Source organism: Phacochoerus africanus, chromosome 9 (assembly GCF_016906955.1).
Source record: "Phacochoerus africanus isolate WHEZ1 chromosome 9, ROS_Pafr_v1, whole genome shotgun sequence".
NCBI classification, from domain to species: Eukaryota; Metazoa; Chordata; class Mammalia; order Artiodactyla; family Suidae; genus Phacochoerus; species Phacochoerus africanus.
Window position 1 is genome coordinate 56,323,194 of NC_062552.1, and position 121,007 is coordinate 56,444,200.

Below are 121,007 nucleotides of genomic sequence, written 5' to 3' on the forward strand. Positions count from 1 at the left end.
CATTCCGTTGCAGCCTTTCTCTTTCCCACCATTATTGCCCCTCTATCCCAGCACTCCTTCCACCCCACGCCCTCTCATAGCTCAGCAAAGCTCTCCCTTCCCAGACTCCAGGAAGCCTCCACCCCACTTTTTTCATCTGATTTCACGACTCCTTCTAAAGCTGAGAAAGATTCATCCCCCACGCGAATTTTGCGGTTGGGATGAGGACCCTGGCTGCACCCTGGGCACTCACACCAGGAAGAGCCCCAGACTCGGGGTGACCCAGGGGTGGAGAGATGAAGCCGCGGCAGAGCTCATTTAGGCCTTCTAGGCTGTGAGGCAGAAAGCAGGATGGCTTCTGCCCCCTCGGCGGGCTCACCCGGAGCCCGGCCCTGACAAATGTGACCCCACATTTCTGATTTGTAAGCCCTCAGCTTGGAATGGGCATGGCATTCACCGGCCCGTTTGAGGACTACATTGCCACCTGGACTTGGGTTCCTGGATGGACAACTGCCCCTAGGAGAGGTCACTGGAGGTGGGGGCTGCTGTAGACGTCTTAGCCAACCTCTCTGGTTGGGGAGGCAATTCTGTGGGTGCATGGCCAGTGGAAATCTTGCAGAGGCATTCATTCTGCATCCACCTGGGCAGCTGCTGCCCAGGGCTGCCCCCAAACATCTCTTCCAGCAGATGCCCCTCCATCCATCCCATCACTGAAGCCATCTTTGACTCTTCTCTTCCACCATGTCTGATTGCCCCTCCTCAGTAGCTTCTAAATCTGGGCAGATCTGTCTTCCACAATCTTTCTGCCCAAGTCACCACTGTCTTTTGCCTGGGCCACTGCAAATCCTCTTTGCTGGCCTCGCTTCTTATAACATACGTCAATTTTAAAAACTGGTTTTAAAGAGCACAAAAGCTGGAGTTCCCACTGTGGCTCAGTGGTAATGAATCTGCCTAGTGTCCACGAGGATGTGGGTTAAAGCCCTAGCCCCCCTCAGTGGGTTGAGGATCCGGTGTTGCTGTGAGCTGTGGTGTAGGTCACAGATGGGGCTTGGATTCCCACATTTGGTGTGGTTGTGGTGTAGGCCAGCAGCTGTAGCTCTGATTCGACCCCTAGCCTGGGAACTTCCACATGTCTCAGGTGTGGCACTAAAAGCAAAAAAAACAAAAAACAAAAAAACAAAAAAATAAAATAAAATAAAACTCAAAAGTACAGAAGAAGACAGGTAAGCATAGTCATGTCTTGGAGGGTACCCCTCTAACTATTATTTTCTATGTGTCTTTGTCCATTCAGGCTGCTGTAACAAAATACCACAGACTGGGTGGCTCATAAACAGCAAATATTTATTTTCCACTATTCTGAGGGCTGGGAAGTGCACGACCATGGTGCTAGAGGATTCAGGGTCAGGTGAGGGCCCACTTCCTAAATGGCCATCTTTGCAGAGTGTCCCAATGGCAGAAGGGACAAGCTAGCTCTCTGGGTTTTTGTTTTTTTCTTTTCTTTCTTTCTTTTCAGGGCTGCACCCGTGGCATGTGGAGGTTCCCAGGTCAAACCGGAGCTATAGCCCCACACCACAGCCACAGCAACGCCAGATCCAAGCCATGTCTGTGATCTACATCACAGTTCACGGCAACACTGGATCCTTAACCACTGATCGAGGCCAGGGATCAAACCCGAGTCTTCACGGATACTAGTCAGGTTCGTTTCCGCTGCGCCACAACAGGAACTCCTGGGGTTTCTTTTTATGAGGGCACTGATCTCAATCATCAGGGCTCCACCGTCATGACCAAAGGCTCCACCTTCGAATGCCTTCACACTGGGGGTTAGGATTTCAACATACGAATTCGGGGAACACAACATTCAGACTATAGCACTATGATATACAAGCATGTACATACACATATAATATACACAAGAAGAATATACATATTATAACTTGTCCTGCTAAACTGTGAGGTCCTTGAAGGAGGTGTGCCTTATTTATCTCCAAGTCTTTTCCGTGGCCCGAGACCTGGCATAGTCACTCCATAAAGATTTTGGTCAAAGTTACTGAAGAAAGGAAGGAAAAAACTGTCTTTGCATTAACAGAAATATGGACATGGATCAATATGGCTCATATTTTCATTTTGTAGACACAGATGACTGAGTGGTATGCAGAACACCTCTGCAGAATGCAGGCATAGCCTCGCAATGGCATCTCCTTATGCCATGTCTCCAAACTGGACACCAGACAACCCTGTCCTCAGCTCAGAGTCCTTTCTCCATTCACCCCTGTTTTCCACTCTCAGTCCCAAACCACCCCTCCTCGAAAAAGACCAGCAGAAATTTACATCTCCCTACATCCAAAAATGCTTTCTCAGTTTTAAGATTCTTATTTGCTCACATTTTAACATCTCTGAAATTAAGTTGTATCTTGTAGTCATTGCTAAGGGAAACCAGGCACCAGAAGAGGTGACGTAGGAATATCCACATGCTGCCTTAAAGAGATGGTGTTTTTACCTCTGTGACCTCTGATGTATTGGTGATATTGGGAGCATTATGCATGGCTAAATTTTAATGAACATCTAGAAGCATATTGGTTACTTAAAATGCCATTAGAGAAATTGAACTTGGGAGTTCCCATTGTGGCTCAGCGGGTTAAGGACTCAGCATTGTCTCTCTGAGGATACGCGTTCCATCCTTGATCTCACTCACGGGGTTAAGGATCTGGTGTTGGCACAGATCACAGATGCATCTGCCACTCTGATTCGACCCTTGGCCAAGGAACTTCCATATGACACAAGTATGGCCATTAAAAAAAAGAAGAAGAAGGAAGAAAGAAAGGAAGGAAAGAAGGAGGGAGAAAAGAGAAAGAAAGAAAGAAAAAGAAAGAAAGTAGGAAGGAAGGAGGGAGAGAGAAAGGAAGAAAACCAAAGGAAAAAAAAAAGAAGAGAAAAAATGAAATCTGAGACAGTAATGAAACAATTTATTATATGTGCAGAAAATTGCCTGTCACAGACAAGCATTATAATTAAAGGCTGTGGAAATTGCCAAGCCTCTTGGGATAGATCTGTATTAGGAAACCCTCAACCTCAAGAAACAGAAACCACAACTTGAAGTGGCTTGAACAATAGACCATGTGTTATCTCGGTGAACAAAGAGACCAGAGGGAAGAGGGCTCTCAGCCAGGTTGAATCAGTGACAGGAGACCTGGCTTTTCCATTTCTCCCCTTTGCCGTCACCTTCGACCAGAAAACTTCCAGAGGAGAGCACTGTGTCATGCAGCATCCTGTTTGGATCGGGGAAGTTTTCCTAGGCACCTTGCTGTCAGCTTTCCTGCACATCTCCTGTACCACATGGCTGAGGCCTGTCCATCCCCCAGAAGTAACCACTGGCAAGGAGGGAGGATTGCTATGGTTGGCTTGCAATATTCACATGGGATGAATATGCATGGATGTTGGGATGTGTGATGGTTAATTTTATGCATCAACTTGACTGGGCTGTGGGATGCCCAGATATGCAGTCAAACACTATTCTGGGTTTTTCCGTGAGGGTGTTTTTGTTTGTTGGTTGTTTGGGTTTTTTTTTTTTTTCTTCCCTTTTAGGGTCCCACTTGCGACATATGGAATTTCCCAGGCTATGGGTTGAATCGGAGCTATAGCTGCCGGCCTATACCACAACCAGAGCAACTCGGGATCTGAGCCACGTCTGTGATCTACACCACGGCTCACAGCAACTCCGGATTCTTAACCTGCTGATCCAGGCCAGGTATTGAACCTGCATCCTCATGGATACTAGTCAGGTTCTCACAGTGAGGGTGTTTTTGAATGAGATTAACATATAAATTTGAGTAAAGCACACCCTTCCCCCAACATGGGTGGCCCTCATCCCATAAATTGAAGGCCTGAAGACAACAAAAAGGTTGACCCTGCTCCAAATAAGAGTTTTCCTGCCAGTCTTTGAACTGAAACTTTGGCTTTTTTCCTGCTTTCAGACTCAAACAAATATCGGCTCTTGGAGTTCCCGTTGTGGCTTAGTGGCTAACAAACCTGACTAGGAACCATGAGGATGCAGGTTTGATCCTCGACGTCACTCAGTGGGTTAAGGATCCAGTATTGCTGTGAGCTGTGGTGTAGGTCGCAGACTCAGCTCAGATCCCATGTTTCTGTAACTGTGGCAGCTGCACTTCTGATTTGACCCCTGGCCTGGGACTTCCCCATGTCGTGGGTACAAGGGGAAAACAAACAAACTATATATATATATATATATATATATATAGACTCTTCTGGGTCTTGAGTCTGCCAGTCTTCAGTGTGGAACTACACCATCGACCTTCAGCCTTGAACTAGAACTAAACCATTGGCTCTCCTGTGTCTCCAGACTTGCCAACTCAGCCTGTAGTTCTTAGGACTTGCCAGCCTCCACAATCTTGTGAGCTGATTCCTTATAATGAATTTCTTTATATATGTGTGTATGTGTTTATATAGTTACACATACAGTTGACCTTTGAGCAACACAGGTTTGAACTGTGCAGGTCTGCTAATACGTATGTATTTTTCTTTTTTTTTCTTTTTTTTTTGTCTTTTTGCCATTTCTTGGGCTGCTCTCGCGGCATACGGAGGATCCCAGGCTAGGGGTCTGTCTAATTGGAGCTGTAGCCGCAAGCCTATGCCAGAGCCACAGCAATGCGGGATCTGAGCCATGTCTGCGACCTACACCACAGCTCACGGCAACACCGGAGCCTTAACCCACTGAGCAAGGCCAGGGATCGAACCCGCAACCTCATGGTTCCTAGTCGGATTCGTTAACCACTGAGCCACGATGGGAACTCCTATTTTTCAATAAATATATACTACAGTACTACACAACCCCTGGCTGGTTGAATCTGCAGATGTAGAGGGCTGACTGTAAAGTTATACTAGGATTTTTTTGGAGTTCCCATCGTGGCTCAGCGGAAACGAACCTGACTGCCATCCATGAGGATGCAGGTTTGATCCCTGGCCTGGCTCAGTGGGTTAAGGATCTGGCATTGCCGTGAACTGTGGTGTAGGTCACAGATGTGGCTTGGATCTGATGTTGCTGTGGCTGTAGCTCTAATTCCACCCCTAGCCTGGGAAACTCCATATGCTATGGGTGTGGCCCTAAAAAGACAAATAATAATAATAATAAAGTTATACTAGGATTTTCAACAATGTAGAGGGTTGGCACCCCAACCTGTGTGTTGTCTGAGGGTTAGCTCTGTATATTTCCTACAGGAATAAATTTATACTTCCTATTGGTTCTGTTTCTCTGGAGAGCCCTAATGTAGGAAGTCCTACATAATATCTACCAACAACCTCCTAGAATTTTCTTTCTTTTTTTCTTTTTCTTTTTTCCTTTGTATAGCCGCTCCTGTGGCATATGGAAGTTCCTGGGTCAGGGGTTAAACTGGAGCTGCAGCTGTAGACTATGCTACAGCCATGGCAACACCAGATCCGAGCTGCATCTGTGACCTATACCACAGCTTGCAGCAATGCCAGATCCTTAACCCACTGAGCGAGGCCAGGGATCAAACCTGCATTCTCACAGAGACAATGTCATGTTCTTAACCTGATGAGCCACAACAGGAACTCCTCTTAGAATTTTTAAAGCTAAGAGAAGCTGGTCAACTGATTCATGTATAATGAAGGGCCATCATTCAGGGACTATACATCTATCTGTCAGAAGCTGCCAAAAGGTATGACTCTTCCTACAATACAGAATTCAATTAAGGAGAAACTAAAAATTCAAACATTTGGGAAAAGTAGATGAAACCTCAGTGTTTTCTGACATGCTATAGATTATACTGTTTGTTCTAAAATACTCTTTTTTTTTTTTTGTCTTTTTGGCCGCTCCCATGGCGTATGGAGGTTCCCAGGCTAGGGGTGTAATTGGAGATGTAGCCACCGGCCTATGCCAGAGCCACAGCAACATGGGATCCTAACCGCCTCTGTGACCTACACCACAGCTCATGGCAACACCGGATCCTTAACCCACTGAGCAAGGCCAGGGATCGAACACACAACCTCATGGTTCCTAGTCGGATTTGTTAACCACTGACCCACGACGGGAACTCCCCTGTTCTAAAATATTCTAAAGCAGTTGGGGTCCTCAGCTGGAATAATTCATCCTGTTACCATAATGATTTAAAAAAAAAAGATTAATTTATTAACACAACGTTGTAAATCAATTATATACTTCAATAAAAATTTTTTTTCTTTTTAGGGCCACACCCGAGACATATGGAGATTCCCAGACTAGGGGTCCAATCAGAGCTACACCTGCCAGCCTACACCACAGACACAGCAATGCCAGATCCAAGCACATCTGTGACCTACACCACAGCTCACGGCAACGCCAGATCCTTAACCCACTGAGCGAGGCCAAGGATCGAAACTGCGTCCTCATGAACACTAGTCAGATTAATTTCCACTGCACCATGACGGGAATTCCTCAATAAACTAAAATTTTTTAAAAAGATTCACTTAGACGCTGAATGCAAGAAGTCTAAAATTAAAGACTTAGGTCTCTATGTGTGTAAAATAACAAAAAGTGATACTAATTGATGAAAGTTCATATTTAAGAGAAGGAGGGACAATTATAGTTACACTTATAGTACTTATGTTTAGAGAGAAGAAAATTGAAACTTTTGCTACAATAATTCTTTAAAAAATTTGTGATGTTAGAGGTTACCGAAACTATCAGTGTGAATTAAATACCTTTTTTCTAGCTTTCACTAGTGGATGTGCACTGCTTTTCTATCACCAATATTCACATGGGACAATCAGATAGGCATACCCAGGGTCCAAGCTATTGCCCTTTGAATGTAACTGATTCTGGAGTTCCCACTGTGGTGCAATGGGATTGGCAGCATCTTGGGAGCCCTGGGACGCAGGTTCGATCCCCAGCATTGCCACGGCTGCAGCTTAGATCATGACTGGGACTCCTATTTGATCCCTGGCCTGGGAACTCCATATGTCATAGGGCAGCCAAAATTTTTAAAGAAAATTTTAAAAATAAAAATAAAAGTAGCTTATTCCATGGATTAGGTCAAGAACTGGAATAATTTTTTTATGGTCAGAAAACTCAGATACTTTAAAAATGTCTGTCGTAGGCCTAAAGGACAAAGGTCCCAACTTAAAGGGGCTAAACTGTAACTATTTGAGCATCAAAAGTACAAAGAATAATTACAGTTAATTGAAACAAGCTGAGTCTGTAAATTTTCCTTTCATGAAATTTGACAAGTTGACTTTATTGTTTGTATGGAAAAGCAAAGAGCCAGAAGTTGCAAAGACCCTCTTCCAGAAGATCAATGGCAGGGGAGGGGGCTTGCTCAACCAGATATGAGAACATTATTTTTATTTATTTATTTTATTATCTTTTTTTTTTGTCTTTTCTAGGACCGCACCCACGCCATATGGAGGTTCCCAGGCTAGGGGTCTAATCAGAGCTATAGCCACTAGTCTACACCACAGCCACAGCAACTCAGGATCCGAGCTGCATCTGTGACCTACACCACAGCTCACGGAAAAGCTGGATCCTTAACCCACTGAGTGAGGCCAGGGATCGAACCTGCAACCTTATCATTCCCAGTCAGATTCGTTAACCATTGAGCCATGACGGGAACTCCTGAAAACATATTTTTAAAAAAGTTTATGGCTGCACCTATGGCATGTAGAAGTTTCCTGGCCAGGGAGTGAATACAAGCCACAGCTGCAGCAATACTGGATCCTTTAAACCATTGCGCCATGGCAGGAACTCCTGAAAACATTTTTTTTTGTCTTTTGTCTTTTTGTTGTTGTTGTTGCTATTTCTTGGGCCGCTCCCGCGGCATATGGAGGTTCCCAGGCTAGGGGTTGAATCGGAGCTGTAGCCACTGGCCTACGCCATAGCCACAGCAACGCAGGATCCGAGCCACGTCTGCAACCTACACCACAGCTCACGGCAACGCTGGATTGCCAACCCACTGAGCAAGGGCGGGGACCGAACCCGCAACCTCATGGCTCCCAGTCGGATTCGTCAACCACTGCGCCACGACGGGAACTCCTGAAAACATATTTTAGGTCAGACAATGTCTTAATGCCACAGGAACAGAACACACTGGAAACTTGATCTTATTAGAGAAATGCAAATCAAAAACACTGAGATATCACCTCACACCAGTCAGAATGGCCATCATTAAAAAGTCAACAAATAACAAACACTGAAGAGGGTGTGGAATGTAAATTGGTACAACCACTGTGGATAACAGTAAGGAGGTACCTCAGAAAACTAAATATAGAACTATCATATGACCCAGCAATCCCACTCCTGGGCAGATATCCAGACAAAACTTTCATTGAAAAGGATACATGCACCCCTATGTTCACTGCAGCACTATTCACAATAGCCAAGACGTAGAAATAACCTAAATGTCCACTGACAGAGGAATAGATTAAGAATATGTGATAATATATGCAATGGAATACTACTCAGCCATAAAAAGAACAAAATAATGCCATTTGCAGCAACATAGATGAAACTAGAGACTCTCACACTAAGTCAGAAAGACAAATACCGTATGATAGCTAATATCTATTAGCTAGAATCTAATATACGGCACAAATGAACCTTTCCACAGAAAAGAAACTCATGGACTTGGAGAACAAACTTGTGGTTGCAGAGGGGGAGGGAAAGGGAGTGGGATGGCCTGGGAGTTTGGGGTTAATAGATGCAAACTATTGCCCTTGGAATGGATAAGCAATGAGGGAACTATATCTAGTCACTTGTGATGGAACATGATGGAGGATAATGTGGGGAAAAAAATATGTATGTATGCATGACTGGTCACTTTGCTGTACAGTCGAAATTGACAGAACACTGTAAATCAATTATAATAGAAAACATAAAAATCATAAAAAAAAGAAACTTGATCTATGACAGAGCTGAGAGTGAGGGGAAGTCAGACTACTCCATACATGAGGCAGAACCTGGTCCCTCTGCCCCACCTAGATGTAAGAAAGCATCGTTCAGGTATCAGACATCAACAGGCCAGAAGCTTCCAGATGACTTTCATGAGAAAATCTTAACCTTCCCACAGTATAAAATTCAACTAAGGAGAAACTAAAAATTCAAGGAATTAGAAAATATGTAGGATATGGAGTTCCTGTCGTGGCTCAGTGGTTAACGAATCCGACTAGGAACCATGAGGTTGTGGGTTCGATCCCTGGCCTTGCTCAGTGGGTTAAGGATCTGGCATTGCCGTGAGCTGTGGTGTAGGTTGCAGACACTGCTCGGATCCCACGTTTGCTGTGGGCTGGTGGCTACAGCTCCGATTCGACCCCTAGCCTGGGATCCTCCATATGCCGCAGGTGCAGCCCTAGAAAAGACAAAAAGAAAAAAGGAAAAAAGAAAATATGTAACATAACCAACTATCCATGTGGAAGAAAAAGTCAGATTCCTATTAAAAATCATACATAAAAATTAATTAGATGTATAAAGTAAACCTATGAAAATATTTGAAGGAAATATAGGGGAATATCTTTATGACTTCATGGCAGGAAGAGCTTTTAAAAAAATAACTCAGGAGTTCCCTCATGGCTCAGCAGAAACAAATCTGACTAGCATCCATGAGGACGCAGGTTCGATCCCCAGCCTCGCTCAATGGGTTAGGTTAAGGATCCCACGTTTCTGTGGCTGTGGTATAAGCCAGCAGCTGCAGCTCCGATTCGACTCCTAGCCTGGGAACCTCCTAAAAAGACCAAAAAAAAAAAAACAAACCCAAATTGCAAAACATAAAGGAAAACAATTATAATTATATTATAGATGCAAGAAAGCATCGTTTTAATAATAATTTTATATTATAAAAAATTATAATTTTGACTAAATTTGATTATAATTTTGACTAAATTAAAATTCAGAACTTTTGTTCATTGAGAGAAACCATAAAGAGAATGAAAGACAAGCCACACACTGGAAGAAGTGTGATGTGCAGAGCTGATAAAGGATTAGTAACCAGAAAATACAAAAATCTAATAAAAATCAGCTAGAAAAAGAAAAACTACCAGTAGAAAATTGCTCAAAAGTTTTGACAGACACTTCACAGAGGAGAAATACAACTATTTAATAAACACAATAAGCCATGTTCAATATCATTGCTAATTAGGGAATTAACTCTATAAAGAGGTACCATTATATACACTTCAGATTTGCAAACATTAAAAACAGACAATGTCAAGTGTGATAAGAATATTGGCAAAAAAAAAAAAAAAAAGACAAGGGAGTTCCCATAGTGGCTCAGTGGTTAACGAATCTGACTAGGAACCATGAGGTTGCAGGTTTGATCCCTGGCCTCGCTCAGTGGGTTAAGGATCTGACATTGCTATGAGTTATGGTTTATGTCGCAGACGTGGGTCGGGCTCGGATCCCGTGTTGCTGTGGCTCTGGTGTAGGCCATTGGCTACAGCTCTGATTCGACCCCTAGCCTGGGAACCTCCATATGCCAAGGGAATGGCCCTAGAAAAGGCAAAAAGACCAAAAAAAAAAAAAGAATGTTGACCAAGAGCACTAATACTTCTGGTGAAAATGTGAATCAGCACAACCAAGTTGGAGGACAAGTTGGCAATATTTGGTTAACGATACACATAATACTTTTTTTTTTTTTGTCTTTTTCAGGCTGCAACCACAGCACATAGAAGTTCTCAGGCTAGAGGCTGAATCAGAGCTGTAGCTGCCAGCCTACACCCCAGCCACAGCAACGCCAGATCCAGGTCACGCCTGCGACCTACACTACAGCTCATGGCAGCACCAGATCCTTAACTCACTGAGCGAGGCCAGGGATCAAACCTGCGTCCTCATGGATACTAGTTTTTTTGTATGCTTTTATTGGCCATACCCACAACAGGGGGAAGTTCCAGGGCCAGGGATCCAACCTACGTCACAGCAATGGCCTGAGCCACAGCAGTGACAATGCCAGATCTTTAACCTCCTGAGCCACCAGGGAACTCCAGCAATCTCACTTTGAATCATATTCCCTAAGAAACTCATAATAATATTTGCTGCCCAAAGTATGTACTAGTTAAACTATAGAAACAACCCAAATGTCTGTGGACAAGACAGTGGGGTAGCAGAGACTTCAACCTGCCCCTCACTCCCAGGATCCACTCCCCTTCCTAGGAAGACCTCAGGTTTTTAGCTGGATGCCTAGCCACTCCAAATGAAGATCATATTTCCCAACCTTGCTTTCAGCTAGATGTGGGTACAAGACTAAGTTTTTTCCAGCAAGTTATAAGCAGAAGGGGCATGTTGCATTTGTCTTACCCCCTTGCTCTTTTCTGTGGCTGGGATATGGAGTTGATGGCTGGGGCTAGAGCACCTCTCTTGCTCTATGAGAAGACTTTAGAAAAGAAACTCAGAATGTACATATGGATGTGTGCCTGGGTCACCTTGCTGTACAGTAGAAAACCAACGGAGCCCTGTCAATGGAAAACCATAAAAATCATAAAAAAAGAAAAAAGAAAAGGACCTCACTCACAGAAGAACAATAAAATCGAAAAAGCCTGAATCCTTGCCATCCCAGCTCTGGACCATTCATCTCTGCGCTTTTACATGACAGAGAAGTAAACTTCTATCATAGGCTGAACCAGTATGTGCTAGTTTGCATTACTGTTCAGCAAGTATTTTCTTCTCTACCTCGTCCCCTTCCCCACTGATGTGGATGTGGCTGTATGACATGGTTTGGCCAGAGGAAGTTTGAGTAGATATGCAAGCAGAAGCCTGTTGATCTTGGTTCTCGCTCACCAGTGATTTGTTATGGGGAGAGCAGACCTCACAGAGCATAGCTACTGATGCTGCAGCCCTGAACCACCACACCTAGAGCAGATCTGAACCCATGCATAGCCAGGAGCCAAGTTCAGCTGATCCACTGGCTGAAGCAGAGCCACTGTGGGTGCACAGTGGTGAGCTGAACAACAGTAGACCTGCTGACCTCAAAACATAAGAGTAAATGCATGGTTTTGTAAGTCACTGAGTTTTAGGATCATTTCTTGTGCAGCAATATTATAGCCAAGGCTGACTGATACACACTGTTATTTAGGGCTTTCAGTCCCTCAAAACTGAATTGAATCCAATACAAAAAACTAAATAAGTTGTCACATGTTTATATATACTTATTAAATTAAAAATACATTTGGCTTGGAGTTCCCTGGTGGCTCAGCAGGTTAAGGATCTGGCGTTGTCGCTGCTGTGGCTCTGATTACTGCTGTGGCTTGGGTTCAATCCCTAGCCTAGGAACTTCTGCGTGCCACAGGGGTTGGCCAAAAAATAATAAAATACATTTTTCTTAGTCTATTTGGGCTGCTCTAACAAAACACTGCAGAGTGGGGTGGCTTGTTAACAACAGAAAGTTATTTTGTACAGTTCTGGAGGCTGGGAAGTTCAAGATCAAGGTGCCAACATTGCCACATTCTGGGGAAGGCCCTCTTCTGGGTTCATAGCCAGTGTTTCCTTGCTGTGTCCTCACACCTGGTGGGAGAGGCAAGGGATCTTGCTGGAGCCTCTTTTATATGGGCACTAAACCCATCTGTGGGGGCTCTGCCCTCCCATAGGCCCCACCTCCTAATACTGTTATTTTTTTGGGGGGGGTTAGGTTTTCAACATATGAATTTGGGAGGGGATACATATAATCAGGCCATATAAATAGCTGCATATTAAAATCTCTAGTGAAAATGAGTGATTCTTAAGAACTTGATTTTTGAGTGGGAAAAAAGCAAGTCTCGGAAGAACACATGTAATCTTAAAGTTCACAGCATGCAAAAGTAAATAATACTGGGATGTGGTATATACATAGGAAATAAATCTATAAAGAAAAGCAAGGGGGGAGTTCCCACCGTGGCTCAGCGGTAATGAACCCAACTAGTATCCATGAGGATGCAGGTTCAATCCCTGTGCTCACTCAGTGGGTTAAGGATCCGGTATTGTCGCAAGCTGTGGCTTAGGTGGCAGATGCAGCTCAGATCCAGTGTGGCCGTGGCGTAGGCCAACAGCTGCAGCTCCAATTTGACCCTTAGCCTGGGAATTTCGATATTCCAGAGATGCAGTGAAAAGAAAAAAAATTGTTAGGATTGTGGTGGAGGGCGCCAGGGTGTAGGTTTTTCCAGTTCTGCTCATGGTCTAGCTCTTCCATGTGCTGGGAAGGGTAGGAGAAGGGTGCTGTAGGAGGAGACCTCATTGAGCCTGTGCAAGCTTAGGCCCCTCTCTGCAAACAGAAGAAACTCTGGATGCGGACAAACTCCAGCGAGATGTTGATAAGACATGCAGAGGTTTCCATTCACTCGAGTTGATAGAAATGTTTGGCAGAATTTGACTTTTTAGTTTGCAATCAACATTTAAAGATTTTAAATAATTTGATTCATGCATTGTATAAGCTTATATATGAAGCTGATTAAACGTTTAGGAAAACTATGCTTAATACAATGCGCATTAAAATCCAAGTCATGGGCTGTTCTCGTGTGAATCAGCAGGTTGAAGATCCGACATTGCCACCGCACTGAGGGGTCAATCCCTGGCCGGGGAACTTCCACGTGCTGTGGGTGAGGCCAGCAAAAAAAAAAAAAAAAAATCCAAGTTTTAGAGGTGGCTCTCTCCAGGCACAGAAGTCCTTTGGATATTAAAATCCTAGATAAGTATGGGGGGGAAACGGTAAGTAATTGCATATGGATGTTGGGCTACACCCCACTGGCCTATGAGGCCCCGTGCTCGCCCAGCTTCAAGACCGAAGAAAGAGCCGAGAATCAGCAACAGAGCTATCAATTGTTTAACGGATGGAGCTGACACAGCTAAAGTAAGGAGCTGGCAGTTCCTGTCATGGCTCATCGGAGATGAATCTCATTAGTATCCATGAGGACACAGGTTTGATCCCTGGCCCTGCTCAGTGGCTTAAGGGTCAGGTGTTGCCCTGAGCTGCAGTGTAGGTCACAGACGTGGCTCAGATCTGGCGTTGCTGTGGCTGTGTTGTGGGCTAGCAGCTATAGCTTCAATTCTACCCCTAGCCTGGAAACCTCCAAATGCTGTGGGTGCAGCCCTAAAAAAAGGACAAGAAATAAAGGTCCTGAAGCAACTTTCTCCTACCCCTTCACCCCCTCCCCACCCCTACCTCCCACCTTCCCACCCCATAGTGTTCGGTGGACAGCAGGCAGGACAAGGTGGGTCTCTTGCTTCCTGAGGGAAGGGAAGATTGCCAGTTATAGGGGGAATTGATGCCAGGTTTGTTCATTAGTTTCCAGGGAAACCAGCAGAGGGGCACGGCTCTCAGCACCCCTTTGATAAGCATCACCTGCTGGGGCCTGGGGCAAAGAGCAGGAAGGTAAGTCATGGGCACGAAGGGTGCAGATGAAGCAGGCACTGGTTGAGCAGGGGCCGTAAAGAGAGCAAGAGAACAGCCATCTTGAGTGCCCTGATCACAGAAAAGATAAATGATGCTATGATCTGTACTGCTTGTGTTTCCAACTCCGAAAGCTGTGATTGAGTTGGAGGTGCATTTTGTGAGCTGGAGTAGAAGAGAGGGGACAGTGTAGAAGAGGGGGAACTGGGCATCCCAGTGTGAAGGGGAGGTCTTCCTGAACTTTGGTCCAGAGCTACCAAAGGCAAGTGTGGACGAGCCCTCACATCCACCTGAGCAAGAAGGCTGGCCAGAGTGATGCCTCGCAGAACAAAGTCCCACATCCAGCCTGGGGCCAACAAAGCAAATTTCTGCTCTTCAGAGGAGATGCTTTGCTCTCATTTCTCACTAAAAAGTATTCAGGAAAACTGAGGGCCAGGCTCAAAGCACTTGGCTCTCAACCTAATGTTAAAAAGAGACTTTTATGACAAACTATTTGCTTCCTGGCTTGTGCTGTGCCGTACACTGGTTCCTAGCACCCTGGTTGAGGTCCAGGGCATGGGGAGGGGTCTGGGTCTGACCAGCGGGTGTGTTGACTTCTACAGCCCTCCTGGGTTGCTCCGCCGGGGCAGGAAGGGCCCCTGGACTACGGAGGGGTGGACAGTCAGGAGTGAGGTTTCCGGAGCCCCAGGAAGAAGGCAGCAAGGACAGGCCAGCTGCATGTTTCTCTCTACACACCCAGGCCTGAGGCCAGTTCTCCAGCAGCAGCTAGGCTGGGCTCTGTCTTCTTAGCCATGTCATATCAACTTCCAAGGGCCCCTCTTGCCAGATCCACACCCCCTCCCCAGGGAACTGCTGAGTGTGGTGGGGATTGTGAGGGGAGAGTGGGGAGGGGTTCCCAAAGCTAGTTCAAGGTCCCAACCATGCCCACATGTATAAGTCCATCAGCAGGCCCCTTTTCCCATTCTGGGCATCCTCAGAGTCCAAAATCATGGAGCAAGGCCAAGAACTCATTACATCAAAGATCTGCCTGGGCCCAGCGTCAGTGAGAGGGGGCTGGACTCACAGAGTGGGGGCCAAGAGGGTGCTCATGGATCTGAGGGGGCCCTATAGGAGAGAGTGTGTATATACACATGTCTAAAAGGACTGACAGAAGTGTCAGAATTATCTGTGCAGCTGCAAATGCCAATAACAAGAAAAATGGAGTTTGTTTTGGAGGGCCACTTGGCATTATTTGCCAATATTTGAAATGAACATACTCTTTCACTTGGCATGTCATGGTTCCAAGTTACAAATGTTTCCTATAGACATATGCACATATCTACATGAAACATTTTGTATAGAGACATTTATTGCAGCACTGTTTGCAGGAGCAAAAAATTGGGAAACAACCTAAGAGTTCATGACTAAGGAACTAGTGTAATCAAATACAGCACATTTATATTATGAAGCACCTACTACGTGACCATTAGAAAGAGCAAGGAGGATTTATGATACTGATACAAAAAGATTTCTAAGATGTATTGTTGAGTGAAAAAAAAAAAAAGCAGTGAGTATAACATCCCACACATGTGTAAACAGAGTAGAGGGTGTATATAGGTAAGCTTGCCTATGCACAGCCAGTAACCAGAAGGATACTCGAGAGACTGGACCCCCACGGGCTTTGGCAAAGTGGAACCAGAGAACTCAAGGAGGAAGGCACACACCCTTTTGCAATGTCTGAATTTTTACATAATATGAAGGCACTTACCAAATATTAACATTTTCAAAAATAGGGCTGGGAATGAACTGTGGCCATAGAGCCCATATCTAATGTCTATATGGTCTATATAATGAACGGTTTCTACTGTCCCTCAGCATGCAGGCGGGGGGGGGGGTGGGGTGGGGGGTGGGGGGTGGGGAGGAAGGCAGCATTCAAAAGACGGCTGGAAGGGTGGAAGTGCAGGTGGAAGGAAATAACGCTGCAAATGGAAATGTGGCTGTTGAGCAGGAAGGTGTCGCTATAGAGCACAGGCCACGACTCAGCCCGGGAAGACAGCCGGTTACTCAGAAAGTGACGCTAATATGTACATAAACGCTCCTTAGCTTTTGCACCTGACCGCTGTTCCCTTCAAAGTGGTCTGCTGCGAGCCTGGATACTCAGAGGAACCTCTGCATTCGGGGCTTAAAAATGTGTCAGGATCTCCCGCTTGAACCCTCGGGGTGGTGACACGTCCCTCGCTGGTGGCAAATATTTGTCTACAGAAGATGGATGTAAATACTGGAAACAGTTAAATGTCATTTGGCCACAAGTTTGGTCAAATAAGTGAGAGATCAAGCTAGGCAATTAATTTTTTGGTAAAAACAAAACAAAACAAAAACCAAGGCATAGAATCAAAGCGGGCTGCTACTCTGATGCTTCTCAAAAATGGGCTCTGACAACTAAGCCCCAAAAGCATGCTCAAAAGATGATGTGTGCCTTGGCAGCGTCCTTGGAACGAAGCTCGGGACGCTTGCTTGGCCGCGCAGGTTCTTCTGGTTTGCTGGAGACAGCGCCCTGGCCCTCGGGGGAGCGGGGGGCGCGCGGGCCGGGCCAGGCCGGGCGCGGGAGGCGAGCTCAGCTCTTCTTGCGCAGCTGGTTGTACTGCGCGCGGCCCAGGATGGGCTCCATGACGCTGGGCCGGAAGAAGCTGTCGCTGACCCTGCGCGCCGGCTTCTCGCGGGGCACTGCCGGGAAGGCGGGGCGCAGCGCGGCAGCGGTGTCCCCCCGGTCCTCGGCGCCAGGGCCCCGAGCGCTGCGCAGGCTGCCGCGGGTCGGCGCGGGGCGCGGCGCGGCTTCCGGGGCGGCGGGCAGCGCCCCGGACCCCCTGCGCTCCGCCTCCCGGCGCTCGGCCTCTGGCGGCGGGTTGTCGATGTCCCGGAACTCGCTCTCGGGCTCCATCAGCGACAGCCTGGGGAGCTGAGGGCCCGGCAGCCCCGTTAGGGCCCCGGCTTGGCCCTCGTCCTTGCTCCCTCAACCTCCGCCCCTCAACCCGCGCCGGGGCCCCGGAAGCGGCCGTCAGGAGGGCACAGGCGGCGGTGCAGGAGGAAGGGGGGTGCCGAGGACACCGCTGAGCCCCTGCCCTCTCTGACCTTGTGCACAGCCCAGACCCCCAAGGCAAGGCAGGCAGCCACCCTCTAAAGCTTCTGGACCCCTCTGGTCACCCTTGGACGTCCCTCAGTGGGAGGTCAGCGGCTTTCCTGACCCTTCCTTAGGCTGAGTTGTGGGCTAAGGACGGCCCCCACTTTCCCCCCTCCGGGCACGAACACCTCGCCGTTTCTCTGTTCGAGGCCCGAGGTGGCTGCCAAGACCCCTGTCATGCCTCTTGGTAAGAGTGACTTAGTAATCAATTTCCCCCCCGACCCCGCAGCACCAACCCTCAGCTCGAAGGGGCTTCCTGTCCAGACCAGCCCTCCTAGTGGCTGCACGACCTGTAACTTGCTCTGGGAAGGGACTCAGGGACTCCCAGAGTGATAGTCCTGGCACCCTTGGAGTTTTCCTGTTGCCCTGGAAATCCCCCTCCAACTTCTTCCCAGGGAGCAGTGGGCAAACCTGCCAGGCCCTTCAGTTGGGAGCTGAAGGGTGAAGGCTGGGCCAAGGGTGAAGGCTGGGCCCCTGGGGATCCCAGACTGATGGTGGGCGCCCTGTGAGCAGCAGGTGGGAAGGGCGGATGTGGGGAAAGGTCTCAGGCCAGGGCCATGGGTCTCTATGCTCTCGGGGCTGTGAAGGCCCCCAGTCAAGGCCAGAGTACGTCGCGGTGTTTCTGGGGCACTGAGGATCGGAGAACCCCCAGGAGACTGGGGAAGGAGCGCAGCTGCCGGCGCTTCTGTCAAATCGGCTTTACCCGTCCTTTCCAGGGGAGAGGGGATTAGGGCAAGGAGGGTGGGGACTCACCGGCACGTAGTGCACCACCGTGTCCACCACGTTGTCAGTAACGCCCTTCAGGGCGTCAGACAAGGACATGGCCCTCCCCTTGGTCGAGGAGACAGCGCTGGCCGGCGTGAAGTGCAGCATCCTCCCAGCGGTGCCCAGCGCAGTCGCAGGTGCCCAAGTCACGAGGGAGATCGTGCTCTGGAGCGCCCTCTGCAGGGTGTGCACCGCTTTGCCCAGGAAGCCTTGCGGGCCAGGCAGGGCTGCTCCCTGGAGGCCAGAGCAAAGTCAGTGCCTCCAAAGGAACCCCCCCCCACACACACACACCAGAGCCTTCCCCTCCTCACTATCCCCAGGGCCAGAGGGGAAAGGACGTGGTCACCAAGTTGAAAAAAACTATCGGCCTGGCTCTTGGGCAGGTCGCTTCTGCTTTCTGCACCTCTGTCTCTTCATCTGCAAAATGGGGATGACAAGCTCTGTCCTGCCTATTTTATGGGGTTGTTGTGAAGCTCTGCTGAGGGGACTTTCTTATCTGGGTGTTCCAGGGTGAGGTGAAGGGCCACTGAACCCATGTCCCTGGGCCTGCAGGCAGAGACCTTGTCTCGGCTGCTCAGTGGGCTGTGGGATCCCCAGTTTCCGTCATCCCCACTCAGCTTCCGCTTTCTCCCTTACCTCACTGAGCTTATTCTCCTCTGTCTCTGGTTCCTCCTCCTCCTCCATCTCCTCCCCCTCTGTGTCCGTCTGGTCATCGTGATCCTCCTCCTGGGTGGCCGCGAGGTTGTGCAGCCAGGGCACCCGCACCACGCTCTGCCGCCGGGACACCACCTGCATGGCCGCTGAAGCACCCCACTGGGCCAGGCTGCTCTGGGGGTGGGAAGACAGCAGGCCACTGACTTCAGAGCACCTGCCAGAGGCTGGGCAGCCCCAGCAGGCAAAGCTCCTCTCCCCCAGGGCCTGGCCCCAGCAGACTGTCCTTCACACCTTTTATGGTGTGGTAACTTACACCCACCGAAGCGCACTCAGCCTTGGAGTACAGCTCCAGGAATATTAAGAAGCACACACCTCTGGGACTACCACAGATCGAGATACAGGCCATTTTCAACACCCCAATAGACTCCCTGGACCCTTTATCCAGTCAGTAACCCCCAAGGGTGGCTGCTTTCTAGCCTCTGTCACTCTCTATCACCATGCACTGATTTTGCCCATTTTTGAACTTCATGTAAATGAACTCAATGTGTTATGAACTCAGACAATGTGTTTTCTTTCTTTTTTTCTCTTTTTTTTTTTGCTTTCTAGGGCTGCACCCGGGGCATATGGAAGTCCCTAGGCTAAGGGTGGAATCAGAGCTACAGCTGCAGGCTGACACCACAGCCGCGGCAACGGCAGATCCTTAACCCACTGATCAAGGCCAGGGATGGAACCCACATCTTCATAGATCCTAGTCAGGTTCGTTAACTGCTGAGCCACGAAGGAACTCCCACACAATGTGTTTTCTTTCATGAATAGCTTGTGTTCAGTGTCATGAGATTCATCCATGTTTATTTGTTTGTTTAATTTTATGGCCACACCTGCAGCACATGGAAGTTCCCAGGCCAGGGATTGAATATGAGCCACAACTGTGACCTACACTACAGCTGCAACAACGCCAGAACCTTTAACCCACTGCCCTGGGTTAGGCTGGGGATCAAACTCTCACCTCCACCACGACCACAAGACCTGCTGCAGGCAAATTCTTAACCCACTGTGCCACAGTGGGAACTCCCATCCATGTTATTACTAAGTGTCAGAGTAGTTCCTTCTTTTTCATTTCTGTGTCTATTCCACTGCATAAAATACACTACAATTTACCCATTTTACCACTGAGGAACATTTTTGTTGTTTTCAGTTCTTGGCTAAAGGTAAAGCTGACAGGAACATTTCCAACATGTTTTGGGGGGAGATAAACTCTCCTTTCTGTTGAAGGAAATGCTGAGTCATAGGGGATATGCATGTTTAGCTTTAGTAGATGCACCTGGCAGATATTTAGAGAGTGAAAAACCAAGTGGGCCAGAGTTTCCTATGGGAGGAAGCTGACCTGGGCAGGTGGGCTGGTGTCCACTGAGGCATAGCTTGGCTCATTTCAAACCCCTAGAGAGCCCCACAAAGAGGGTCTCCTTGTTATACAACCTCAGGGGACACTCTTCTTTTCTTTTCTTTTTCTTTCTTTCTTTCTTTTTTTTTTTTTTTTTTTTTTTTGCTTTTTAGGGCCTCATCCTTGGTCTATAGAGGTTCCCAGGCTAGGGGTTGAATCAGAGCTGCAGCTGCTGGCCAACGCCACAGCCACAGCAACGCAAGATCTGAGCTGTCTGTGATCTACGCCATAGCTCACGGCAACGGTGGATCCCACTGAGCGAGGCCAGGGATTGAATTTATAACCTCGTGGTTACTAGTTGGATTCGTTTCCGCAGTGCCACAAGGGAACTCCCAGGACACCGTTATTTTCTATGTGAACGGTGATGTCTGAGGTTGTGCCATACAGCATTTCTCCCCCCCCCCCACTAGGGGCTGGGCTGGGGCCCAGGAGTTACTTGAACTCCCAGGGGGAAGTGACTGCCCAGTGCAGGCAACAGAGTAGAGCACTACTCTTGTATTGCTATTGGAGGTACCAAACCTGACACACAGTAGGTTCTCAGCAAAGATTTGTTTGAGTGATGGAGCCAGGCCTGATGATGCTTTTAAAACTACCACTGTTTGGAGTTCCCATCATGGCTCAGGGGTTAACGAACCTGACTAGCATCCATGAGGACGAGGGTTCCATCCCTGGCCTCGCTCAATGGGTTAAGGATCTGGCATTGCCATGAGCTCTGGAGTAGGTTGCAGATGCGGCTCAGATCCCGAGGTGCTATGGCTGTGGTGTAGGCCAGCAGCTACAGCTCTGAACGGACCCCTAGCCTGGGAACCTCCATATGCCGCAAGTGCAGCCCTAAAAACAAAAAACAAAAACAAAAACTACAACCCTTTGGAATTCCCGCTGTGGTACAATGGGATCAGTGGTGTCTCTGCAGCATCAAGATGCAGGTTCGATCCCCAGCCTGGCACAGTGGGTTACAGGATCTAGTGTTGCTACGGCATAGGTAACCTGATCCCTGGACTGGGAGCTCCATGTGCTGTGGGGTGGCCAAAAAAGAAAAAAGAAAAAAACTAACACCCTCATGATGGCCAAAAAGTGGTTATCTTATTTGCTGACCTTTGTTGTTTAATGCTGTTTTACTTTTTTCTTTTCACCTTAGTTTCTCACTAATGTTCCTATGGAAAAAAAAAAAAATTCAGGCAGAGTTCCTGTTGTGGCTCAGTGGGTTAAGAACCTGACATAGTGCTCCTAAGGATGTAGGTTCGATCCCTGGCCTCAGTGGATTAAGGATCCAGCATTGCCGTGAGCTGTGGTGCAGGTTGCAAACGCAGCTTGGATCCTGTGTTGCTGTGGCTGTGGTGTAGGGCGGTGGCTGCAACTTTGATTCGACCCCTAGCCTGGGAACCTCCATATGCTGCGGGTGCGGCCCTAAAAAGAAAAAAAAATTCCAGACTATCTCTGCTAAAATCCAGAGAGAGGTGGGGGTAGGGTGTAGTGGGGAGTAAGCCCTATCTGGGCTTAGAAAAGGAAGCTTTGCGTGGGTGCAGTGGGATGCAAATTAGAAGCCTCTAGAAGGGCCCAGGACCCTGGGGGTAGGCAGGACACAGACAGCTAGGGCTCTCTTCCCAACAGAAGGGGTTTTGTGCCTTGCTTATTTACAGGTGACACTCCCTAGTACCTGCAGGTTTCCTCACGGGGGCGGGGGTGGGAGGGCCACTTGGGAGGATGAAGGCTGGGATGAGGGTAGGACTCAGAGGGAGAATGACAGCGACAGAAGAGAAGGAGAGGCAGGACCCCCTAACAACCAGGCCTGCCCTTGGCTCAAGTCCTGTCCCTTTTCTCCCCTGGCATCCTAGAGGACTAGCCTACCTCCCCTCTACTTTTTTTTTTTTTTTTGGTGGCGGGAGTGCCCACACTCATGGCATTTGGAAGTTCCCAGGCCAGGGATTGAACCTGAGCCACAGCAGTGACAACGTGGGACTCTTTTCTTCTTTCTTTCTTTCTTTGCTTTTTAGGGACACACCTATGGTCTATGGAGGTTCCCAGGCTAGGGGTCGAATCGGAGCTGTAGCCCCTGGCCTATACCACAACCACAGCAACGCTGGATCCTTAGACCAATGAGTGAGGCCAGGGATCGAACCTGCGTCCTCATGGATGCTAGTCAATTTCGTTAACCACTGAGCATGACGGGAACTCCCAACTCGGGATGCTTAACCCCCCGTGCGCCACAAGGGAACTCCCACCTTCTGCCTCTCTTAAGGCCTCTTGTTCTTAAACCTAAAGTCCCAATCCCAGCTGGAAGACAGGCTGTTCCCAGGACAGAAGGCGAAGTGGGGTGGAGGATGGATGGGCCCAGGAGGCCTTAGGATTCCCATGCTGCGCGTCAGTCAGAGCTCAGGGCAGACACTCACCAGGGGTGCCACACCAGGGATCCACATGGCCAGGGCGTGGCCCTGTTTCAGCGCGCGAGACGTGGCCTGGAAGGTGTGTTGAGAGATGGTGCTGGCCAGGGTTCCAACCCTGCTCACGAGGCTCGGCTTGGCCTTGGGAGGCTTCTGGCCATGCTGGTGTCCTGGAGCGGAGGCTAGGTAGGGATTTGGGGGTGGGGGGAGGGAAGGAGAGCATATCAGAGAGGGCTGGGCAAGCTGGGCTGTGTCTCGGGTTGGAAAGTGGTCATCCTGGCTCCCACCATCAGCTCCCGGGTGATGCAGGCAATTCACTATCTCCACTTAGGGATGGAGTTGGGCGGGGGGGCAGTGGGGTCGGTGAGGGTGGATCCATCTGAAAACCTTGCTGGGCTCCAGGCCCCCTCTGTTCCAGCAATGGCTAGAGGAGCCCTGGCGGCCTCTTGGTAATTCCCAGGCAGCATGGGGGGCCCACTCACTCCCCAGGGTGCATCTGCCAGATCCTGATACCTGACTCTTCCTTGGCTGGAGGGAGGAGGAGCTCTACCACCTTCTCAACACCCCCCAAGGCCAAGTCGGCACCCCCAGAGGCCAGTCGGCCGGCTCGGGTGTTGGCGGCATATTCAGCAGTGTCTTTGGCCATCCCCCAAGCGAGCTCGCAGCCAGCTAGAGCAGCACCGAGGACTTTGTCCGCAGTGCTGGTGACGGGCACGCTGATGCTGTTCCTGGCGCTGCGGAGGCGGGTGGAGATGGTGTCCTTCAGCTCAGAGGCGATCTGGGGAGTGGGGAGGGAGTCAGGCGTGCAGATCTGGCAGGCCCCGAGCCCAGCTTCAGGAAAGCCTCATGTCAAGCCCAAGGGGCTGGCACTGATATTCAGGCACCTTAAGCTGAATTTTATTTTATTTTTTTTGCCTTTTTGTAGGGCCGCACCCGCAGCATATGGAGGTTCCCAGGCTAGGGGTTGTATCGGAGGTGTAGCCGCCGGCCTACACCACAGCCACAGCAATGTGGGGATCAGAGCCACGTCTGTGACCTACACCACAGCTCACAGAAATGCTGGATCCTTAACCCACTGAGCAAGGCCAGGGATCGAACCCGCGTCCTCATGGATGCTAGTCAGGTTCATTAACCACTGAGCCATGACGGGAACTCTCTATAAGTTCTGCACTGAAATACCTTTCTCTCCACTTAGCTTGGGGACTCCTTTGAGACAAAGGTCAGTTGCCCTTCATCTGGAAAAATAAATGAAGAGCACAGACCTCACAGCCAAACAGACCTGCTCCCCCATGACCTTCACTTACAGATGTGTGGTCAGGGGGACGTCTAGATTCCTCATCTCTAAGATGGGGTCACCCGCCCCCATCCCAGATAAGAGGAGTAAATGAGGGGTCCTGTGAATTACACATCATGACCCCTGGCAGAGAGTAGGGCTCAGTAAATGTGAGAAGAGTGGAAATTTGTTAGTGAGATGGATGAGCTCTGAGACTAAAGCTTCTGCCCACAAAGTACCTGGCATGGCTCCTACCAAGGCAAATACCCAGCGAATATGGATCCGGATGAAGTGATTTTTCACTTTCATGGTCCATAAAGTCTTGAAGACATGGGACTGTGATCCTGGGATCTGATGAGTGGGACCCGTGACCTTAGGTGATGCAGCCACCAAATGGTCCAGCATAGGTCCAAGGGGCACCCGTAGAAAGGGATCGGGAGCAGTGGGCCCCACTCCATCCAAGCTCCTGTTGGAGTTTGCCTCTGGGCTATGCGTGCTGGTTTCAGAAAGCCTGCCTTCATTTGGCCCCACAGGGAGAGGAAGAAGCCTGCTGTGCGGTCTCAGGAGCAAGCAGCTGCCACCAGCCCTGGAGGCGTTTGCCATGGAAGCGAAAGCCTCTCAGTCGATCATCGATCATCGGCTGGTGCCCTCTCCTCCCCTGAGAGGCAGACATCAAAATATGGAGAGCATTAGAGAAGGCGCTGGGGGCTCACCTTTTCAGGAGGATACTGGAGGGCCGGTATCTTTTCTTCCAGGTGGTCCAGGCCTCGGCAGGCCAGCTCATTGGCAGCTGTGACTGGAAGTGAAAGGCCATGGGGGACTGAGCTCTGCCCGTCCTGCGAGAACCCAGCAGGGCCTCTGTGCCAAGGAAGGCCCCTTGAAGTTCTCCAACCCCCAGCCCTGTTCCCTCCAAGGGTCTGGGAACTGGAGGCCCTCTGCTGCCCTGAACCCCACCCACCGTGACATCCTGGGACCAGAGCAGTGCCTTCCCCCCAGCAGGAACTCTACAGTCATACAGATTGGCATGCAAAGCAGTGTGGCTTCAGGCAAGTCAACACTTGGCTGAGCCTCAGTTTCCTCATTTGTAAAATGAGAAAGTGACAGAAGCTATGTGCATCACCAACAAATACTGGCTCTCTCCTCTCTCCTCCCCTGAGCCCTCTCTGGGTGAGGGCTGGGTGTACCTGAGCGTGGAGACAAGTGTGCGTGGGGAGGGGCAGCCTTGGTGGGAGCAGACCTTGTACTGCTGTCCTAGAGCTCCAGATGGTTCATGGCCCTTCCCCCCGCTTTCTTTTTTTGCTTTTTCAGGGCCGCATCTGCGGCATATGGAGGATACCAGGCTAGGGGTTCAGTTGGAGCTGCAGCTGCCGGCCTACACCACAGCCACAGCCATGCAGGATCCGAGGTGTGTCTGTGACCTACACCACAGCTCACGGCAACGCCGGATCCTCAACCACTGAGCAAGGCCAAGGATGGAACCTGAGTCCTCATGGATACTAGCAGAGTTCGTTACTGCTGAGCCACAAAGGGAACTCCCTCACGGCCCTTCCTTTTGAGCTCTCGACAGTGGCAGAGGTTCATACGGAAAAGAAAGGGGCAAGTGCCAGCAGGTGCAAATGTCCTGGGATACTGCCCAGGGACTGCCAAGGGCAGGACCTCTGTGGTCATGACCCTGGACATCATAGTTTTAAAGGATCCCTATATATTCTCTTTCATGCATTCTTTCTCCAGGTATCTTAGGTTTCTTCACAAAATTCTCAAGCAGCAGAAAGCCCAGTCAATTTGGCCAGCTTCTGACTGAGCAAAATGAGACCCAGAGCAATGATTTCAGGCACTTACAGGCCGGGAGTCTGGCCAGGCTTGGGTCTCCTTTATATCTACCCTCTCCTGTTTGCCGTGCTGAATCTTCAGATATGCATAACTCCTTAAAGAGGATGATGGAAGGTCCTAGACCTCTGGAGTTTCCCTCCGCCCTGTCAAGGGCTGTGCCTTGGAGACTGTATTTTCAAATGAGGCAGAACAATTTCAACAGGGGCAGGTCTGGTGAGGCCTGCAGGGCAACTGTCCTCCACCTCCAGGGCCCTGACTGGTAGCTCTCTGGCTTCTCCTGCTCCGCCCCCACTCCCCCCAGCCCTGCCAGGCCAGCCCAGTGCCTGCTGCCTCTGCCTCTGTACCAGGCTCTGCTAACTCCTGCTACTGCTGCTGGATTTGGAGCTAAGGTGGGTGTTTGGTCTGGCATGGGCCCCACTCCCACCACTGCCCATGTAGCTCTGCCCTTCCCTTCTCCGGTCAGTCCTTTGGCCCATTATTGTCATCCTAGGAAAATACCAGTGGGGATATTGATGAGGCATCTAGAGATGAGAAGAGACCCATGATCTATAGCTACATGTGCATATCATGTATCTATATAGATGAAAAGATTATATAATGGAATACAGGGAGTTAGGCAGGCAGGCAGTCAGACATACTGACAGACATACTGGCAGACAGACATACAAGCTATCAGACAGACTGATGGATGGAGGGAAAAAAGGCTGGCAGGCAGTGAACGAGCAAGCAGCCTCCAGGTGCCTGGAGGACTCACACTGGGTGGACAGCCTGCGGACCACTGGCTCCATGCTCCAGGCGGCCAGGCTGCCAGCGCTTTGGATGCCCTTCTCATAAGCATTGCATACAGACGCCACCAGGGGGTGCGCTTCCTTGGTGCTGGTGTAGGTCTTCTGGAAGCACTCACAGGTGCCGCTCACCACCGGTAGCTGCAGGACCCGCTGCAGCACGTTCTCCTGCTCCTGGCACGGAAGGAATGCAGCACTGAGGGCAGGCGGCCCCAGGGCCACAGAGCCCATCAGGACTGGCCTGGGTCCAAGGAACCCAGACTAGGGAGGTCTCTGGATGCCCCACAGGAAAAACAAGAACCAGGCTGCCATGCTCTCCTGGTCACAACCTTGGCTCTGGAGAGCTACTAAGGCAACCTCTGTCCCACAGGGGTCGAGCCAAATGCCACCCCATCTTGCAGCCACCCCACTTAAGCTTAACAGCAGAGGGCACGTGTGTCATCTGGAGTTTTTCGGTTTGTTTGGCTTTGGGGGGGGCCCCACCCTGGTATATGGAGGTTCCCAGGCTAGGGGTCAAATCGGAGCTGTAGCCCCCAGCCTACACCACAGCCACAGCAACTTGGGATCCAAGCCGTGTCTGCGACCAACACCGCAACTCACAGCAACACCAGATCTTTAACCTATTGAGCGAGGCCAGGGATTGAACCTGCATCCTCAAAGATACTACTTGGATTTGTTTTTGCTGCACCACAACGGGAACTCCCCCCCTCTGGAGTTTTAGTCCACCTTGGATGGGTAGCTTTATCTGAACGTTTTTCTGGTCCCTCTGGGATACCACCTCCCTGCCTGTGTATCCTGGTCCCACCACCTAGGGAGCTCCCCTTCCCTCCTACAGTCCTTTCTGTCTGGCCAAAGTCCACTCCTTCAAAGACAGAATTTTTTTTTTTTTGTCTTTTTGCTATTTCTTTGGGCCGCTCCTGCGGCATATGGAGGTTCCCAGGCTAGGGGTCCAATTGGAGCTGCAGCCACCAGCCTACGCCAGAGCCACAGCAACGTGGGATCCGAGCCGCATCTGCAACCTACACCATAGCTCACGGCAACGCCGGATCGTTAACCCACTGAGCAAGGGCAGGGACCGAACCCGCAACCTCATGGTTCCTAGTCGGGTTTGTTAACCACTGCACCACGATGGAAACTCCCCCAAAGACAGAATTTGAGCATCACTTTTTCTGGGAAGCTTCCTGCCTCTCCTATCACATCAGAGGCCACCTCTTCCTCCCCCCCGGGTTGTCTCCAGGCTCATGCCAGGGTGCTATACTCGTCTTGGTCATGTGTGTACTTCTCTCTCTCCCAGGAGACTGCTGTCACTGTACCTCCAGGGCCTGACCTCAAGCCTGCACATGTGAGTTGAATAAGTGAGTCACCGTCGGGGCTATACCTAAGGAGTAAGTTCAAATCTGCCCAAGTGCACAGAATCAGGGACTCTCAGGCCTTCCAGGGGCCTCTGTGGCAAGGGTGCCTCCCACAGTCCCTCTGGGAGGCTTGTACTTGGTCATCTACTTGGATGGAGCTCACTCTTCACAGAGCGGCCTATGCCCCTTGTTGGATGGTGTTGCTGAGCTGAAATCCACCTCCGCCCACTGTTCCACCTTTTACCCTGTGAAACAACACGAAGCTATTTCATCACCCATGGGCTGGCCTTTCACACACTTAAGACAAGTATTTCTCCCTTGAGCGGTCCTACCTCCAGCCTAAACCGCTCTAGTTCCTAGCTCAGCTTACAAACGGCTCAGCACCCGGATCTGCTGATTCCGCCTCTATACCCACTGCAGTGTGGCATTGCCTTTCTTAAAAATATAAACTCAAGGGAGTTCCCATCGTGGCGCAGTGGTTAACGAATCCGACTAGGAACCATGAGGTTGCGGGTTCGGTCCCTGCCCTTGCTCAGTGGGTCGAGGATCCGGCGTTGCTGTGAGCTGTGGTGTAGGCTGCAGACGCGGCTCGGATCCCGCGTTGCTGTGGCTCTGGCGTAGGCCGGGGGGTACAGCTCTGATTCGACCCCTAGCCTGGGAACCTCCATATGCCTCAGGAGCGGCCCAAGAAATGGCAAAAAGACATTAAAAAAAATACATATATATATATAAACTCAGACCTGAAGAGAGAGTCCAGGTGTGGTCTGAGTGTGGGGTACACTGAAACCATCATTTGCCTTATTGGGGTGCTGTGCTCTTATCAATGTGTTCTAACTTTGGCAGCAGCCACATACTTAAACTTCAGATCACCTGGGAAGCTTAGTGAAAAAACATTGGTCTTTGGGTTAGGAAAAAAATGTGAATTCTAGTCTCTTGGAGAGGGAGACAATATTTACTCAGGGTCATTGTGCTCCAGGCACTTATCGGGGTGTTTTGGTGACATGACTTTATTTAATTTTAACTGCAACTCCCTGAGGTCAGCATTCTCGCCACCACTTTGCCAGCGGGGAGGCAAAGGCTTGGAGATGTGAAATGACTTATCCAAGATCACACAGCTAGTTAAGTGGAAGAGCCAGGATTCTAACTCAGGCCTGAGATGGCATATGTGGAATTTGTTTCACAATAACACGAGCTTGGAGAATAGAGTGAGGATGGGACAGAACTGTCCATGGATTACATTGCCAGGGCTAGTGAAGGGCATTCTATTTTTCCGCCTATTTCTAGAAATGTTAAGAATCTCCACATGAACATCTCAGGTCAGATCAGAAGTGCGAGCTCTCTGCAGCTTTGAACACATACTCTTGCGTGGTTCAGCTCTGGAGGGGAGGACCTAGCTTCTTCTGTTTGTAAGAGGCTGTGTCAGAAGACACATCAGGGAGGCTGGCATGTACAGTAGAGAGCAGGCTATTCTATTTTAGCTTCTGGTCTCACATGTGAGTTTGAAATTGGAACTAGAAAATGATTAGGACTGGAAGTAAGAAAACATTTTCTTTTACATTTTGGGCAGAGCCTTCCGGGGTTGTTTTCGGCAAAGCGGAGGAGCGAGGGAGACCCTGGGAAGGGAACCAACTACCACCTGTTAGGATGGCTTAACCATGCCCTTGACCATTTTACGCCTATGTTCTACGAATGAATACGAAACATAATGTGGCGATTCCTCATGCAAAGGTGAGTTAAAGCCTAACTTGGGACAAAATGCCTATTATCTGGGTTCAAGACTTTTTCAAAGTTTCACTGTTTGAACTGGACCAAATCAGAGGGGCCTTGCCAGGAGGCACTGGGTCCACCTAAACGTGTTAAACCACTTTGAGTCACAGTGAAAATGAGGCTAAAGGCACAAGGCCAGACACACTGCCCCTCCGACCTCCTCCCACCTTCACAGTGTGCACTGTGTAACCCTGAGAGGTGCCACGGACATAGCCTGCACCGTGCACGCCACCTCTGGAGTCACAGAGCACAGTGGCTTGGTCCTGAACGTACATTTCACCCAGGTGGACAAAACATGGGCTTCTGCGTCCGGGGTCAGAACCTAGAGCTTCCCCTCCTCTCCTTTCCCTCCCAGCCGTTTTCCATTCTTTTTGGCCAAGGTGGTTCATTTTCAATAGGCATTTCACTCCTGCAGATCCTCTAATAGCCTTCCGCAAGAAGGAGTGAGGGCAAGAATAACTCAGACATAATGGTCAATGAATTAAGAATATAATCTACACCCATCTTGCGCTGAGGCCCCGGAACCTCTCCTCCCAGCACTTCCTTCCCCCATCAGTTGTGCATGGCCTCAGAGAAGCCTGTTACTTACAGGGAGGTCTCCATCCAGCAAAGTCAGGCCCTTGTTGACTGCCATCGTAGTTCTTCAAGCTGCAAAGCACAGGGGTCCAGGTCCATGAGCAAGTCCCCTGCCTGAGATCCACAGGCTCGGCCCCCTACCTCTCACCACCAGTTCCCTGAACAGACAAGTGGCCGTTGCCTGGAGTCTGATGAGCTACTCCGCAGCCTTCTTGTCAAGACTGATGTTTCTTATAAAGATTCAGGGTAAGAAATAAAAAATGAAAGTAGCGTTAAGAGAGAAGAGGCCTTAAGATGAAATTTAGGGGCTCTCAGATGACTGCCCAAAAGAGACTCAAGAATGAGTTTCAGGTTTAGTCTTTTTTTTTTATTTTAATAAAAAAGTTCTTCATTAATTCCTTCTTTTTAAGCAAGACTATCTACCAGTCGTTCCCTCTATGCTCGACCAGATGAGAAAGCAGTTGTTCTTAAAACCAGCCATTTCAGCTGTGTTCTGGAAAAGCTGGTGGCCCCGGAATTCCACACCCTTGGTCATTCACCCTGAATAATCTCTCTGCCATTGGTTTCCCTGCAGGCCTCTTCATGCTCAGTAAAATTCCCAGAAGACCCTAACCCTCAACTTCTTTGGTGCTCGAAAACAAACCCAGTAAGGTTGTCCCAGGACCCCCACGCTCGCTCCAGCTAATGCCACCTCAGTCCCACAGAGCCCAGGCTGCAGAGCGTCTCGTCCGGCAGAAGCAACCCCGTTGCTCTGGGGAGCCTTGAGCAAAGCTCCTAACACCTCCCAGCTAGAGGAGGGCAGAGAGGAAGAGAAAGCTGGATCAGCTGGTTGCTATGGTTATTTGACCCAGTGTCCCCTGGGCACATCCTAACTTCTTTAAGGAGGTTTAGCCAACTAGGGGGTAGATCGCAGAGCTGAAAGAACCAGACTCAGAGGAGTTAGTATTCCAGAGCTGTGAAATATCTGTTCTGTAACTTATTTCTGGCCCTTAGTTCTCAAAAAGCTGTTTCCAGAAAGATGTTGAGATATGTGTCATTAAACTCATAAGCTCTAAAGTTTTATCATCTTTGGCTCCTTTTCCGCAGAGGGGTCCTGTGGAATTGTTTTCAACCCATTTCCATCATGTTTATTTTTCACTTTCGGGAATGAAGTTTGAATAGTAAGATTTAAACCCACACAGGAACAGAGTTCTCTTGAATGTACAAGTCTTTTTTTTTTTTTTTGTCTTTTTAGGGCCACACCCGCAGCATATGGAAGTTCCCAGGCTAGGGGTCCAATTGGAGCCACAGCTGCCAGCCTACATACACCATAGCCACAGCAACATGGGATTCTTAACCCACTGAGCAAGGCCAGGGATTGAACCTGTGTCCTCATGTTGCTAGTCGGGTTCATTACCACTGAGCCATGACAGGAACTCCTACTAGTCTTTTGATTATGAAGATAAATTTCTCTCAGTGAAGAAGAGAAACAGAGCTGAGGTGGACTCCTTGATAGTCTAGCTTTTGAGGAAGCAACTTCATCTCCGTAAATCCTAGATTTCTTTTTTCTTTTCTTTTTCATCTTTTGATTTTCAGGGCCACACCTGTGGCATATGGAGGTTCCCAGGCTAGGGGTCTAATCGGAGCTATAGCTGCCAGCCTATGCCACAGCCACAGCAATGCCAGATCCCAGCCGCGTCTGTGACCTACACCATAGCTCATGGCAACACCAGATCCTTAACCCACTGATTGAGGCCAGAGATTGAACCTGCAACCCGCAACCTAAACGGATTCGTTTTCGCTGCGCCACAGCAGGAACTCCAAATCCTAGATTTCAAGATTGTTTATTGAACTCTACCTGGTCTAAGATGTCCCAGACTATGCAGTGGGAGAGCCAACTGGTTTTTATCAGGTTTTGGAAAAGGGACAATGTTGACCAAGATTCTGTTACTGATCATCAGCATCCAGACAACCAGCTGCCACCACTCATCCTTAGCAATTAATCAGGCAGGTGTCCTGAGTTCTAATGCCTGGCTTCAAAGATAATGGAAGGCTGTGGTGTAAACCATGGCCTCCAGCTGGTCTAAGAAGGCCTTTAGAAGTTCCCATCGTGGCGCAGTGGTTAACGAATCGGACTAGGAACCATGAGGTTTCGGGTTAGATCCCTGGCTTTGCTCAGTGGGTCGAGGATCCGGTGTTGCTGTGAGCTGTGGTGTAGGTTGCAGACGTGGCTCGGATCCTGCGTTGCTGTGGCTCTGGCATAGGCTGGTGGCTATGGCTCTGATTAGACTCCTAGCCTTGGAATCTCCATATGCCTTGGGAGCAGCCCTAGAAAATTCGGCAAAAAGACAAAAAAAAAAAAAAAAAAGCCTTTAATTACAGTGGATAATAGCAGCACCTGAACCGTCTTTTATGTTCCCTTACAATTGTGACAACCGCCCACCCTGCCAGGGTAATCCTCTTACTATCTTGACTTCTAATATGTAGGTAAGTTTTTCCTTGTTTTGGATTTTTAGTAAATGGAATCATGTAGTGAAAAAAAAAAAGAAAGAAAGAAATGAAATAGGATCGATACCAGGACACAACTTATTTCCCTTATTTTTTGTAGAAACATATCTATTGTTGCCTCTCTGCTAAGGCGTATACTGTGGGCAACAGGAGAAAGAGGCACAGGGTGGGGAGACACAGAGATTCATGATAGATCCTTTATAATCAATTCTGTATCTAGGATATGATAAAGCGGGAGATGAGAAGTCAGGAAAGGGAGGAGAAAGTCAAGTAGATAGTCTCCAAAAGGAGTAATAAATACATGATGCATTTAATACTTACTGATTCAACCGGGCCTTTCAAAAACACAGGATGATAACGGGGAGAAAGGGTGGTGGCTAAAGAAGCAACCTCTGCCCTGACCACACTTCAAGGCTCAGGGCACGTTGTCTACGAGGCTGTGCCAACAGAGTCACCTGGGCCAAAGGGCAGTGTTAAGCCTCTGGAGCAGTGGCTTTGGGCTGCAGGGAGCACAGGGCTCCATGCCCGACACTCTGCTGACAAAGCTCATTCTTTGGCTGCTTCATCTGGGCATCCAGAATGTGGGCAAGAGGTGGGAAGTGGTGAAAGGGCCCAGGAGGGTCCCTAGGCAAAAGTTCACTTTCCAGAAGCTGCTGAAAGGACACAGCTATCTTCTTTCCTTCCCCACTCCTAACGCCCACCTCTCCAACCTCGTCCAACCACTGCCCAAGCACAGGGACCTTGGCCATCTTGGGAACAAATGGTTCCAAATCAGGACAGCATTCAAACATGCATTATTGACCAAACACATTCTCAAGCAAAAACATTTAGTTGTAAATGTGCTGACCTGTACACCTATTAGAAATGTCTTTGGACAAATATTATGGTATCACTTATACATGGAATCTAAAAAATAATACAAATGAATCTATACAGACTCACAGACATAGAAAAGGAGCTTATGGTTACCAAAGGGGAGGTGGGAGACGGACAAATCAGGATGATGGGATTAAACACACACACACACACACACACACTGCTATATACAAAAGAGATGAACAGGGACCTTACTGGAGTGCCCATCATGGCTCAGCAGAAACAAATCTGACTAGCATCCATGAGGACGCAGGTTCGATCCCTGGCCTCGCTCAGTGGGCCAGGGATCTGGTGTTGCCGTGAGCTGTGGTCTCCGTCACAGACGTGGCTGAGATCCAGCGCTATTGTGGCTGTGGTGCAGGCCGGCAGCTACAGTTCCGATTCAACCCCTAGCCTGGGAACCTCCACATGTTGCAGGTGTGGCCCTAAAAAGACCAAAAACAAAAAAAGACCTACTGCATAGCACAGGGAACTATACTCAATATCTTGTAATAATCTGTAAAGAAAAAAAATCACTGAATAGTTTGCTGTACACCTGAAATTAACACAATATTTTACAGCAACTATATTTCAGTTAAAAAAAAAAAGAAAAGAAACACCTGGGGAATTCCTGTTGTTGTGCAGCGGAAACAAATCCGACTGGGAACCATGAGGTTGTGGGTTCAATCCCTGGCCTTGCTCAATGGGTTAAGGATCCAGTGTTGCCATGAGCTGTGGTGTAGGCTGCAGACGTGGCTCGTATCCTGCACTGCTGTGGCTGTGGTGTAGGCCCACAGCTGTAGCTCCGATTCAACCCCTAGCCTGGGAACCTCCATACGCTGCAGGTGTGGCCCTGAAAAGCAAAAAAGAACCATCATTGTAAATCAACTCTAATAGAAAAGTAGAAATCTTATAAAAACCAAAAATAAAAATAAAGATAAAAATACAGTTAGTAAGAATACCTTCCATTTGGGATGGGGGAATGGGGGGAGAAGAGAAATAGGTGAGGGAGAGTAAGAGGTACAAACTTCTTAGTTACAGAATCAGTGTGTCATGGGCCTGAAATGTACAGTGTGGGGAATACAGTCCATGATTGTGTAATATCTTTGGTGACAGGGGGTAACTAGACTTACCATGGTGATCATTTTGAAATGCATATAATTATTGAATTACTAGGTTGTGCACCAGGAACTAACATAGTGCTGTTAGTTCAGGATTACTACCACCACTACTGCTTCAGAAACAAACTCATAGGAAAAGAGGTCAGCTCTGCAGTTACTAGGGGCAGGGGATGGGGGAGGGGAAACTGGATGAAGGCAGTCAAAAGGTACATACTTCCAGTTACGCGACAAGTAAGTACGAAGGATGAAATGTACAACAAAATACACAGAAGTAACACTGCTGTTCACTATTTATGAAAGAGAATAAGTCCTAAGAGTGATCATCACAAGGAGGAAAAAAAAATTCCCTATCTTTTGTTTTATATCTGTATGAGATGACGGATGTTCACTAAACTCTGTCATCATCATTTCATGATGCATGTAAGTCAAATCACTATGCTGCACACCTTAAACTGACACAGTATTGTGTCAGTATCTCCACAGAACCGGAGGAACAAAAAAGCACACGTCTTTGGTTTTTAGAAGGCCTTATGAATAAACGCAGAGGCTTGGAGGTGGGGGGTTAGTTATAAAGGAGAAAGACGCACAAGGAAGGAGGTAGCAGGGCACCTCGAAGGTTTTCACAGATTCTAGCAGGGGTGGCACTTCCCAGACTCTCCACCACCCATCCCACCTGGTAGAGGACAGACCTACCAACACGGACACTACTGTAACATGCCATGGCAGATTCAAGGCAGAGTTCTCCAGGCAGACGGGAACACACCACTGACAGGGCATCAGGGGACCCTCTCCAGGGTAGCAGTCTGGATGAGATGGTCTTAGAGGTCTTGGTCTACCTGGATATCCCACATCTAAATCCTTCTTCATCCTCCTCATCAGCTTGCACCTTCCAACCGGGGGCTCATTTTACCAGAGCTCACTCTACCAACTGTGTAGATGCTGATTAAGTTTGGATCCTCCTGTTTTTAACTCTTCTCCATTGTAGAACACATGCACAGATACGTGAGGACATTCTGTCTACAAGTTTATTAGACATCGTTAATTTATTACAATAGAAGATCTGGACAAAGTAAAAACAGTTAAATTTTTCATTTGCCAGGGCTTTGCTAGCAGCTTTCATTTGTCTTAAAATTCCCCAAATGTTCTTTCTCAAATCCCATTACTTTGAGTGGTCACTTGAAAAATAGAGATCCAAGGACCTGAGTCTACTTTTTAAGAATCTCAATTACAATTTTTTTTTTTTAAGAATCTCTATCACATTCATGGGAAATTTATCCAGTGCACATTTCTTTTCTCATTTCCATTCAGATAAATGTGACGGCTTTACTGGTAGGACTGACACTGATCCCTTACCTGATGGTACCCTATTTCTCTCACTTGCCTCAAATTAAGAGGATCTGCAATCAGAAATAAGACCCCAAAACCCAAGACAGAAAGGAGGAACATAAGTGGCATTGACTCAGTATTCTACTGTCCCCTTCATGAGCCCCTCCCTGCTCCTTCCTGCCTCCCCAACCACCCTACAGACATGAAATCTGATTTGTCATAGAACATTACCACCCTCCTACTTTTGTAGTCTTCTTGAAGTTGTGTTTTTTGTTTTTTGCTTTTTATGGCCGTACCTGTGGCATATGAAGTCCCCAGGCTAGGAGTCGAATCGCAGCTACAGCTGCCGGCCTACACCACAACCACAGCCACAGCCACGCCAGGTCCGAGCTGCGTCTGTGACCTACACCACAGCTCATGGCAATGCTGGATCCTTAACCCACTGAGCAGGTCCAGGGATCAAACCTTCGTCCTCATGGATGCTAGTCTGGTTCTGTACTGCTGAGCCATGATGGGAACTCCCGTGAAGTTTCTTAATTGTACAATTTTGATGAAAATGAATGTAGAAGTGCCCAAACTGTTATAGGGCTTAAACTGAACAATCCAGTTGATGCACCTAGATCTAGTTTTAATTTTTGTAGAATAGAATATAAACCACTCACCACAAAGGGTCTAAAAAAGGCTTTTTGCACAGGATTCTGGAGAGTCTCATACATCCACTCAATCGGGCAGGCAGTATATGGGGGAAAGAGCACTGGATTGGGAGTCAGAAAAGTGAGGTTCTGCCCTCAGTTTTAACCTCCGCCTCCTCATCTGTCACAGGCACCAATTTTTTGTTTTTTCACTGTGTTACCTAAGGACCAATTTATACCATGAAGGTGCCTGATGCATTTCTGATTTGACTTCTGGATACAGGAAGGACAGGAATACAGTGATGTAAAAGCCAACAAGTTAAGAGGCTATAAGCCCAGCTCTCCTCCATCCTGGCACTGGCAGCTATGGAGGAAGGGGGGGTAAACCACCAGAGAATAAGGGGCCGCTACTAGATCTGAGAGAGGGCTGTGCATCACATCTAGTGTAGCTATGCAAAAGTAGGCAGGTACATGGCCCCAAAGTCACTGCATATTAGGGTCCACTTGTTAGGTTGAATCTTTTTCAATTTTTCTCTTTCAATTTTTATTTATTCAGCAACTACTAAGTTCCTACTATGCACATAAGAGATGCTCAATAAACGTTAGATGAAGGAAAAATACTCAGAAGTTCAGAAGTCACGCCAGCACTCTAGAACACATATAAATCATGCTCTCCCCTCCACCATTCTTGGCTTCACCTCTGGTCACATCACAGGTCACAAACTGGTCATGTGAGTAAGTCCTTAAGCACAGTATGACATGACTGTGCCTTAATGCAAATGTCCATTCCACTAACAGGTTGTCTTTAAAAAGCAGATACCAGTCTTCAGCCTGAAACCACCTCAGTGGATCTTCAGCTTCATCTGAGGATACGCCAGGGTGATGATGCCTGCTAGAGAGGACACAAGACCTCCAAGGCCTATGATGCCAGCATTGGACTTATAGATCCCCAACTGGTCCAAAGGGTTCAGGATATCACAGAAGTTCTTCACTGTGTCCAGGAGCAAGGGAGGATGCTTCTTCAGAGACCGGAATAAGAGAAGGAGAAAGGACTGGAGCCATTCGGTTTCCTCATCAGCCACGCTGTACCCAAAAGGATCCTGGGTGGGTGATTTCTCCCTCTTTGCCCTGTCGTGGGCAACCTGCTCCATCTGCAGGGAGATTTCATACAGATCCCTGACCAGGCTCAGCAGAAGGGAGGAGCAGTAATAGCGAGCAGCCCACACTTGCCACGTCTCTTTGTTTATGCCAGAGGTGATCCCTATGCTCTTCACAAAGAGGATGGTGTCACAGATGAAATAACCCACGCGGTTCAGGCTGGCTAGTGTTAGGCAGAAGCGGGGCACCAGGTCAGTGGCATGAATGCTCTCTCGAGTCGCCTGTAGAGCATGTACCACATTGCCTACTCTGAACCCTGCAAGAAGAACCCATGACAGTTAGCAGTTATTTAATGGGTAGGTAATAGGATTTTATAGGCAGAATCTCTGCATCGGGAGAGAGGTCAGTTGTTTTAACAGCTGACTCATCTGAAGCTCAGCCTTTGCTCAAGAAAGGAGAACTTTACAGTCTGTTAAGGATGCCTAAAATGATCCCGGAAGGCAAAAAAGACAGGGACTCGTTAAACACTGCCTCCATTTCACTGACTACATTCACGAGGACTTACAGTACACCTTAGGTCAGGTCAGTCTTCAGTGTGGATTGTTATATTGGAATATTACTTCTTTAGCACGAAGGTACTACAATAACATGAACTCAGATGCAACATTCTACACTTTATTTACTTTCCAGTGAAAAGACTGCTTTAAAAACAAAAACAAACAAACAAAAACCACACCATTATCACCTTGCCCTTTCTTTTCTTTTTTTTTTTTTTGTCTTTTCTAGGGCCGCACCAGCAGCATATGGAGTTCCCAGGCTAGGGGTCCAATCAGAGCTGTAGCCGCCGCCTACGCCAGAGCAATGAGGGATCCAAGCCGCATCTATGACCTACACCACAGCTCACAGTGACGTCGGATCTTTAACCCACTGAGCAAGGCCAGGGTTGAACCCGAAACCTCATGGTTCCTAGTCAGATTTGTTAACCACTGCGCCACAATGGGAACACCTATCTTGCCATGTCTCTGCTCCAAACCCCCTTTGGCTCCCTACTGTCGAAAAGACAAAGTAGAGATGGTAGGATTTAGTGGACAGCACAACTAATAATATTGTCACATGTGACTCCTAGCTGAATTAAACCAACCGTCACAAGGGCGTGTCCTTTATCTGATGTTGTAATTCAATTAATCAGGGACAGCAGCAATCAACCAATATTTACATAGTACTTTCTCAGAAACAGTTATAGTCCTAAACATTATGGATGATACAAATGAAGTATCTTCCTTAAAGGACTCTATCTTAGACTCAGCAAATGCTCAGAAGTAGCTACCCTCAGGAAACTTACAATCTCAGAAAAATCTTTGGTAATTAATTACTTTATTTATTTATTATTTTGCTTTTAAGGGCTGCACTCGGGGCATAAGGAAGTTCCCAGGCTAGGGGTTCAATCGAAGCTGCAGCTGCCAGCCTACACCACAGCCACAGCAATGCCAGATCTGAGCCGAGCCTGTGACCTACATCATAGCTCACGGCCATGCCGGATCCTTAACCCACTGAGCGAGGCCAAGGATTGAATCCGAGTCCTCATGGATCCTAGTCAGGTTTGTTAGAGCTGAGCCATGACAGGAGCTCCTGTTTGGTATTATTTTATCAAAAATAACACAAAATATGTAATGAGTAATCCTGGGTTCTACTTTTGGCTCTTCCACTAACTGGACGAGTAACCTTGGCTACGTCATTTCTGGACTTCAGAGACTAGTGACCTTTAAATTAAGGACCTTTGAGCTCCAACATTCTAAAGAGTGAGAACTTCTAATCTCAGTTTTCTAAGCCATCCAGAAAAGCTCACCCCACCCTCTGCTTGACAATTTAAGTGTTTTCTCCATCAAACCAGTTTCTTCATTGATTCTCCAATACAATGGTTTGCTCATAACAATTCTGAGCCTTCACTAGAGGAAACCACCCTTCAAGAATGTTCTTCTTCCTTCTCCCTTTTGCCACACCTCAATTTCTACTTCCTCAAAACACCTTTCTTTTTCTCTACCCCAACCAACATATTTGGTACTAAATTTTATATGATTATACCATGTCATCTTAGGTCTCTCATAAGGCTTAGTACTATATCTTTATGAAGTAGGTACTCGAAAATAATTGATCAACATCTGATTTCTACATTGCAGGCCTCTGCTTATCTGATTCTCATCAACGAGGAGTTAAGCATGCAATTGCTATCAGAAGTATGAGATTTTTCCAGCATGCATTATCATCATTATTATTTTTTTTTAGGGCCAAACTCGAGGCATATGGAGGTTCCCAGGCTAGGGGTCAAATTGGAGCTGTAGCTGCTGGCCTACACCACAGTCATAGCAATACCAGATCCGAGCTGTGTCTGTGACCCACACCACAGCTCATGGCAACGTGGATCCTTAACCCACGGAGTAAGGCCAGGCATCGAACCTGCATCCTCATGGATGCTAGTCATTTTTGTTTCCACTGAGCCATGACGGAAACTCCCACATTATTATTAAAGTGAATCAAATGAGTACAAAACACTGATCATTTTTTGCCTTGAACATGAAGCAACCCCACAAATGACTTAAGAAAATGTATCCATCCATTTCCTCTAGCAGTCCTTCAAGAGAAGAGGAAAAGGCCAGGGTTCAAGCATACAGCAGTTCTGTTCTTCCAGGGCTCCCAGAGCCAGGAGCTTAGGTTAATGTTAGGGATTACCAGAACATTTTGTGATTCTAAGAACTAAAGGTGAACTCACACACTGTAGGTCCCTCTGGCTATGATTAAGCAGAAAGATGTGGAACACAGGACAGTGTCTGTGAACGGTCAACCTCTTTGGCCTGACATTTTGTGAGGGCAGCCTTGCTAGTGAACTTCATCAATAAACTTGACTGACTACAAATCAATGATCTAGAAAGTATTTTGTGCATTACAGGATCTGAAGGTGCTACACCAGGAGCCACTGTCCCTCCAGGGACAGGGTACTTACATTTACGGCCAGTGCTCACACTGGCCTCCAGTTTCTTGAGCTTCATTACCACCTTCTCTTTGTCAGCTTTAGGCTCTAACAAATATCTAAGCAACATGCATGTGTACTGAGTGGCTCTGAAATGGAAAAAAAAAAAAATGAGGAGAATGATTTACAAACCAAATAAAATTCATGAAGTAAGGGAAGGAGAAATGTGTCTTGCTAAAGGCAAAGTTTCCAGAACAATGTCTCAAGTAGTAGCTCTTACAAGAACAAATTTTTCAACAGTCACCCCACAGGGCCAAAAGGTAGAACATGCGATGGAAACGCCACACAGAGGTAACACAAAGAGAATGAAAAAGAACTCTGCAATAACACACTCAAAAGGCCTTTGGCTGGCACAGAGAATGGAAGATAATCAAAGCAGTAAATTGCACAAAAATCTACCTCATGTTAATTCTGCAAAGATCTTTACTTATTTTCTCCAATGTAAATTTCTAAAAGATTTTCAAATTTCTAAAACAGATTTTTTTTTTTTACCAACTGCTTATATGACAGGTCACACATTCAAACCAGACCCAGTGAAAAGGTCACAGTTTGAGTATTGCTTAACTTTTATAAAAGATCCAAATACACACCTATACACAAATAAGTATAGATTTGTCTTTCGAAACTAATTAGTGACTAATTAGTGGAGTTCCCATCATGGCTCAGTGGGTTAAGGATCTGGCGTTGCTATGAGCTGTGGTGTAGGTCCCAGATGCGGCTTGGATCCCGTGTTGCTGTGGCTGTGATGTAGGCCGGCGGCTACAGCTCCAATTCGACCCCTAGCCTAGGAACCTCCATATGCCACAGGAGCAGCCCTAGAAAAGGCAAAAAGACAAAAAACAAAACAAAACAAAACAAAAAAAAACACTAATTGGTATTTTATATAAAATACAAACTCTTGTTTGATAATACTAAATATCCAATAAAGTGATTATTGTCATGAGTACAAACAGCAATGCCTTACCAAGAAACATAAAAAAATGAAAATTTTTATACCACATAGTCAAACATCTAAATGCATTTGGCGGTATTGTAAACCAAGTAGGCAGGTGCGTGTATTCCATAATCCCGTAACTGCATTTGAAACCCTTTATGCCATAAATACTACTCCCAGTAAAAATGTGGCACATTTTCCAAAGTGGTGAACTGTGACTGAGGGTGAAGTAAAAAGGAACAATCTCTCTCTCTCTTCCTCTTTTGGTATGCTTCTTGGCTAGAGAGCTCAAGCTGCTCAAGTCAATGAATCCCTCTTTCTCAGATGTGGTCTAAAAACAGAAATGTGTCCAAAGACAAAGCACTACTTTATGAATGCAAGTCTGTTCATAGAAGCTGTAGATCACCAAGTAGATTAGGAAATGAATGGCAGAGATCTCAGATCATGCTGAATAAGTACATCCTAAACAATTATTTATTAACCAACTTCACTGATAAACTTTGCAGGTATATTCTGAGTACACTGGAATTGTAGGCTTTGATTTTAATGAAGCTTATAATAGAATGCAACCATTTTGAAAATCTATCAAATTAACCAGAAAGGTAGTATGGCTTGGTAATTAAAGACGTGGGTCCTGGAATCAACTGTGTGCTTTGAAATCTCTCAGGTCAGCCATTTGGTATCTATTAACCTCCTGCTTCAGTTTCCCCTTTCTTGAAATGGGGATGATTTAGAGAATTTAATTTCCTAGGGTGTGTTGAGGGTTTAAGGGGTTAATAGTCGTAACATACTGAGAACAATATCTGGCATAAAGTCGGCTTTCAAAAGTTTCATATTTATTGGGGCTACTATTGGCCTGAGTGTCGTAGCAGTAGTATACCCAGAAGAAGGAAAAGCTGTTAAATCGAACTGCAACTGTAATAATTTTTTTTATTATTGAGCAAAACTCAACTGAATTTCTAAAAGAAACATTATGAATTAGCATTAAAAGTGCAACCTCCATTCAATATTTTCAGTAGCACAGCGTGTGCCTTCGAGGTGCAGTCAGTTCTTTCGGCGGCTCTCCACCCTCTACTTTCCACAAAACCATTTCACACATGGTATCTCAATGACAGGACAAGAATGTAAGATAAATAAATGCATTTTTATTCTCCCCATAAGAAGTTCGTGGGGTCTTCGAAGCTACAACCATGTATGGTAGGCTTCCCTAGACACAGATGTCAACCCCAAGTTTTTCTTCAATAATTCCTCGGAAGAATAATCATTCCCAGTCTTTCTCAGGTTAGGAGAAAAGGGTTGGTTGGCTGGTTTAACACAGCCATCACTCCCGAGAGGGCTGCGGGGTCAGGCACCCGGGCTTTGGGGCGACAGGTTCAGGATGTGAAGCGATGCGTTCGGCTCAGCCCCTTTGAATTTAGGGTGAACAGGGGTTCCAGGACTACATTCCCTGCAGGGGCCGGCAGCGTCCTTGCTGCTTCCGTCCGCTGGGCCACGATCTCCTCCCCGGGTGCCGGAGAACATGAAGCCGAGTCCGGGGTGGAGGGATGGGGACCGGGTGGAGGCCGCAGGCACCTGACTCACCTGAAGAGCCGGTCCCGGCCTTGGGTCTGGTTGGTGAAGCGGATGAAAGCGTCCATGGCGCCCGGCCCAAGACCATACGTCGCACTGGGCTGTGTCGCGCGAATGGTCAGGGGCGGCCGTCGTCGGGTCCCCGCGAGAAGGTCATTCTCCGCCGGCCCCAGGGCCTGTCTCTCCGCCCCCGCAGGGGCGGGCACCTATTCGAAACAGCGACTTCTCGGGCTTCCGGCTGGGCCGGAAGTCGTGGTTACTAGGCAACGTCAAGCTGCCGGCCCAGGTGAGAGAAACGTGGCTTCGGGCTTCCCGGGCTGCGGCTCCCGGTGGACTTCCACTTACCTTTGGGATCTCCTAGCAGGGGGAGCCGGGCTAGAGAGGGCCGGTCTCCAAGCCTCAGAAGGCCCCGGGGCGCCCTGCGCCTCCCGGCAGATCCTGGGTACCCAGGTTCTCCCGCGGAATCCCTAAAGGAGATTCCTCTGAGTTTTCACTTGCGGATTGAAAAGCCTGGTCATTTCCCAGCTCTGTGCCTCCGCGTCCCTTGAGCAACACAGCTCCACATCTGGGATAGGAAATGGTTAGAGCAGAGTTAAGCCAATGCTTGGAATGTATTTTTAGCATGAGAGCTGGGTAAATGAGAGAACTTTCTGTTGGGATTATTTAACACTGCCAGAAGAGTGCTACCTGAGGAAATTCTCAAAGGATTAACATGAACAAAATGGGGACAAAAAGAGATTAAAATGAAACTGCACAGTTGATGGAACTTGGCCTCTGTCCACAGGTAGAAACAGTAATGTGGAGTCAAGAGTTTTGGGTGAAGGAGAAAAAAATTGCTTTTATTGCTAGGAGTCCAATCAGAGCTGCAGGTGCCACAGCCATAGCCAGGAGGGATCTGAGACACATCTGCAACCACACCATAGCTCACAGCAACACTGGGTCCTTAACCCACTGAGCGTGGCCAGGGATCAAACCCAAATCCTCATGGATCCCAGTGAGGTTCCTTACCACTGAGCCACAATGGAACTCCTGTTTTTACCTATTTTTGTGACTCATTTTTTTCCCCTTTTGTTGGCTTATTAGCTATAACTCTTTATTACTTTAGTGGTTGCTTTAGGATTTATAATATGCTTTGGTTGTTGTTGTTGTTGTTGTTGTTTTTTGGCAGAGACAGCATGCAGAAATTCCCAGGCCAGGGATTGAACCCATGTCATAGCAGTGACAACCCTGAGTCCCTGTTGTTCTACATATGTTCTTAACCCCACGTTACATTATTATTTTTGTTTAAACATTTTAAATATCTCTTAAAGAGATTTACATAAGAGAAATTCTTTTATATTTACCTACATATCTATCATCCAGTGCTTTTCATTCTTTTGTTTAGATTCACATTTCTCTCTGATGCCTGAAGGCCTTTCTTTCACATTATTGTTTCTTTTTTTTTCTTTTTACGGCTGCATCTGCAACATATAGAAGTTCCCAGGATAGAGATTGAATCGTAACTGCAGCTGCCAGCCTATACCACAGCCACAGCATTGCCAGATCTGAGCTGCCTCTGCAACCTATGCTGCAGCTTGCAGCCATGGCAGATCCTTAATTCACTAAGTGAGGCCAGGGATTGAACCCTCATCTCATGGATACTGGTTGGATTCTTAACCCTCTGAGCCACAACAGGAACTCCCTTTGCATTATTTCTTATAATGCTGATCTGCTGCTGCTAAATTCTTTCAGTTTTTGAATGTATAATAAGTCTATATTTTACCTTCATTTATTGAGATATGTTTTTTAACCTAGAATTCTTGACTGACAAATTTTTTCTGTCAATACTTCACTGCCTTCTCACTTGCAATGTCTCCTTCAGGAAATCTGTTGTTCTTTGTTCCTCTGTAAATGTCTTTCTATCTCTGGCTGCATTTCAAATTTTGTCTTTATCATTGTTTTTTCTTTTCTTTTTTGTCTTTTGTCTTTTTAGGGCCGCACCTGCGGCATATGGAGATTCCCATGCTAGGGGTATAATTGGAGCTGTAGCCGCCAGCCTACACCACAGCTCATGGCTACACCAGATCCTTAACCCACTGAGCGAGGCCAGGGATCGAACCCACAACCTTATGGTTCTTAGTCGGATTCGTTAACCACTGAGCCACAACAGGAACTCCTCTTTATCACTAGTTTTGATTATGATGTGCCTTGGTATAAATTTCTTCATGCGTAATTTGCTTAGGATTTGTTTTTCTTCTTGAATCTATGGGTTTAGAGTTTTCATCAAAATTTTAAAATTTTTGTCCATTTTTTCTACAACTGTTTAAAAAATCTCTTCCCTCATTTGAGGATTTCAATCACACTTATACTAGGCTACTTCAGATTATACCACATGTCACTCTCTTATTTTTTTTTCTTTTTTTTTCTCTTTGTTTCATTTTATTTCTGTTGCTGTGTTTTCAAGTGCACAAATCTTTTCTTTGGCACATTTAATTTGTCTTGTTTTGAAATCTTGTTATGAATTGAATTCATTGCATTTTTTCATCTGAGACATTGTAGTTTTCATCCCTAAAAGTTCAGTTGTGTGTTTTTAAATATTTCCACATCTCTACTTATCATATACAGCATTTCCTCTTGGTTTTTGGCCTGCTGAGTCTAATATCTGTGTTAATTATGACTCAGCTTCAAGTGACTGAGTTTTCTCTGTATTATGGCTTGTGGTTTCCTGCTTCTCTGCATGCCAGGTAATTTGTTTTTATTGGATCCTAGGCATTGTGAATTTTACTTCATTGGATGCTTGATCTCTTTGTAACTGAGCAAGGGCTGTTGTGCCCAAGGTGCAGAAAGCCAAACTCTGACAGCAGGCGTTTGCAGCATAGTAAGTGTTTATTGCAGAACCGCCAAGCAAGGGAATGGGAGGAAAATCTCAGAACCACTCTGTCTTGTTCTTTGGGTTAGGGGTATTTTAAAGGAGAACAAAGAAACTGGCATTCATCATCATCTTGTGACATTTCTGTGACATGTCTTAATCACAGTTTCGGGAATCAGGATGTCTCTGGTTTACAATCCTCTGGTCAGGTGGTCCATGGCTTGGGGGTCTGCGAGCTCATCCTGCCCTGAAGAAACAACCAGAGTGTGTACTTTAAGGATGATGTCTACATGTCTAAGTTTAGTACTTATGATGTTATCAACTACTGCGGTCTTAGTCATCTGATTCTGGGTGATTAGTGTTTAATCAGCACAGGCTTGAGTTCAGAGGAGACACAAAAGGGAATAAAGTTTCAGACAGAAAAATTAATCACAAACTCAGTAAGGGTACCCTGTGTTAGGGAGCCTAGGTTCCATATTTGTATTCCTATAAGTCTTCTCCAGCTTTGTCTTGGTATATAGTTAAGTTACTAAGTAAGTTTGACCTTCTGACTTCTAAGATTTGATGGGTGATACCAGTACAGTGTTTATTCCAGGGTTAATTTTTCCCACTACTTGGCTAGACTCTTCTGAGTACTCTAGCCAGTGTTTGTGAATTAGGAGCTTTTTCCGTTCTCACTAATGGAAACAGTTGTTATTCCCTGCCTTTGGTGAGTTCAGCTTACTGTTCCCATGATTATTCAAGCGGTTCTTTCCTCTCAGATCCAGACTCACCTTTGCACTGGAAACATCACAGATGTGCTCCAGCGGGTAAGAGAAGATGGTGGGAGCAGAGCCTTTATATGACTTCCATGGATCCAAGACGCTCTGACAGTGCAAGACCCTACTCCACTACCTATTAAGCATCTTAAAATCTACCCCGTGTTCCACATTAAATGCCTTTTTAAAACTGTAACATTTGAAAGCCTTTTTTTTTTTTTTTGCCATGCCTGCAACATGCAGAGGTTCCTGGGCCAGGGGTCAAACCCGTGCCACAGCAGCAACCCAAACCGCTGCAGTGACAACATGAGATCCTTAGCCCACTGTGCCACAAGGGAACTCCTGAAAGTCTTAAACATTATGCACACTCAGAGTGGAGCCGATAAGTTGATTTGGGTTTTTTTTTTTTAGTCAATATTTTTTTCGAGTCTCAAACATTTCTTGAAAAATCTCATAGGCTCTGGGCACTGTGCCTATAGAGCCCCTGGATGGCAGCAGCGGGACTAGAAAGGAAGGAACAAATTCGACAGTGAGAGTTGGAAGTACTTGAGCTACACCTTATTATTTATTTTTTTTTAGGGCCACACCTTTGGCATACAGAACTTCCCAGGCTAGGAGTTGAATCAGAGCCACAACTGTGCCACAGCCACGCAACGAGGGATCCGAGCCTCATCTGCAACCTACATCACAGCTCACGGCAATGCCATATCCTTAACCCACTGAGGCCAGGGATTGAACCCTGGTCCTCGTGGATACTAGTTGGGTTCATTAACCTCTGAGCCAGGATGGGTACTCTGTACTTGAGCTACATCTAATTGGAGGTGAGGGAAAAGTAAGCACAAAAGTCATGGCTCCTAACCCAGCTGGCTTGAGCACAACCGTTTGCAGAGATGCAAGAGCCAGGAGAAAGCATAAGTTGTAGGAGAAAAGGCGTATCCTCTTTGGTCCAGAAAGACAGCCACTCTCTCACCGGGAAGTGAAGAAAGGCAGTAAGGATGCCAAATTTCTTTCCTTCCCTCATAGCACACATCATCCTGGGCTGGCCTTGAAGATGTAAGCAGTCAGTACCTATCTCGGCAGATAGCCTTAGTAACATGAAGAGCATCTCTTGACAATGTGCTAACAATCATGTGATAAATAAGGAAGGTATCAGTCTCTAGAATAAATAGCTCCCACAGACTCTTGTGCCAAGGAGAAAATAGTTGTCCTTTGTAACTTGTCCTTTTTCTCAGAGTACCTTGGCTTGCTTCCTTCATCAGCCTTTCCGAGTTTCACCGATGTTTCCAGCACCACCTTCTGCCATGACAGCTCCCAAAGGAAGTCGAACCCAGAAGATGAAGCTGCCCATTTTTACACGAAAGGGGACCCTGGAGGTACCCTCCCCCACAGAGGAGGACTGGTCTAAGGATGATGAAGAGGATTACATCTTCAAGGGTCCATATCAAGAGCTGGATTCCTTACCTCAGCCTTATCGAATGATCAACAAGCTGGTGAACTATCTGTTTGACTGTTCATGGGAAATTATTGAGGAGAGGGACAAATCGAGGAAAGCTGAGCTCAGCCGGATCCAGCCCACCATCTACCCTCCACTGATGGAGAGCAAGGTATGGAGCAGCTGACCAAGAGCCCTTGTTTCTCAGTTGAGTGTTGATGCATGAAAGCATCTGATCTAGGGAAGGACTCCTACCAGGAACCCTCACTCAGTAAGACAGGTGCATAGTTGAAAGATAATGGGCCTGCTGATGCTGATTAAAATAGACTTAGTAAATGCCTGAGGTGGTTGTTCTGGTTCATTAAAGATTATACAGTTATGGGAGTTCCTGTTGTGATGTGGCGGAAACAAATCTGGTATCCAAGAGGATGCAGGTTTGATCCCTGGCCTCCCTCAGTGGGTCTGGGATCCAGCACTGTTGTGAGCTGTGGTGTAGGTTGCAGACACAGCTCAGATCCCGTGTTGCCATGGCTGTGGCTGTGGCCGGCAGCTGCAGCTCTGATTCGACCCCTAGCCTGGGAACCTCTATATGCCACACATGTAGCCCTGAAAAGAAAAAAAAAATTATACAGTTTTATCTTTTACATCCTATTGTTATTTTTAAATCTTCCTGAGTATAATAATCACTCTCTTGCTGGATTGTTGGGAATCTGCCAGGGCATCAGCCATTGTTCTTTCTGCAGGGTTCTAGATGAATAAAACACAGAGAATGGGGTCACTGGTCCACTCAGCACAGGGCCCACAACCATACTTCATGTTGGGATTGAGCACTTTATTCTCAACCTCTTTGCTTTCTCTGGCCCTATTCCCCTAAAAGTGGAATGCTCTGACGTTCTTGATGCTTGAGCAAGACAATTAGATGGGCACTGTGTTTAGGCATGATACCGTAAGTACAAAGGATTTACATCCCTCTTTGCAAAGTTAGCTCATATTACTTGCAGATGGTGATGACTGAAAGCCATTTCTTTCTTTTTTTTTTCTTTGTTTTTCTTTTCTCAGCTCAGCAAAATGCCACACTGCATGGCTCTTTCCCAAGACTATGTGTTTATTGGAGGAACCAAAGGATTCTCCATCTACAGTCTGTACAATGCTAAACGAGTCTATGCTTGGGAGAAACTTAAGGTTGATGTCACGTCCATCTGGGCCACAGATCTGGGAAGTGAAATACTCATTGCTCCTGTGGATGAAATGGGTATTTGTCCCTCATCTTCCTTTTTAGCCTAGTTTGCAGATATCGATAGACTGGTGTTCAATTTAATCTCCTTTCCAGGCATGGGAGGCGCCAGACATGGAGAGTCCTCCATGGCCACACAGTATTAACTAATATCTGCAGGACAGTCTGGTGTGCCAGGCACTGTTCTAACAATTCACATCCCATTTAACCCTCACGACAGCCTCTGGAGGTAAACAGAGTGTTTTTCAGAAGACTAGACAACCGAGGTATGGAAGTTAAATAACTTACTTGAGCCCACGCAGGAAATAAGGGGCACAGGCAGGATTTGCAGCAGGCAGTATGGCCCTGGAGGCCACACCCTTTCTGGCACTTAGCAATCCTGCTGCTCAGATAAGCCAGAGTTGCTTTATTTTCTCTTGGCCTAAGGATGAGCCGGGCCTGAGGACCACAGTATAGAGAACTATGGACCATTTCTGGATCCTGTTTCTGCAGGAGAGTGGCTCCTCCAGTTGGCATTTTAGGAAGAACACCCTGATAGTGTTTGAAAAAGTAAAAAGGAGAGGTTGAAAGACCAGGAAGAGCTAGTGCATCTGATGAGGGGAGGAATTATCAAAGTCTGAACCAAGGTGGGGGCTGTTAAAATGAAAAGAAGGAGTTCCCGTTGTGGCACAGTGGAAACGAATCCGACTAGGAACCATGAGATTGCGGGTTCAATCCCTGGCCTTGCTCAGTGGGTTAAGGATCCAGTGTTGCCGTGAGCTGTGGTGAGGCAGCTCAGATCTCGCATAGCATGGGCCAGCAGCTATAGCTCTGATTGGACCCCTAGCCTGGAAACCTCTGCATTCCTCTGCTGTGGCCCACCCCCCCAAAAAAGCAAAATAAAGAAATAAAAGATAATAACATTAAAAAAAGAGAGATAGATTTGCACTTATCACCCTGCATTATATCTAGTTGGTTATATATCTGTTTGAGTTTTGTGATGAATTTGAGAGCAGAAATTGTCTTGGTTGTCCCGGCACATTCATGGTCCTGGAGCAGATATACCATGAATGTTTATTGGGTTGAGTTAGACTTGTACCCACAGTGGGCCAAATGCCCCTACAAGGTCTGTATTATGGCTTTAGGGGCAGGTTATGAGTGTCTGGGAGGCACCCCAAGAAAGAGGCAAGAAATCATGGTGGGTGATGATCATATACTGGAGCCCTTAGGTTAGATGGGAATTAGAATCACAGAATTACTTATTGAGGAGTTCTGGTTGTGGCGCAGTGGAAACTAGTATCTATGAGGATGCTGGTTCAATCCCTGGCTCGCTCAGTGGGTTAAAGATCCAGCATTGCTGTGAGCTGTGGTGTAGGTCATAGATGCCACTCAGATCCCAAGTGGCTGTGGCTGTGACGTAGGCCAGCAGCTGTAGCTCCGATTTGACCCCTAGCCCTGGAATTTCCATATGCTGAGGGTGCAGGCCTAAAAAAAAAAAATCAAACAAACATTACTTATTGAATAAAAAAAAAAATAACCGCATGAGGAGCTTTTTGGGGTTTGAGAGATGAGGCACATAGAAGAGTAAGATATGATCCTTTCCCTTGAGAATCTGTACATTTGCAGGAGGAATAAAAGACTCAGGAAGCAGCTGGCAAACAATGGGAAATGCTGCTGGAGGAGATGCTAAAGCAGGTGGATAGAAGTCATGGAGATTGGTGTGGCCAAAGTGCTTACATGAGGATTCTAGAAGAGGTGGGGCCGGGGTGGGCAGAGAGGACTGGGGAGGGAGAATAACTTGAACATTTCAAGTAAGAGATAGAAACAAGGAGAACAAGGTGCTCCTGGGCAGTGGAGGGGCCAGGGAAGAAGCCTAACATTGCACGAACTTAGAATGGTATTTCAGAAAGTCAAATATAAAATTCCAGTTTTTGGAGTTGCCATCGTGGCACAGAGGAAACAAATCTGACTGGGAACCATGAGGTTTCAGGTTCTATCCCTGGCCTCGCTTAGTGGGTTAAGGACCTGGTGTTGCTGTGAACTGTGGTGTAGGTCGCAAACACGGCTTGGCTCCCACATTGCTGTGGCTGTGGTATAGGCTGCAGCTGTAGCTCTGATTGGACCCCTAGCCTGGGGAATCTCCATATGCCGCGGGTGTGGCCCTAAAAAGAAAAAAAAAAAAATTCCAGTTTTTCTTTAGCTCAACTGTCGGTCTTCATTCTTACTTATTTTTCTGTTTCAGGTATCATTAGACTGTTTTATTTTTATAAGGATGGTCTTTATCTCATCAAAGCCATCAATGAAGTGGTAAGCTCCTGTTCTTTTATCTATAGCTGGGCCCAAACTGTAGCAAATCATGTTCATTTCAACATGGAGATCAATGACAACCATTCTAGAGTAAAGAGAAACAGAGACCTCCCTGGCCCGAAATCCTTCTCCAAATAGCCAATTAAAAGATCCCTCAGTATCAGAGGGTACGTGCTGGATGCCTTGGATTTACTTATCTTGTCAACAGAAGAAAATTACCAAGGAGCTCCAGATTGAGTACCAGACCAACATATCTAATAACTACTCACAAGTCCCTGAATTTTTGGCTGCGCCTCACATCCAGTTCCCTTGTCTGCGCTGTTCCGTCTGCATAGAATGCCCTTCCTTGTCTCCCTACCTACTATGTGTGTCCCTTAGATGTCTCTCATTCTTTAAAACTAGCTCAGGGAGTTCCTGTTGTAGCTCAGTGGTAATGAACCCGGATAGTATCCCTGAGGATGCAGGTTCAATCCCTGGCCTCACTCAGTGGGTCGGGGATCCGGCGCTGTGGTGAGCTGTGGTATAGGTCACAGATGTGGCTCAGATCCTGAGTTGCTGTGGCTGCGGTGTAGGCAGGCAGCTGCAGCTCCAATTTGACTCCTAGCCTGGGAACTTCCATGTGCCACACATGTGGCCCTAAAAAGCAAAAAACCAAAACCCAGCTCAGATATCTCCTCTAAGATACTTTCCCTGATTGACCCAAGAGGAGCTAATCTCTTCGTTCTCTGTGCCCCAGCATGTAGGACAGAATTGCTATCACAGTTTTCTCCACTTTCTGTACTTAGCTGTTTGTATGACTGCTTCTTTTCCTGGATGTAAGTTCCTCCAGGGCAGGAGACATGCCTTACTCACCTGTGTTTTTCTGGTTCTTAATACATTGCCTATGTACTATAGGTTCTTAGAAAGTGTTTTTTGAATTAGTGAATCCAAAAAAGGAAGGTATTGCTCAGAGTATATTTTTAATCGGAGTTTGTTTTGTAAAAAAATATTATTGATGAGTATCAAAGAAATTCAGTGGGGAAAGAGTATTTTCAACAAATGATGCTGGAATGCTAGATAAACAAATGGGGGGATGCATCTCAGCCCTATTTCATACTATATATAAAAATTAATTTGAGATGGATTATAGGCCTAAATGTAAAGGCTAAAAATAAAAACATCCTTCTTGAGGAAAATATTTTTCTAAACTTGGGGCAAAGATTTCTTAGGACATAAAAAGCACTAAACATAAAAGAAAAAAAACACTGAAATTGGACTTATCAAAATTAGAAACTTCTCATTCTGCACACCATATACAAAAATCAACCTAAAATGAATCATATATCTCTACGAAAAATCTAAAATTATAAAACTTCTAGGGAGTTCCCGTCGTGGCACAGCAGAAATGGATCTGACTAGGAACTATGAGATTGCGTGTTGGATCCCTGGCCTCGCTCAGTGAGTTAAGGATCCAGTGTTGCCATGAGCTGTGGTGTAGGTTGCAGACACAGCTCAGATCTGGCATTGCTGCGGCTGTGGTGTAGGCCAGCAGCTCCAGCTGCGATTAGACCCCTAGCTGGGAACCTCCATATGCCATGGGTGTGGCTCTAAAAAGACAAAAATAGATAAATAAATAAATAAAATAAAACTTCTAGAAGAAAACATAGGAGAAAGTCTTTGTGACCTTGGGGTAGGCAAAGATTTTTTTAAACTACAACACCCAAAACGCAGTCCGTAACAAGAATAAAACTGATATATTAGACCTCATCAAAATTAAAAACTTCTCTTCTGCAAAAGACGCTGTTAAAAGAATAACAAGGCAAGCCATAGACTGGGAGCAAATACTTGCAAATAACATCTGTGATAAAGGATTTGTATCCAGAAGTTATAAAGAACTCCCCAAACTCAAAACTCAAAACTAAGAAAACAACCCAATATTTAAAACGAGTCAAGATTTTGGAAAAAAAAAAAAAAGGACAATTCACCAAAGAATATATATGGAAGATAAATAAGATGTTCACCACCATTAGTCATTAGGGAAATGCAAATTGAAATCACAAGCTATCATTGCACGTGTATTTGAATACCGAAAACCAAAAAGACTGACCATACCAAGTATTGGCAGAGGTATGGAGCATCTGGAACTCTTGTACACTCCTGCTGGTGAAGCATGGCACTACAACCACTTTGGCAAGTTTTTTTGGTTGTTTTTTGTTTTTTGAGTCAAGGAATTCTCCAGTGGATCAGCAGGTTAAGGATCTGGTGTGGCTCCAGTCACTGCTGTGGGTTCAATCCCTGGCCCTAGAACTTTTGCATGCCGCAGGCATCGCCAAAAAAATAAAAATTAAAAAGTTAAACATCCACTTGCTGTATGATATGGCCATTCCATTCCTAGTAATTTACCCAAGAGAAATGAAAGCATATCTCCATACAAAGACGTGTACCTGAATGTTCCTAGCAGCTCTATTTGTTATAGCCAAAACCCAGAAACCACCTGATATCCATCAACATAAGAATGGATAAGCAAGTCATGGTACATACTGCTCAGCAGTCAAAAAAGATGCACATAACAACATGGATAAGTCTCAGAATAATGCTGAGTGGAATAAGTCATAAAAAAGAATATATAGTGACAGGAAACACCAGATTTTGCCTGGAGTGGGTTGAGAGAGGGGTGGAGGGGAGGCTTACAAAGGGGCAGGTGGAAAGTTTTGGGGGTGATCGATGTGTCCACTATTTTGATGGAAACTACTGCTCGTTTCAAGGGGTATACATATGTCTGAATTAATCAAATGGTACACTTTGGGGGGGGGGGGCACTGGAGGTGTGCCTATGAGACATGCGGAAGTTCCCAACCCTGGGGATCCAACCTGCACTACAGCAGTGATCTGGGCTGCTGCAGTGACAACTCCAGATCCTTAACCAGTTGGGCCGCAAGAGAACTCCCAAACTGTACACTTAAACATGCACAGTTAATTATGTTATCACATCCCTCATAAAGCTGCTAAAAAAACTTCTACTCATCAAAAGATGCTATTAGAATTCGATCGGTATCAGGGCCAGAGAGCGGACCCCAGAGAACTTGAGAAAGCCCACCATGCCCCTGTCTAGTGACCCTCACACCCCAGGAGGAGCTGCAGCTGTCACGGCAGCCCCAGTCACCATGACCACAACCCTGAGCAAGGAGGCAGAGGCCCAGCCACCCACTGCTCTCTGTGCTGCCCACGCCTGCACCACTCGCTCAAGGAGTGTCACCTGCTGGTGGGACAAAGAGGTCACGGCAACAAAGGTTTAGGGAACAGTTAGATGATTCCTTCAAGTAAGAGTTAAGTTTTCACTAACAGTAAGGACATCAAGGAGGATGTATTTGGGCAGCAGACTGCCATAAAGAGTAACCCCAGGACGTGCCTTTGCTGTGTAGGAGATGGAGGGACCATGGCGTGTGACATTGTTGAAGGAGAAAGGATGCAGAGGTCACTGATGTTACAGGTCCTGTATGATTCTAATTACATGACATTTAGGAATGAGGGAAACTAAGCTGTGCTGGTGAGGAAGAGCAGAATGCTGGTGGCCTATAGAGGTATAATTGACTAAGATGGAGCACTAGGGAACTTTCTGGGGTGATGGTAAGGTCCTATACCTTGGCTGTGTATGAGTTACACAAATGTATACATCTGTCCAAACTCACCAAGTTGTACATTTAATATCTGTGCCTATAACTGTTTTGAAATTCATTGCCTTTGGAAGCTGCTAGGGTACAAACTCAATACTCTGAAAACTGATTAGGGAAAGCATCAAGCATTTATCTTGACTTTTCAGTATCAGCTGTATTTTAGGGTAATCAAATAGTTGATGGTGGAAAAAGAGAAGGATTTTCTTTATAGAAGAATTCTAACAAATGCAGAAGGAATGATATAATTGGGATATCTCAATTTGGTAGCCATTTTCTAGAGTAATGGTATAGGTAATGGCCTTCAATGGTTGATGGGGAACTTTATTTATTTATTTTTTATTTTTTTGTCTTTTTAGGGCCACACCCTCGGCACATGGAGATTCCCAGGCTAGGGGTCAAATCAGAACTACAGTTGCTGGCCTATACCACGGCCGTAGCCATGGCAATGCCAAATCAGAACCGTGTCTGCAACCTACACCACAGCTCATGGCAGCGCCAGATCCGTAACCCACTGATTGAGCCCAGGGATCGAACCCGCAATCTCATGGTTCCTAGTCGGATTCGTTTCCACTGTGCCACGATGGGAACTCCTAGTGAGGAACTTTATAACTGACAAGCCAGGATAACAGCTGTTCTCAGTGATCAATAATGTGGCCATTATTAAAAGAAAGAACAACTAGCTATCATTAATGAGCCTTCTGACGTAAGGCCAGAGGGAAGCACTGAACACCTGTGATTATTTTTTTTGGGGGGGGGGGGGCTGTCTTTTTAGGGCCGCACTCGCGGCATATGGAGCTTCTGAGGCTAGGGGTCGAATCGGAGCCGTGGCCACCAGCCTACACCAGAGCCACAGCAATGCCAGATCCGAGCTGCATCTGCGACCTACACCACAGCTCACGGCAACACCGGATCCTTAACCCACTGATCAAGGCCAGGGATGGTTCCTACTCAGATTCGTTTCTGCTGCGCCTCACAGGAACTCCCAGTCTTGCCTTTTGTTTTAATTGGACCTAAGTCAAATTAAACCTCTAGATGTAGTTTCTAGTTTACCGGAAAGAGAAGGGACACAAGGACATGTTTAACAATGCACAGTCTAATGTAGAAAGTGAAAAGTTCTATAGGACAAAGGACCCAAATAATTCAACAACCACAAAAAAGGCAAAAAGAAAAACAAATGGGTTAACAGCTATAAATTAAGAGAGACTTAAGAGATAAATTGACAAGTTAACTAAATACAATATGTGGACTTCATTTGAATCCTAATTTGAACAAATCAATTGTGGAAAGATATTTATAAGACAACTGAAGAAAATTGAAAACAGACTGGAATTAATAAGTTATAGGGGATAAACAACAAAGTCCTACTGTATAGCACAGAGAACTATATTCAATGTCCTATGATAAACCGTAATGGCAAAGAATATAAAAAGTGAATGTATATATGTATAACTGAATCACTTTGCTATACAGCAGAAATTAACGTAAATCAACTATACGTTACTAAAAGAGGAATTATTGTTAATCTTTTAGGTGTAATTAAATAAATATATTTAATGAGGTTGGGAGGTAATAAAACAACATTTGCCATATATATATATTTTGTTTGTTTGTTTGTTTTGTCTTTTTAGGGCTGCACCTGCAGTATCTGGAGGTTTCCAGGTTAGGGGTCTAATCAGAGCTACAGCTGCCGACCTATACCACAGTCACAACAATGCCAGATCCAAGCCACGTCTGTGACCTACACCACAGCTCACGGCAACACTGGATTGTTAACCCACTGAGCAAGGCCAGGGGTTGAACCGGCAACCTCATCATTCCTAGTCAGATTCGTTTCCACTGTGCCACGATGGGAACTCTTTTTTTTTTTTTTTTTTTTAAAGGGCCACATCTGCTGCATATGGAAGTTCCCAGCTAGGGCTCAAATGGGAGCTACAGCTGCCTACCACAGCCACAGCAACCCAGGATCCAAGCTGCATCTGCAACCTACACCATAGCTCACAGCAATGTCAGATACTTAACCCACTGAGTGAGGCCAGGAATTGAACCCACATCCTCATGGTTAATGGTCAGGTTTGTTACCTCTGAGCCACAATGGGAATTCCACATTATACTATTTTCTGCCTTCATGTGTGTTTGAAATTTTTATAACCCACAGGTTGATATTAAAATAAATAAATTAAAAATGTAGAAAAAATGATCACACTACCCAAGGCAATCTACAGATTCAGTGCAATCCCTATCAAAACACTAATGGCATTTTTCATAGAACTAGAACAAATAATTTTAAAATTTGTATAGAAACACAAAAGATGCCAAATAATTAAAGCAATATTAAGAAGAACAGAGCTGGAGGAATCACACTCCCTGACTTCAGACTATACCACAGAGCTACAGTAATCAAAAGAGTATGGTACTGGCACAAGGACAGAAACAGATCAATGGAACAGGATAGAAAGCCTAGAAATAAACCCACGCACCTACAGCCAACTAATCTATGACAAAGGAGGCAAGAATATACAGTGGAGAAAAGACAGCTTGTTCAATAAGTGGTGTTGGGAACACTGGACAGCCACATGGAAAAGAATGAAATTAGAACACTCCCTAAAAGAATGAAATTAGAACACTCCCTAACACCATACACAAAAACAAACTCAAAATGGATTAAAGACCTAGATATAACACCATAAAACTCTTAGAGGAAAACATAGGCCAAACACTCTCTGACATAAGGGACAGCAACATCTCAGATCCACCTCTTAGAGTATTGACAGTAAAAACAAAAATAAACAAATGGGACCTAATCAAACTTCAAAGTTTCTGCACAGCAAAGGAAACCCTAAACAAAATGAAAAGACAACCCACAGAATGGGAGAAAATCTTTGCAAATGAATCAACTGACAAGGGATTAATCTCCAAAATTTATAAACACCTTCCGCAGCTCCATACCAAAAAAACAAATTACCCCATCCAAAAATGGGGAGAAGATCTAAACAGACAATTCTCCAAAGAAGACATACAGATGGCCAAAAAACACATGAAAAGATGTTCAGCATCACTCATTCTTAGAGAAATGCAAATCAAAACCATGATGAGATATCACCTTCTATCAGCCAGAATGGCCATCATCAAAAAGTCTACAAACAATAAGTGCTGGAGAGGGTGTGGAGAAAAAGAACCCTAGTACACTGTTGGTGGGATTGTAAATTGGTGCAACCACTGTGGAAAACAGTATGGAGCTGCCTCAGAAAACTACAAATAGAATTACCATTTGATCCAATAATCCCACTCCTGGGCATCTATTCAGAGAAAACCATGACTCGCAAAGACACATGTACTCCAGTGTTCATTGCAGCACTATGTGCAATAGCCAAGACACGGAAACAACCTAAATGTCCATTGACAGAGGAGTGGATTAAGAAGAGGTGGTACATATACACAGTGGAATATTACTCAGTCATTAAAAGGAACGAAATACCGGCATTTGTAGCAACATGGATGGACCTGGAAATTATCATGCTAAGTGAAGTCAGCCATACAATGAGACACCAACATCAAATGCTTTCACTGACATGTGGTATCTAAAAAAAGGACAGAATGAACTTCTTTGCAGAACGGATACTGACTCACAGACTTTGAAAAACTTATGGTCTCCGGAGGAGACAGTTTGGGGAATGGGGGGATGCTCTGGGGTTGTGGGATAGAAATCCTATAAAATTGTATTGTGATGGTCATTGTACAACTACAAATGTAATAAATTCATTGAGTAATAATAATAAAAAAGAAAGCCTAGAAATAAACCATGTACTTATGGTCAATTAATCTATGACAAAGGAAGCAAGAATATATAATGGAGAATCAATGTTCTCTCTAACAAATGGTTCTGAGAAAACTGGACAGCTACATGTAAAAGAATGAAATTAGAACATTGCCTAATACCATAAACAAAAATAAACTCAAAATGGATTAAAGACCTAAATGTGGGACCAGATACATAAAACTCCTAGAGGAAAACATGGGCAGAACACTCTTTGACATAAATCACAGCAATATTTTTCTTGGATCTGTCAACTAGAGTAATGGAAGTAAAAGCAAAAATAAACAAGTGGGACCTAATTAAACGTAAAAGTTTTTGTACAGCAAAGGAAATCATAAACAAAATGAAAACAACCTACAGAATGGGAGAAAATATTTGCAAATGATGCAACCAACAAGGGATTAATTTCCAAAATTTATAAGCAGCTCATACAACTCTACATCAAAAAACCAAACAACCTAATTAAAAAATGGGCAGAACTGGGAGTTCCCATCATGGCTCAGCAGAAACTAATCTGACTAGGAACCATGAGGTTGTGGATTTGATCCCTGGCCTCACTCAGTGGGTTAAGGATCCGGTTTTGCTGTGAGCTGTGGTGTAGGTTGCAGACGCGGCTAGGATCTGGTGTGGCTGTGGCTGTGGATTAGACCCTTAGCCTGGGAACCTCCATATGCCGAGGGTGCGACCTTGAAAAGACAAAAAAACAAACAAACAACCCACAATATGTATCACCTTACATCTGTTAGAATGGCTGCTATGGAAAAGACAGACATAATAAGTGTTGGAGAAAAGGGAACCCTCGTGTACTGTTGGTGGGAATAAACTGGTGTAGTCACTATGGAAAACAGTATGGAGTTTCCTCAAAAAATTAAAAAAAAAAAAGGGCAGAACCGAATGGACATTTTTCCAAAGAGGAAATGCAGATGGACAACAGGGAAATGAAAAGATGCTCAACATCCCTAAATCATCAGAGAAATGCAAATCAAAACCACAATATCACCTCACCGCTGTCAGAATGACTATTATCAAAAGAACACAAATAACAAATGTTGGCAAGAATGTAGTGGAAAAGGTACACTGTTGGTGGGGATGTAAATTGGTGCAGCCACTGTGGAGGTATGGAAGTCACTGTAAACCAGCGATAATTGAAAAAAATAAAAATCATTTAAAAAAACAGTATGGAGGTTCCTCAAAAAACTAAAATAGAACCATCATATGACCCAGCAATTTCACTCCTAGGTATACGTAAAAAACAAAAAACAAAAACAAACCCAAACCCACAAATTTGGAAAGAACATGCACCCCTGTGTTTACAGTAATGTTACTGATAATTGCCAAGACATGGAAGCAACTTGAGTGTTCATCAACAGATGAGTGGGTCTAGAAGCTACACACACACAATGAAATACTGTTCAGCCATAAAAAAAGGAGATTTTGCCATCTGCAGCGATATGGATGGAGGTGGAGGGTATTATGAGAAATGAAACAAGTCAGGCAGAGGGGGACAAATACTGTATGATATCACTTCTATGTGGTATCTAAAAAATACAAGTTAGTAAATATAACAACAACAAAAAAGAAGCAGACTCACAGATATAAACAAACAAGTGGGAGTTCCCATCATGGCTCAGCGGTTAAGGAACCCAACTAGCATCCATGAGGACTCGGGTTTGATCCCTGGCCTTGCTCAGTGGGTTAAGGATCCCGCATTGCTGTGGCTGTGGTGTGGGCCGGGCAGCTTCATCTCCAATTCGACCCCTAGCCTGGGATCTCCCATATGCTGCAGGTACAGCCCTAAAAAGACAAAAATAAATAAATAAATAAAAGAACAAACAAGCGGTTACCAGTGGGGAGAGGAAAATGGGGAGGAGAAATATAGAGGCAGACGATTCGGAGGTCCCAACAATTATGTATAAAGTAAGCTACAAGGATATATTATACAACATGGGGAATATAGCCAATATTTCATAACTATAAATGGAGTTTAAACTTTAAAAATTGTGAATCACTATGTTTACACCTGTAACTTATATAATATTGTACATTAACTTCAGTTTAAATAGGAAAGTGAAAGAACAAAGGGATTCGGTCCTTCATTCTTTATTTTGACTGTTGCAGTGAAGATGAGTTTTTGGACTTTTAGAAGCCGTTTGACACCACATAAACCACAAGACAAACCAAGGACTGATGCACACTGGGGAAAAGAATGCTTAATCTTTTAAAGATTGAGTGTTGACCACCGGCCGAATGCTCCCACTGGGATTTTTCCTAAACAAGCAACAGTAACGTTTTAGGACAATTCACTGGAAAAACTGATCCCTTGGTGGAGGATCCTGCTGTTGGCCAATCTGAAGAAAGAAATCTGGATTTGACTGCTCTCTTCTCCAGGAATGTTGTTAGGCCAGTTTTTAACCAGCCCCTAAACAACTGTAATCATTCACTGACCCAGCAGTTCTTCAGATCACACATTAAGAGAATTGTATCTACAATTCTTATCCCTATTAAAGACACAATAATCTGCTAATATTTTGACTGCCAATGTAAAATAAATAATAAAAAAGTGAAAGAAAAACAAAAATAAAAAATGTTTAGGAGTTCCTATCATGGTAGAGTGGATACGAATCCATCTAGGAACCATGAGGTTGCAGGTTCGATCCCTGGCCTCACTCAGTGGGTTAAGGATCCGGCATTGCCATGAGCTGTGGTGTAGGACGCAGGTGCGGCTAGGATCCCATGTTGCTGTGGCTGTGGTGTAGGCCAGCAGCTGTAGCTCTGATTGGACCCCTAGCCTGGGAACCTCCATATGACACGGGTGCGGCCCTGAAAACACAGAAAGACCAAAAAAAAAAAAAAAGTTTAAAGTTCATTCTCCTTAAATAATTTAGGGGCCTTAGCAGCCTAATTAGTCTAGCCATCTTAGAGCTAGTCTTAGAGCTCCTTAAAGGTACAGCCCAACCATACACATTGAGTTTTTATCTGGCCCAAAATTTTAGCAGACTTCATACTAGGGTTACATTCAGTCTCTAGTTAATTTGGACTGAATGTTTGTGTCCCCCAAAAATTCATGTTGAAATCTTAACCCCTGATGTGTTAGGAGGTGGGGAGATTAGGTCATGAGGGCAGAGTTCTCATGAATGGGGTTCTTATGAATGTGCCCTTATGAGACCCAGAGAGTTCCCTTAACACTTATACACCATGTGAGGACACAGCTAGAGGTGGCAGGCAGTGCTTTCCAGACACCAAATCTGGCAGAAATTCCTGGAAATCTTGGATTTCCAGCCTCCAGGACTATGAAGAATAAATGTTAATTGTTTATGAGCCACCCAGTCTATGGTGTTTGTTACAGCAACTCAAACAGACCATGACACTAGTGTGGTCTAGATAGATACTTTTTTCAAGCAACTGATCAGAGTTTTCAGGGCCATGTAGAACTTGTTTCAACTCACTTTGAATAACTGAGGTCTGTAGAGGGTTGTGAAACTGACCAGGACCTCTGATAGCCTGAAATCACCACAAATCATTGAGTATTTAAGAAGCCAGTAAATAAGCCCCAAACCTTTAGACAGGGAGTTCCTGTCATGGCTCAGTGGTAACAAACCCGACTAGTATCCATGAGGATGTGGGTTTGATCCCTGGCCTTGATCAGTGGGTTAAGGATCCAGGTTGCCCTGAGCTGTGGTGTAGGTCGCAGACATGGCTCGGATCCGGCATTGCTATACCTATAGTGTTAGGCTGGCAGCTGCAGCTCTGATTTGACCCCTAGCCTGAGCACTTCCATATGCCGCAGGTACGGCCCTAAAAAGCCAAAAAAAAAAAAAAGTATTAAAAAAAACCCCAGGAGTTCCCGTCGTGGCGCAGTGGTTAACGAATCCAACTAGGAACCATGAGGTTGCGGGTTCGATCCCTGACCTTGCTCAGTGGGTTAAAGATTTGGCGTTGCTGTGAGCTGTGGTGTAGGTTGCAGATGCGGCTCGGATCCCGCGTTGCTGTGGCTCTGGCGTAGGCCGGTGGCTGCAGCTCCGATTCAACCCCTAGCCTGGGAACCGCCATATGCTGTGGGAGCAGTCCAAGAAATAGCAAAAAAAAAAAAAAAAAAACCCAAACACCTTTAAACAGAAAATTGAATTCCATGTCTTTAAATACAGTCTTGTCCAACTCCTGTACAAAAATGGAAAGTTTGAAGCTTTTTTTTTTTTTCTTTTTAGGGCTGCATCAGCAGCATATGGAAGTGCTCAGGCTAGGGGTCAAATCAGAGCTGCAGCTGCCAGCCTACACCACAGTCACAGCAATGCCAGATCCGAGCCTTGTCTGTGACCTACACCACAGCTTACAGCAATGCTGGATCCCAGACCCATTAAGCAGGCCAGGGACTGAATCTTCACGGGTGCTAGTCAGATTCATTTCCACTGCATCACAATGGGAACTCCCAAGGCATCTTTTTATGCTTGAGCTTTAAAAGGATTTATGTTCCCTGGTAAGAACCATAAAAAGCCCTGAAATACACTCTTCTTCTGTCATCAGGCTGAGCTTACTCTATCAGCATCTCTGTATTTTTCAGGATGATACCAGCAAGCAGACCACCTGTGTAAAGATGGAGGTTTCCGAAGGAGGGGACTTTGCAGCCTTCCTCCTCCAAGGCAAGACTAACTGGAGGTTCTTAAAATGGTTCACATTTGCCTACTCTTCCAGATAATCACTCCCCCTACCATCCTTTTATTTAGAAATAATTTACAGAAGAGTTGTAACCATAGGACAGAATTCCCCTAACTGCTTTATCCAGTTTCCCTAATATCAACATTTAACATAACCATGATACATATGTCAAAATTAAACAAATAACATTGGTATAACATTATTAACTACAGGTGTTTTTTTTTTTTTAGATTTTACTAGTTTTTCTTCTAATTTTTTCACTCCAAGTTTCAATCCAACGTATCATATTGCATTTATTCATCATCTTTTTAGTCTACAACTATTTGCAACAATGTCTTGGTCTTTGTTTGTTTTTCATGACCTTGACATTGATGAAGAGTACCAATCAGATATTTTTTCTTTTTTTTTTTTTTGCTTTTTGCTTTTTTAGGGCCACATCCATGGTATACAGAGGTTCCCAGGCTAGGGTCTAATTGGAGCTACAACTGCCGGCCTAGCCACAGCCACAGCAATGCCAGATCTGAGCCTTGTCTGTGACCTACACCACAGCTCATGGCAATGCCGGATTCTTAACCCACTGAGCGAGGCCAGAGATCCAACCCCGAAACCTCATGGTTCCTAGTCAGATTCGTTTCCACTGTGCCAGCGGAACTCCACCAATCAGATATTTTGTGCAATGTTCCTGATTTGTTTGTCTGACTCTTTCCTCATGCTTCAACCTGGGTTAAGGGTTTGGGAGAAGGTCCGGAAGAAGTGACATGCTCTTCTTGTCACATTATATCAGGGGGAAGTAGTAGCAGTGTGACCACTCCTGCTGATGTCACCCTTCATCACTTAAGTAAAATGACCTGCCAGTTTCCTCCGCAGTTGAGCTCCTGTTCTTCTGTTTCCATACTCTAAGTCCAGACCATACTCAAGGGGAGAGAATTTAAGCACAATTTCCTGGATATATAAGGATCAAAAATATTTAAGACATGCACTGAAACTGCCACAGTGACTGATAAACTGACGGGAGATACTTTGAGAATATCCTGTTTCTCCGTGAAGTTTTGCCCCCCAATTTTTATTTTTATTTATTTATTTATTTATTTATTTTTGTCTTTTTGCCATTTCTTGGGCCACTCCCGTGGCATATGGAGGTTCCTAGGCTAGGGGTCTAATTGGAGCTGTAGCCACCAGCCTACGCCAGGGCCACAGCAACGTGGGACCCGAGCCGTGTCTGCGACCTACACCACAGCCCACAGCAACGCCAGATCCTTAACCCACTGAGCAAGGGCAGGGACTGAACCCGCAACCTCGTGGTTCCTAGTCGGATTCGTTAACCACTGCGCCACGACGGGAACTCCTGCCCCCCAATTTATAGAAGAAAATAGATAAATGTTTTGGCTACACCTCGGGGCATGTGGAAGTTCCCGGGCCAGGAATCAAACCTGTGCCACAGCAGTGACCCGAACCCCAGCAGTGACATCGCCAGATCCTTAACCACGAGGCTACCAGGGAACTCTGACAGAACATATTTTATTCAAGTGATTGTAAGCATGATTTTTAAATATTTAGACGTATCGTATGTTAGCCTCTATACTCTTGTCCCAGGCTCCTCAAATGTTAGGTGCTTGAGGAAGATATATATTTTATAATGCTTTATGCATCAAAGGAAGCTTTTTTATTCATCTATTTGTTATTCATTTATTATTTTTTAGAACAGCTGTAGTTTCATGGCCAAATTGAGGAAAGGTACAGAGATTCCCTATGTACCCTCTCTGGCCCCACACATGTGTAGCCTCCCCCATTATCAACAACACCGGTACATATGTTACTACTGATGCACCTGCATGGACACATCATAATCACCCAAGGACCAGTCATCCAAAGATTGTTTACATTCAGGTTCTCTGGTGTTATACATTATATGGGTTTGGACAAATGTATAATGACATGGATCCATCATTAAGCTGTCATACCGAGTGTTTTCAGTGCCCCACAAATCTTTGGTGCTCTATCTCTTCATCCCTCCCCTCTCCCCAACTCCTGGCAACCACTGACCCCTTTACTGTCTGCATAGTTTTGCTTTTTCCAGAATGTCATGTAGTTGGAATCATACAGTATGTAGCTTTTCACTTTCACATAGTAATATTCATTTAAACTTAGCTTATTTCTCTTTTTTTATGAAAGTATAGTTGATTTATAATGTTCTGTCAATTTCTGCTGTAAAGTGACCCAGTCATATCTAGCTATCTATACACACACACACACATTCTTTTTCTCAAATTATCTTCCATCATGTTCTATCACAAGTAATTGGATATAGTTCCCTGTGCTATACAGCAGTACCTCATTGCTTATCCATTCTATTTTTTTCAATTTTTTTATTTCTCCAATACAGTTTTTTTCCTACTGTACAGCATGGTGACCCAGTTACACATACAGGTATACATTCTTTTTTCTCACATTATCATGCTCCATCATAAGTGACTAGACATAGTTCCCCGTGCTACACAGCAGGATCTCATTGCTAATCCATTCCAAAGGCAATAGTTTGCCTCTATTAACCCCAAATTCCCAGTCCATCCCACTCTCTCCCCCTCCCGCTTGGCAACCACAAGTCTATTCTCCAAGTCCATGATTTCCTTTTCAGTGGAAAGATTCATTTGTGCCATGTATTAGATTCCAGATATAAGTGATGTCATATGGTATTTGTCTTTCTCTTTCTTACTCCACTTAGTATGAGAGTCTCTAGTTCCATCCATGTTGCTGCAAATGGCATTGTTTTGTTCTTTTTTATGGCTGAGTAGTATTCCATTGTGTATATATACCACATCTTCCGAATCCAATCATCTGTCAATGGACGTTTGGGTTGTTTCCATGTCTTGGCTATTGTGAATAGTGCTGCAATGAACATGCGGGTGCATGTGTCTTTTTCAAGGAAAGTTTTGTCCAGATATATGCCCAGGAGTGGGATTGCTGGGTCATATGTTAGTTCCATGTATAGTTTTCTAAGGTACCTCCATATTGTTCTCCATAGTGGTTGTACCAGTTTACATTCCCACCAACAATGCAGGAGGGTTCTCTTTTCTCCACACCCCCTCCAGCATTTGTTATTTGTGGACTTATTAATTATGGCCCTTCTGACTTATCCATTCTAAATGTAATAGTTGCAACTACTAAACCCAAACTCCCATCCATCCCACTCCCTCCCCTGTCCCCCTTGGCAATCCCAAGTCTGTTCTCCATGTCTGTTACTGTTTTGTAGGTAGGTTCATTTGTGACATATTTTAGATTAAAGGAACCTTTTATACTATCTGAGTCATGACTTGCTGGGACTGTCGTGACAAAGTGCCACAGCTGGGTGGGTTTAAACCACAGATAGTTATTCCCTCACAGCTCTGGAGGCCAGGAGTCTGAAATCCAGGTGTCTATGTGATTACTCTTTCGGGGAAGCATTTAGCCAGAATCCCATGATGGGAAAGTAACCTTTCCCAGGTTGGCACGTATTCAGTATAGAAGTGGAACATGCTTCTCTAGCAAGAGAGAGTTTCACAACCACCCCATGGCATGTCACCTCCTTAAATCTTGGTCAGAAGAATCCACTTGGGGCATCTCCCTGGATTCTAACCCTTTCTCAGCCATACTCTTCTGATTCTATATATGCCATTTTCCTCCCCAGATGGGAAGAGCTGTAAGACAAAATGTCAGTGGAATTTACTGTTTGGAACTTAGAAAACGTGGGGACCAGGCAGAGCAGACAACTGGGTTACAACTGTTACATCAGCACTGAGAGTATGAGAAGCCCCTATTTCCTTTAGACGTGGTGGATGGAGAGGAGGAGCCAGCAGCTCTCCGTGAGTGAAGGCTAGAATAACCACTCCACAACCACGTCTCTTTCAGTTTGTCAGAGTTGCTGTTCCAAGGGTTCCTGCTGGTCTCTGTGCCAGCAGTTCTGAGAAGGCCGTTTCTCAGAGGCAACTTGTTGCCTGCTTGTGGTTGCTCAATGCTTTCCTGGTTTCCCAATGCAGGAGCCGGAGATATTTGGCTGGACGTGTATAAATTGCCTAAGGAGTCTTGGCTCAAGGAAGTGGAGCACCCCCAATTCGCCTTGAATCCAAAGAAAAGAGTCAGACAGCTGCAACTGGTAGGAAACAACTTATGTTTCCCCTACCCTTGACCCCCACATCTAGCCTAAACCCGTGTAATTTCAGGATGAGGGAGGCCTCTGGAGACACTAAAAGAGGACAAGAGGCACACCGGCCCCTGTCTCTCAAACTGATTTGCTTTGGTTAAAATAAGATGTTACAAAGTAGAGGTGTTGGAGTTCCTGCTATGGTGCACCTGGTTAAAGATCCGGCATTGTCTCTGGGGTGGTGTGGTTTTGAACCCTGGCCTGGCACAGGGGGTTAAGGATCTAGCATTTCTGCAGCTGTGGCTCGGATCTGATCCCTGGTCTGAACACTTCCGTATGCTGCACATGGAGATCAAACCAGCCCCTCCACAGAGACAAGCTGGGTCATGGTCACCCACCATGCTGCAGTGGGAACTCCTGCACTTATTATGTTTTAATCAACAACTAAATTAATTGAGTAGACCTTTGAAACGTATTGTATTACATACTAAATAATCTGTAAAATTGTTAATGTAGGAGACCAAGATTGAGACGCATAGTTGATGCTGAGCTCATTGAGTGGCTCTGGGTAAAAGTTTTTTTCTCTCCAGTGAATGTCTTCATGGCAGGGTATGATCTTGTACCTCTGGAAGTTACTGGCCCAGAGAACTTCCTCTTCTAAACTTGTACAGAATTTATTCTCTGTACGTCTCTGTGGTGCTTCTCACACACACTCCTGTTATGCATGGCATTCCTTCCCTCCTAACTAGGTGATCAGTTTCTAGGTGATTAAGGTCATATCTTCTGCTTTTTTAAATCAGCCAACCCTTTGGCATCCTACTTGGTATCCAACAGATAGAATTTTTGGAGGGATTATTCTCCGAGTGGGAAAAGCACCTTTTGGAATGGGGGTGGTTCCTTGCCACAACCTAATCGGTTTCTATAACTGAGAAGCAGTTAACTACTGCCAGTTGACAGTGGTAGTTCTTGTACCATTGTACAAGAATTATATTTTGAGCTACTTAAATATAATGGCCAACATCATGGATATATTTTTTTGCCCGTCAGAAATTTCACTTCAGGGAGTTCCCGTCTCGGCTCAGTTGTTAACGAATCCAACTAGGAACCATGAGGTTGTGGGTTCGATCCCTGGCCTTGCTCAGTGGGTTAAGGATCTGGCGTTGCCGTGAGCTGTGGTGTAGGTTGCAGACGTGGCTCAGATCCCGCATTGCTGTGGCTCTGGTGTAGGCCGGCGGCTACAGCTCCAATTAGACCCCTAGCCTGGGAACCTCCATATGCCATGGGAGCGGCCCAAGAAATGGAAAAAGACAAAAAAAAAAAAAAAAGAAAAAGAAATATTCACTTCAGGAGTTCCCTTGTGGCACAGGTATGGCATAGGTTTGATCCCTGGCCTGAGAAAGAAAGAGACAGAGAGACAGACAGACAGACAGACAGGAAGGAAGGAAGGAAGGAGGAAAGGAAGGGAGGGAGGGAGGAAGGCAGACTCATTTCTCCTTAGATTTTTGTAAGAGTCTCCTCTTACTGTCACTCAGGATTTCTTGTTTCCCCAAATATGTCTGACGATCCTAGAGAACAGGAATTGTGCTAAAATCCTGCAGGCCGGAGAACCACGGAGCTAGTGGTCCTCCATGGCTACAGGCTGAGTTCACTTCTCGCGAGAGTAACTGGCGGGAAGAAGGCGCGTCCGAAAGGTTAAGGGAGAACGGGAAGATGTGCCAAAGCCAACTTTGCATTCATTTCTCATTTTTATCCTCAGAACACTCTTGATCCCATGACTGCAGACAATTTAGAAATGGTAAGAAACTTTAAAGAAAATCTAAGTTGCAGGTTAGACACGTGGCTCGGATTTTTAAAATTCTATTAAATTATCCTCCAAAGATGGCCTATGAGTTTACATTTAGTCATTATTTATCCACAGACCAATGACCTTGATGTTATCAACTAATTGACTTTTTTTGCAAACTGATTAAACAAAATGGCATCTCGTGTTAATTTTCACTAATCTCTTCATATTTTTATTGGCTATGAAGTTTTTTTCTTCTGTGAATTGTCTGTGGATTCTTCGCCCATTGTATATTTTCTTCCAACCTATTATTTCACTTTTTACCTTGTTTATGTGCCTTTTTGTTGTAAAGAAGTTTTAGATTTTGATATAGACAGAATTTTCAGTTTTTTCTTTACAGGCATTATACTTAAGGCTTTCTCTATCTCAACATTATATATAAATTCTCCTGTGTTTTCTTCTAATACTTTCATAATTGGCTTTTTTTTTGATATTTAACTCTTTAATACACATGGGAGTTTCTTTTGTGAATGGAGCAAGGAGGAGATCAACTTTTATCTATTTTTAAATTTTTGATTATTATTTTATTTTTTATTTTTGGCCACACCCACAGCATGCAGAAGAAGTTCAGGACAGAGATCCAACCCAAGCCATAGCAGTGACAACACCAGATCCTTAACTGCTAGGCTACCAGGGAACTCCTGAAATGAGTTTTTTGCTGCTGGAGTTTTGTTTTGTTTTGTTTTGCTTTGCTTTTTAGGGCCACACCCTGCAGCATAAGGAAGTTCCCAGGCTAGAGTTTGAATCGAAGCTACAGGTGCCAGCCTACGCCACAGCCACAGCAATGAAGGATCCGAGTTGAGTCTGCAACCTACACCACAGGTCACGGCAATGCCACAGCTCATGGCAATGCCAGATTGCTGACCCACTGAGCAAGGCCAGTGATTGAACCTGCATCCTCATGGATCCTAGTCAGATTCATTTCCACTGCGCCACAATGGGAACTCCCTGAAGTAAGTATTTTTAATGATCCTGTTTTATCTCCTTTGTTGGCTTATTAGCCGTGCCTTTTCCTTATTGTAGGATATAAACATTTGTTTTAGAGGCGATTTTAAGCTGAGTCTTCCAGTTTACATAATGAAGATCAAACCACCCAAACCAGTTGCAGGTGGGTAGAATTCGATGAATATTCTCTTTCCTTTTACCATTGATTTCTCAGTTTCTTCTTTGCCTTTCTCTACATTTCCCATCTTTTCCATTTATTAGCAGCAATATCTAATTTACAAGTATGGTTCTGAATATAACTTTTTTGTTTTGTTTTGTTTTTGTTTTTTAGTGCCTCACCTGCAGCATATGGAAATTCTCAGGCAAGGGGTTAAATCAGGGGTATAGCTGGCGGCCTATGCCACAGCCACAGCAATGGTGGGATCCAAGCCACATCTGTGACCTACATCACAGCTCATGGCAGCACCACAGCTCATGGCAATACCGGATCCCAGACCCACTGGGCAAGCCCAGGGATCGAACCCGCATCCTCATGGATACTAGTCAGGTTCCTTTCTGCTGCGCCATGAAGGGAACTCCCAGGAAGATAACTTTTTAAGTTATAAGCTCTGGGACCTACAGACTAAGTATACAGTTAACTAACAGAATTGGGACATCAGGAAAGAGACATGTTCCCCGAGTGCTGTAGAGTTCATTCATTTGTTCCTACATTCCTTCACTGATTCATTCATCAGTGCTTGCTGAGTGCCAATAATGCACCAAGCACAAAGATGAATAAGACACATTTCCTGGAGTTCCCGTCGTGGCGCAGTGGTTAACGAATCCGACTAGGAACCATGAGGTTGCGGGTTCGATCCCTGCCCTTGCTCAGTGGGTTGACGACCCAGTGTTGCCGTGAGCTGTGGTGTGGGTCGCAGACGCGGCTCAGATCCTGCGTTGCTGTGGCTCTGGCGTAGGCTGGCAGCTACAGCTCCGATTCGACCCCTAGCCTGGGAACCTCCATATGCCGCAGCAGCGGCCCAAGAAATGGCAAAAAGACAAAAAAAAAAAAAAAAAGACACATTTCCTGTGCTCTCAAAGCTGCTAGTATAGCAAGAGAGAATAGGAGGAAACTACCATAGTAGGATATAATAGATGCAGTAATGGGGAACATCCAGGACTGTGAAAACACAGAGGAAGGAGTAACTAATCCGCCCAGGGAATAGGCAGAGGCTTTATCAGAAGAAGGGACATTTGGGAAGGTTTTGAAGCATAAGTGGGAGTCAGTCTAGAGGAGCAGAGAGGAGGTCCATTGTAGACAGCGGATGTAGAGTCTATCCTCCAATATTTACACATGACCTCAAAGATATGCCTGCAAGAATATTCACTGTGGTGCTTTTTATAGAGGCAATAGATTGGCTGGATGAATCTGGTACCCTCTTACAAAGGAATACTTTGCAACTATTAAAAACAAAGAGAAATGCAAAAGCCCAAGAACAGCCAATTCACTTTTACAAAGAACCTGGTGATATGATTTGCTCCATCAAGATCTATTATAAAGCCTCAGTAATTAAGACAAGGTAGAAAAAGAGATAAGTGAATAATAGATGGAAATATATATAAAATATAGAGAGAGAAGGAGTTCCTGTTGTGGCTCAGTGGTAATGAACCCAACTAGTATCCATGAGGATGTGGGTTCAATCCCTGGTCTCACTTAGTGGGTTAAGGATCTGGCGTTGCTGGGAGCTGTAGTTGTAGGTCACAGATGCAGCTTGGATCCCACATTGCTGTGGCTATGGTGTAGGCCAGCAGCTATAGTTCCAATTCAACTCCTAGCCTGGGAACTACCGTGCTGCGGGTGCAGCCTTAGAAAGACAGATATTGGAGTTCTCTTATGGTGCAGCAGGTTAAGGATTTGGCATATTCATTGTAGTGGCTTGGTTTGATACTGTGGCTTGGGTTTGCTCCCTGGCCCAGGAGCTTCCACATGTCACGGGCATGGCAAGAAAAGAAAAGAAAAGAAAAGAAAAGGAAAGAAAAGAGATTGATCATACCAAGTTAGGATATGGAATTACCAGACCTCCCATACATTGCACTTAGCAATGAAAATCAGTACAACTACCATGGAAAATGTTTTAACATTATCTAGTAATGCTGAAGATAATTTATATCCTATGACCCAGCATTTACACTCCTAGGTAGGGTGACCAAGCATATCAGTTTGCCTGGGATTAAGGGGGTTTCCTGGGATGTGGGACTTGTGGTGCTAAAACCAGGAACTCCTGAGCCAGTCAGGATAAGTTGGTTACCCTACTTCTAGATATATACCTGATAGGCTTGTAAGTAAATGTGTATCAGGACACATGTACAGAAATGATAACAATGACAAGATTTCCAACAGTCCCAAATCATGAAACACCTGAAATACCCATCAATAAAAGAACAGATAAATAAATTGTAGTCACGCAATGGAATACTATACAGCAATGAAAAGGAACAAACGGCAGCTGTACCCAACAAAATGGAAAAATCTCAAAAATAACCTTAACGCAAAAGAGAACACATACAGAGTTAACACTGTGTGATGCATTATGTACAGTTCAAAATCAGGCAACATAAAGCTGTAGTGTTTATTTATTTATCTTTTTTTTAGGGCCACACCTATGACATATGGAAATTCCCAGGCTAGGGGTCAAACTGGACTACCGCTGCCAGCCTACACCACAGCCACAGTGACTCCAGGTCCGAGCCTCATCTGTGACCTATGCTACAGCTCACGGCAACGCTGGATTCTTAACCCACTAAGCAAGGCCAGGGATCGAACCTGCATCCTCATGGATACTAGTCAATTTCGTTGCTACTGAGCCACCATGGGAACTCCAAAGCTGTAGTATTTAGATGCATATTTAGGTAGCAAAAGTAAAGTGCATGTCATGAGGTAATTACATAAAATCCAAGCAAATGGCTGCTGCTTTTCAGGGGGCTATGACTGGAGAGGGTCTTTGGCAAGCTTTTAGGGAGAGGTGACAGTCTGTTTCTTGACCTCAGTAGATACAGATGTCTGCTTTATAATTTATTGAGATCTAATTTTATGTTCTTTTCTGAATGTGTTCTATTTCACAAGAAAAATGTTTAATAAATGAAAATAAGCAACGAACAGTGAAGAAGATCTTATAGCACTGAAATGAAGAGATCTCCAAGATATTTTGTTAGGTCACAATGCAAGGGGTTGAGTGTATGACAGCAATTCTCAAACTTCAGCTGGGTCAGACTTTCTTGGAGAACTTGTTAAAACCCAAATTTTGGGGCCCCACCCACAGTTTCTATTTCAGGAGGTCTGGGGTGGAGCCTGAGGACCTGCAATTCTTTTTTTTTTTTTGTCTTTTTGCTATTTCTTTGGGCCGCTCCCGCGGCATATGGAGGTTCCCAGGCTAGGGGTCGAATTGGAGCCTTAGCCACTGGCCTACACCAGAGCCACAGCAACGCGGGATCCGAGCCACGTCTGCAACCTACACCACAGCTCACGGCAATGCCGGATCGTTAACCCCCTGAGAAAGGCAGGGACCGAACCCGCAACCTCATGGTTCCTAGTCGGATTCGTTAATCACTGCGCCATGACAGGAACTCCAGGACCTGCAATTCTAACCCTGTCGGATCCCTGCTGATCTGGGACCACATTTTGAGAACTGCTAGTTGATATCTGTTATCATTGTTTATAAAATAAGTAAAAATGTATATGTAATACATAAAATGATATAATACATATAAAACTATATATTATACAATATAATAATATTCTACCATCTCTTTATAGAAAGGGGTCTCCTAGAAAGTTATGCAAGAAAACTGATAACAATGGTTGCCTCTGGGGAAGGGGACTAGGGTTCTGTGAGACCTTTTGGGCAACTCGAGGAACTGGGGTATCCTCCAAAGAGAGCATAATTCTGAACTTCCCATTGTGTCGCAGCAGAAACAAATCTGATTAGTGTCCTTGAGGATGCAGGGTTGATCCCTGGCTTCGTTCAGTGGGTTAAGGATCCTGCACTGCTGAGGCTGTGGCATAGGCCGGCAGCTGGAGCTATAGTTCGACCCCTAACCTGGGAACTTCCATATGCTGCAGGTGTGGCCCTAAAAAGGGGGTAAAAAAAGAGAACAAAGTTCTGAAAGTTGGAGTGTGAACCCAGAAAATAAACCACCTAGTTTTACTGTGGATTTAGGAGCAGATGAAAAAGAAGAAAATGAAAGGTTACTGCGAAGGAGAGTCACAAGGAAGGTGACTGGCAGAGAAGGGAGATTTTTTAAAAGGAAGGTAGGTGGATAAATGTAAGCACAGGAGGAGCTGGGACTGTCATGTGGGTCCTCAGCAGCAGCTGAACAATGAGGGTAATTGACAGGTTTGCAGGCTTGCTGCGCTGGGGAGACAGTGATCTAAAGTCTCTAGTGACATAGTTGGAGTTCCCATTGTGGCACAGTGGGAATGAATCAGACTAGGAACCATGAGGTTGTGGGTTCGATCCCTGACCTCACTCAGTAGGTTAAGGATCCAACGTTGCCGTGAGCTGTGGTGTAGGTCGCAGATGTGGCTCAGATCTGGCATTGCTGTGGCTGTGGTGTAGGCCAGCAGCTGTAGCTCCGATTCGCCCCCTAGCCTGGGAACCTCCATATGCTGCAGGTGCAGCTATAAAAAAAAAAGAAAGAAAAAAATTTTTTAAATTAAAAAAAAAAAAGTCTCATCATGAACACTTCCTTGGCTTTGGAGATTCTGTAGTCTAGAAATGGAGTGCTGGCGGTTTGGAGATGGAGAAGAGGGAGGAGCGAGAGCAGTGGCCCTTTGCTTCTGCTCTGTGAGCTGGTGGGGAGGGAGGCTAGGAGAAGACTGAACGCCTGGGCAAAGCGAGAGCAGATCTCTGAGTGTGAGGGATCCTGCAGGAAAGTGTGAAGCGTGGGGATGAGGGGAAACCAGGAAGGAGGCAGTCCGGTGGTTTGAACAATGCTGGAATGTCTTCAACCTAGGTACTGCATTTAAAACTCCCCTGGAGGTCTTTGCCAAGATAGAGGACTGCTGCGGGCTGGGCTCCGGGCAGAATCACTTCATCAAGGAGAGTCAGTGGGATCAGCAGGCAGCGATCTTCAAGGCCACCTACCAGAAGTACCTGGATGGGGAGAGGGAGGAGGAGCCGCTCAGGTGAGCCAGGGGGTGGGGGTGGGGTTGGCACCCAGCCAGAGCACCTCCATCCTCAGAGCTCCTCTTCTCTGGGCCTCTGTGGAAATCAGCCCAAAGACCTGAGCTGATCTAGGTCTCAAAGCACTTGATGGTTTGGGGAACCTTTCTGAGAACTTCAGAAAAATCTTTTGAAAAGTTGTCTGTTAAATAAAGTTAGAACAGAGGCTGATAATATGGATTTCAAAGAAGGACTAGAGCTCTACGGAGATGGGATGTAGAGTTTATTTTACAATTTTATGTATGATAGCATCTCCTTAAAAAATTTTTGTATTCCTGGAGTTCCCATCATAGTCAGTGGTTAATGAACCTGACTAGTATCCATGAGGACACAGTTTCCGATCCTTGGTGTCCGTCAATGGGTTAAGGACCTGGCATTGCCATGAACCATGAGCTGTGGTGTAGGTCGCAGACATGGCTCAGATCTGGTGTTGCTGCGGCTGTGGTGTAGGCTGGTGGCTACAGCTCCAATTCCACTCCTAGCCTGGGAACCCCATATGCTGTGAGTGTGGCCCTAAAAAAAAAAAAAAATTGTTTTCCTAATTATCTAGACAACAGAAGATCCTAAAGATAGGAAAAAATGTCACCACTATTAATATTTTCTCCATTTCCATCAAGTCTTTCTAAATGCAGTACATGAATGTGTAATTATTAAAATACGTTACTTTCTAATCTCGGTCAACAGGTTGGCCTCACTCACCCCGTGTTGTGAGTGTTAAAAACTGAGCCCAAGGCTGTGGGATGGAAATCCGGTGAAATCAGATTGTTATGATCATTATACAACTACAGATGTGATAAATTCATTTGAGTAATTTAAAAAATAATAAATAAATAAATAAATAAATTAAAAAAAAACGAGCCCAAGTCCTTAAAATACCTGGCGGAGCCAGTTGAGGAGCTAACTCTCCTCACAGCTACTGTAGGTCTCAGGAATGTTCTTGCTTCACATGGGAAGTGAAGCCTCTCATCTTGCCATTAAGTTGACCTTGAATTTTCTCACTTCAGGACGCAAAGTCCCAGGGCTAAGCCCTAACAGCAGCTACCAAGGCCGGAACTGGAACCCATTAAGGTTCAGTGCTGTGCTGCCTAAGGAGGTAGTTAGGAATCTTGCAGGCCAGTCGCTAAACCTCTAGTAACTATCCATAGTGTGAGTATTTATACCACAAAAGCTGCAAACACTATAAATCAAATCAGGGTTTTTGTTTCGTTTTACTCTGGTTTTTTCTTTTTAGGGCCACACCCATGGTATATGGAGGTTCCCAGGCTAGGGGTCCAATTGGAGCTGTGGCCACCGGCCTACACCACAGCCACAGCAAGGCAGGATCAGAGCTGCATCTGCGACTTATACCACAGCTCACAGCAATGCATGTCCCCAACCCACTGAGTGAGGCCAGGGATTGAACCTGCATCCTCATGGTTATTAGCTGGATTCGTTTCTGCTGTGCCATAACAGGAACTCCTGGTTGTTTTTGGGGTTTTTTTGTTTTTGTCTTTCTGTCTTTTTAGGGGCACACCTGTGGCACATGGAGGTTCCCAGGCTAGGGGTCTAATGGGAGTGTAGCTGCCAGCCTACGCCAGAGCCACAGCAACATGGGATCTGAGCCACTTCTGTGACCTACATCACAGCTCATGGCAATGCCAGATCCTTGACCAGTGAGGCCAGGGATCAAACCTGCAACCTCATGGTTCCTAGTCGGATTCATTTCTGCTGCGCCACAGTGGAAACTCCTGGTTTTTTTTAAAGAGTGCCAACTTAGCAAACCACTGGGGGTATTGCTCCCAGGAAAGAAGCATTTATGCACCTCATCCAAAGTCTAGTCCTTCAGGAATCTTCCCCAAGGACAGAGATGGCTCTGCCCCTGTTGTGTGCTGTCCCCAGCCTGAAAGGAACTCCTGCCTCTCTTCCTCACCAGCTTCCAAGGTCTGCACCCCCCAGATTCAGCATAGGATGTGCTTTGCCTTATGGCTCTGGATGCCTGGGAAGGTCCATCCTAACGACCCATATCTGGTCTTAGCACCAAGACCCTGCCAGCATCTCCTCTTGCCAAGCAGCCTGCCATGGCTCTGATCAGTGTCTCTTTCTTTCCCAGAATGGCCACATTCCACTTCCTCTTTCCTAGCTGCCTAATTGCAATGCCAGCAGAAGTCAAGAATCCCCCAGGTAAGTGAAGGTGAAGCAGGTGGTTGTCCTGGGCAAGTGGTCACCTTGGGGGAATCCTCAGTAGGCTCCCAGTGAAGCTCCGCCCCACACACACTGACCGTTGGCAAGAAATGAGGTGGACAGTGGGTTCCCAGCTGTAGCTTAACTGTGTCTGCTTGGTGCTCTGGTCCCCGAGCTCTGATTCCCTGATAAGGGAGACTGGTGCTGTCTTCTGGGAGTGACCTGCCTCAGAGGATGGTAAGCTCACAATCCCACTGGCTGCTTCTGGATAGGGATTCCTTTTGTATGAAAATGTTATTTATGGAGTTCCCATTGTGGCTCAGTGGTTAATGAATCCGACTAGGAACCATGAGGTTGTGGGTTCGATCCCTGCCCTTGCTCAGTGGGTTAAGGATCCGGTGTTTGCTGTGAGCTGTGGTGTAGGTTGCAGATGCGGCTCGGATCCCGCGTTGCTGTGGCTCTGGCGTAGGCCAGTGGCTATGGCTCCGATTAGACCCCTAGCCTGGGAACCTCCATATGCCATGGGAGTGGCCCAAGAAATGGCAAAAAGACCAAAAAAAATGTTATTTAAAACCCTGACAGGAGTCCCCACTGTGGTGCAATGGGATCAGTGGTGTCCTGGGAGCACTGGGACCAAGGTTTGATCACAGTGGGTTAAAGATCTGGCATTGCTGCAGCTGTGGCTTAAGTCACAGCTTTGGCTCAGATCTGATCCCTGGCCCGGGAGCTCCATATGCCTCCAGGCAGCCATAAAAGAGAAGAAAATAAAAGAAATAAAACCCTGACAGCCAAGTGGACGTGAATCATCTAGAAGATGTGAAAGCAGGGAGTTGGGGCTAGAAACAGCCCTCCTGGAAGCTCACCCTTTTGATGGGTGCTACCCCCTTAGAAGGAACTATTGCAAGCTGCCTTCCTCTTGAGCAAACCCCTTCACACAAACCAAGGGCCACCCAGTCCGCTAACATGATGCCCCTTTGCTCTCATCTTTCCCAGGGGTGGCCTGTGTCCTTGGTGTGCACTGGACTGGAAGTCACAACTTCTTCCTCTATTCACTTAACCGAACGCTCAAGGATAAATTTGGTACTTTACTGTGGAGACCGGGGTAGCCTAAGCTCAGGACTCTCAGAACATGTCCTTCTTCAGCTTAGCTGAGAGCAGGTGACTGACACAGTGACGTGGCTTTAGGGGACCACAGCTGTAGTGGCTGAAGTGTGACCCCAAGGCTGTCTCTGAACTGTCATGTTTCTTAAAGATGACAGGGGAGTTCCCATTGTAGTTCAGCAGATTAAGGACCCAGCATTGTCTCTGAGAGGAGATGTGTTCAATCCCTGGCCTTGCTCAGTGGGTCAAGGATCCAGCATTGCCTTGAGCTGTGGTGTAGGTCACAGAGGTGGCTCGGATCTGGCGTTGCTGTGGCTGTGCTGTAGGCCAGCAGCTGCAGCTCCAGTTCCACCCCCAGCTCAGGAACTTCCATATCCCGTGGGTGCAACCCTAAAAAAGCAAAAAACAAAAAATAGATGACAGGGTCATAGGGACAAAGAGCCATCAGGCCCTAGGGCCCCTTAGGCAGCAAACGTCAAAAGAACGTGGGGCTGGCACAGGAAGGCCCGGCCCTGCACAGGGGTCAGCAGTGTGATCTCAGGCCAGTCCCTTTAGCTCCCAACCCCTTATCTCATCTGAAACAGAAAGCCACTCAATCACACCATCTTTACCTACTGCACACACATTTGTTGTGAATAACAAAGTCCAAAGAATTTTCGGGCATCAAAGCTCTTTGAAGTTGAAAGGCACTTGGGAAACATGGGTGGTGGTTGTTTGCTTTTTGCAAAGTCATGGAGACAGGTTACATAAGCAAGTTCACTTTGTGAGAATTCCTTGAGCTATACCCTTATGTTGTGCTTCAGAATTAGACTTCAGGAGTTCCCATCGTGGCTCAGTGGTTAACGAACCTGACTAGGAACCATGAGGTTGTGGGTTTGATCCCTGGCCTTGATCAGTGGGTTAAGAATCCAGAGTTGCTGTGAGCTGTGGTATAAGTCTCAGACGTGGCTCAGATCCCAAGTGGCTGTGGCTGTGGTGTAGGCTGGCAGCTGCAGCTCTGATTCAACCCCTAGCCTGGGAACCTCCATGTTCTGTGGGTATGGCCCTAAAAAGCAAAAAAAAAAAAAAGAATTATACTTCAGAAGTAACATTTACAAACTCACGAAGGAAGAATTTCTTTCCTCCCATCCCTGCCTCAGGCAACCTGGATTCCTTTTTTTTTAAATTATAGTTAATTTACAATGTTCTGTCAATTTCTGCTGTACAGCAAAGTGACACATATATATGTATATATCTCGCATTATTCTCCATCATGTCCCATCACAAGTGACTAGATATAGTTCCTGTGCTATACAGCAGGATCTCACTGCTTATCCACTCCACACACACTAGTTTGCATCTATTAACCCCAAACTCCCAGTCCATCCCACTCTCTCCCCCTCCTCCTCCCCCTTGGCAACCACAAGTCCATTGTAGGCAACCTGGATTCTAATCTCAGCTTCTTTACTGGTTGGCTAGGTGACCTTGGGCAAGTCACTAACTTCTCTGCCTCAGTCTCCTCATCTGTAAAATGAGGGTACTAATAGGACCCATCTCATAGGATCCTCTGAGCATTAAATGATGCACAGACAGTGCTTAGCACAGTGTTCAGCACCTAGTAAGTACTCACTCAGTGCTAGCTGTAGTATGATAGTGGTGTGTAACTTGTTATATTATCCTGAGGAAGGAGAAACAGCGTTGTACAGAGAGGCAGGAGATGGTGAGTCCAGACGGGCAGACAGTCTGGGTCTCAGGTGGTCCAGGTGGAGGTGATGGGTGGAGGTGAGGGGTGGGGGGCAGCCTGGTGAGTGGCGTCCTCCCCACTAGACCCCGAGAGTGTGTGGCCCTGTGCTGCACCCATTGTGGTGTCTCAGCTCAGCCACTGCTGCTCCTACCTGGTGCTGGCCTGTGAGGATGGTGTGCTCACGCTGTGGGACCTGGACGAAGGTGAGCCCCGCCCCTGCCTGGCAGCACTTCCCCCTGCCACACCTGGACAGCCCGGGGTCAGCTATAGTGAGTCCCTGCCTGGGTTGGAGCTTCCTTCCTTCTGCTCTGGTGTAGACTCTGTCCCCCCTCCATGGGTCTGGGTCCCCCATACACTTAGGAGGGGTCCCTCTGGAGGGAGATCCCCTCCCCCTTGGCCACTGGGGCTTCCTGTTGTCCCTCAAAGACCCAGCACCCCTGGCCGCGCCCCTCCACCCCCTTCCTGACCTGCCTGTGTGATGACCTTCAGGACTCTCTCTTGGAGTCATCGCTCTTCCTGAAAAATGTATCTGCCAAAGCGTTCACTTCCTGAAATACTTCTTGGTGCACAAGGGACGGAACATGTATCCTGAGGGTCCCGTGAAATCCCAAGTGAAATGTGTGGTTCTGTGCACAGATGCTTCTCTCCATCTGGTGGCAGCCTCGGGGACTCAAGGACCCACCCTCAGCGTGCTGGTGGAGAGGTCGGTGGCTTGAGGGCATGTGGGGGGATGGGAAGGGGAAATGATGCTATCTAAGAGTCAAAAGTGACTGTCTCTCAGACCAGAGTCCACTTTCCCTCTAGTCAGCACTTTCCTAGTGAGCCTCTCAAGATCACCATCTTTTACATGTGGCTACATGTATAAAAGTTTTCTAACAAAATGTATGATGGCACAAATGACATCTTTCATATCACACATGGCCCACAGAGGGTCATTTCTGCCCAAATAGGGCTGTATCAGTTTCTCCAAGGGTCTCTTTCTCTGTCTTTTATTTTATTTTATTTTATTTGTCTTTTTGCCTTTTCTAGGGCTGCTCCTGCGGCTCATGGAGGTTCCCAGGCCAGGGGTCTAATCAGAGCTGTAGGCACCAGCCTACGCCAGAGCCACAGCAACGCAGGACCTGAGCCGTGTCTGCGACCTACACCACAGCTCACAGCAACACCGGATCCTTAACCCACTGAGCAAGGCCGGGGATCGAACCCGCAACCTCATGGTTCCTAGTCAGATTCGTTAACCACTGTGCCACGATGGGAACTCCCGGGAACTCCTGTCTTTTAAATTGTGAAATGTCCATGCACGCAAGTGATCTATGCAACACATACGGGGGGTGTATTCAGCCAGATTGAGAGAGAGACTCCCCTGTACTTGTCACTGAGCTTAAGAACTAGATCATCCCCAGTTCAGCTCAGGCTCTGTGTGTGCTCCTCCCCGATCACGTCCTTCTCGCACCTCCTCAAGAGGTAGGAGCAAACCACCGTACAAGGTAATGGCTTAAGAAAACGTCACCGCTTAGCCTCTGATGCTGTGGGTCGGCGATTTGGGTGGGGCTCAGTTGGGGGAATCCCTCCCCTGGTCTTGTCTTGGCTCTCACAGGTGTCCCTGGCCAGCTGGTGGCTCAGCCAGGGGCTCGGTGACTAAGCAGCCTCACTCACATACCAGGCAGTGTGCTGGCCAGGCCCCCTCCTCGTGGCCTCTCCTGAAGGCTGTTTCAGGCTCTGTCACCTGATCGCCTAAGGGCTCCCAGCTGCCAGTGAGAGCATCTCAAATGCTTTCCAAGTCTCTGCTTGTGTTACATTGGACAAAGTGTGTCACCTGGCCATGCCCGCATTCAATCATGGAAAAAAAGATTCCACCTTTGTTTTTTTTCCTTTTCTTTTTAAGGCCATACGCAGCATATGGAAGTTGCCGGGCTAGGGGTCAAATGGGAGATGTAGCCGCTGGCCTGCACCACAGCCACAGCAATGCAGGATCTGAGCCCTGTCTGTGACCTACACCACAGTTCCTGGCAATGCCAGATCCTTAACCTACTGAGCGAGGCCAGGGATCAAACCTGCATCCTCATGGATACTAGTTGGATTCATTTCCGCTGAGCCACGATGGGAACTCCTAGAACACAATTACTTAAGCATCCTCCTACCAATGGATATTTAGATTGTTCCCAGTTCTCGCTACTCTGAGCTGTCTCTGACATATCTCCTAATGCTCATAGACAAGAATTTCTCCAGGACACATGCCTAGGAGAAGATAGCAAAACTTGAAACCTCTTCAAGTCTGGCTGTCTGTGTGTCTTGTTTCCCATAGGCCTGTGAAGCACCTGGATGAAGCCATCTGTGCAGTGGCCCCGGTTCAAGCCTTCCCTGGCATGGTAGGTTCCTTGGGCCTCTCATTCCTCTTCAGGAAATGTGCTCATTATTCCTTCCAAAAATATCTATCAAAGGCCTATCATGTGCTGGGCACCAGACTGGCTCCGGGTCACACAGACCCAGGGGCAAAAGCACCTGCCCTCATGGAGCTCAGTTCAGGTGGGAAGGCAGGCGAGTCTCCAAGCAGCTGCCCTGGAACCTGAGAGAGGCCGTGATACATGCTTTGCAGGAAGTATCAGAGAGACGGGCCTCCTCCCTCAGCCTGCTGAAGGCGGTGGGGGCGGAGAGGATGCTTTGGAGGAAGGATGGGCAGCTGAGCTGAGCCCCGGGAGCTAAGAGGGCAGAACCACAGGGGCGAGAGAACTTCGCATCCCAGCACAGCAGCAAGTTCAAGAAGCTGCGGGATCAGACTCCCGTGGGGTGTGGAGAGGGTGGAGGATGGGGATGGGGGCAGGGGGCCCTTGTCTGCAATGGCGCTTGAAGCTTAGAGGGGATTTAGAGCCGGGGTTGGCGGGGGTGAGGGGCGCAGGGGGCAGCGTGTTCAGAGCAGGATGGAGGATGGCAAGGTGTTAGTGAGGAGACAGACCCCACAGCTCTGGGCTGAAGCTGATCCTAGCTTGTGCTGCTGATTCTCTGATCCTTCAGGGCCCCACTGGGAAAGTCTGAGGATGCCCAGTGTGGCCTGCCCGGGAGGACGGGCTCCTGGGACCTCCAGAGGAGGCTCTGAGAGAGCCCAGGGCTAAAAGCATAGATTCGGTGTTCAGTGGCCATGGGTACCAGCACGGCTAGTCGGAGAGGAAGTGAGTAGAGAAGAGGTTTGCTGGGGGGACCACCATCCCTTACAGGACAGGGGAAACAGCTCACGAAGTGACTGGCAGGGACACCCCAGGGAAACCAGGAGGGGGCTCCTGGCAGCTCAGGGAAGAGGTTTTGGGAGACGGGAGCACAGGGTCCTGTGATGAAGAGAAACCAGGTACATTGTGGAGACAGGTGTCTGTGGCAAGGGCGATGGAAGGTGAACAGGGGTGGTGGGGTGCAGGTGAGGGAGGGGAGATGAGGGGCTTTGTACAGACTGTAGTGGGTTTAGGATGTTCAGCTTCAGAAAGGAAAGAGCCCTGGCAGGAGAGAGGCCCCAACTGTACTTTGGGTGAGGAGGCGCCCCTGGACTGGACAGTCCCTGGCGAGGTGGGAGGAGAAGGTGTCTGCACAGAAACACAGCTGGATCCTGGCCCCGGAGCGAGGAGCGGGGGGAGGGTGGGGAGCAGCCAGAGCAGCAGGGCCAGGCCAGGAAGGACACAGCGACAGGGGAGCGCCGCTGCTGGTCGTGGCTCCGAGGGAGAAAGCACACACTTCAGCCCTCATCCCCTGAACAGCTCTGGCTGGACGCAGAGGCTGGGTGCCCAACAGTGACTACATGCTGTTTTTCATTTCTAGCTCCTTTTCTGATTTCACACCCGGGAGAGTGATGGGGGACAAGTCCCCACTCACCGTCTCTTTGCTTCCCAGGTGCTGGTCTTTTCCAGCAATGGCTCCGTGCAACTCATGGATGTGGCCAAGCCCCAGACTGTCTGCGCCTTCGCTCCTCCCAGGTCCTACCTGCTGGCAGTCCCCTGGAAGCCAGTGTTTGTCGTGTCTTTACACCACCCGTGTTTCCTGCTCCGAGGTACAGGACCGTGAGGGCTGCTGCCCAGACCTGTGGCCTGCTCACCATTTCTGCGACTTTTTTTTTTTTTTTTTTAAGGGCTGCACCTATGGCATATGGAGGTTCCCAGGCTAGAGGTCAGATTGGAGCAACAGCTGCTGGTCTACACCACAGCAACAGCAACTCGGGATCCAAGCCACATCTGGAACCTACACCACAGCTCACGGCAACGCCAGATCCTTAACCCACTGAGCTAGGCCAGGGATCCAGCCTGCATCCTCATGGATACTAGTCAGGTTCATTGCAGCTGAGCCACAATGGGGATTTCATTTCTGGGATTTTCTTAGTCCTCTCACAAAGCATATGGCGACCTCCCAGGCTCCATTCCTCATCGCCTCCCTCCCTGACAGGCCAGAAGGACACCACTGCTGGGTCCTCACGTGGAGCTTAGGTACAATGCCAGGCAAGGCCCCCACTCTGGACCCCTGATGCTCCAGATCACGTGGGCCACCCCCCCCCCCAGCTCCACTCCCGTGACTCAGGTCTCAGAAGCAGAGAACAGCCCCCTCGTGCCCACTGGACTACAAGGCCTACGGAGAACGTAACCACTTAGAGAACACGGTTTTCCTATGTTCTCAGGAGACCATCCAGACGAAATTGGATCTGCCAGCAAAGCCGACGATATTCCAACTTCTGTTTTCTACTTTAATTTCGAGGCCTACCCACTCCTGGAAAACATCTCAAGAAATTGCACCATTTCTCAGACTGACATGTTGGATGACATGGCCTTCCCCCAGGTGTTGCCCTTGGAGAAAAGATGTGAGATTTTCTTCCAGAAAAGGTAGCGTTCTGGGTCTCTGTCCCCTCCCTGCACCCGGGGTTGTCTCCCAATTAAGCAAGAGTGGTTTGCTTGATGGTAAGATCCTTTTGGCGTTATAAGCCCATTCAGATTGTAGAAAAGGAGGAACGCATTCAGGATGGTAAAAAAGAAGGGCTTCAGGTTGGCGTTTTCTTTCTGTCAAGACTCTTGCCTTTCTCAATTCTTTTTTTGTTTTTGGGGTATTTGTTTGTTTGTTTTGTTTAGTTTTGCTTTTTAGGGCCACACCCATGGCATATGGAAGTTCCCAGGCTAGGGGTCGAATCAGAGCTACAGCTGCCAGCCTACACCACAGCCACACCAGATCCAAGCCACATCTGCAACCTACACCACAGCTCATGGCAACACCAGACCCTTAACCCACTGAGCGAGGCCAGGGATCAAACTCGCAACCTCACAGTTCCTATATAGGGTTCGTTTCCACTGCACCATGATGGGATCTCCTCAATTCTTTTTTTTTTTTTTTTTAAGCATATTTGGATTATCAGACACAGACAGGGGTTGGCAAACTGCAGCCTGTGAGCCAAATTTGACCCACTGCCTGTTATTGTAAATAAAGTTCCACTGGAACACATCACACCCACTGGTTTATGTCTACTTATGTGGCTACAACAGCAGAGTTGAACAGCTGCAACAAAGACCCTGTGACCCCTAAAGCCTAAATCATTTACTATCTGGCCCTTCATTGAAAATGTTTGCCAGGGAGTTCCCATCATGGTGCAGTGGTTAACGAATCTGACTAGGAACTACGAGGTTGCGGGTTCAATCCCTGGCCTTGCTCAGTGGGTTAACGATACGGCGTTGCCGTGAGCTGTGGTGTAGTTTGCAGACACGGCTTGGATCCTGTGGCTCTGGTGTAGACCAACAGCTACAGCTCCGATTCGACCCCTAGCCTGGGAACCTCTATATGCCGCGGGAGCAGCCCAAGAAATAGCAAAAAGACCAAAAAAAAAAAAAAAGAAAAAAAAGAAAAAAGAAAAAGAAAATGTTTGCCAGCCCCTGGTCTAAGACTCCTTTCTTCTCTCTGTCATCCAGATAAACGGCTAAGTTATACATCTCTCTTGGCCCCCGAGTGCCCCAGGAACTCTGCTTGTGTTCCTTCCTGCTATGAAAGCATCATTAGTGGTACTCAGTCCATTCTGGGGAAGCAGGTGTCTCTTCCAATCCATCCACGACAAGCTTCTGGGGTTTACAGATTCTTGTGGACGTTTTCTGCTGCGATCTGGCCCATGTGTTTCGTGTGGAAGGGGGTCATCCAGGGAGCCCTGGACTCTTGCCCCCCTGCTGCTACAGAGCTGGGGGCCTTGGTGCCCCCCCCCCCCTTCCAGGGCCTCAGTGTCCTTCTGCAACATGAGCTCCAAGATTCTGTGATCTCTCCAATCTCCATAACGTCCTTTCACGGCCACATTTCCCTTTCTTTCTACTCTTTCCTTGAGGAAAGAAGCGGAGTGGCTGATGTACTTAGGTTTGCGTTCTAGGGCCACCACTTACACTAACTGGGAGGCCTTGGCTGTGTTACTTAACCGCTCAGAGCCTCCGTTTCCTCAGTCATTCAAAACATATTTAGTGAGCACCTACAATGTGCCAGACTGTATCCTGGACATTTTTTAAAATTATAGATGATTTACAATGTTGTGTCAATTTCTGCTGTACAGCAATGGACCCAGCCATAATATATATATACATTCTTTTCCCCACATTATCCTCCATCATGTTCCATCACAAGTGACTAGATATAGTTCCCTGTGCTACACAGCAGGATCTCATTGCTTATCCATTCCAAAGGCAATAGTTTGCATCTATTAACCCCAAACTCCCAGGCCATCCCACTCTCTCCCCCTCCCACTTGGCAACCACAAGGCTGTTCTCCAAGTCCATGAGTTTGTTTCTTTTCTGAGATAGATTCATGTGTGCCATCTATTAGATTCCAGATGTAAGCGCTATCATATGGTATTTGTCTTTCTCTTTCTGACTTACTTCACTTAGTATGAGAATCTCTAATTCCATCCATGTTGCTGCAAATGGCATTATTTTGTTCTTTTCTATGGCTAAGTAGTAGTTCATTGTGTATATATACCACATATTTCTAATCCAATCATCTGTCAGTAGACATTTGGGTTTTTTCCATGTCTTGGATATTGTGAATAGTGCTGCAATGAACATGCGGGTGCATGTGTCTTTTTCAAGGAAAGTTTTGTCCAGATATATGCCCAGGAGTGGGATTGCTGGGTTAGTTAGTTCTATGTATAGTTTTCTAAGGTACCTCCATATTGTTCTCCATAGTGGTCGTACCAGCTTATATTCCCACCAGCAGTGCAGGAGGGTTCCCTTTCCTCCATACCCTCTCCAGCATTTGGTATTTGTAGAATGAATGATGGCCATTCTGACTGGTGTGAAATTGTATCCTGGGCATTTTGATGATCCCTCATTTCCTGGTTTGGTAGGTATTCAGTGAGAAAAAAACATGTTAAGTGCTAGGCACAGGGTAGTCACTCAGTAAATGGTAGGTACAAAAATGGTGCCGAGTCCCCTTCAAGTTAGTTCAAGTTCATACCTGGGAAAATCATAAATATCACCACGAGGTGGCGCCACAGCCCTCCTCCGTGACTGCATTTACTGGCTGCATTGGGTTCCTTCCTGACTTGTGGTGGGTGCTTAGGGGGCTTCCTGGGGGAAGCATGCCCACCCACCAGGAGGGGGATATGGCCCAAGGGTCTTGGGGAAGGAGGACAGTGAAGACAGGCTCAGTTCCCCTGATTAAAGATTTACCAAGAACGCATGGCTATTCCTGACGTGGAGGTTTCCTATGTTGGCTCATAAGGATTTGACTTGTTCTTAGGAGATGCAGCTGAAGAATTTAAGGGTGAAGTATGACGTCCACAACTTACTTGCAAGTAGTCCAAGAAACATTTGCAGAGAGAGACAGAGGGAAAGAGAAAATGTTAGCAATGCTGAAACCCAGGAGAATACTTATAGAGAGAGAAAGAGGGAGGTGAGGTGTTCCTGTCATGGCACAGTGGAAATGAGTCCGACTAGGAACCACGAGGTTGCAGGTTCAATCCCTGACCTCGCTCAGTGGGTTAAGGATCTGGTATTGCTGTGGCTGTGGTGTAGGCTGACAGCTGTAGCTCTGATTAGACCCCTAGCCTGGGAACCTCCATATGCTGTGGGTGTGGCCGTAAAAAGACCAAAAAAAAAAAGGATGGGGGAGAGATAAAGTGTTACCAACTGGTGAATCTGGGCAAAGGCTGATTGCACTACTTGCAGCGTTTCTGTAGGTTTGAATTTTTTCTAAATAAAAGAGGGAGAGAGGTTATATTATTTACAGTATAATCCTGATTTGAAGTAAGAGAAAACTAGAAATAGGTACACTGCGAGTGACAATAGTTACATTTGGGTGATGAAGCGTGTTTGATTTTTTTTCATTGTATTTTTCCTATTTGCAACTTTTCTACAAAAAATATGCATTATTTTGGACATTTATAATTTTTTTTTTTTTTAAGTCAAGAGGATGAGGTTAGGTCACAGCTGTCTGGGGCTGTTCTCCCGGGTTGGAGGTCACAGCATGGAACTTGCTTAGGAAGGGGGAGCCTCCCCACTTCACTGGAAGCCAACTGGCTGCCCTCCTGTGGGAACGGGCACCCACCAGCAGCTCCACCTCTGGGCAGCTCACCCCATTACTGGCCACCAAGGGCTCCAGACTCAACCCCTAACTGTCATTTCCCTCCCTCAGCCAGGCTGCAGGAGGAGGTCACCACTAGACACCTGCTGAAACCCACACACCCCTATTAGGTTGTTTCAAGTGTAGAACTGTGACCATAACAGTGATTCTTCACTGTACAAAAGGTATATATACACTTGTAGGAATTTGGAGAACAGAACAACACAAAAAAGAAAATTTAAGTAACCCACAGTACATCACCCCAAATTCCAGGACTGCCATCATCTGTTAGTATATTTCCTTAAGGTTTCATCCTTGACATTTTTACTAAGTTGAGATCATGCTCACTTTTAAAATGTTTGTTTGGAGTTTTTTTTTTCTTTATTTGTTTTTTGTTTTTTTTGTTTTTGTTTTGTCTTTTTAGGGCCGCAGCCACGGCATATAGAAGTTCCCAGGATAGGGGTCAAATCAGAGCTACGCCTGCTGGCCTACACCACAGCCTCAGCAATGGGGATCCGAGCCGCATCTGCAACCTGCGCCACAGCTCACGGCAACCTGGATGCTTAACCCACTGAGCGAGGCCAGGGATCAAACCTGCGTCCTCATGGATACTAGTCAGATTCATTTCTGCTGAGCCACAATAGGAACTCCTAAAATCTGGTTTTATGTCACTCCAGAATATAATTTAATGACTTTTTAAGAAAAACTTCCTTGTCAATACAGTTTTTAATGCCTATGTAATTTCCAGGGAAAGGGTGGCTATAATATAGTCCCAGCCCCCATGATTGGCTCTGCTCTCACAGGGAGGAGACAGCACCTTCTGCCCTGGCCTCCTGAGGCCTCTGGAACCCCAGAGGCCCATCCTCCTCCACTGCCCCCTTTCCTGTCAGCACAGTTTGGCTCCCAGGTCCCAAGTTCCAGCCCCTCCCAGGGAAGCTCCCCCTCACGCCCACAGTGGTTGGATGGGGTGAAGCGACTGTCTCTCAAGGAACCTTCTGCAGGGAATAGGGCCCTAGTCAGCAAGGCTGGCCAGGTGGGACACAGGGACCAGAGACAGGACAGGGACTGAACGAGCAGTGGGAGCTTGGGCAATAGAAAAGCCAGAAATGCTCCCAGCAGAAGCCAGGAGGGGTCACACTGTGTGCTGGGGGCAGGCCCAGCGTGAAGGGACATTTACTTGGGTCTGATCACAGTATTCGCATGTCCGTCGTGACAACCCATTTTCTGAACTGGGTCCCAGAACTAAATTAGGAAACACTGGTTTTATTTTTATTTATTTTTCTTTCTTATTTTTAGGCCACAGCCGAGGCATATGGAAGTTCCCAGGCTAGGGATCCAATTGGAGCTACAGCTGCCGGCCTACACCACAGCCACAGCAATGCAAGATCTTAACCCACTGAATGGGGCAGGGATTGAACCTGCATCCACTAGTCAGGTTCTTAACCCACTGAGCCACAACAGGAACTCCGGGAAACACTGACTTTAAAAAAGGCTTTTTCTGTTCTAGTTGCTCTGAGGTCTGCTCTCTGGGGCTTTCCCAAAGAGTACCCCCCCTCAATATTTTATGATGTTAAAAATACAGATGCTTTGAAAAAAAAAGTCCATGAACCCACAACCTAGATTCTGCCATTAACATTTTACTCTCATTGTTTATCACATATGATTTTTTTTTCTTATTTACTCTTTGTATATGAAACAGTTTCCATTGGTTCCAAAACTAGGTGAAACTTTAAGACAACAGACTTGTGTGGCAATAGATTCAGACCGGCAATAGTCTGTCCAAATTGTTTTCACAAAACCTACACTTGGGATTATAAATAGCCAGTATGAAACTGAGCCTGTCTTTAGGGCTTTGAAAGGAGGCCAGTTAGCACCAAATGTGCCCCCCTCAACCCCTCCCACAGGCCTGGCTTCAGCTCCCATCCAGCCCAGGCCCCCAGGACACCATTTCCGTCTGGTCCCACTCCCTGCTGTGGTGGCCGCCCAGCTGGGTCAGACTTTTTGATCATAAGACAGCAATTTCTGCACCCTAGGAAGCAGAAACGGAGTGCCTCTCTCTCTGCCTTCCTTTATGCCCTGTGGAGTACAAGGCCAAACAGGATCTAGGCTTTATCCCCCCATCTTTCCACCGGACGGTGGGCTTCTGAGCCAACCCGACAGCCCCAGGTCCACAGGGCACACACCCCCTTGGCGAAGGGGTGGGCAGGCCCCTGGTGGATGCGTGGTGGTCTGGACAAAGAGGAGGTTGAGGACTGACCGGGACTCTGACTGCTTTTCACTCTCCCTGGGAGGGAAACTGTGGGCCTTTCCTAACCTTCCTTTGCCTTTCTTGAGAAACAAAGGGATGAATTCCTAGAAAGTTACTTAGAGACTCAGGCGGTCAGGCTATTGGAATTCAGAGGCTTTGCACGAGGCTTTCCAGATGTTCCATCTCCTAAGCCGCTTGGCGGATGGACAGCCCAGCTTTTGGGAAGATGTGCGCACACACCTTGCTTCGGAATAACTGACAGTGGTCCTATCTGTGGTGCCATCATGGGAAGGGAAACCCTTGCTTTGCTGATGGTGGAGGGAGGGTGTCTCAGCCTCCAAGGAGGACTTTCCCCAGGGGGCTGGCGACCGTCAGGGCACCCTCCGCCGGCCCTCAGGGTCCTGGACACTGACTGCTGGAGGGTGCCCCACCCAACTGCCACCTGCTCCCACCACCTCTGCCCCGGCCGTTGGTGATGACCTCACCCCCCCACCTCCCAGAGCACACCAGTCCCTTGGCTGCCCTCTCACCCAGGTCTCCTGGGCCACCTCCCACTCCCAAGCCCTGCCTGCCCCCTGATTCAGAGAGGAGGCACCCTGCTTGTACCCAAGGCTCATGGTTCCTCCTACACTGAGGTCTCAGGCCATCTCCTCCCCCAGGACACCAAGACCATCTCATCCAGCTGGATGGCACACTCTTCCCTCCATTGTCCTAATTCCACTGGGCATGTGTCCCCGCCATATTCCCGTGGGAGAAAACAAGGACGCCTTCCCAGTTCTGCAGCCAGCTTCTCTCTCCCCCACCCAGAGCCCGGCTCCCAGCAGTCACAGTCCACACCCCCCTCACCCCATGTCTGCTTCTCCCATTTGCTCCTCAGTCCCCTGCAGACTCACTGTGGAAATTACGCTGGCACCACCCTCCCAGCCCAAGGTCCTCCCGCAGTCATTTTTGTTTACCTTAATACTGCCTCAGGATAAATTTTTTTTTTTTTTGTCTTTCTGTCCTTTTTAGGGCTGTACCTGTGGCATAGGGAGGTTCCCAGGCTAGGGATCTAATCAGAGCTGTAGCCACCGGCCTACACCACAGCCACAGCAACACGGGATCCGAGCCGCGTCTGTGACCTACACTACAGCTCATGGCAACGCCGGATCCTTAACCCACTGAGTGAGGCCGGGGATCGAACCCGAAGCCTCATGGTTCCCAGTCAGATTCATTTCTGCTGTGCCACGACGGGAACTTCCTCAGGATAAATTCTTTGAGGCAGGCTTTCAGGGTCACGGGGTAGGCACATTTGCACTGGGACATTTGTGCCCGCTGGCATCCCAGAGACAAGAGGATCCACTCCACGACCTCGTCCCTTCCACGTATGGCCAGAAACAAGGGACAAAAATTGATAGTTCATTATGATTTAATTTGGAGAAGTTCCCATCGTGGCGCAGCAGAAACGAATCCGACTAGGAACCATGAGGTTTCAGATGCGATCCCCAGCCTTGCTCAGTGGGTTGAGGATCCGGTGTTGCTGTGAACTGTGGTGTAGGTCGCAGACTAGGCTCAGATCCTGCGTTGCCATGGCTGTGGTGTAGCTCCGATTGGACCCCTAGCCTGGGAACCTCCATATGCCATGGGTGTGGCCCTAAAAGGCAAACAAACAAACAAACAAAACTATTTTAATTTGGAAATAAGGAGGTAGAGCACCTTTTTTGTTATGTACATTCGATTGGCTGCCTCCTAGGTGGTCGCTCAGGGATCCCACACTGTACTGAGCCCTCCCCTCAACAATTTCACTTCCACTTTTTTTTGGGGGGGGGGGAGGGGCCTGCCCACAGCATGCAGAAGTTCCAGGGCCAGGGATCAAACCCGTGCCAGAGCAGCGACCCAAACAGCTGCAGTGACGACGCACATCCACAAGAGAACGCCTCACTTCTACTTAGCAGCAGCATTATGACAATTAACCTTTACTGAGCGCCTACTGTGTGCCAGGCACTATGCTGAGTGCTTCCTGGGCATTATCTTGTTTCTGACTATGATTGTTATCATCCTCACTGTACAGCGAGGAAGTTGTGGCTGACAGAGGTCAGATCACCTGTCCAAGGTCACCTGTTTATAAGTGAAGGAGCTAGGTTTGCTCACAAGCAGTGCTGGCCCAAGGCCTAAGCTTCTAAACCATTCACTTCCACCCGGCCCTGGCCCCCGGTCCTGGCCCACCTGCACCCACGCACAGGCAAAGATGCCGCATTTGGGACTGGACACCCCAAGTGTCATCAACTGGGAAAGAGAGGAGGCAGATCTGAGTGTTGCTCAGAAGCAACCGCTAGGTTATATTCTCAGTACAAAAAGAGCTGTGTGTTGCACACTCCCATTTAAGTTTAAAAAGAGAAAGACTATATGCGCATCTATGCTGTGTGTGCGTGAACAGCTTTCAAGGATTTACAAGGAGCAGTGAATTATAGTTGCTTTGGGAACAGAAAATAAGGACCTAAGATGGGAAGGGTTATTTGTAGTTGTATATCCACTTGGATCCCTTGGTTTTTCTTTAAGCAAAGCATAGATTACTTTCTTAAGTTTAAAAAAATATATATTTTAATGCACTGAGTACCAGACGCATCTCCCGTGGCTGTCCCACAGGCAGAGCCACCAAACAAACCCAAAGCTGCAGCCGTTGTTTTTCCCCCAAAAGTGTGCCTCCTCCCATTTAAGCTTTTTAACTTTGCTATCATCAGGCAGCCAAGGCAGAAACTTTGATCTTTCCACCAGGACCAGTCACGAATAGATGCTCAAGGAATGCTTGTTAACTCTAACCATTGAGAGTTCCCGCTGTGGCGCAATAGGATTGGTGGTGTCTTTGCATCACCAGGTCGCATATTCAATCCTGGCCCTGGCACAGTGGGTTAAAGGATCTGGCACTGCTGCAGCTGTGGTGTAGGTCACAACTGTGGCTCTGAACTGATCCCCTGGCCTAGGAACTCCATATGCTGCAGGGCAGCAGGGGGGCAGGAAAAAGGAACCACTGGCATTCTGATATATTGAACTTTGGTCCTGCAAATAGACTTTTAGTTCGTAAACTCCCATGCCTCCTACCGCCCGTAAAGTTGCTAGTTTCGAATGCTAGGCCTACGGTTCCTTCAGGAAGGCTGATTCCAGTGCCTTCTGTGCACCAGGCCGAGCCCTGAGAACATTGACAGGAAGCAGATATGTCATTTGGAGACTTTCTCATATCAGCCCAGGGTGGTCAGGGTCCTGCCCTGGGGCCCTGGGAACTGGGAGGGGGCATGAACGTGGCACAAAGCAGGTTCCTCTTATCTCCAACTGTGTGGCCCCCAGGCTTAAGAAGCTGGCGAATAACAAGGTGAAAGAGCAGGAGCACTGGACCCGGCTCCGGAGGTATTCCTTGCTTCTCCAAAGAGAGAACCTCAAGAAGTGACTGCGCTTCTGTCCTCTGAAAAGGCTGGCAGCAGGCGGATCCTTGTCCTGGGACACCCTGAGGCCCAGAGACGTGGTCACAAAGGGCTTCAGCTCAGGAGGCCAAAGGGCCCAGACTTGCAGTCTGACCTCTGCAGAGCCTGCAAGGGGACAGGCACAATCCGGGGGCCTTCAACCACTAAGCTGCTTGTCAGAGCCCTCGGGTGGGTAGATGTATCACCTAAATAAACAGTGACGATGTTTCCAGACTCCAAAGTTGCGATAGTGATCCTTCCTTTCTGCCCAGTCCAGATCCCAGGGCTTGTGAGGGCCACTCACCTCATAGACCCAGGAGCCACTCTGCCCAAATGAGCAAGACACTCAGTCCACCCCAGCTCCCACATGGCCCCTCTTCTCCCCACCACTTCTTCTCATAACCTTTTTTTTTAAGGGCCGCAGGTGCAGCATATGGAAGTTCCCAGGCCAGGGGTTGAATCAGAACCGCAGCTGCCAGCCTACACCACAGCCACAGCAATGCAGGATCTGAGCTGCATCTGTGACCTACACCACAGCTTGTGGAAACGCTGGATCCTTAACCTACTGAGCAAGGCCAGGGGTCCAACCCACACCCTCATGGTTACTAGTCAGGCTCATTACCACTGAGCCACAATGGGAACTCCTGCTGTCTCATAAATTTATGGAAACACTTTGCAAAGGCTGAGGCTCAGAGTAGTTGGGTGACTGCCTGAGGTCACACAGGTATGAAAGGCAGAGGAGGAGCAAGTGAGGAGGCAGGCAGGAACTGTGCCATTACTGCCTCTTGCTTGATGGCCTGGGAACCCTAGAGGAAGCTGGGGGGCTTGGAGGCACAGGCCGGGGGCAGAGAGGTGCTTTTTCTTTTCTAGAAACTGCCCTTCCTAGGAAAACTGGGTGCAGGCTATGCCTGCCTCTCTGAGGACACCATGTGGTGTGTTTGAGAACTGCAGGTGGTTAACACATCCGAACCCTCCCCTGGATAAACAGCCCACCAAGGCCAGCGGCTGGCGGTGTTGTGGCTGTGGCTGGGTGGCGCCTCCTCCCCTGGGTCCCGTATGCTCCTTGTGGCATGACACCTCCATCATGGCACTGATGCTGACTAGCTGAATGTCCGCTGGATGAAGGGGTACCCAACTAAGACACTGCCCCTTGCCCTCCATACCAAGGGAATAAAAACACAGCAGCATAAATAATTTTTTGCAGCAATCCTTTTCCTCTACACAGTAGGCATGGTGGCAGCCCTCTCTGAGATGAGGAAAGAAGACTTAGGATGATGGTCTTGGCCTTACACGCTACCTAAATGTAACGGGGAACTAACATTTATGGGACTTCTGCCGTGGTTTGTGTATTTAACATGTTAAGCCTTAACCTCGTGAAATGTAGATATTATCTTTATTCCCACTTCACAGAGAGGGAAACCGGGGCTCAGGTTACATAGCTCAGAGCAGCCTGTACCAAATCCTGATGGACTTTTTCAACAGTGTCAGAAACCCAACTTTTGCTATTGCAACAAGAGGAATTGGTTGGCTCGTGCAATGTAAGAGTCCAGGTGTAATGCTTTCCTTATGGCCAAACCCAGGTGTTGGATTACATCAGGAATCTCTCTGCACTTCTCCGGTTTTGTTTTTTTGTTTGTTTGTTTTGTTTTTTTCTTTTTAGGGCCGCACCTGTGGCTTGTGGACGTTCCCAGGCTAGGGGTCAAACTGGAGCTGCAGCTGCTGGTCTACACCACAGCCACAGCAACATGGGATCCAAGCTGCATCTATAACCTACATCACAGCTCACCGCAACACCAGATCCTTAACCCACTGAGCGAGGTCAGGGATCGAACCTGCAGCCTCATGGATACTAGTCAGGTTTGTTACCACTGAGCTATGATGGGAACTCCCACTTCTCAGTTTTGATTCTCTTTTCAGGTAGGCCCCCTGCTTGGACAGCAACATGACCACCAACAGCACCCATAGTGAGTGTTCCTTACTCCACGGCTCCAGAAAAGTCCTGAGCCTGCTCCTCCCCGGCCTGCACGTGGTCACATCCCTGAACCACTCACCATGATGACTAGGCAGGGTTGTGAATGTGCCCATCCCTGGAGGCGCCTGGAAGTCATGGCCACTCAAACCAAGGAAGGGAGAGCTGTCTGGAGAAAAGAAAATGGCACACCACAAGGGTGCCAAGCAGGCCAAGGCAATGGAGGTGCCCTGTCCACTGTTCCGAAGTCATGTACTGCCAACACCAGGCCACCTCCTCATTTCCTAGTGTTTGTGGGGGGAAGGGAAGTGGAGAGCGGGGACAGTCACAGGGAGCCTTATATACCAAGTCATACAAGAGGGATGAAGGAGAAGGAATCAGGGTGGGGAAAGTGCCAGAAGATGGACAAAGAGAACTGGGACCCAGGGCTCTATCCCTGGGCTCAGTGGTCCCCAAAGAGACACTGGCCCCCTGGGAGAAAGGGACGCTGGGAAGCACCAAGAACCCTGGGTCATCTCAGGGAGTGTTGGAGCTAGGGAAGCTGGGTCCAGGGGGAGGCAAGGGCGCGCCTGGGGTGCAAAGTTTAGGAGGCATTGTGCAGCTGGGGGAAGTGGGCAGGGAGAGGTGGACAGAGTGGCCTCGGCCTCACCCCGGGATAAGAAGGGGCTTCACAGTGAAAGGGGCTTGTGCCACTTTGGCTCTCCAGATAGGGGTGTCCCGGAATCCTAGGGCATCCATGTGCCTCTCTGGTTGACCTTGCATTTAGCAACCCTGGCCCTCCTCCAGGAGTCCCTCCCCTCCACCCAAGGCTGAGCCTAGCTCTCCAGTCCCACTCAGTGGATGGTCTGCCATCCGCCCATCCAGACAACTCAGGCTCACCACCCCTTTCCTCCACCCCTGGGTTCATATTATGACCCCAGTGCTTTGAGAGCTTTATTTCTTTTTCTTTTTTGTTTTTTCAGGGCTGCACCCACGGCATATGGAGGTTCCCAGGCTGGGGCTTGAGCTGGAGCTATAGCCGCCGGCCTATGCCACAGCAACACCAGATCCCAGCCTCATCTGCGACCTACAGCACAGCTCAGGGCAATGCCAGATCCTTAGCCCACTGAGTGGGGCCAGGGATCGAACCTGCGTCCTCATGGATGCTAGTTAGCTTCCTTTCCACTGAGCCACAACTGGAACTCCAGCGAGCTCTATTTCACACACACACACACACACACACACACACACACACACACTGCAACACGTGCACACTTGCCGGCTAAGCTATGACAAAGACCGGATTTGCCAACCACCATCCACTGTTGTCCCCACCCCAAGAGCCGAGGATTAGCTTTGTAAAAAATTCCTTGACTTTTTTCTGTGTCCTGACCGGTAAAAAGGTGTAAGCACCACCTGCCGGCCTCACCTGTGGCTCTAAGGCTAAAATGACTTGAAATCAGTTGGCGAATTTAAAGCCCTAAAGACAGTCTTGGCCCATGTGGCCGCTCCATACGCGCCAGTTTCTCCACCACGTGGGTTCTGACCCGCAGGGCCACCAGGGCAGCTCTTTGGGGAAGGAGGGTGGCACCAAAGAGCAGCGGCGACCAGGGCGCGGGCGGGACCTGCAGGCCAGCCGACGCCCGGAGCACAACCCACTCCCTCGCCGCCCCCACCTCCAGCAGCCCTGCGCCCGGAGCGCCTGGCCCGGCCCGGGTGAGCCGTTCGGCTGTCACAAAGGCAGTGCATCCACGGGGGAGCACCCAGGCTCTGGAGTCACAGCCGGGTCCCCATCCTAACGCCGCTCCCGAATCTCCGCGCGGGTGGGTTAGCCTTAATCCCCGTCGTCACGACGGCCTAGCCCGCTGGGGGCTACCTCCCAGGTCGCCCGAGAACCGCGGGGCAGCGCTGGCCGGGGCTCACCTACCTGGACGCTGCTTACGGTCCTCCGCCGGTGGGTGTGGGGGGGGGCCAGTCCAGGAAGAGGGAGGCGGTGCGGGAGCGGCAGGAGGCACCCCCTGCCCACCTCCAGGCCTCTCGCTTATTAACGCGAACGTGTTAATGAAAATTCACACCCAGGTGCTAATAAACTGTAGGCCACTCCTGGGCTCCGAGAGCTAGGCGAGGCTCTCCGCAGGGGAGGGGGCCGGCCGATGAGCCCCACTTATCTACGAAAAGACTTGCTAATAACTTTAATACCCTGTCCTAAACCACCGGGCCTTTGCCATGCAAACAGATTTTCTAAACTGGGCGGGGTCCTGGAAAAGGCTTCCCGCTCAGCCCTTTAAGGCTCTGGGAGGGTGGAGCGCGTTGGGGGTGGAGGCGCGGGAAAGGGGGCGGGTCAGCGAAGGTGTGAGGCCCCGCCCCGCCGCCGGGCCGCTGCAGCCAAATGCTGCCCAGGGGGCGCCTGGACTGCTGAGTCACACACAGTGACACCCCCTGCCCCCGTCCCACTCGGAATTACTGCCCCTCCTGGCCTGAGCCAGAGCACTGGAAATGATCTCCCAAGTGGTTTCAAAAACAAACCTATCAATAGCAATGGATAAAGAAACTGTAGTACATCCATACAAGGGAATATTATTGGGCCATAAAAAGAAATGAAGTCCTGAAACAAGACAGACACAAAAGACCTCATATGATTTCATTCCTCGGAAATGTCCAGAACAGGTAAATCTATAGAGATAGAAAGCAGAAGTGCAGGCTGCGGTGGGGAAATGGAATAATGAGTCACTGCTAATGGTGACGGGGTGTCTTGTAACCTGTCAAAAGTAGAGAGCGGTGGAGTTCCCGTCGTGGCGCAGTGGTTAACGAATCCAACTAGGAACCATGAGGTTGCGGGTTCGGTCCCTGCCCTTGCTCAGTGGGTTAACGATCCGGCGTTGCCGTGAGCTGTGGTGTAGGTTGCAGACGCGGCTCGGATCCCGCGTTGCTGTGGCTCTGGCGTAGGCCGGTGGCTACAGCTCCGATTCAACCCCTAGCCTGGGAACCTCCACATGCCGCCGGAGCGGCCCAAGAAATAGCAACAACAACAAAAGACAAAAAAAAAAAAAAAAGTAGACAGCGGTGATGGTTACATGACTGCATGAATCTACGAAAACCACTGTATTATGTACTCTAAAAGGGTGAATTTTATGGTAAGCGAATTGTATCTCAAGCCCTTATAAAAATGATTAAAGTCAGTATTTCCAATATGTTTAAGAGAGGCAGAGGGGAAGAACTGAGTATCCATAGATGGCTGAGGGAACCTTGGGCAGAAAGGCTACACTCCTTCGCCCCACTGCACTCCCCAGCCTTGACTGCTCACCAGCCCCTCTGACTAAGCTGCTTCGCCACACAGTGCTTCCCTAATCTGAATCCAAGCCCATATAGACAGGGGTGTGGCAGCTTGTCCTGGCTCCAGGTCAGCTGTGTGGATCTGGACACAACTGGATGGACCTCTCACCTCACCCTAGACCTCTGAGAGGTCACAGTAACATACACCCAGGACTGACTCATTGATATTATTTTATGTCTCTAAACAACATGGAAGAGAAACCAGAGTGAAGGGAGATGGAACACCCCAGGGTCCAGGCCATGATGCTCCAGCACAAAGGGAATAAGGACTTGGGACACATGCAATGCACCCGTGGAGCTGGTGTCCCCTCAGGCCCCAGAATGAATGGAGCTGGCAAAATCCTACCAAAGCTGAGAGCTTGTATTCTGAAGTCACATCTAGACTCGAGTGCTGATCCTTGATTTATCCTTCTGTAAAATGACTAGTTGGGGAAATAACAACAAAAAAATGCTTTAACATATTTTTTTAAATTGGGGAAATAAAAAATGCTTTAAAAATAAAATTAAATGATTACTTAGGTATTGAAAAAGAATGTGAAATGGACCTGGTGCACGGTAAGTATGTGATAATGGAAATGTATTTTCTACAGAGATACTTGGTTTCATCCAGCTCCTCACCAGGTTCAAAGAAAAGACGGTCAGATTCCACGCTGCCTCTTTCTCACTTGAAGCTCCGCCCCCTTCAAGCTGCCCCACTGGGAACAGAAGATGCTAAGCCAAGGCCGGGGGCAAGAACGAAGGGTGTGTCCTTTGGGGCTGAAGATTGCGACAAACCCTCCCAACTCTCCTATGTTCTTTGGAGAAGGTGAAAGGGGCTTTGTGTCCCTGTACAGGAAAAGGAAGTTGCCAACTGACACCAGCACAAAGTTTATTCACAAATAAATAAATACATACTAGGCAGAGCCTCCTGCTTGCCTCAAAGTGTTTACCCTCTGGGGCCCTCCATTCTGGGAGGAGTGGGGGAGTCCGTCCTAGATGGGGTCAGGCCCTTACTTTCAGCAATGCCCTTGCCCTCTTCCAGGAAAGGGAGTCTAGAAAGGGACGGCTTCGAAGGCGCGGAGGCCAAAAAGGCGTCGGTGCTAATGGAACAGGGGGCCAATATTCCACCGTCACGTCAACTGCTCAGGCCGGCGGCCACTCCAGTGGCGAGAGGGGCATCCAGGTCTCCAGCAGGGCCAGTACGTCGCCGGGAAGGAGCTGCGGGGAGAGAGGAAACAACAGGGCTCTCAGCTTTGGCCTCTGAGCGTCAGCGTCCGCGCTGGAGAGCGCACACTCTTGGGGCACCTCTGGCAAAGAGCGGGACCGTGTCACCTGCGTGTCCTCTCCCTCCCAGCGGCGCTCGAGCTTCCTAGACTGGTGGTGCGGGGGCCGCACAGGGGCCAGTCCCCGCAGTACGCGCCGGGAGCGCAAGACGATAGGTGGCGCCACCCACGACGGCGCCGAGACCGGAGGAATCCCGCGCGAGGAAGGCGGTACTAACCGGAGAGGAGGGGTCTGGCTCCATCGCCGGCCCTTCCGGGCACGCAGCTTCGTCGTAGAGCTGCGGCGGGTCGCACGTAGCAAGGGCTCCCGGGCAGTCAGGCGGAGACCCCCAAGACGTCGGAGCACCGGCGGCTGAGCTGCGGCCCAGGCCGCCGGCTTGCGTCTGCGTCTGCGCCTGCGCGGGGCCGCCGTCGGGGCACCGCGGGCAGCCCCGGGGCAGCACCACGTCGCCGCGTCGCCGGCGCTCGCGCTGCAGGCTCTCCTCGCTGAGGCCCAGCACGGCCGACAGGTGGCCGATGTAGCGGATGGCCAGGCGCAGCGTCTCGATCTTGGTCAGGCTCTGTCCGGCGGGCGCCACGGAGGGCGGCAGAAAGCGGCGCAGCTGGTGCAGCGCGCGGGCGAGCGTGCGCATGCGCAGCTTCTCGCGTTCGCTGGCGCTCTGCCGCTGCCCGCTGCCCAGGCGACCGCCCCGCGCGCCGCGCCTCCCCGCAGGCTGGGCGCGGAGGGCCTCGCGGGCGAAGGGCCTCCCGGGACTGGGCACAGGACTGCTGGCCGGGGCGCTGCACCAGGAGTCCGGGGACGAGGCAGGGGAGCAACCGCAGTCCCTGTCGGCGGTCGGCGGCGGCCGAGCTGGGCCCCAGCCCGCGGAGAGGACCCAGGACTCTGAGAGCGGCGGGCAGAGGGACTGGGCCATGGCAGCGGCGGCGTGTCTGGGGACTGGCGGCGGGCGACCGCTTTATCCCGACCGCGAGGTGTGAAGTGGCCCCTTCCAGGCCGCATCAGCACTTCAAAGCGGGCTCGGGGCCTGGAGGGGGCGGGGCTTGACCCTTTGAACCAACGGAGGGCGCGAAGGTGCGGGGCCCGTTGGCTGCGCCAGGTTGGTCCCACCTGGGCCCGCGCATGGGCACCTGACCCAGACACGCAGGCCTTCTTCCCGTGCCAGTGGTCCGCGCTGTCCGAGTGTTGGCCCAGCCCAGGAGGCTAAAGGAAGCGAGGTCAGGGACCTGGAAGTCCAGTACGTAGGTTTGGAGCTGCCTTTACCTGTGGGGACCTGAAGCACATTCTTCACTTTTCTTGAATCTTCCTTTCCAGTTTGTATAAGGAGGCCTCAGGGCATACTGCAGCCAGGTCCGTGGACTTGGGTAGGGACTGGCAGTGGGGCGCAGAGGCCAGAGGCACAGTAACTTGTTCCTCCTCTGAGGCAGGCTGGCCCTAGATGCGCCCTTCCCTGGTGGTGGTGAATGGGAGGGATGCTGAAAGGAAGTTACTCCAGGCGGATGCAACAAACTGGCAGAATCTGGTCAGGGTGCCGGACCATCTGAGCCCAGGGAGGGGATTCTTCCGGCCTCCGGGACACCTTCCTCCTGGCAGGATCAGGGACTTAGTCTGGGGCCACAGCTGCTACCACTGGCTAGCAGCTGGTATTCTGCCACTTTGGGGCAAGTATAACGGGCTTTGTCAATGAAATGTGAGTGAAAACGACGCAGAAAAAAATTAACAAAATTCAGCACCCCTTCATGATAAAAAATGTTCAGCAAACTCAGACTAGAGGAGAACTTTCTCAGTCTGATGAAAGAAGCTATAGCTAACATCATACTAAATAAAACTGAAAGATTTCTCCCTAATACTGAGAACAAGGTGAGAATGTGGGCCTCTAATGACACCTGCAGGGGTGTGGTTGGGTGGGGGGTGTCCAGCTTGTGCAATAAAGGAAGAGAAATAAAAGGCATTACAGACTGGGGAGGAAGAAATGAACTATTTACAGACAACATGACTGTCCACATAGGAAATCTCAGGACATCTACACTGCCTGCCTGACTCCTCAGGGGGTTTGAGTTTGTACCTTGTCACAATAGCTACTTCATGCATAGCTGTCTGCTCTCCAGCTAGATTGTTAAGTACATGGTGTCTGGTATAATGTCTTCAAAAGAAGTGGTATCCAGGGTCTCTCTCAGCATTGGGGGTCTAGTGTGTGCATACTCCCACCCCCACCCCCTGAGTTTCCAGTTCTGTGAGACTGATGGGTGAGCTGGTTTGAAGCAAAGAAAGCCAAGCGTCTACCTGGGCATCTCTATTCACCACCGCCCCCTTCTCCTTGTCCCTTTTTTCTTCTACTGCCCTTGGCCTCCTCTAACACCTATGTCCCCTCCCAGCAGCCCCAGATGCTTGTGCCCATGGTCACACCTGGGAGTGGCAGTGCCAACTCACCCTTGGGGAGAAGGAGAGGAACCCACTCCAAGAGCACATGCCACAGGATCCATCTACTCCCAAGGAGAAGCTAATCCAGGAGGACCCTCCTTGGCCTACAGCTGTCAGCACAGTCTACCCCTTCTGGACCCAGGTTCCAGATCCAGGCCAAAAACTTGGCATTGGAGCACAGCGAAGTCCCCTTTGATCCCACTGGACTGCAGCTAACAAAGAGTGGGAACTGGTTGTGCACCCAGGCAGGAGGGGTGCAGAGTAAAAACTAGACAGGCAGGTGGGTCGGGGTCTCTGTGGCCAACCTCTGAACGTCAGAAAAAAATCCTTCCTGTTCTTGCGAGTGATTCTGATTTCCACTTTGTAGCTAATTTATTGAGAAAACTCAGAATGACCAAAACCCCCTAAGGTGATCAGCCACCTTTTGTTTTATTGTCATGTCTCTATTTGAAGTTAGAATATACACAGGTGACTAAAAAGTCAAGAGAATGAACAACCGCAGAGGGTCTAACAAATCTTTCTTATCCTACCTCTGAGCCCTCCAAGTTCCCGTCCAGAGGAAAAGGCCATTAATGGCTTATGGGCAACTATGCTCTGAAGTGAATTTTTATTAAACACAAAGTCACCCAACATTCTTTGGACAAGGGGCCATGTGTAGGTGGCAGACTTTATCTTAAAAAGCACAGCTCTGGCCCCTGAGGATTCTCGGATCTGGGATCCGACATGCATTGCTCACTTACGTGGGAGCCACAGAGTCCTGGAGCGTGAGAGGGACACTGAGTGGTGCATGACAGGAGGTTCTCCGGTTGATAGGGCTGAGAGGGTTAAAAAGACCCATGGGTGCTTGTAGAGACAACCCCCAAAACTGGCATGACAGAGGCAGAACAGATGGGAGGGACCCCACCCACCCCCAATCTTTGGGTCTTTGAGCCCCAAGGGCTGCCTTGGCAGCAAACTGGAGGGGCCACGTGGGAGTCCCGTTGCCTTCAGAGTCTCAGGGCCCAGGGTGTGCAAGGGTGATGGTGAATGAGCCTGATAAAGCCAGGTGGGGGCAGAGGAGGGAACCCCCAACCTGGAGCTGGGCTCTACCCCCTCCTGTCAGCCAGGCTCCCTCTTGCCCTTCCCCATTCCTCTCTCACCTTTGATCTTATCACCAGCCTCTCCAGTGGCTTCATTAGGGAGCTGCCCCAGTTAATGAGTTCTCCGGGCGGCAGGGCCCACACGCCCTCCTGCTGGGGTGAGGACTTCACACTTTTGGGGCCTGTGTTTTGACAAGTGCCGAAGCCAGTGGCTCCTGCTCCCCTGGCCCGAGCCTGCCTCTGCCTGCCAACGTGTTAGGCTGGGAAATGAGGCCTTGGGGCAGCCCCACCGAGCAGAGGTGAGAGTTCAGGCGGGGTCCATTGGCCAGGGTGGGGGTGCAGGCAGGACAAGGCAGCACCCCCTTGGGCCCAGGGCCCGGGTCTCTGTCTGCCCACTAGGAACCAGCCGGCTTCCTCAGACCGAGCCTGGGTCCTGGGCGCTGCCCCCTCCCACTTCCCAGCCTCAGTACCCTTATTTTCCGGCCAGCCCCTCTAACATGGGAGTGCTAATCAAAGGTGCAGTGTCGGTTTTCCCCTTGCGGCCCCTAATCCCCATCCCCACTGGAGCCAGAGGCCCCAGGAGAAGGAAGCAGCTCTGTCCTAATGCCAGCCTGTTTAGCATGAGCAGCACACCTCCTGGGAAGCTCCTAATTTGGGTGTCCCCTACTGCCAGGGATCCTCCCACCACACCTCAGCACCAGCCCGCAAGGCAAGCTCTTTCAGGGCAGCGGTTCTTATTCACGAAGCCCCCACCTTCAGATAACCTGGGGCACCCCTTTGGGGTGTGGTCAGGGTGGCTTAGAATAGAATGCCCTTCTGCCCTGTACCACCGGTGGCACTTGGGTAACTCACTCCATATTTCTGCCCTGGCCTCTGCTTCTGCCCTGTAATACCTCCTGTGCCAACAGTGCAAGGATCAAATCATAGCACAGGGACCGTGCTTTGGGCAGAGCCCAGCTGTGTGTTCCTGCTGTCACTTGGGGTCTGACACTGTACTGGGGCTTGGCTGGTTTACAGCTCACAACCACATTGTGATATGAGTGTCATTGCCCCACGTTGTAGATGTGGAAACGAGTGGAAGCCCAGAGAGGTGGTCCTGTGTTGCATGGCTAGTAGGGGCAGAGCTGGGATCCATTCTGCTCTGTCTGGGACCAAAGCCAATGTTCTGTTTTCCCACCAGTCCCCCTGCCCCCTCCGGAGGACTAGAGTGGCTCCTTTCCTCCTGGAGGGGTGCCCTGGGAGTGCCCTGCTGGGGGAGGGCTATGCCGCATAATCTTTAAGCCCCCAGGAAACCTTGATATACCAGGACCTGTTGAGAAGTAAAAAGAAAAAAGGTTTCCAGACCCTGGACCTGCTTGAACCAGAATCCCCAGAGGAGATTCCGGGTGTGAAAAGTAAAATCTGGAGTTCCCGTTGTGGCTCAGTGGTTAACGAACCCGACTAGGAACCATGAGGTTGTGGGTTCAATCCCTGGCCTTGCTCAGTGGGTTAAGGATCGGGCGTTGCTGTGAGCTGTGGTGTCGGTCACAGACGCAGTTCAGATCCCACGTTGCCGTGGCTGTGGTATAGGCTTCAGCTGTAACTCCGACTTGACCCCTAGCCTGGGAACCCCATATGCCACGGGTGTGGCCCTAAAAAGCAAAAACAAGAAGAAAAAAAAAGTAAAATCTCCGGAGAATTATGAGGCTTGGCCACTTTTGAGAAGTAACACCCTAGAGTGAGCACTTCCCAATCCAGAGAAAAGGCATGGGGGGGCAACCCCCACCATGGAGCCTAAGCTTCACCAGGTCTTGGAAAGATGAGGCCGTGCTTGTGCTGGCGAGGGGGCTGCAGCCACCTGGAGCCCAGGGCCGTCAGGGGCCCAGCAGGAAGGCTCCCAACTTCTCCTCCACTTCCCCCTTCCCCACCAGCCCAGCTTATGCCCCCACCAGCCCAGCTTATGCCCCCAAAACTCCCAGGAAGCCCCTTCCAATGGAGGCCACCCCCTCTCCTCACACCTTTAGCTCCTGGAGCCACCGACTTGGCAAGCCATATGGAATAGATTATTCTGGACCCATGATAATCTGATTATCTTGGTCATGGATCAGCTGGATGCGCAGCCAGTGGAAGTCACAGGAGGCAGAGTGACAAGGAGGGAGGGGGTGGGAAGAAAGGAGAGAGATTTGTCAGATTCCGGGGAAAGGCTGGAGAGGAAGTGCCAGAATCTCCCCAGTTTGGAGAGCTGGGAAGAGAATGCAGGGTGAGTAGACTGCACCTCTCTCCTGAGGGTGTCACACTTATGCCTCGCTTCATCTAGGTTAAGTGGAGCCTTGCAGTGAAACACGGGGAAACCACAGCATAAAGAGCTGACCAGCCCGAAGCAAAGAGACAGACATGTAAATGTGGTAAAGCTAGTCACATGACCCCTCAGTTTCTAAGCTGTGAAGTGGAACAGGGACCCCCAAGTGCTTGCTGAGATGCCTTGGGGGACTGCATACCTTGTTTGCAAGGTACCGGTTTCAAGCCAGAGGGATGCCCTGGCTGTCCAGCCTCCTTGCACTCCCAGCCACAGACAGCAGAGGGCGCTGCCCAACCACTTGGAATCTTGGGATCTGAGGTGGGCCGACCAATCAGGGGCCTTTTCTCCTGGGGCCTGGGGCCTGGGGCCATAGTGAGTACAGGATGGGGAGCTTAGCAGACATGTCAGAAATGCTGGGGCTGGCTTAAGAAAAGGGTGAAGCCAGCTTAGTGCTGGTGTGATGGGCTAGGTGACCCCAGAGAGGCCACTTGCCCTCTCTGGACCCCATTTTGCTCATCTGTCCACTGGGAAGAACATACACCTGTGTGCTGAGAGGGAGAGCAAGATGGAGCCTAGAGGAGTGAGGAGAAGGGGGACGGGCTCAGGTCCCTACACACCCCTAGGAGCAGAGGCAGAAAACAGACCACGAACCAACCAAAACTCTAGGCTCCCCAGCAAGGATTTGCAGGCCCGGCTCGACTGCCAACTTGGGGCGTGTCCAGCACCAGCCCCTGTAGATGGCACAGGAGGGAGCTCCCTCCAGGCAGGATGCACAAGTTTTGGGTGCCTTCTGACCCCACCCCTACCCTGACCGCACAATAGCACAGGGAGGTGGCAGGACAATGATGAGGTCACTGGGTGGCTCAGGCCCTCAGCCAGCTCCAGGTTGTCCTTCCCAAGGACAGGGGAAGGCACGCACCTCCACCTCACCTCTCCTGAGGGATCTGACTTCAGACCCAATAAAAAGCAGAGGGGCTCGCTCGTAGGGCTGAGCTAGAATGCCTGGGCAGGACCTGGTGGAGTGAGGAGCCTCTGGGCTTAAGATCCTTTGCCAGAGGCTGGGGGACAGTGACATCCTTGACAGAGCGGAGAACGTGTAGGGGGTGAGGACAGAGTTTAAGGTGACCAGATAATAAATCAAACAGAAGAAGGGTCTTACCTGGTCAGTACCGATTACGTGCCAAGGACTAAGGACGGGATGAACGCAGTCCTCGGCTCTGGAGGTTCCCCCACCAAGAGAAATCCAAGACTCAGCCCTGGCCTGAGCTGAGGGAGTTTCCTTCACCCTTGGAGACTATGCCTCATCCCAGGCCCCAGGAGGATACGGTCAGCACTGGCACAGGCGGCCAGGCTGGCTGAGACCCCCTGGGAATGCCGGCTCTGCTGCTGGCCACCCACAACCAGGCTGCCTCCCAGGCTCCACAGGGCTGGCCCGAGGCTTTTGAACAGCCTCGGCATGCCCTTTGCCCAGGGGTTTCCCTGACCGATGACTCCCCTGATAAGAAAATATTAAAAGGCTCAAGAGAGGGAGTTCCTGTTGTGGCTCAGTGGTTAAGGAATCTGACTAGGAACCATGAGGTTGTGGGTTCGATCCCTGGCCTTGCTCGGTGGGTTGGGAATCCGGCGTTGCCGTGAGCTGTGGTGTAGGTCGTGGACACGGCTCGGATCCCGCGTTGCTGTGGCTCTGGTGTAGGCCAGCAGCTACAGCTCCGATTAGACCCCTGGCCTGGGGGCCTCCACATGCCGCAGGAGTGGCCCAAGAAATGGCAATAAGACAAAAAAAAAAAAAAAAAGTTCAAGACAAAATGTACTGCTGAACCAAACTGCAGAAAAATCCCTTCAATATGACCCCACGGATATAAGGAAAAACAAAAGACGGCAAAAATCTAAAAAACAACCCCTCCACAAAAAGGTTCAGAATGATACCACACATTTGGCAAAAGGGGTTTCTGTATTTATGTGTGTAAATGCATACTCCCCAAATCGGAATAATGTACCAGGACTTATGTGGTGTGGGGGTGTGGGCAAGGCTAGGTTCTGGGAAGTGACAAAGGCAGGCTTTAATCTCATCTGTAATGTCCAAAATGTTTACAGAGAGTTTAAATTCAAATATTACATGTGCAATTTTATTTTTTTTATTTTTTATTTTTTTTTTGTCTTTTGTTGTTGTTGTTGTTGTTGCTATTTCTTGGGCCGCTCCCGCGGCATATGGAGGTTCCCAGGCTAGGGGTCGAATCGGAGCTGTAGCCACCGGCCTACGCCAGAGCCACAGCAACTCGGGATCCGAGCCGCTCCTGCAACCTACACCACAGCTCACGGCAACGCCGGATCCTTAACCCACTGAGCAAGGGCAGGGATCGAACCCGCAACCTCATGGTTCCTAGTCGGATTCGTTAACCACTGTGCCACGACGGGAACTCCTACATGTGCAATTTTAAAATAACTTTGAGGAGCTCCCATTGTGGCTCAGCGGGTTAAGAACCTGACTAGTATCCATGAGGATGTGGGTTCGATCCCTGGCCTCACTCAGTGGATAAAGGATCTGCAAACTGCGGTGTAGGTCACAGATATAGCTCAGATCTGGCATTGCTGTGGCTGTGTCGGAGGCTGGCAGCTGCAGCTCTGATTGGACATCTAGCCTGGGAACTTCCATATGCCACAGGTGTGGCCCTAAAAATCAAAAAAATAAAATAAATAACTTTAAAAATAACTTTTAACATATATGTATAAGGGAGTTCCTGCTGTGGCCCAGTGGGTAAAGGATCCAGCATTGTCTCTTCAGTGGCATGGGTTCGATCCCTGGCCCAGCACTGTGGCACAGTGGTTTAAGGATCTAGCATTGCTGCAGCTATGGCATAAGCTGCAGCTGCAGCTGAGATTTGATCCCTGGCCTGGGAACTTCCATATGCCACACATGTAGCCAAAAAATATACAGATATTAGGATATACCTATGTGGAAAACTTTAAGGCATCTCAGTATATACTAATAGAGAATGTGTTACTTAAACTGTTATCATCACAGCATGGAGTACTAGGCATGTCTTAAAAATCTCATTGCAGAGGAGTTCCCGTCGTGGTGTAGTGGTTAACGAATCCGACTAGGAACCATGAGGTTGAGGGTTCAATCCCTGGCCTTGCTCAGTGGGTTAAGGATCCGGCATTGCCGTGAGCTGTGGTGTAGGTTGCAGACACGGCTTGGATCCTGTGGCTGTGATGTAGGCTGGCGGCTACAGCTCTGATTAGACCTCTAGCCTGGGAACCTCCATATGCCTCGGGAAGCGGCCTTAGAAAAGGCAAAAAGACAAAAAAAAAAAAGAAAAAAAATCTCATTGCAGAAATACATCTACTGATGTGGAAAAAGTTCTTAATACATTAGTGAGAAAAGCTGGTCACAGAACAACCTGCTCTTTCTACATCCAGAGGAATTGAGAGCAGGGACCAGAACAGATATTTGTCCAACATTCATTGCAGCATCATTCATAATAGCCAAAAGGTAGAAACAAGCCAAATGCCCATCAACAGATGGATAAACAAAATCTGATATATATGTACAATAGAGTATCTCTCAACTATAAGAAGGAATGAAGGGAGTTCCCACTATAGCTCAGTGGTTAACAAATCTGACTAGGAACCATGAGGTTGTGGGTTCGATCCCTGACCTCACTCAGTGGGTTAAGGAGCCGGCGTTGCTGTGGCTGTGGTGTAGGCCAGCAGCTGTAGCTCTGATTAGACTCCTAGCCTGGGAACCTCCATATGCCATGGGTGCGGCCCTAAAAAAAAAGAAGAAAAAAAAAAGGAATGAAGTTTGGGCATATGCTACACAGTGAATGAACCTTGATGACATTTCGAAATAAGCCAGATACCAAAGGACAAAAACTGTATGATCACACTTAGAGGAGGAACCTAAAATAGACAAATTCATAGAGATAGGAAGCAAGTGAAAGGTTACCAGGAGGGGCTGGGGGGCTGGAGGTAAAAGGGGGTTTTTGCTTAATGGATATAGTTTCTACTTGAGAGGGCGAAAAAGTTTTGGGAATGGAAGTAGTGATGGTTGCACAACATTGCGAATGTAATTATTGCCACTGAATTGCATGTTTAACAATGGTTAAGATGGCAAATTTGGATTCCCCATTGTGGCGCAGAGGAAACGAATCTGACTGGGAACCATGAGGTTGCAGGTTCAATCTCTGGCCTCGCTTAGTGGGTTAAAGATTCAGTGTTGCCATGAGCTATGGTGTAGGTTGCAGATGCGGCTTTGATACTGCGTTGCTGTGGCTATGGCGTAGACTGGCAGCTGTAGCTCTAATTGGACCCCTAGCTGGGAACCTCCATATGCCATGAGTGCGGCCCTAAGAAGACAAAAATGGAAAAAAAGGTTAGGATGCAGAGATACTGACCAGTGTTCTTGTTCTCTCTGGGTGGAAGTGGGGGCATCCTAAATTCCTTTCTTTTTGATCATCTGTATCTTCTCACTCTTCCGTAATGACTATGCATTGTTTTGATAAGTTAAAAAAGAAAGAAAAAGAAGGGAAGGAGGGAGGGAAAAGGAAAAGACTGCAGCCCCTCCCCCACCGTGTTTGCATCCAGTAGCAGAGCCTGTGGACTCAGGCACCCCCTTGTGGCTTTCAGAGATCAGGTCAGGTCTTCCCTAGAGGAGCCCGAAGGAGTGAGCACCCTTCCCCCTCCTCCTTTGTCCCTCCCAAGAGCTGCAGGACCACAGATGGTCACTTCTCTCCAGCAGGGCAGGCAGGGGATACTCTTGGAATCCCACATGCTCAAACATGATGCTGCATCTCTAATCCTCCCAGCGAGGTTACCCATTTCATAGATGAGGAGACTGAGGCTCTGCTGGGGACTCAGCCCAGGCACAGCTGGCCCTAGGCCTGAGCTGCCTCCGCTGGGCCTTGCTGCCCCAGGTGCTGGACCAGGCAGCCCTGGGCTCTCTGCAGCCCCTTCCACACCAGCTTCTTTGGCTCAGCCTTCTTGCCGGAGGAAGGTCAGGGGGTCCACCTCCATGCCCCAAGCTTGCTGGGCAGCTCCCTGGATGTCTGCAGCCCCAGCCAATAGGAGCCACATCCTTCCCAACTTCCCCACATTCCCTCCTATGGGATCCCCAGCCCACTCCCAGCACCTCTGCCTCTGCCCCATCCAGTCAGCCCTTAGTGCCTCGTGACTGGTTTCCTGTCTCCAGCTCTTCAACTTCCAACTCCTCTTCTTCCTCAGAAGTTCTGTAGATCTTGTTACCTTCCTGAGTCCAAATTCCTCACTTGGCAGGACTTTCCAAGCCCACCTGGCCCCCACTTGCCTGTCCACACCCTCCCCCGCCCCGACCCTCCCCACCTCCACCCCAGGGCTCCAGCCCTGGGCTTCCCTGCTCCATACTGGGTTCCTCCTTTCCCCTCCACTCAAAGGAAAATCCATAACCTCACATGACTTCAGGTTCCCCACTTCCTCCAGGGACCCACCCTCATCCCTTGGCCAGGTAGCACTGCTCTGTCGCCCATGGTACCCAGCACACCAGGTCCCCACAGACTCAGAGTCAATCTGTCCTTCTCCTCCATCTCAGAGCTCCCTGGAGCCTTGGCCTCAGGTCCAGGGCAGTATCCCCATAGTGGAACGCATGGCCTTGAATGGTTTGAATTCTGGTCCTGGGGGACCTAAGGCGAAGGCAATGGTCTCTCTGGACCCAGTCTCCCCAGCTGAGCAGGGGGAGAAGAGCAGGCTGTAAGGCCTGGGGTTCGAACACTGGATGGGTTACTGCAGACACAGCACTGGGCGCTGTGTGACATGAAAGCGCTTAGAGACGGGCAGGTCCGAGGCCCAGTCAGGGTGAGTTCAGTTCCAGGGGCTGCTCTGTGACCTTAGCCTCTGGGCCCCCTGGTGACACTGATGGTGCCCTGTGTGGCAGGACTTGGGCATCAGGCTTCCTTGGCTGTGCCCAAAGTCGCACATCAGCCCCCCGGGCCAGGAGAGGGGAGTATATGCACAGGCTGACTCAGGGCTTCCAGAGCGAAGTGTCCACGTGAGGCCCTTGTCCTGCTGTGTCCCTCCCTCCTCATCCCAGGGACACAGACTCTGCCATCCCTGGCCTCCCAGGATGGGGACCAGTAGCCTCCCACCCCCACCCCAGAAGTGCTTTCTGGGGTTTCTGCGGGGCCCTGCTGCCGGGCTGCTCTGGAGGCCCCTGCACACCCTAGTTCCCAAGTCAACACCTTCTGCCCCAGGGGAGGCGGCCTTGTATCCACAGGCCAACAGGAGGTGTGAAGGCAGCCGCAGTGGCCAAGGGGGCGGCTGGGCTGGTAATGAGAAAACCACACGGCCCCCACAGCCCCCAGGCGGCCTGCCTCCCACTTCACATTCCCACAGCCTGACATCCCCCCACACCCTGGGCCTTGAGGGGTCCCAAGAGGAAGGAAGGGAAAGAAGATGCAGGGGCCAGTTCCCAAGGGCCTTGCGCCGCCGGCCAGGAGGGGAGCAGGTGGAGGACTTCCAAGAGTGGGGCTGGCGTAAACAGACGGTCAGTCCTAGCTCAGCCACCGCGGCTGACCGGCTACACTGCCTCCCACGGCCCTTCGCAGGGCCCGAGCTGAAGGAGCACATTTGGAGTCCAGCCTGGGCCTCTGCCCTTCTCCGGAGATGTCGATATGGAGATGATGGGACAAGGCCTCGGTTTTCTCACCGGTATAGGAGGATTTTTTTTTTTTTTTTTTTTTTTTTTTTTTGGTTTTCTTAGGGCTGTACTCGTGGCCTATGGACGTTCTCAGGATAGGGGTCCAATCAGAAGTGTAACCACCGGCCTACACCACAGCCACACAACATGGGATCCAAGCCTTGTCTGCAACCTACACCACAGCTCATGGCAATGCGGCATCCTTAACCCACTGAGCGAGGCCAGGGATCGAACGTGTGTCCTCATGGATAGTAGTCAGGTTGTTTCCGCTGCGCCACAGTAGGAACTCCGGATAACAGGAATGCTGATGTGGCCATGCTTGCCTCCCCAGGCCGAGGGGCCTCCTGCACGGCCAACAAGCTGAGCCAGAGTCCCTGCCCTGAGAGCAGGCCCCGCTGAGCCACAGCTGCTGCAGCGAAGAACAGGAGCAGGAGTGTCATGAGCGCCGAAGCACTTATAAGGCCTCATTCCACCCCCTCTCCCCTACCAGGATGTCCCGAAGCCAAGGTCCTCTGTGGCACTCTCATCCTGAGGCTGCCCAGGGCAGTGAGGGGACAGCTCCTGTCCTCTCCTTGGTTCCTGGCCTCAGCTCTGAAAACACTCAGAGAGCATCAGGTCAGACTGCCTGGTTTTACGGTACGTGTCCGTGCTGGCAGAGGCAGTGACAGCCATCCACCCTCGAGTGTACCATCTGGCCTCCTCTTGATAACCTCCAGGAACAGGCTACTCCCTCCCTCACAAGAGAGCCCCTGGGAGCTTACAAAGTCCCTCAACTTCTCCCTGGAGTATTCCTCTCCAAGCATCCAGAGACAACTCTCACATCCCCTATGTCTCTATTTTTTTTTTTTTTTTTTGCTTTTTAGGGCTGCACCCATGGCATAGGGAAGTTCCCAGGCTAGGGGCTAAATTGGAGCCATAGCTGCCAGCCTACACCACAGCCAGAGCCACGTGGCATCCCAGCTGCATCTGTGTCCTACACCACAGCTCACAGCAACACCAGATCCTTAACCCACTGAGTAAGGCCAGGGATGGAACACACATCCTCATGGATCCTAGTCGGATTCATTTCTGTTGAGCAACAATGGGAACTCCCTGTTTTTTCCTTTTTTGGACTAAACATTCCTAAGTCCTTCATCTACTTCTCTGTGACCTGGCTTCAAGCCTCCTCACTAACCTCCCTCCCCTGAGCCAGGATTTGTCCCCTGACCCCATAAACTGTGGCCCCCAGGCTTGACCACTTACCCCGCATAGACAATAAGAGACCACTGCCCCCTTGCTTGAACATCCAGTTTCTTGCAAACACGAAGGGGAATCACATTTGTTTTTCTTGCTCTTGGTGCCTGGAATGCAATGACTACCGTGCCCTTTCCACAGCTGCTGGTGGTTACACGATGCCTCATGACCTTGAACTTAAGAGGGAGGTACAGAAAGTTCTGTTGATCCTACCTTATTAGTAATTAGGTCTGATAAGTTGTTCCAGCCTGCCAGAATCTCTTTAGATTCTGGCTGTTACCCAATTAATTTCTTGGGTTTGGATCTCATTCCAAATAAGATCAGTTCATATCTCCATTCAAGATCATAATACTGCCGGAATTCCTGTCGTGGCTCAGTGGAAACGAATCTGACTAGGAACCATGAGGTTGTGGGTTTGATCCCTGGCCTCGCTCTGTGGGTTAAGGATCCAGCATTGCTATGGCTGTGGTGTAGGCTGGCAGCTGTAGCTCCGACTGGACCCCTATCCTGGGAACCTCCATATGCTGCAAGTGCGGCCCTAAAAAAGAAAAAAAGAAAAAAAAAAAAGATCGTTAATACTGCCCAGGACAAGGCTGGGAACAGAGCTGGCGGGACATCACTAGGAACCTTTCTCCAGGCGAACATCCCATTCATCTGTGGAAACACTGAATCTGTTATGAATTCACTTCAGTTCACTTGGCCCCAGTTGTCAACAAGGACACTCTAGGAACTTCTTCATTATGTGGACAGAAATTATGTTTGGCTGCTTGCAGCACACAGCCAAAATAACAATGACTTAAGATGGTAATTTATTTTTTCTCATATTAAAGAAATTTAGGCTTGGAGTTCCCACGTGGGTAGGCAGATTAAGGATCTGGTGTCATCACCACAGTGGCCTGGGTTGCTGATGTGGCACAGGTTTGATCCCTGGCCAGGGAACTTCTGCATGCCACAGTTATGGCCAAAAAAAAAAAAAAAAAAAAAACCTCTGGAAATTTAGGGTTAAACAGTTCTGCAGTTCTGGGTCCACATGGCACTTCCATGTTATCAATGCCTAAGGTTTTTCTGCTCCACTGTGTCCTTAGGTGACTTCTGTCCTTGAGATGGCCTCAGGGTTACAAAATGGTTGCTGAAGCTCCAGCCATCACATTTGTTTTCCAGGATGACAATATAAGGGAGTGAAGCAAAAGGAGTATACCCTGATGCTTTAAAGAGCTTTAAAAAAATTCCATACAATATTTCTACTAACATCTCACTGGCCATTCCACCTCCAAGAGAGGGCAGAAATGAAGATTTTCAGCTGGGCATATCACCACCCATGATAATACAGAGCCCTGTTATTAAGAAAGAAAGAAGAACAGAGACTGTAACAGATATTGTGTGGTCAGTCAGAAGTATCTGCCACACCAGTGAGCATTCTACTGACCATGTTTCCCTAATCTAGCTACCATCTCTTCCTATCACTGGAAGGAGGGGGCATAAACCTGGTGTCACTATCACACTGAGACCCAGAAGTTAATCATCTTATCTAACACCACACGACCATAGACGGTCCTCCCTTTACCAGATGAAAGAGAAGCAGAGGCTGCCCAACTGGAAGCCCCTGTGGGGCTTGTTCACATAGCACCTGAGGCTGGTTCCAGCACATAGGGAGGGATGCCTGATGGTCACCAGGAGAAGCTGGTTCAGGTCCTCCACATCCATGGTTAGCCTTGGTTAGCCTTGGTTGGCCTGGTCAGCTCTGGCTCCAGCTCCAGGCATCCAGAGCTCCCCCACTGCCTCTGCACTGCAGCTCTGGTGACTCTTGCCACAGGCCAGGAGCTGGAGTGTCCTGCTGAGGATGACCCCCACGCTGGTCCACAGAGAAGAAAGGCTGACGATGGAGGAGGGCAATAGGGCAGAGTGCCTGAGGCCTGGTGCTAGAGTTGAGTCTCAGAAAAGGAAGGAATCACCTTCCAGGGCCAAGGCTAAGGATGTCAGTCCTCTTACCCACAACCCTTTACCTACTACATTCTGCTGCCCCTTAACTTTATAAGTGAGATTTATAAACAGAGCCTCTATGCTAACCTCTATGACATGCATTATCTTACTTTGCCCCCACAGTTGCTCTGGAGATTAGAATTCCTATTTATTTATTTATTTTTTTTTTGTCTTTTGTCACAGCATATGGTGGTTCCCAGGCTAGGGGTTGAATAGGAGCTTCAGCTGCTGGCCTACCCCACAGCTACAGCGACACCAGACCCAAGCTATGTCTGCAGCCTACACCACAGCTCATGGCAATGCCAGATCCTTAACCCACTGTGCGAGGACAGGGATCAAACCTGCATCCTCATGGATGCTAGTGAGATTCGTTTCCACTGAGGCATGACGGGAACTCCAGAATCCCCACTTCATAGCTGAGAAAACTGAGGTTAAGTTACCCAAATTCAGATAACTGCTAAGGGGTTGAGCTGGGACTTTAAACCCAGGTCTGATTCCATAGTCTAGCCTCCTAACCATTGAGCTACACTGCCTCCCTGTGCTAAGTGAGTGGGGCTACCAAACCACGTACCTCTGTGCCCCCAGAGCTTGGCTAAGGGGCCCAGTGAAGAGCCAGGGCCACAGCAAACCAGCTCTGGGACTCCACCTCCCAAAACTTAGGCTCTGCCAACCCACAGTAAGCCTGGGGCTCCAGCGCTGGCCCAAACCAAGAGAATGAGGACAGGTTACCCTAGAGGGGAAAGGACAGTAGGCAGGGCTCTGTGCTGATGGCCAATTCCCATAATTCACCAAATATTTTCACAGGAAGTCCCTCCAGACTTGCTCTAATGAGTGTGTGGGGGTGGGGATGGGGGAGAAAGAATGATTCTGGATATTCAGAACCTTCCTGGAAACCGCAAGGCCATTCCACCACTGCTTATGTAGCTGCCTGTGCACAAGGCGGCACTCTTTGGCAAGAACTAGAAACACACTAAAGGTGCATCACCAGTCAGCTTGGATCCACACTGACTACAGTGTGAGCATGCCAAGGAATACTATACTGCAGTTAAAAAGGGTGAGTTGGAAAAAAAGAGAAAATAAAAAGGAGTTTCTGCTGTGGCACAACGGGATTTGCAGTGCCAGGACACAAGTCTGATCCCCAGCCCGGCATAGTGGATTAAAGGATCCAGTATTGCCTCAGCTGTGGCATAGGCTTAGATCTGATCCATGGCCCAGGAACTCCATATGCTGTGGGGCAGCCAAAAAAGGAAAAAAATAAAATAAAATAAAAATAAATAAATAGGAGTTCCTGTTGTGGCTCAGCAGAAATGAATCTGACTAGCATCCATAAGGATACAGGTTCGATCCCTGGCCTTTTTCAGTGGGTTAAGGATCCGGCCATGAGCTGTGGTGTAGGTCGCAGATGTGGCTTGGATCCCTTGTTGCTGTGGCTCTGGCGTAGGCTGGCAGCTACAGCTCTGATTGGACCCCTAGCCTGGGAACCTCCATATGCCGAGGGTGGGGCTCTAAAAAGACAAAAGACAAAATAAATAAATAAATAAAAGAGGTGAGTTGGAACACTCAATATCAACAGCACAGTCATCTGAAACTTCAGAATTCAGATCAAGAAATATATATGAAACCTGATGAATCTCATTTACAACTGTCAATCACATATATTACATTCTTTGGTAGTATAATATATCATGAGTTTTATAGTACTGTTCAGTCTAGGACAAATGATGGTTTATCATAAATAATTTGCCATTATTTCAACCCTAAAAAGTGTAGGACTGTTTTCTAAGTCCCCCTGCCCTTAAGAAAAAATATTGTTATTTCTTTTACCTTGGCCTTTTTACATCGAAATTCTCTCGTGGTATAGTGGGTTAAGATTTTGGCGCTATCACTGAACCAGCGGGATCAGGGTCACTGGTGTGACGTGAGTTCGATCCCTGGCCCAGGAACTTCCACAAGCCAAGGGCACGGCCAAAAAGAAAAAATGAATTAAACCCTTTTAAATCATGAAATATTGTATAACTAATTGCTTCTTTTCAAAAACTGAAATCAAAGCCATTAGCAATTAATTCCACCTTCTTTTTGTGTGATGGACAAATTTAAAATGTCCTCCCATTCGTAACAACTAAAATAATAACAGTTGCCCTGACCAATCTTATTTAATGTCATTTATCATTTCATCATAGAGTAGTAACTTCAGCATATTTTCTCCAACTTTGTAAAAAATAAGTTCTGAGGAGAAAGTGATGTAATTTCATCATTGAAGGTTTATCTGTAATTTTTTTCTAGTTAAAATTATCCACTATGATTTTAAACAGATGAACATTTAATCTATTTTTGCCACACCCGCAGCATACAGAAGTTCCCAGGCCAGGGATCAACCCAAGCTATAGCAGCGACAATGCCAAAAATCCTTAACCAGTAGGCCAGCAGGGAACTCCTTAAATGGGTGAATGCTTAAATTAACTAAGGCCAGCTGTAAGTCAGCTAAATATGTTCTGAGATGGAATGCTCTAAGGTATGGTGTTGAAACCAGCTATGATGGAAAAATAAAAATCATTTAAAAATTTTTTTAAATTAAATAAAATAAAAAGGTCAAGAAAAAAAAAAGATACGCTGTTGAATGAAAAGAAGCAAGTTACATGCATGTACCATGCATATAAACATAGTCTTTTAAGGATACATATGTTTTTATGCATATGGACCACTTCTGGAAGGACACATGACCTTTGGGAAGGGGCTACAGGGGACAGGGACTAGAGCTTTATGTTTCCATTTCTTTCTGTCTTTCTTTCTTTTTTTTTTTGCTTTTGAGGGCCTCACCTGCAGCATATGGTAGTTCCCAGGCTAGGGGTTGAATCGGAGCTACAGTTGCAAGTCTACACCACAGCTACAGCAACACCAGATCCAAGCCATGTCTGTGACCTACACCAGAGCTCATGGCAACACCAGATCCTTAACCCACTGAGTGAGACCAGGGATCAAACGCACATCCTCATGGATCCTAGTTGGGTTTGTTAACCGTTGAGCCATGACAGAAACTCCTATGTTTCCATTTCTTACAAAAAGAATGTATTAGTTATATAATTTGTGTAACTAAAAGTTAATTTTTAAAAAGTCACAAAAGTACAAGGCTATTTATTACTTCAGTCTAGTGTAGGCTAATCTATTCCTGAAACATCATGTTGACTTTTAGTTATTGATTACTGATTTTTTTTTTTTTAATGTCACACTTCTACTCAAAAGTCCATTTGGCTCCCCACTGCCTTGGGAATAAAATCCAACTTCTTAACCTGGCCCCAGCTAAACTGTGCTTCAGTTCATTGCACAACACTCCTGAAGCACCCCTGGAAGTCCTCTTGCCAGGCCCTTGCTTATGTAGTTTCCACATTCAGAATGCTCTCCACCTGCCTCTCTGCCTACCCAAGTCCAACTCACAGTTCAAGGCCAAGCTGTG

The 121,007-nt window shown here is 48.0% G+C and overlaps 4 protein-coding genes across 6 annotated transcripts; 1 reads left to right on the forward strand and 3 right to left on the reverse strand.

Moving 5' to 3' along the window:
• Positions 1-16,643: 16,643 nt before the first annotated feature.
• On the reverse strand, positions 16,644-31,118 carry PLIN1 (perilipin 1). Of its 2 annotated transcripts, none has more exons than XM_047796788.1 (9): positions 31,006-31,118; positions 30,328-30,386; positions 26,589-26,793; positions 24,718-24,800; positions 23,245-23,509; positions 22,741-22,913; positions 18,892-19,083; positions 18,244-18,489; positions 16,644-17,268 (listed from the first exon to the last, which is right to left on the reverse strand). In XM_047796788.1, the coding sequence occupies exons 2-9, from the start codon at positions 30,370-30,372 to the stop codon at positions 16,927-16,929; spliced, it is 1,551 nt and encodes a 516-aa protein (XP_047652744.1). In that variant the 5' UTR covers positions 30,373-30,386; positions 31,006-31,118; the 3' UTR covers positions 16,644-16,926. The 2 variants fall into 2 exon arrangements, with proteins under 2 accessions (XP_047652744.1, XP_047652743.1); XM_047796787.1 differs by having other exon boundaries at positions 30,958-31,118.
• Positions 31,119-37,260: 6,142 nt separating this feature from the next.
• On the reverse strand, positions 37,261-43,610 carry PEX11A (peroxisomal biogenesis factor 11 alpha). 2 transcript variants are annotated; one of them, XM_047796636.1, is made up of 3 exons: positions 43,374-43,609; positions 40,832-40,947; positions 37,261-38,149 (listed from the first exon to the last, which is right to left on the reverse strand). In XM_047796636.1, the coding sequence occupies exons 1-3, from the start codon at positions 43,427-43,429 to the stop codon at positions 37,578-37,580; spliced, it is 744 nt and encodes a 247-aa protein (XP_047652592.1). In that variant the 5' UTR covers positions 43,430-43,609; the 3' UTR covers positions 37,261-37,577. The 2 variants fall into 2 exon arrangements, with proteins under 2 accessions (XP_047652592.1, XP_047652593.1); XM_047796637.1 differs by lacking the exon at positions 40,832-40,947 and having other exon boundaries at positions 43,374-43,610.
• A 4,592-nt stretch (positions 43,611-48,202) lies between these two features.
• Positions 48,203-95,589, forward strand: WDR93 (WD repeat domain 93). The gene is made up of 16 exons (XM_047797149.1): positions 48,203-48,571; positions 49,459-49,651; positions 51,855-51,919; positions 63,944-64,022; positions 68,052-68,167; positions 69,912-69,950; positions 71,022-71,106; positions 75,936-76,107; positions 78,234-78,304; positions 79,298-79,384; positions 81,212-81,331; positions 81,618-81,831; positions 83,431-83,494; positions 84,999-85,155; positions 85,774-85,975; positions 95,242-95,589. The coding sequence occupies exons 1-16, from the start codon at positions 48,245-48,247 to the stop codon at positions 95,339-95,341; spliced, it is 2,091 nt and encodes a 696-aa protein (XP_047653105.1). The 5' UTR covers positions 48,203-48,244; the 3' UTR covers positions 95,342-95,589.
• Positions 95,590-101,486: 5,897 nt separating this feature from the next.
• Positions 101,487-102,880, reverse strand: MESP1 (mesoderm posterior bHLH transcription factor 1). Its single transcript, XM_047797313.1, has 2 exons — positions 102,116-102,880; positions 101,487-101,832 (listed from the first exon to the last, which is right to left on the reverse strand). The coding sequence occupies exons 1-2, from the start codon at positions 102,809-102,811 to the stop codon at positions 101,758-101,760; spliced, it is 771 nt and encodes a 256-aa protein (XP_047653269.1). The 5' UTR covers positions 102,812-102,880; the 3' UTR covers positions 101,487-101,757.
• Between the last annotated feature and the right edge of the window lie 18,127 nt (positions 102,881-121,007).

Bases quoted from the DNA above. Each gene is read 5' to 3' on its own strand.
- MESP1 (XM_047797313.1), bottom strand. From the start codon at position 102,811: ATGGCCCAGTCCCTCTGCCCGCCGCTCTCAGAGTCCTGGGTCCTCTCC. The intron at 101,833-102,115 runs GTTAGTACCGCC...CTCTCCCCGCAG, and splicing joins AGCCAGACCCCTCCTCTCCG to CTCCTTCCCGGCGACGTACT.
- WDR93 (XM_047797149.1), top strand. From the start codon at position 48,245: ATGTTTCCAGCACCACCTTCTGCCATGACAGCTCCCAAAGGAAGTCGA. The intron at 71,107-75,935 runs GTGGGTAGAATT...TCTTCAACCTAG, and splicing joins ACCACCCAAACCAGTTGCAG to GTACTGCATTTAAAACTCCC. The intron at 81,332-81,617 runs GTGAGCCCCGCC...GATGACCTTCAG, and splicing joins GCTGTGGGACCTGGACGAAG to GACTCTCTCTTGGAGTCATC.
- PEX11A (XM_047796636.1), bottom strand. From the start codon at position 43,429: ATGGACGCTTTCATCCGCTTCACCAACCAGACCCAAGGCCGGGACCGG. The intron at 40,948-43,373 runs GTGAGTCAGGTG...TTTCCATTTCAG, and splicing joins GGCCGGGACCGGCTCTTCAG to AGCCACTCAGTACACATGCA. The intron at 38,150-40,831 runs GTAAGTACCCTG...TTCTTCTTGCAG, and splicing joins TGTGAGCACTGGCCGTAAAT to GGTTCAGAGTAGGCAATGTG.
- PLIN1 (XM_047796788.1), bottom strand. From the start codon at position 30,372: ATGGCAGTCAACAAGGGCCTGACTTTGCTGGATGGAGACCTCCCT. The intron at 24,801-26,588 runs GTGAGTCCTCCA...TTTCACTTCCAG, and splicing joins CCGCAGGCTGTCCACCCAGT to TCACAGCTGCCAATGAGCTG. The intron at 22,914-23,244 runs GTATCAGGATCT...ATCCCTACCTAG, and splicing joins TCCAGCCAAGGAAGAGTCAG to CCTCCGCTCCAGGACACCAG.